We start from the raw sequence: 144,179 nt of genomic DNA on the forward strand, positions 1-144,179 counted from the left end.
TTAAAGGAAGTTTGAGGTGCATTTCCTCATCTCTTTAAGGAGACATTACTATGTGGTTTCTGGTCCTCAAATCTATCTGTCCTATCCTTTCTCTTACACAGGCTTAACTGAAATTCAGGATTCCATGCTTAGGTTACTCACAGCTAAACTGTGGCCATGAAGACCATCAATATGATGCCAGCTAGTAAGATATGGGATCAATAGATGGATCTGGAACCTGGCAAGAAATCTACATGGGCATCAATAAACTCAAGAAAGCTGCTGGAAGATGGCCCCCACAAGATCGTTCCATTCAGAACAAGATTCCCTCCAGAATCCAGAAGTCCCAGATACTCCCCAAGGACTTTTTCATTGGACCCTCTTGGGGGTTGATGGGTGGGGTAATCAATCAAAACTGCAAACAGCTGGGACTCCTCAGTGCCATTAGCAAAGGGATGAAATAATTAATGGTTTGAAAAACAAACACAAAGACTGAATGGTCTTACATTCTTGTTCTCTTGCCTTCACCTGTCTTGGTGTTGGTTTTGCCCTATTCCTGTCTTCTGCACCCTGTTCTCACCATTTTTTCCCTAACATGGTTGCCATACAAGTAAAACCTGGGCATTTATAATCTATAATGGGGAATTATAGTCTGTAAATCAGCCTACTTTATCACTCTTCAGCCCCTTCCTCTACCTGGGATCCATGAACTGTTATTTTCTCCCATTTCTCTTCCCTCCCTACCTGAATAAATCACACACCCCAACTCACCTAATGTGCTATTGAAATTCATTTCTGCAACATAGTCAAGAACCTCTACAAAATCTGGTTATATATATGGAGTGCCATCTAGGAGCTTACTGGTGAGTGAAAGCACAGCCTACAGTTTGGTTATCCATTTTAAATGGATTCACCTACGAGCCCCCAATGGACATAATCCTGGGAGGGAAGAGGCTGGGGTATGGGAATTCTGTGTCCATGCCATATACCCAGGATTGTTAGATATGACCCCAGCCATAAGGGCTAGGGCACAGGGAAGGGGCTCACCACACCATACTTTGAAGCACTTTTAGCAGCCATCACCTCTGCATTCAAGGCTGGTAGCCATTGTCTTCTCCTGCCTTCTTCCCTAGGGGGTACACTTCAGTGACAGAGAGCCAGAGAGCTGGGGGCTTCATGGGCCCATGCCTTTGCAGGCTGACCTTTCTATTGACCATTCTCAGCTACACGGTCTGGGATGTGAGAGGAAGATGGTGATGCACAGGGCCAAAGATGGAAGACATTGGAATTTCCTTCCCTAGGGGGTTGGAGGTCAGGATACCCTTGCATAATTAACTTTTACCCACATTTTTACCTTCCTACTTCTTGCTACTTAATCTCAATACAGATTTGTGTTAAAATGCTTTAGAATGCCTTAAAAACTATGAAACTGAAAATGCACTTGTTGTCAAGGAAGTTGTTGCCTCAGGGTACAAGGCCTGTTAGCTAGAACAATCATTTAATGGCTTTTTGATGACTGGTCTAACTGGAAAACAACCAAAGAGCAAAATCACCAAACTAGGACTATGTCCAAGATCTCTGGAAGAAGAGGACGAAGGAACAATATTCAGCTTGAAAGGCCCTATCCAGGCTGCAAAAGGTAGCTCCACCATGGTCAGACATTGGTCAGGACCCCCAATCTCAGCAGGGGATCACTTTGCACCCCTCTCTGTGTTCTCACCCTTCTGGATGGAGTCTGGGACAACCCCAGCCCCACCTTCAGCTCAGGATTATGTCCTGTGGGAATCCATAAGGGAAACTGTTTAAAATGGATAACAAAATGTGCATTGAACAGGCTGTAAGTCATAGTTAAACTCATCAGTCCTTGCACGGTCCTTGCAGAGATTGTGGAACATCACCTGCTTCTCCTGGCTGGCTCATCAATAAATATGTAAATGGATATTTTCTAGGTTCTTGATTGTGAATTGGTCCAGGCAGAGAGGGAGAGAGCTTGTGTGGTTGCTTTTTAAACCATTAATTACTGGTCATCCGTGTTAATGTTTGGGGGAGGGGTTCCAGCTGTTGGCTCTTTTGATTGGTTACCCCACCCATTAATTTCCTCAAGGGGCCCAATGACAAGGCCCCTTGAGAATATCCAGGTGTCTTACTTGATCCCAGATCAAATCTAGTTCCAAATGGAGAATTCTTGCAAAGTTCTTACAGCTGCCCTTTGAAGGAGGTCTTTTCCCTCAGGGAGTGACGGGGGGGTTACAGGCAGGTTCCATGGCCACATGTTTCACAGCCATAGTTTTCTGCCTGATCGCAGATTCATCTTCTCATTCCCTCAACTAGCCTGCCTAACTATCATTTTTTATTTTAGTTGTTTCTGTCTGTTCTCTTTTTGTCTCTGACAGACTAGTTAAAGTTATATTGATTTTTTTATCTTTATGAAGAAACAAACTTTGGTTTAATCGAATTTTTCAAATATGTTTTATTTTCTATTTCATTTATCTCAATTATAGTCTTCCAACTGCTTTCTTTGGATTTATTATGCTGTTATATTAATAGAATTTCAAATTGTGAGTTTAGATCTCATCTTTGAGGTTTTTTCCTTCTTCACTGAAATAATTCAGATATATAAATTTCTGTTTCACCAAGTGCTTTTACTACATCTGTAAAATTTGGTATGTTTTGTTTTTGTTCATTCCTGACAAGATATTTCATAATTGCCTTTGTGATTTCTTCTTTGACTGAATGTTTAAGAGTGTACTCATTAATTTCCATGTGAATGTTTTCCAAGTATCTCTCTGCTATTGATTTCTAGCATCATTTCAGTCTTGTCACAGAGGATTCATTATATGATTTCAATCTTGTTAAATTTATTACATCTTATTTTGTGAAGTAGCATATGGTCTAGTTTGCAGATACTAAATCTATAGCAATCTTATTTGATTTGATAACATTTTTACTATAAGCTGCCACCATCCCCACTACTTTTCTGTTGTACTTACCTACTACTAGAAAAACCCAGGATAGCTTACATATTGATGCATTGTACTGAACCTTTGTAACTGAAGGTTACGAATTATATAAATACCTTTATATTATTTAAAAAATCATATCAAATGTTAATAACTGGAATTGCTGGAACTGGCTGGATATAGCATCATAATGACTACTATGATGGTCATTCTAACAGTTCTCATCCCTGTTTATGGTTACATAAAACTTAACCTCATCATGTGTGTGCTTACTACTGTGGTGGAAATTCTAGATTGAACTCATCCTCATAATACTTATTATTGGACTGACAAACACTCCACCCACCTCTGTTTAGTATCCATGTGAAATATCTTGTAACTGACCTTTATTCTGTATACCCCTATACCAAATTCTTGTGACTGAACCTGGCTTGCTATCCCTCCCCTCTCAGTCTTGTTCACCCCTTAATATTTCTTTATGAAGGAACCTGTTTCTAGTTCCACTCCAACTATCCATTAGCATCCCAATGGTATAAATAATAGAATTTCTCCAGTTCACGGAAGCTGATTTGAGTTGGTAGATCTCTGGTCTCTTGATGGCTAATAAATCCTCTTTTCCTTCCTAGACTTGTTTGCTGTATCTGTCTAATCTGCTGCACAAAGTAAACAAACCCAGCCAAGGACCACACTAGCCCCTCTTTGCATATTATGAATTATACCTTTAAATTTAAATATACTAAACCATAGAATTGCTGTTACTTTAGAAGCATGTGCTTTTTAGAACCTGTTCAAATAAATGTGAAGTTACAGGGAAACAAATACAATAAAATATTATATGGATACTTATAATTACCCATATATTTATACATACTAGAAATCATTATATTCTTCATGCTGTTTCCATCCACTGTCTAGAGTATTTTCTTTTCAGTCTGAAGAAATCCTTTTAGCATAGTTTGTAGGACGGGTCAGGCAGTTATGAACTCCCTCAGCTTTTATTTATCTGGGAATGTCTTAATCTCTCCCTTATTTTTAAGACATTCTTGCTGGATATAAAATTCTCTTTTGAATTGTTTCCTTTCAGCACTTAATTATTTTATACCACTGACTTTATGCCACCATGATTTTTGCTGATTAATCAGCTCTTAATTTTTATAGTGACTGCCTTTTACAGAACATGTTTTCTCTTACATCTTTCAGAACACTCTCCTTGTCATTTCATTCTACACTTTTACTGTCTGGGTATGGTTCTCCTCAAGTTTATCCTGCTTCTTTTTCCTTGTCTTCTTAAATGTATGTGCATTACTTTCATTCTTTTGGAAGTTTTCTGCCTTTTTTTTTTTTATATTACTCTTGTTCTTTTTTCTTATTTTTCTTAGACTCCTACTATGAATATATTGTTATTCTGAGGGTGTTCCCAATGTCTCTAAAACTCTGTTCATTTATTTTATTTTTTTTCCCTTTTTCCTCATCAATCTGAGTCATTTTAATGAACATTTTAATGTTCACTTTTACTGATTCTTTTTTCTGTATATCCAACATCTGGTCTTCTCTGATGACTTCTGATGTTTTATGTGTTCTTTTCAATGTGTCATTTTTTGTAAACTTTTGTTTCACCATGAACAGTTTAATATTTTAGCATTTTAACTATGGTATTTAGTCCATGAGTTGTCTGATTATTAAATTTATATCCAGTAGGTTACATGCCAAATTATCATTGCATATTGGAAAGTAACATAAATAAAATACAATTCAATGAAAACATGCCTTACCTTGTTTTATGAAAAGTTGCACTGTGTTTACTGGTGTTCTCCTTCAAATTTCACTCTCCTATTTAGGCAAGCTAGAACATAAGGGAAAAAGAAAGGTATTGTAGGAAAGCACTAGGACAATAAGGACAAAACAATCAGTTCTGTGTAAAACTCCTGCTCTTTCTTATGGGCACCCAGCTTTGCCTGTCCCTGACATTAGAAGTCCCACCAACATGGGAGGAAGCAACCTCTCAAATCTGAATACCTGAACATAATAGGTAAAGAGAAGCCCATTCACATCCCCTACCCTGACCCCCACTCAGGGCAGCAGATACTAAAACCAATGAAAACTATGTGATGTTTACCACTCTATTCTCCCCTTTTCAACCCATAGAAACCTCTGCTTCCCATAATTCAGGGAAAGGCAAATATGAAACAACCCTGCCCTGCATCCTTCCATTAGCATTAATAAACCTGCCTTCTCTCATGACCATTAGGTGTGGACTCTGATTCATATGCTCTGGGCAGGAACCCAGAGGGACCTCTGTGGGGTTTCCATCAACTTGGCACCCCAGGTGGGACCCCATGTCCTTTGAGGAGATCACTGGAAGAATCCTTGAATGCCAAGGTTGGCATCCACTCTTCCAGTCAAGCAGCTGCCAGAATCCTGTTATTTATGAGCACTGGGGAGTTGTGGATCTCCCATCCTGAGCATCAGGGATCCTGAAAGCAGGTTATGAGTAAAACCAGTTTTCCATGTTACTTTGGTGAGTACAAAATGAACTTGGTTTTGGTCTTGAAAACATTCTGGAATTGGTGTTGTTTATCCAAGGTCTGTCAAAGTTGAAATGAGAAATAAGTAGCACTTTGAAGTAAAGGAAAATATTGTAGATTATATATTAAAGAATTGAGAACAATTTGGTTATGAGCCAATAACTAAAAATAATGACGTTTTTGTGCAAAACTGCATGTTCACAATGAAGATTAGGATAAACAGAAATAGCTTTCAAAGTGATCATTTGAATGTAATGTTATTTTACAGTTAAACTTATTTTGCAAGAGAATAAAAAATATAAGTAAAATTAGTGAGCTGTGTTTTTGGTGTCTAGCTCTCTTTTTGTACCTGACTATTTGTTCAGTGTACATTTTCATTTCTCCAGAAGGTAATATCAAATTAACAAATGAAAATTCTTAAAATAATTCTATTCAAATTGTTAAAAATTAAATAAGCACTTAAAATGTAAATGAATATTTCTGGAGCCCAAATTAGAAAAGACAAGCAGGAGGGAAAGGTCATTTAAAAATATAGATGTAGAAACTGATGGAAGAATAAAAAGTTTTACCTAAGCTCCTTGACCTACCCTGGTCCCTCCTAAGGCCTTCTCTTTGAGAGAACTATGAGGGAAGGTCTAGGTGTAATAAGATATAGAAATGTAAGTTTAAGTTAAAACTCTGTCTATTAGGCTGGAAAATTAAGACTGATAAGGACAGAGGAAATGTTATAGAATAAAACTTGATTTGTATAGTTTGTCCTGTAATTCCCCAATATAAACATTTTAACAGCTTTGGAATGAGAGCAATTAATAATCCAATTCCAAAATTTTAGTAAGTAAAGAAAAAGTCCTTGAAAGCTATAGAAAGATTTTTCTAAATTATGATTAAAACAGATTAAGCAATTATAATATATTCCAGAACTTGGCAGACTGTATGCTTTTAAGGCTATTTACAATTTTAGAATATTACAAAAAAGATCTGCTAGCCTCTTGTGGAGGATGAAAAAAAGAACCTTTTTTTTGCATAAATTATAATTGTTTCCATTTTAATTGGTTCTGGTGTAATCTCCCTAGGTTTAAAAGATACTAATAAAATAAATTAGCATTATATTTATTAGGTCTTTAAGTTGATAAAAGTTGTAATTTTGTGTTTAGAAATTAAGTTAAAGATGAAAATGTAAATGTTCTTAAAGTGAAATGACTTGTTTGTACAGAACAGAATAAGGGATTTTATGCAAGAGTTAAGTCGATAAATTTAATTTCATTGGTTAGTAACTATAATGTAATAAGCTTAATTAAAGGTGAACCAACTAGTCTATCTGGTTAAGGTTGGTTCTTGGATGCTTGTTAAAACATTTCTAAACTGAAGTATTTAAATGGAAAATTCCACAAAGCCATTATTAAATCAAAATCAGAATTGATATTGATAACAAACATATCTCATAACAGAGAAACCTGCTAGAAGCCACCTCAATCTGCATATTAAGGTGGTAGGGGGAAGATAATATTGATTCCATTGACAACCTGAGATTTTCATAACATAATGGAGAAGTAGTTTTTCCCTGTACTGCTGAAATAAAATACTGTCAATTAGTATAATCATAGTAAAGGTGTAAAAGCAAAAAAAGTGGAGAATTGAAAATAGTTAATTTTATTTGATATGTTATAAATTACACTAGAAGTGTTTAGAAATTGTATAAAAATTAAAAGGGATAGACTTCAGTATTGCCTAACTCTTGTTCATTTAAACTAGGCCCCCAGTATCCTTCATGGTGCCTCTCCATTTGAGTTATTGGCTAGATTGATCACTATGACCCCCAAAACAACAAAAGAATCTATGTCATCTCCTGGTGATGCTCCTGAAGGAGATGGAAATACATTACAGTTTTGGAACCCTGTGGCAGCCAACTATGTCATGCTATCACTAGATTTACAATGAACATTGCCTCCAGACTGGCTCTGTTCCATGGTGCTGGAGTGCACTATGCACCAGGTCAGTAAAACACTGGTGGCTACCTTTCTGTTCTCTCCAAGACCAACAGTGCTGTAGTTTGCTGGTGTTGTGAAGGATATACCAAGTGGAGCAATAAATACTAGAGAAATGTGAGTAGCACCTAAATAAACACAAATGGCAATGTGGCTTGCTCCCATGGAAAGACAATATGCATGATTTTGCAAACCTGGAACTTAGATATATTAACCGCAGGTCAAAGAGAAACTTGTCCCTTAATTAGCATTAAATGCTATACCTATACACCTGAAAAATATGATAATATCGCCTTTATACTAGGAATATTAAACATGTTAAACATGTTGGTCGACTTGATTCATTTATTAAGTATGTAATGAATTTGCCTATAGGATAAAATAATGGCTTTCTTAAGTACTGCCTTTATTTTGTTTGACAAATGCTTGTTTATGTCTACGGCATCCTCCCCTAAGTTACTTAAACTATCAAAATGGAATTTTATTTCCCTGCAGAAACAAGGCATACCTCTCCTTACTTCTGCTCTGGATAGGTTTACATCCATTAACACACATTGCCCCCTCCGTATCTTAAGGACCCACCAATCTACCCCACACATTCTTTGTGTCCCTAAACTTTCAAGATTCATACTACCTTAAGGTTCACTATTAACCTTACCCTTTATTCTGCTAATAGGCCCTCATGTTTTTAACGCCCTAACCAGGTTTATCTCTTCCTGGTCGATTGCTTTACAAAGCAAATTAATTATCATGCAAGGATTTAAACCAGTTCAAAACACTGTCTCAAGTGCACCTCCCACCAGCCTCAATAGAATAATCTGAGAGTTTTACATGACCTTAGACAGGGAGTACTGCCCCTAACCAGCATGAAGCAGCTACAGAAGAAATGACCATTGCCTTTTAGGTTTGCCTTAAGAATAAGGGTGAAAACTGTCTGAAGGAGAAGCTGAGATAGGTTAGTACAGGGATGAGAGAGAAAATAAAGGGGTCATAGGAAAGCATTAGGGCATTAAGGACAAAAACCAGTTCTGTAAAAAAGTCCTACTCTCAGGTGACCAATTTTGCCTCCTCCTCACAGCAGAAAGTCCTTCCAACAAGGGAGGAGTCAACTGCACAAAAGAAAATACATGGAAGAAATATCTAAAGAACAACAAAATTTATGAGTGGTTTTAAATTTTGTCCATGAATTTTCTTGTATAGTAATGTTTGGGTAATAAACAATATTCAATTCTATGATAGTGTCACACATTTTAATGTAAAATTGTTTCATTGTAAATAATGTGCTAGCACATGCCTCATGGTTAACAATCTGATCTGTCAACTATGAACTAATTTATAGTTTCTCTATAAATACCACCTCTTCTAATCAATCATAAATTAGATCATCACAAAAAGAATACCAAAAATAACTGTTCAACATTATGTGGCTTCTAAGGGGAAGGTAATTTCTGTTACAAACCTGACTTACATACATTAGTTCTTCAACTTCTATTGTTGGCATCATGCCAAACAATCTTTCTTGGAAACTGGTTCTAGAAATGACCAAATGTTTCATTATCAGTTATCCTCAATATAAGAAGTGTCATGGCATTATCAAGGTGAAAGGCAAGGGATGCTCTGCTATTGCTTGGTCACAACAGTTACCTTGTGTACTTGTGATACATAGTTTCCATGTGAACTTTCTATTTGATTAGGACCTGAAAAATTTTATTTAGGTTGATTTATTGTCCCTCAAACATCCATTCAAAAATAATTAAAAGCTAGTTATCCCAAATGAAACAAATATTACATAACATAAATTACAGGCTCCTTAAATGCTTTACATATTTTATTTGTGAGAAAAATTTGAGGCTGATAAATTTCTAGACAGATAATGCTAGAAGAAGTTTTTCAACAACTTTGACTCATGTGTAAGTATTAATCTCAAAGTAAGACAGTTTTAGTTTACCTCAAAAAAAAAAGGGAAAATGGGTATATTATTAGAAGGTTATACATATACATATATATATCACGCAGGTCTTAAATAAGTAATGCCAGAATTTGTACAGATATAAAAATTTTGGAACTAATAGAATTACAGTCACCAAGAAATATGCATATATTGAAAATATAATTTTTGGAGGAAATTTGATTAATCTGTATAAAACACAGCATAAAATTAATAGTAATATGTGTTTTATAGTTTTAGTAGACACAAGATTTTAATTTTTGATCTGTCATTTGAACTAAATAATATTGGATGGGAAAGAACAACAAATGATGAATAATACTCTATAATTGTTTAATACATAACTAGCAAATTTTTATTTGTTGAAATTCAGTATAAGTAGGGATAGAGTATTATAAGCATTTTCTCTGGACTCATTCTGTTTTTGTAGACTCACAGAGCAAAGAGTGTTTAACAGATGTGACTCTGGATAAATTACTTAATTTTCCATGCCCTTTTTATCCCCTAAATATATGTACAGTTGTAATAACTATGGTATAATATTTTCATCCGTATAAATGTACTAATGAAGGGAAGTATTTATAATAGTGTCATGTTCATTCCAATTATATAACATATGCATATGTGTGTATATATAGAGTATCTATTACATAATAATCAAATGTTGATTTTTTTACCTAATTACAAGTGACAGACAAACTACACGTTTTTTAGTCACATTTTGCAAACTACATTTTTATTATGCATTTTTAAATCATGAGACTACTTAAAAAATGCCAAATCCTTCCCATAAACAGAAACAGTTTTTAAGTCATTCATGCTAAGTATCACATTGCATTTCTCAACAGTTTGCAATGATTGGACACTATGGGAAGTAGGAATAACACAAATGTGCCTGATTTCATTCTTATGGGAGTGACAGACTCTGAAGTGATCCAGTTGCTCCTTTTTATGTTATTTCTTCTGATATACCTTATTATCCTGCTAGGAAATGCAGGTATGTTATTGTTAATTAACCTGGATCTCCAGCTTCACACCCCCCATATATTTTTTCCTTAGTTACCTTTCATTCCTTGACATCAGTTACTCAATGGTCATCACACCTAAAAACTTAGAGAAATTACTGACTTCAAACAAACATGTTTCATAATACTGGCCGCTTCACCCAGATGTCTTTTTATTTCTTCTTGGCTGTCACTGATTTTTTCCTTTCTCTCTTCAATGGCCTATGACTGCTACATAGCTATCTGCAATCCTCTTCATACCCAGCTGTTATGTCCAAGAGACTCTACTTCAGTCTCATCACTGGGTCCTACATGATTGGTTTCACTGAATCATTAGTAAATCTTCTTTTCATGAATAGTTTGCATTTCTGAAAATCCAATGTAATCTATCATTTTTTTTCTGTGAAACTCCCAATTTTAGCCCTTGTCCTGTACCAAAACTCATGATACTGAAATCATGTTATTCATTCTTTTTTTTTTTTTCTCTCCCCTTCCTCCCCCCACCCGGTTGTCTGTTCTCTGTGTCTATGTGCTGAGTCTTCTTTGTTCACTTCTGTTGTTGTCAGCGGCACGGAAATTTGTGTTTCTTTTTACTGTGTCATCTTGTGTCAGCTCTCCGTGTATGTGGCCCCATTCCTGGGCAGGCTGCACTTTCTTTCATGCTGGGCGGCTCTCCTTACAGGGTGCACTCCTTGCACATAGGGCTCCCCTACGCAGGGGACACCCCTGCGTGGTATGGTACTCCTTGCATGCATCAGCACTGCACATAGGCCAGCTCCACATGGGTCAAGGAGGCCCGGGGTTTGAACTGCGGACCTCCCATGTGGTAGATGGACGCCCTAACCCCTGGGCCAAATCCACTGCCATGTTATTCATTCTTGGTAGTTTAAATGTATTGGTGTCTCGTATCACAATACTTGTATCCTATGTGTCCATTCTGTCTACTATCCTGAAAATTAATTCCACTTCAGCAAAGCACAAAGCCTTCTCTACTTGTGCTTCACACCTCCTTGGAGTCATCATATATTATGGCAGTACAATTTTTATTTATTTAAAAGCAAGGAAGTCCTACTCATTGGGAAAGGATCAAATAGCCTCTGTCTTTTATACTATGGTGATCCCCATGCTGAATCCACTCATTCACAGTCTTAGGAACATGGAGTTCAAAATGCTCTCATTAGAGCCTTGCAGAAGAGAGAGTACTCCAGACAATTGAAATGATAGTGGTGCTGAATATTTAAGTACATCTTCTTTTGCTTTCCTTTTTGGGTATTTTGGTCTCACTCTAAAACTATACTATTTTAACATTTCCAAAAACATGTTTTCAGAAATCTATGTAGTAATTGGAAGCCATGAAATTTGTGTTAATCCTGTAGTTTAAGTATATGTGATTTTTTTTTTAAGTTTTAAAAACTGTTCTTTTTTTTTTATTGACTTTGTAATAATATTACATTAAAAATATATATGTGAGGTCCCATTCAACCCCACCCCCCTACCCCCCCTCTCCCCCCCCAACAACACTCGTTCCCATCATCATGACACATCCATTGGATTTGGTAAGTACATCTTTGGGCACCTCTGCACCTCATAGACAATGGTCCACATCATGGCCCATACTCTCCTCCATTCCATCCAGTGGGCCCTGTGAGGATCCACGATGTCCGGTGATCACCCCCGAGGTGCCATCCAGGGCAGCTCCACGTCCCAAATACTCCCCCACCTCTCATCTCTTCCTGCCCTTCCCCATACCCATCGTCCACCATGTCCACTTTTCCCAATCCGATGCCACCTCTTCTATGTGGTCATTGGATTGGTTGTGTCCATTGCACCTCTATGTCAAGAGGAGGCTCAGATTCCACATGGATGCTGGCTGCCATCCTCCCATTTTCAGTTGTAATCACTCTAGGCTCCATGGTGTGTTGATTGTCCTTCTTCACCTCCATCTTAGCTGAGTGTGGTAAGTCCAATAAATCAGATTGTAGGTGCTGGAGTCTGTTGAGGCTCAGGACCTGGCTATCACATTATCAGTCCAGAGATTCAAATCCCCTAACTATATCTTAAACCCCAACGTTAACTGCACCTCCAGCAGATTAGTATGAAAGTCTTATGAAGGGAGATCCCATCTGAGTCCAGATTCATCACACATAAACACCATTTCCAGAGAGGGGCCATCTGACCTGGTAGTAAACCCCATCGGCCATGACCATAACTCTCATGGGTCTCTTTAGCCTTCATAGGAACCAATATCTGGGGGTTGTATCTGCTTTATCTGTCTCTCTGACTCTGCTCAGTTGTGCATGAGGGCAATCCTTCTGCCAGCCTCCAGACTCTGTGCAAGAAAAAAAGAGTGGTGTTATTCTTCAGACTGTGTCATTGAAATCACTATGCTAATTCCAATTTCAGAGAATTTGATTTTGGAGAGCTCTTTCAGAAATTATTCCATTTATTCTGTAGGGAAGAAATATAGCTCATTCTTAAACAATACTACTTTGGATTGAAAAATCCTGAGTTTATAATTTAGCTCTAACAACTTTCTAAATGTATATTCCTTAGTAAGTCACTGAAAGTTTAATTCTTGTCTCTTCAACTATACAAGAGATAAAATTCCAAATCTAGATTTATTTTAAATATAGAATCATATGATGAATAAGAGGAATTTAATGCAGTACTAATAAATTTGGCCATGATCATCAGAATACTTATATTCTTGCAAAGTTTTAGTATACATTATCTTTTGTTATGAATATGTTCACTGTTGTTTTATGAATACTTTGGGCTGATGTTATTCATACATAGCTAAAGAGGAAAAAAGAGGACTTTAATATTTGGTCTCAGAGCAAGCGAGCAAATAGTTTGATAAATTAAGTTAAAGAAAAAATATTGTGAACGTTGAAGAAATTTGGAAACTATTTAAAATTATTAAATAAAATGAGAAAACCTAATCATTTTGCAGAGTTTGTGCATGATTTTCTTGACAAATCTTATGCATAAATGTACCAAAACATTTCCATTATTCCAAATAGGGACCTTGTACACTTTAAGCATTATCAAATATTTCCTTTTAAAAATGTGCTTACATAATCTGTAACTGCAGTTTAAATTTCACTGCTATTTAATGTATATTTAGGAAAGTATCTTTTCTTCATTTTCCTATATTAATCTTTTTATTTAAATTTAAGCCATATTATAAGATAGGTTTTCACCTCAAGTGATTTGCATTCTTTTCATTTGTATTTATGTTTTCTTTGTAAAATATATTTATTCTTTTCCTTAAATTATTTTTGAGGCATTAAGGTTAAATCTCTGTTTCAGGATTAAAATTTTAATGGATTCACACAAATTCATCACTGTTTACTAATTTATTCAAATCAGTAAAATTTATATTATTTTCTTCTACATTCTGAATTCATATAAATTTTTAACTATAATGTAAGAAAGACTGGAATGAGTATATCAAAATATGTAATCAATAATCATTGTTATATAGTAATGGTGAAAAATAGATTATATTTACTGATCACCAAACGAGTGCCAGACAATATTCAAAGGGACTTAGGTATGTAATTATCATATATTATCTATAAATTACTTCAGGTAGATAGTTGTAAAATCTAAAATTTTATCTCAGGTAATGAAAAGCTATCCTTCTTGTTCATGAAAACACTTAAGAATCATCTTGGAATTTTCTCTGTGTTGGATACCTGACATGGAATACAACAGCATATTTCATTGATTCTCTGTGCAGAATATAGTTGATGTGTGACTATAAACATCTCCTATTCTAACACCCTGGACCAAAGAATCATCATCTCAGTCTTTACATTATTGCCACAGCCTTCTAGATTTTCTCCCTCTCTTCTGCTTTGTGCATCTAAAGTCTAATCTCAATGTAGTTGCCAGTGATACTGATATAAAGTAGGATGTATTATGTCACTTCTCTTCAGAAAATGTACAAGATTTGACATAAAATTGAGTCAAAATCAAAACTTTTCCAAGAAACTACAGTTCCAACATGATCTTGTGCCTACTCCTTACATTTATGAAATCATCCTTTATAATTGCATCTAACACAATCATTTTCGCATGACCACACTGACCTCCTCATGCCTGGGATGTTTTTATTTTTTCTTCTCCCTGAAATTCCCTTTCTCCAGGTAACTACATAGATCTTTTCCCATTCTATTCCTCATAAGACCACGCCTCACCAACAATTTTAAATGGCAAATGCTATTTGAAATTTAAATAGGTGTTATTTAAAATGGAGCAGGTGCTATTTTAAATAGGTTCTATTTTAAATAAGTGCCACTTAAAATGGTACTGTTTAAAATTGCACTTGCTCCATCCCTCATCAATGCTGCATTTGTTTTCTATAGCAGTTATCCCTATCTAGTACATATTTTGATTTTGCCTTTGTTTATTCTATTTCCCCTTCATTGAAATCCAATGAGCATAAGCTGTTTGCCAATAATGTTAATGTTGTATCCTCAACACCTAAATAGTGCTTTAATAAATGTATTAGAATGCCTGAATTTCACAAGTGTGCAAATTGGGGTGGATTTCATTGCTTGTTCATGGTGGGGCAACAGATTAAAGGCCAAGCTCAAATTCAGACAATCTGACATTAGAGTTCACATTATCACCATTGTAACATGCAACATTTTTTCTACAAAATTACACAACTCTTATCAGAGTTGAAAACATGTAATACATTACTTATCATATTAAATTGTATTAACACTACAGGGATGTTTGAGAGGGGTATGCTGTTGGAAGACTTCACTAGAGCTGCTAATAAAGACAGTGTAATTTTGGAGACAGCTGCTAATTGTTCTCAAACACACATGTGTAGTTCTTTTTCAGAAAGAAAGAACACTGTAAAGGAAAGAGTGATTTATCAGGTGCTATGGTTGGACTGGAAAGAGAACCTGTATTATTCAGATACAGCCTGGATGATGTAAAAAGAGCTTCAGAAACAGAGAAGCTCAACATAAGGGAAAATATCATCTTGGAATATAACAAAACAGGCTGTAGCAAAGTAGGCTCTGTGGGTGTCTGTTTTCCTTGAGGTAATCCTGGGACCCAGGTTTCTTTTATGTTGTTGCTCTGCTATCTCCCAAAATAGTGTTCTTTTCTGCATGGTTGAAGAGGTTTCACATAGCTTTCTGTCCACATTCCAGTCTAAGGGAAAGGGAATATTTTCATATTTGGAAAACAATTTCAGATTTTTGGATGATTTCTAAGGAAAAATTCAATTTCTTTAAAAGACATAGTACTAAACAAGCCACACATTTCTTCTGATGTTAGCATTTAAGGAATTGTACATTTCTTCTTTTGTATCAAATTTAACAACTAAAAGGTGTTTATAACACTTTCTTACTGTCTTTATAGCAATTTTGGGTGGCTATAGTAATATCTTTGCTTTAATCCCTTATGTTTGTAATTTTTGTTTTCTCTACTTTTGTGGTTTCCCTAATGATTAATATGAACATGTTTAGTTTATTGTAACTTCTCTGAAATAATATACCACAGAACTTATAACATTCCACCTGTAAAGTAGTAGAAATTCAATTCTTCTTTCCCATTTTGGAATTTTTGCCATAAATTGTACTTTTCTATATGGTTTAAACCTTACAATTAACTGAGTTTTACTTTAGGCAATTATCTTTCAAGCAGTTAGAATATTAAAAATCTAATATTTTATATATTTGCCTTCATTTTTACATTTTCAATTTCGTTTTTTGTCTATGTTTCAACTCAGGTGTCCCTATGTTATCATGTTTCTGTCTGGATAATTTTTCAAACACAAGTCTATTGGCACAAAATTATTTCTCTCTGTGCATGTGTGCTAATTTTATGAAAAAGTATTTAATTTGTTTTTATACAGGAAATTTATTTTCAATAGGTATTGAATGAGTTATCTTTCAGTACTTTACATATATATGGCTTGTAACAGTATTGATGGCAAGCCTCTTATAATAATTTTTTTCCTACTTCACATGACCTATTTTCCTCTGCCTTCATAAATGAATACTTGTCTTTGGTTTTAGATAGTGGTCTGATGAATCTAGATGTTTTATAGTTGGCTGCTTTTTGCATTTATCCTTCCTGGGTGTTTGCTAGTATTTACGGCCCAGTGTTTTGCTGTCTTTCCTTATTTTTGAAATAGTTTTGGCCATTATCTTCCTCAATATTTCCTCATTTCCATTGCCCCTCCATTCTTTTTGTTGAAGTCTAGCTGTATATTTATTGAACTTTTAAAATTGTTCCATGTACCTTGAAAATTTTTTCCTAAATCATTTAGTTCTTTTTTTTTTCTTTTTTAACTTTCTTTCAGTTTGATTAGCTCTGATGCAGATTGGTTTATCTGCATGTTCACTCATTAATCTTATCAGCTGTCCTTGCTCTACTGTTAAACTTGTTTAAGAAATATTTTGTTTCTGATATTGCATTTGTGTGCTTTAAAAAATATATTTCTAGCATTTCATTGGAACTATCTTGCAGTGTTTTCTCCTGATGAAATTTCTCATGTAGTTTATCCTTTCCACTAGAACTTTTAAGCAACTAATTGTCTTGCTCTTTAGCCAAAGACTAAAAACACTTGTGACTTTATAATTTAATGCAGTGAGTAAGAACATATGCCCTGAGAAAATATGCATTTTCTAAGTTAAAGGATATTAGATAGAACCCATGATAGGATTTAGGCTTTGTGGCTTTGTCTGGATAATTAAGGGGAGGGTATAGGGACTCAAAAATCTGTCCATTGGATGCTTTCAGAAAGAAGCAATTCTCTGATTACATATCTCAATAAATCTTATCTATTGTTAGAGAAGTCTAAAATAAGAATGGAGCAACTTGGGACTCTCAGGAGATAACTTTCAGGCACTCTGCAGCTCTAGGCCTAGTTGAAATTTCAAGTACACAGACTCATAAGCATAATCATCAGTTAGCCATGGAAGAAATTATATCACTGATGTGGAGACAATGGCCACAGGAGTTGCTGTTGGCAGGGAGAGGGAAAAAGAGGTGTGATACAGGGAATTTTGGGGACTTGAAGTTGTCCTCAATGATATTTCAGGAACAGATGCAGGGCATTATATTTCTGGCCATAAACCACTGAATGGACTGGGAGAGAGTATAAACTACAATGTAAACTATAATCCATGCTGTGTAGCAATGCTCCAAAATGTACTCATTAAAGGCAATGAATGTATCACACTAATGAAAGAAGTTGTGAATGTGAGGGGGGGGTTGTTAAGGAGTGGGGTATATGGGAACCTCTTATATTTTTTAAGGTAACATTTTGTGTGATCTATGTATCTTTACAATATAATAATAATAATAAGCAAATGAATAAAACTATAGTTAGCAAAATAATAGCAGCAAGAGAGAAAGCTTTTGGTGTTTTTGAGGTGCACAGTGAGCTTTACTGAAAATCTCCCAGGCTGCCCCCAGACTTTTTCAGTTACATTGTTAGAGTCTTGCAGCAAATGTATTGAGAGTAAATGCAAACCCCTTGAGCCTGGATTTCTCTTCTTTTTTCCAACTGACACTCTAGCCTACACTTGACTCTAAAAGTTCTTTAGTTCTTCTCTTTGTACTTGCTTCTGCTATGGTGACCTCTTTCTTCCACCCTCTGATAAGTCTGAAATAATTCATTTGTTACACGTATTTGAGGGTCTTGTCCTTCCTGGAAATTCAAATTACTTGGATGTTTCCAAGTTCAACTTTCTGCAGGGCTCATAAAATGCTTTGCATCTGTTTTAGTTTATTTGCCTTTTTAAAAATTGTTAGAGTTGGAATTGTATTTTTTTAATAGATTTCTGCAGCCTAATGTTATAGACCAGCGATATTGACCAGACTCAGACTTTGAATAAAGTTCCAATTGAGAGCTTTATTTGCCATGCGGCGACTGCCTCATCCTATGCTAGAGGAGAGAGAGCAGTCCTGAGTCTAAGGGAAGAGGTGTTTTTATAGCCTTTCAGGAGGGGGGCGGTTTACTAGTAAGTGAGCAAGCAAGCAGGCACTGAAGCGGAACACTGCCCGTTAGCTGGTTAGCTGAAGATAACGTATCTATTTTTTTTTCTTTTTTAAAAGCCCCTTCCTGTGAACAGTCCCATGTTATTTATTGGCCCTTTTCTTGGGAGTGGCCCTAAGTTATTTATTGGCACTCTTCTTGGGAACAGTCCTAAGTTATTTATTTACCTGAAGGCATTTGCAATTCCTATTTCCTAATGTAGTTCTATTCCTATTTTTACAATGTGGCCTTACCCTTACACTAAGTAGAAGTAGAAGTTCTTATGTCCTTTTAATTTTTTTCCACTGTGATTGCTTCATATATCTCCTTTCTGGGTAACTCCACACTTGTTTGAAGAATATCTATCTGGGCTTCTATTTCTGTAACTTGAAAATGAAATGGAATCTCAGATTCATTATAGGTAAAACTGGTCTCATCCACTCTACTTTCTGAAATGGTCTTCTATATTCTCTTCCTCCATTTAATTCTCCCCATTTTATCCTCCTTCTCTTTCTTCTCCTTCTCCTCCAACTTTTTCTGTTTCTATTTCTATTTTTAACACCTGCATGCTATAGTTCATGAATGACAAAAACCTGTAAATTTTAGGTGTATTAACCAAGAGAATGGTTTGTCAAGTCTAGTGAAATCAGCTTTTCCCTACTTACTTATTATTATTATTTTTTTTTTATTAAGGTGGTACCAGGGGATGAACCCAGGACCTTATACATGGGAAACAGGTGCTCAGTCACTGAGCTACATCTGCTCCCCCAAAACAGTTGCTTTTTAAAATTTGTTTTTAAGAGATACAAGGGATTAAACCTGGGACCTCAAATGCAGGAAGCAGGCTCTCAACCACTGTTCTGCTTCTGCTCCCCATCTTATTTTTTTGAAATATTTTTTATCTAATTGCTTTTTTTTAAAGGTACATAGATCACAAAAAATATTACATTAAAAAATTAAGAAGTTCCTATATACCCCACCCCCCACCCCATCCCACTCCACATCAACAACCTCTTTCATCATTGTGGCACATTGATTGCATTTGGTGAATTACATTGCATTTGGAGCACTGCTGCACCACATGGAATATAGTGTACATTGGAGTTTACAATCTCTCCTAGTACATTTAGTGGGTTATGGGAGGATAAATAATGTCCAGCAACTCTACCTGCAATATCATTTAGGCCAACTCCAAGTCCCAAAAATGTCCTCACATCACATCTCTTCTTCCCTCTCCCTGTCCTCAGCAACTATCATGACCACTGTCTTCACATCAATGACACAATTTCTTCAATTGCTATACCTGCAACTGTTCTATAGTAGAATACCAGTAAATCCACTCTAATCTGTATTTTATTCTCCCATTCTGTGATCCCTGGGGTGGTTTTCTTAAAGGAGGAACCAAGGATTTATCCAGACAGAACCTTGTATATGGGAAACATCTATACTTACTTAAAAAAACATTTTGTTCATATTTCTGCTATTCAGTTAATGAAGACCTTTATTACTTCATATAGTATGTTCAGAAGACACGATAATCAGCAAAGTGAAAATATCATTTTTTCCCCTTTCATTTATATATTAAAGTGCTTAGAAGTAGTAACTCTGCAGTCAGGGAAGTTATTGTTTGTGTGTGTGTGTTTTTTTTCATATTTCTATGCATTTATTTGTGGCTCTTTTCTTACTTGTGATTTACTATTTTTTTTAAATAAAATTTTATTGAAGTTTATCATTCACACATGAAGATACAAAAACAGTAAATATTTATTAATTTAAATTTACAATGCAAACATGCATATCATCATGTAAAGCTTTGATACATCTCACAGCCAACACTGCATTGATGTGAAATATTTTTTACAAATTATGAAAGGGCATCATCAAATTATACCTACTAGGGAAGCAAATTTGGCTTAATGGATAGAGCATTTGCCTACCACATGGGAAATCCAAGGTCAAATCCAAAGTCTTCTGACCCATTTGATGAGCTGGCTCACATGCTGTGCTGACGCACACAAGGAATGCCGTGCCATGCAGGGGTGTCCCCCATGTAGGGGATCCCCACATGCAAGGAGTGTACTCCATAAGGAGAGCTGCCCTGCATGAAAAAAGTGCAGCCTGCCCAGGTATGGCACCACACACACAGAGCTTATGCAGCAAGATAATGCAACAAAAAAAAGACACAGATTCCCAGTGCTGCTGACAAGAATACAAGTGGACACAGAAGAACACACAAAGAATGGACACAGAGAGCAGACAACTGGGGGGGAGTGTGGGCAGAGAAGGGGAGAGAAATAAAAAAACAATCTTAAAAAAAAAATTATACCTACTAACAATTGCCCATGCCTTAATTTTGGTTTATTTTCCTCCAAGTCAGATGATTATTAGCACCTTCCACCACTGCATTCCCTGTGTAATGGAGTCCCATGCCTTGCACAATCCATTCAGAGTGTATACAGAGTGGATCTCATATTTAAGACAGAATTGTGCTGTTATTACCTCTGTCAATTTTTAAACATTTTCATTACCTCAAAAGGAAAAATTGCTGTCCTTTAGAACTGAAATAATATCTTCTTGCCAGTGCTGCAAAATATTGCAACATTAATGTTTTCTCTCATCCATAAGATACATTAATTGAATTTTCTCAAGTATCATCATATTCTTAGCACTTCGTAAAAGAAGAGCATTGTTATATTTATATTATTAACCATAATCTTCATCTACCACCTAAAGACTATGCTATACATTCCCTAATTTCTTCTCTATTTTCCTTTCAATTGATATTTGCATTTATAGACTACCCTTTTGGCCATAATCACATTTATAAATCAGCAGTATAAGTTTTACTCACTATAATGTGTTAATATCAACTCTGATCATTTCTACACTTTTCCAATTAACCTTATTAATAGAGTTACATACATTAAGCATCAACTCCCCTTCTCAGCCAACCTTCTATTTCCTAGTAACCTATATTCTACATTTTATCTCTGTGACTTTACTCATTGCATTTAGTTCATATAAGTGAAGCCATACAATATATTTTTTGTCTGGCTATTTTGCTCAACATAGTATCCTCTAGGTTCTTCCATGTTGTCACATGCTTACCAATATCATTTCTTTTTATAGGTTAATAGAATTCCATTGTATGTATCTAATACACATTGTTTATTTGTTCAACAATTAATGGAAACTTGGGCTAGTTCTATATTTTAGCAATTGTGAATAATGCTGCTGTGTACTTCAGTGCGCAAATATCAGTTCAGTTCACATAATTACATTCAGTTTTTCTGTGTATATTCCTAGTAATATTACTGGATCATACTGCAGTTCTATATTCAGTCTTGTGAGGTTTGTCAAACTGTCTTTTCAAGAGTTTGCACCGATCTACATTCCCACCAACAGTGAAGTAATGTTCCTACATCTCCACATCCTTCCCAGCACTTGTAGATTCTGGGTTTAGTTTTTGCTTGCTTGTTTGTTTGTTTTTTAAATAATGGTCATTCTATAAGGAGTTAAATGGTATGCCATTATAGTTTTGATCTGAGTTTCCCTAATAGCTAGTGATGTTGAACATTTTTTCATAAGCTCTTGTATTTCCTCTTTGCAGAAATGTCCATTCAAGTCGTTCACCCAATTTTTAATTTAATTGGGCTACTTGTTATTTTATCATTGTGCTATAAGATCTCTATATAATATGGATATCAAACCCTAATCAGATATATGGTTTCCAGATATTTTCTCACATTGAGTAGGCTGCCTTTTTTTATTTCCTAACAAAATCTTTTGAAGAACAAAAGTATTTAATTTGAAGAAGGTTCCATTTATCTATTTTTTTCCTTTCTTTGCTCATGCTTTGGGTTAAAGTAGAAGAAACTGCCACCTACCAGAGGATCTTGAAGATGTTTTCCTACAGTTTCTTCTAGGAGTTTTATGGTTGTTACTTTTTATTTTTAGGTCCTTCATCTATTTTTGAGTTAATTTCTGTATAAGGTGGGAGATAGGGGATCCTTTTCTTTCTTTTGTATATGGATATCCAGATCTCTAAGCAACATTTTATGAATGTTGTTCAGGTTAAGTTGGGTGGCTTTGACCGCCTTCTCAAAAATCACTTAACTGTAGAGGTGAGGATCATTTTTTATTTCTCAATTCAGTTTCATTGCTCAATATGTCTATCCTTATGCCAGTACCATGCTATTTTTAAAATTGAAATGAAGTAATACGCTTTAAATTCAGGAAAAGAGTCCTGCAGATTCATTTTTCTTTTTCTTTTCTTTCTTTTGTATTTGGGGTCACTTAACTTTACAAATAAAATTGATAATTGGCTTTTCAGTTTCTGCAAATATACGTTGTGATTTTTATTGGGATTGCTTTGTATCTATAAATTAGCTTGCGTAAAATTGATGTCTTAAGAATCTTTAGTCTTCCAGTCATTTATTTCCATTTATTTAAGTCTTCTTTGATTTCTTTTAGCAATGTTTTATAGTATTTTAAATACACATCCTTTATGTTTTTGATTTATTACTAAATATTTGATTATTTTAGTTCCTATAATAAATGGAATTTGTTTCTGATTTTCTACACAAATTGCTCATCAGAAGTATATAAAAATCTACTGATTTTTGCATCTTAATTTTGTATCCCACCACTTTGCTGAAATCATTTATTAATTCTAGTAACTTCATTGTGGATTTTTAAGATTTTCTGGATATAAGATCATATCATCAGTGAATAGTGAAAGTTTTACTTCTTCTTTTCTTATTTGGGAATATTTCTATATTTATCTAGCCTAATTGATCTTGCTAGAAGTTCTAGCACAATATTGAATAACAACGGTCACAGTTGGCATCCTTGTCTTATTCATCATCTCAGTGGGAAAGCTTTCACTTTGTCTCCATTGAGTACGAAGCTAGCTGTGGGTTTTCCATATATGCACTTTACCATGCTGAACAAACTTCCTTCTATTCCTATTTTTCAGAGTGTTTTTAACAAGAAAGGATTCTGCATTTTGTCAAATGCCTTTTCTGCATCAATCAGGAGGATCATGTGATTTTTCTTCTTTAATTTATCAATATGGTTTATTACATGAATTGATTTTCTTGCATCAAACCACTCTTGGATAAAATTCACTTGATTGTGGTATATAATTCTTTAATGTGCTTTTGGGTTTGATTTGTAAGTATTTTTCTGAGGAATTTATATCTTTATTCATTAGAGATATTCTTCTGTAATTTTCTATTTTCATAGTTTCTTTATTTGGTTTCGATATTAGAGTGATTTTGGCTTCATAGAATGAATTTGGTAGCATTCTTTCCTGTTCAATTTTTTGGAAGAGTTTGAACAAGATTGAGAGTGAATTGTCTTTGACTGACTGGTAAAATTCACTTGTGAAGCCATATGGTCCTGGACTTTTCATCTTTGGGAGGTTTTAGATGACTTTCAATCTCTTTACATGTGATTGGTTTTTTGAGGTCTTCCAATTCTTCTAGGTTGTTCATGTGTTCCTAGGAATTTGTCTATTTCATCTTCCTTCTCTAGTTTGGGTTTATAGTTCTGCATAATATCCTCTCATGATCTCTTTTATTTCTGTGGGGTCCATGGTAATATCCTCTCACTCATTTCTGATTTTATTATTTGCATCTTCTCTCTTTTTTTCTTACTCTGTCTAGCTAAGGGTTTGTGAATTTTGTTGTTCTTCTCCAAAAAAGAAAAAAACAACAACAGATTTTGGTTGTGTTGATTCTCTTTTTTTGTTGTTCTCAATTCCTTTTATTTCTACTCTGATCTTTTTGTTTTTACCCTCAGCTTGATGTGGGATTAATTTTATGTTCTTTTTCTAGTTCCTCAAGGTATGCAATTAGCTCCTTGATTTTAGCTCTGTCTTTTTTTAATGTAAGCAATGAAACCTATACATTTCCTTGTCAGCATTGACTTTGCTGTGTGTCATAATTTCTTTTTTTTTCTTTTTGATAACTTTAACGATTTTATTGGCTAAGAGAAGCCTAAGAATTAAAAAAAAATTTGCAGAGGAATGACCTTTAGCATAAAATAAATTTCTGTGATTTAGAAGGACAGATCTCATATGAGTATTTTTGACATATGTGAAATTTTACAACTAGTACAAAAAAGACAAAGTACACTGAAATATTTTTAAATGTAAAAAACATTCCAGACAACATAAATATACAATCTTGTTATAAAAGTACTTATATCAAATTTTGCATAAAATAGTTATGCAATATACTAAATTGTGTTTCTCCAGTCACTCTTTACTATCATCTGGCTTTTCTGTTTTCTGTACTCTCCATCCCATTTTCCTCTTTAAGATATTACTCAGCCCAATTAGAGTTCAAATGTCCAGCAAACTCCTGATGTTTTCTGGAATTGACAATTTCGATGTCATTACTCCATAAGGATAACAAGGATAATAGCCCTTTTGATTTTTCCACTACTAGGGTTTCGTCAATTTCAAGAAATGGCTTCTTATTTGGAGGTTCTGAGGAATACAATGAATCTTTTATAATCTCAGATTCAGCTAACTCATCTGTGTTCTAAAATATCTATTAATCTCTGAATTTTGCCAAGATTTTCCTTGTTCATATTTTTTTATTGCTTTTTCTGATTTGTCCTCTTTCTCCTCCCTCTTTCTTTCTTTTTTCTTTCAGTTTTCTTCTGGCAGTTTGCTCCTACATACCATCAGACATTCCAAGACCCTTTGCTATTTCTATGCATTGTTAATACAGGCTCTGACAAAGGTTTCTAATTCATTAATTCATTTCACTTGATACTGTATTGTTAATCTCTCTTAGGGCCTTTTCCTCTTGTACAAACTGTGGACATAAGCAGAGGATCATTTTTTCTTTCCTTGTCAACTAAGTTGTATATTGTTTCGAACAGTTTAACACATCTTGTTCTGTCAAGGACTCTTTCACAATAACAGTGGCTAATGAAACTACCACATATATGCTTAAAATGGTGGTTTCTAAATAATCATAGGCCAGTAATGGAAGTGTCTTTCTAACTTATCTTTTGCCCATTCCAAGGGATGTAATAATTTCATTAATTTTACATCTGGGTCTAGAAAAGGAGTTCACCTGTTTTCATCATAAAATCAACAAAATTTGTAATCTGATAGTCTGTAACTTTTCCACCACAGCTTTTATTAATCGAAGAAGGATCTTCTAGAATAGATTGATAACTGCTAAGGATATGCAAAAATATTTCTCCTCCTCGTGACTGTTTATGAGTAAAGACTTTGGAACATGATTTGTGTTTGTTCTAGTAAATCAGACAGCCACTTAGAAGAAAATTAATAAGTCAGGAAAAACTCCAGTGCAATACTGAAAGTAAATGTCATTCGTCCTTGGTGTGCACCACTTTAATGTTATTGTTTATAAATGTGGGGCTTCTTTATTGCTGCCACCTATGTGGGTATCACCATTCTTCAAGAAATTTACATGTGCATCTTTATGATGAAGTAGTGCCACATCCCAGCTGGCAGCTAGTTTGCATGTTGTTGTTCCTTCATTGGAATATTTGTGATAGTAGTTGATGCCAAGTCAAAATGCTGTTGTACTAAAATATTCAATTTGGTAGAAAGATGCCATCCTGCGTGAACACTATGGACTTCACCAGTTAAACATGGGAATAAAACCTTTTTAGGGCAATCAGACACAAGACTGTCCTTACCATATGGGTAGGTACAGAACAGGATTAACTCACACCTCTGAATCTGCATTAGATTATCTGAATTTGCAGTAAGCTTGTTACACTTGTGAATTGTTTCTTGGACATAGTTCTCAAGCATTTGCTCTTGACTATCACTTTTTGCATTAGTAATACAATTTATCTGCCCTCTATTTCCTATACATTCTGCATTCTCCATTTATAGTGTATGAGACTTATGTTGGGGCTCTGTACTTTTGCAAAGGGTTTCCACTGCTGCAACTAGACCATGCAGAATACTGCAGCACTATGAGTCCTCCTGAGGATTATGAAACCCAAGAGCAGCCAACCCTGCCATCAGCTCTTGCAAAATTTGGTGCTTTTGAGTCCAAGAATTTAAAACATGTACTCCAGAATCACTCACAATGAAATTCACCAATTTTTGGAAGGTAAATATATCATACATTATTCTGAAATAGTCCATGGAAAATTATATTGAGCAAATCCACAATGATTTAGATATGGGATCCAAAGGGATGATTCCTTGGGTTTTATTCTTTACTATCAGATCAAACTCAACATGCTGCCTGCATGATTCTGCCATATGAGTGCAATGATCTATAACAAATACCAATTTATGAGATTAAAAAAAAAAACCCTCTTCATTTTGCTTTAACTTTCTGTTAGGGCCTGCAGGGAAAGTGGGCAGAGGCTATGGGTCACAGCCTCCTGGGAAAGGGCTGCTGATTGGGTGTGGAGGGTCAGTACACACTCAAGAGTGTCTGGTACTAGAGAGACGGGGCTATGTTTTCTCCCGTTCATCTCTGAGCAAACCAGGTCTCTCCAGGCTTCCCAAACGCAGGAGCATTTGTGCATGGCCCTAAACACTGACACTTACACACTTGAGCTCGTGCATGTGCAGAGGCTGTTTGACAGCCCTGCCAAGCATCCCTTCCTTCTCAGTAAGCCAGATATGCGGGTCGCTAACCAAACAGGAAGAAGGTGGATCCAAGGAGAACAAAAACCCTCTGACCTCAATTTCTTCTACCTGCTATTTTTTCCAGTCAGTTACCTGAAAACCTCCACAAGAAAGGAATACCAACCACAGCACCTGCTAAATCAGCCATGCCTTGAAGAACACTGCCATCACATACCATATTCCCTTCTCCATTTCTTTGTGTCCCATACATTTTGATATGTTGTGTTCTCATTTTCATGGTTCAATTATCAACAGAATTCTCTTGCAATTTCTTCTTTGATCTATTGACTATTTAAAAATGTGTTGTCTAATCTCCATATGTTTGTGAACTTTCCCTTTTTCAATCTGTTATTGATTCCAGTTTCATTCCTTTATGATCAGAGAAAATGTATTATATACTTTTATCTTTTAAAATTTATCAAGACCTGTCTTGAGACCAAACATATGGTCTATCTTGGAGGATCTATGAGTGCTTAAAGAGAATGTATATCCTTCTCTCTTGTGGTGTAATGGTATATAAATGCCTGTTAGTTCTAGGTCATTTATCATATTATTCAATCTCTCTGCTTCTTTATTTATCCTCTGTTCAAATGTTCTATCCAATACTGAGGGTGGTATATTGAAGTCTTCCATTATTATTGTAGAGACATCTATTTCTCCCTTCAGTTTTGCCACTGTGTGCATCATGTATGTTTGGACATGCAGGTTAGGTGAATAAATATTTAGTATAGTATATTAGTCAGCCAAAGGGGTGATGATTCAAATTACCATAAATATGTAGGCTTTTAAAAAGCGTATTTATTTGGGATAAAAACTTACAGTTACAAGGCCCTAAAGAGCTGAAATCAAGCTTACACTCTTATCTAACTCTGTTGCCACATGTTGAAGTAAGACAGCAGGCAACGTCTGCTAGGGATCTGCATTTCTCTTCCTCTTAAAGCTCAATTCTTCTGATCTCAGTTGTAGGCTGGCATATGGCTCATCTGTCTTCACAGGACTCACTTCTTTCTGAGTTCAGCTGCTCTGTTATCTTTACAAGGTCAGATGTAAACTATCAGGCGAGTGGCTCATCACTTTTCCTGGGGCTTCTGCCAGGTATATGGAGCTTTCTCCCTCTGTGTATCTTCTCTGTGTGTCTACTTCTGTGTTCTAGATTGAGCTTCCATTATATAGCCTTCCAAGGTGGCAAGGACTCAACCCTGCACACCCTAATGAAGTGGTCAAATCAAGAGCCCTAATCTTGATTTAATAAAGGAAAAGTGAAACCTATGATGGTAATACAATCAAAGGGGTATCATGCAAAGAGGAACAGACCATTTCACAAACATAATATTGGTTTTTTTTTGGAATGCATAAATAATACCAAACTGTCACATTCCCCCGCCTCTGAACTCTAAAAAAACATTAAAATATTAAAAAAAAAACAAAAACAAAAACCTTAAATCCTTTTGGTTAGCAAAGCTAAGTACAAGATCACATCACAATCGGTTTATAGAAATACAGTTTGCATTGGGGAAATGTCTTATCTGTCTATAGATTTTTGAAACTTACAAAACAATTTGTCAGCTTCCAAGATACAGAGCCACAGACAGAGGATAAATATATGAATTACCATTAGAAGAAATTGCAAGGGAAACATGAGTCACAGCTCCCCTACAGCTCCTTAATCCTGTGGGGCATATTTAATTAGACTTTAAAGTCTGAGAGACATTCTCAAGATGATGGTTATTTCTATTTGGGTCCTTATGGGGCTCACATTTTCCACAGGTTAACCCAATGGCCATTTTCTTGGTTCTACCCTTATCAAGCATCTGGGTGTCAACTAAGTTCTTGACATCACCCTCCAAGAATGTTGAGAAGATGGTCATGTTTTACCCAATCTCTGGGGTAGAGTCCAGCTCCCTTAGTACAGTGAGTTGGAAGCAACATTCTCCTTGATCTCTGACCTACAGGCCCAACCCTCTTAGAGCAAAGAGTTGGTGACCTGGCCTTCCCTAATCCATGGGAGACAGGCCCAGCCCTCTCAGACATATAGAGTGTTGACCTTACTCTCCCCAACTCTTGGGGAATGTGCCCCACCCTCTTTGTAGGTTGGGGTGTCCAACCTCTCCCTAAACAGTGAGCTGGAATATCCACCACCTTCAACTGCCAGGGAAAACTCACCCTCTGGGTACACATGGCTGAAGTCCTTCTCTTGGCTCAAGCAAATGTCTTAATTCCAGACTTCCGTTCTCATGATTTTCTTCTTAAAGTTTTTTTCCCTTCCATATCTCCCTTCATGACCCTTTTAGACCAGGCTGACAATGATTTTGTTCATACAGCTCTCACAAAATGTTTGTTGGTTTAGCATGCAGAAAGCTCCAAGACATCAGACAGTAAGACTTTCCACAAGTCTTTCCTGGATAACTGCATTTTCAGTCCTGATTTACAAGTTCCATGTTTAGTTAATTGTTCAAATGGGGCACTATTGACTAGGGGCTTGATTTACAGGGCTTGGAGTTTTCAGAATCAGTTTCAGGTTTCTTTTTGCCTACTTATCAAGTTAGATCTTTCCTCCAACATTTTGCTATAAGATACAAGAAGCCAGCATTTCCACATTGTAGAAGGCTGCATTTTCCACATTTAGTTTGGAAGTCTCCTTGGCTAAATATCCAAGCCCATAATTTTTAATTTTTGCCTTCCATACAACATCAAGAGTCAAGCTTAAAAGTTCACAGTTTAGGCCATGGTGGTGTTTGTGGTGGTTTTACTTGTAGATGGCAGCGATGTCAGGCATCAGATGGGACTGGACAGCCAGACAAAGTTGCCTTACAGTTCTTGCCAGACAAAGTTGGCAATCTGCCTCTGCCCAAGCTGACTGACTCTCATCTCCTCCACACGGGCTTCATGGGCTACTTGATAACGGGATCCAGCAGAGGCCAGTGCTGAGGGTGGGTTTGCATTGCCAGCTTATATTTATTAATTCCTTTATTTGTTGTTGGATATTATCTTTTAAAATGCCAAGACAATATGTATGCCGAGAGGGACCATATAGGTTTTCATACATGTTTGCATATATGAAATCACATCCAGAGGGTTTTCCTGAAAAAGGTAAGAAAACTTATAGTGAAGTTCTTGAACAATTCCATCCAGTGAGTTGAAATATCCAAAATACTTCCTCCAGTTTCACTGATACTTGTCATTTGTGAATTTTATGGACCATGTTTCCATGATATCTGGAATTTGTGTTAATCTGTATGTTAATCCCTTTGTAATTAAAATGGTCATGAGTACTCTGAAAAAAAAAGGAGTTGGGAAGCAGACTTGGCCCAGTGGTTAGGGCATTCGTCTACCACGTGGGAGGTCCGCGGTTCAGACCCTGGGCCTCCTTGACCCGTGTGGAGCTGGCCTATGTGCAGTGCTGATGCGCACAAGGATTGCCGTGCCACATAGGGGTGTCCCCCACTTAGGGGAGCCCCACACATAAGGGGTGCGCCCCGTAAGGAGAGCCGCCCAGTGCGAAAGAAAGGGAAGCCTATCTAAGAATGGCGGGGCCCACAAGGAGAGCTGATACAGCAAGATGACGCAACAAAAAGAAACACAGATTCCTGTGCTGCTGACAACAACAGAAGCAGACAAAAAGAAGATGCAGCAAACAGACACAGAGAAGAGACAACCGGGGTGGGGGTGGGGGGTAGAAGGGAAGGAGAGAGAAATAAATCAATCTTTAAAAAAAAAAAGGAATCAATCTTGCTAATTCCCTGTGGTTTTAAACATGAACCTCTTTTCCCCCAAGTCCCAACAAGTTTCATCATTTACTTCTAAGACCTCATCAAAAGTCTCTTTAGCTTTCATATTCCTTCCAACAGATCTTCAAAGCAATCTAGGCATTTTCCATCAGGCATTTCACAAAATCTTTAGGAGATAGGTCCACCCCTCTCAGACCTGTGGGTTGCTAACCTTAACCACCCTAATCCTTGAGGAATGTGCTCCACCCTCTCTGTACCCTGGGAAAGCCAAATTCTCTCAGAACATCTCTCAGGAACATCCACCCTCTTTGCCCTCTGCTGGGGCAAACTCACCCTTTCTGTACTCATGAGTGGGGTTCCTCTCTTGGCCCAAGGTGAAGTCTTAATTCCAGATCTCAGCTTCCATGGTTTTCCTCTTAAAGCTGTTTCTCCTTTAATTTCTCATTTCCATGTTCTTTTTATTCTAGGCTGACAGTGGTTTTGGTTATACAGCTCTCTCAAAAACCTTGTTGGTTTAGCATGCGGGAATCAGGAATCCAAGCCAGCAGACAGTGAGACTTTCCAGAAGTCTTTCTGACATAACTGCATCTTCAATCCAAATTTACAAGTTTCTAGTTTAGTTAAGTTCTCCAATGGGACACTTTCATCTGGGAGCTTTATTTTCAGAGGATTGGAATTTCCAGAATCAGTTTCTGTTTACTTTGTTCCTAACAGTTCAGTCTTCAGCATATCTTTCTCATCTACTATTTTGCTATAACCTGGAAGCAGAAGCCAAGCTGCATTTTCCAGGTTTACTTTGGAAATTTCTTCAGCTAAATGCCCAGCTCACCATTGTGCCTTCCATAAAACCCCAGGAGTTAATCTTGCTAAGTTCTCTGCAACTTTAAAACATGAATTGCCTTTCTTCCAGTTTCCAGTAATAGTTTCATTATTTACTTCTAAGGCATCATAAAAAGTCTCTTTAGCATCCATACTGCTATCAACAGTCTCTTCAAAGCAATCTAGGCCTTTTCCATCAAGCATCTCACAATTCCTCTAAAAAATACCCCTTACCCATTTATAAAACCATTCCAGCATTTTGGGAATTGCAAAAGCACTTCCCCATTCCTCAGTACCAAATTCTGTATTAGTCAGCCAAAGGGATGCTGATGCAAAATACCATAAATTGGTTGGTTTTTATAAAGGGTATTTATTTAGGGTAGGAGCTTACAGATACCAGGCCATAAATCATAAGTTACTTCCCTCACTAAAGTCTGTTTGTACATGTTGGAGCAAGATGTCTTCTGATGTCTGCAAGGGTTTAGGATTCCCATGGTCCTCTGGGCTCAGCTCCTTTGTTTTATCCACAAGGTCACTTGTAGACTGTCAGGCAAATGACTCTGTCTCTTTCTCCAGCTTAAGACTTCAGCATCAAACTCCAACATCAAAACTCCAACATTAAGAACTCCCAACTCTGTCCTTTGTCATGCCTTTTATCTGTGAGTCCCTACCCCCCAGAGGGTGGGGACTCAACAACCTGCTGGCACAAGAGGTTTACATAATTACTTAATCAAGTAAACCTATGAATCCAATATAATCTAATAAGGTGAGAGGAAATGATCAGTTTACAAACATAATCCAATATTTCTTTTTGGAATTCGTCAATAACATCAAACTGCTACACCCCGCTCTCTCCTCCTCCCACACTTTCCTCCATTAACAACATCTTTCATTAGTGTGGTACATATGTTACAATTGTTGAAAACATATTGAAGCATTGCTACTAACCATGGTCAATGGTTTCCATTACAGTTTACACTTTGCACCACACATTTTTAAAGGTTTTGACAAAATGTATAGTGGCCTGCATCTGTCATTGCCATGTCATTCTGAACTATTCCAACATCCCCCCCAATAGTCCTCATGTTACATCTATTCTCCCCTCTCACTCCCTCAGAACCTCAGAAAGGTGAATACTGCCTTTATGTTGCTGATGCAAGTTCTTTGATTGCTAGAATAATAAGTCTACTTTAGTCCATATTTGCATTTTCCCTTATGTTTGTTCTTTTCTTAATCTTAAGGATTTTAGGACAGTGATGCCCACTCTGTTTCTGATTGAGAGACTTAGATCCCATGGGGCATATGGCTGGAACTGTCTTGCTCACAGTTGTAGATTCTCTGTTTTTGGCTTGGGTATTTTCCATCATCATCATTTTGTTAGTTGTGCTGGGCAAGTCCAATGAACTTGAGAGTGAGTGTTGCAAATCTGCTGAGATTAAGTGCTCAACCGGCATATGAAGAGATGGAAGAGGTCTCTTGTACATAGTTAAAATATTAATTATATGTTCAAATAAAAGGGGGCAGAAGAGCTACATATAAGGAAATTAAATGGGTCTAACTCTCTCTACATATATTAACATTCTTTAATTAGTTTGCATTGCTGTTAAGCCATCATCTATTTGATTACAAATGCTCAGGGGCATTTCTAAGAATATGTTTTTAAAATATACATAGTAATTGCAAGCCTTAAATATGTGCTAAAACTGTGGTTTAAATATATATAAATGTTTCTAAATTAATTAATTTTTATTTTTGCTATGAATATTTCTAAATCCATATAGTACTTGTAATGATTAAATCAGATGTTGAATGATAAATTTAACACAATATTAATTAATTTTGGCCACTATCATCAGAATACTTAAATTCTTACAAAATTTTAACTATACAAAGCCTTTTGTTATGAAAGTATTTGCTGGTGTTTTATAAAAAATTTTTGTTTATCTTATTCTTAAGCAAACAAACAGCTAAAAAGGAAAAATAAAACTTCAGTACTTGGTCTTAGAACAAACTGAAAAGTTGTGATAGAGTTAAGTTATAGAAAAAAATATGAGAATTTTTTTCATGAATTATAACAAGTTTGTAATACTAATATAGGTTGTTAATAACTGTTGGTTGGGAGAATATGCACCAAATATAGGTAGTAGTAATATTTTGATGATGTTTTTTCATAGTTTGAAACAATTATTTCACAACAATGTAAGGTGTTAATGGTGCAGTGATATTTGGGAGACCTGTATGATGATATTCATGTTTGCTTTTTTAGTTCACAAATTTACTCTACACTTATTGTTTATGTATGGTCATCTGTGAATGATAAACTTCAATAATAAAGAAAAAAGTATGTGAGAGCATTGAAGAAAATATGCAAAATGTTTTTAATGTTAAAGAAAATAGAAATATACTAACAATTTTTGATAGTTTTCTTAGATATTCTAGACAAATCTTACATGTGTGTCTATATATATTAAATATTTATACAAAATGATCATTTTCTCTTTTTCTTCTGAAGCTTCGGTTTCCACTCATATCTAAAATATCTGGTAAAATATTTATCATTTAAATTTGTTATACGAATATTTTCTTGCTACATAAGCAAAATTAAAAATCTCATCTTGTAATGCTTTAAAACGTCAGTTTGTAACTTCATGAGGTTAAATTTCTGTATGCAGTAATAAATCTTTTGTGTCTACCTGCTAATCATTTGAAAACCCTCTTCTATGATATGTCAAAAGCTTAAGTAATTAGCATTTCTTTTTAAAATTTCAATGTTATTCAGAAATTTATTTCCTTTCTCTCTTTTTCTATAAGTTTGTTATACTGTTTAAAAATAAATTCTTTAGTTAAGTTCTTTGCTTATTAAAGAAAATGGAGAAAATTTATAAAGCTGAGAATGGATAATGAATCCAAATTTTGTGTTAGTCCATAAGTTTTATTCTGATAGTTGGATAAAATTTCCGTTAAAAATTCCTCTATATAAATTGGAATTGCATTTTTAATTTTCCCTGGTATTCAATGCATATTTAAGAAAGTATATTTTCTTCATTTTCCATGTGTTCAATATATTTAACCTTTTTCAATGGATATTAGATATATTCCTTTGCATTGCAGCAGTTTGTGTTCTTATACCTTTTATTACAGTTTTCTTTCTAGAATTTTATCTGGTTACTTTACAAAATGATTTTTGAATAATTAAAAGCATGCTCAACCACTGTATTATCATTGAAATGTTTAACAACTTTTCACCTATTTGTCACTATATATTAATTTAATCAAATAATTAAGATGTGCTTTATTTTCCTCTATATTCTGAATTTCTATGGACATTTCAATTTATATAATATTAATATAAATTATTGTATTATGAGATATTTTTGCTCTGAAATCTACATTGTCTAGGATCTATATTTATTGCAGTCCTCTTTCTTTTTTTTTGCAATTAGAGACAGCTTTGATAAGCATTTATTTAGAAATAATACATTTTTACTAGTCTACCTTGTATGTACATTGTTTCCTTTCTTATATTTATAAACTATCTTATTCTGGTAATTTTTATGAGATGCTGGCCTTGTTTTTATTTATGTACATTTTTATAAATTAAAAATGTTTTGGCAATGATGTCAACTGATTCTCTAATTTTTCAGACAATAATAAGTTCAGGATACGCTTAAGTTTTAATTAAATACAGAAAAACCTAGTCTCTTATAATATATTTTAGAAAGTATTTGTGCTGTTATTAAATAAATATAATATAAACTTTAGAATATACATAAACACCGGACTATGTACCTAATCATTTTTTTTATCTCTATGTATATAACTGCATATCATAAATTATATATGATTTTGTCTGAAATATTTTTTAACACAAAATCCTGCTCATGGTAATATGTCAAAATTATATACATTGTAAAAGTTGTAGTCATTAAATAATGTTAAATAAATTAAGACTGGAATAGATGATGTCAAAATATGAATATTAGTTTTCATTTTCAAATTATGTTACATCATAATGATAAAAATGGATTATATTTACTGAGCACCTACTGAGTGCCAGACAATATTCAAAGGGCTTTAGGTACATAATTAAAGTTTATCTTCACATGATAACTCTCAGATTGGTTCTTTAAATGTCAAATATTAATCTCAGTTATTAGAAAACCATCCTCCTATGTATTCAGGAAAGTCTTAACCACAATCCTTTCATTTTCTCTATGTCACACACCTCACATCCAGTCCATCAGCATATCATATTAATTGATGTGCACAATATATTTGAAGTGTGATTATTTCTCAACACCTCTTCTACTACCCCTGTGGCCAAAAGACCCACCATCTACACCTTTAAATTATGGCTGAAACCTTCTAGGTTGTTTCCTTGTTTTCTGCTGTATCCCCCTTGAGTTTATCTCAATGATGGGCCCAGATTGTTTTTGTTAGAAAGTAAGTTGCAACATGTCACTTTGCTCCACAAACCTACAAGTCTTTCTATCACACTAAGGGTAAAAATCAAACCATTCTAAGAGACTCCAGATCCAATACGAGCTTGCCCTTCCTTGCTACTTCTATGAACACATCCTTTTTGAGTGTGCCTGTCCTGCTGTCTTTGGTGCAGCCACACTAACCTCCGTATGATTCCCTATTCACATTAGTATGATGCTGCCTGGACTTTGATTTTTTCTTCTGCCTGAAATTCCCTTTGCCCAGATAACTGCATACATCTTTTCCCATTCTCTTTCTCATAAGATCATCCCTACCACTCTACTTAAAATCACATCTACCCCATCCTTTTTCCTTGTCTCATTTATTTTCCATAGCAGTTAACCAATCTAATATTCTATATATTTTACTTATACACTTTGTTTCATGTCAGTTTTCCTCTGCTATGAAAGCTCTATTAGCACAAGATTATTACTAATTAGTTTCAATCCTGTTTCCCCAGGACCTAGAAAAGTGCCTTTATAAATGTATTTGAAGGCTGCATTTTAGAGGATGAAACTGGAACACAGAGAAATTACAAAACTTTTTCATGGACAGTCAACAGGTTAAAGGTCAAACTTACTCTTGAATCCAGACAGTCTGGCTGTAGAGTTCAAGTCATTCATCACTATTCTATGGTATGACTGTTTTTCTATGAAAGTATACTGCTCTTGTCTGAGTTGAAAAAAAAAATTCCATTTCTTTATTATATATTTTTAAAACTAACAAAAATAACAGAGTTTTATAAATGTGCTTCTTGCTGATAGGCATTCCATAAAGATGTTAAAAACACAGTATGTTTTTGGCGGTACTATATAAATCTTTTCAAACATACATGTAGAGTCTTATTTACAAAAAAATAAGGTGATATGTCTGGGATAGTTGGAGAACCTGTATTAATCAAGTACTGGCTGTCCTGGTATATGAAAAGGTTCAGAAACAGAGTGGTGCAACAATGGGGAAAGTATCATCCTTATATGTAGCCATGTGCAGACAGTTGCTAAGGGGAATTTATGGGTGGTTCTATTCCATGAGATAATTCTCTACTATCTTCCAAGATGTTCTCCTTTTGTGTGTATATTAAGATGTTTCAGATAGTACTCTGTCCATATCCCCATCTGAGGGAAATGTGAGATTTATACATTGGGAAATCTTTTTGTGGGAAAAGAAAAGTTGAGCAGTAGGAGCCAGAATGCACTCACTTATGAAAAAAAATCTGGTCTATAATACAGTCAAATGTAAGGCAAAACTAGATGTCACGTTAACATGTATGGAATTCTACTACCCCTTCTCCCTCATTTTAGGAAAACCTAATACAGAATCCAAATGGTGAAAACTAGCAGTTGACTGTGATTTTCTCTCTTAAAGGTCAACTGGAATTATGATATATTTAATATTGAAGTTAATAACTTTTCACTATTCCTGTCCTAACAAATGAATTCTTTGATTTCCATGGTCCAGTGGAAACTCTCTTTTGTATCATTTGGCAAAGTCATCATTTAATACTTGTTGTTGTGAATATTTCATTAATATCTCAATGGACCCTGTAATTTGCATAAGTACAAGAATTGTGTCTGTTTGTCCATACAGTTGTATCCCCAGGGTACAATATAATACTTGGAATATATATATATAATTCCTTTTTTTCCTGTGGATTGTCTTTAAGGAAAATTTCAAGTTCTTGAATAGGTATAGAACTGTTCAGGTTACTATTTTTCTGGTGTGAGCATCTTTAAGAAATTGTATATGTCATCAAAATTATGACATTTAATAGCAAAAGATGTTCAAAGCATTTTATTGTTATCCTTTTAATTTTTGTGGGTAACTATAATGTCATCCATTCTTTGATTCCTTTATTGACAATTTTGTCTTCTCATAGTGGTTGCCCTGAGGGTTATTAACATTTAATTATTAGAGATAAAATTAATATTTCTCATTCTTTGTCATATTTTTGTGATAAATTTTACTTTCATACATGACTCAAACTTCACAATGAATCATTGCAGTTTTCCTTTAGACAATGAAGTTACAGCAATTAATTTTTAAAAATCTAATATTTGATATACTTACCTTCAGTTTTTACGTTATTATTTCTCTGAGTAGATCTAAAGTTCCTTCTGTTACCATATTCCTTCTGCCTTGTAAATTTTTGCTGCCCAAGTCTGCTGGCTATAAATTTTTCTGTGTGTTAATTTTCTTGCAAAGGCCTTATTTTATCATTATTTTATTGTTTGTAAGATATATAAGTGAATATTGAATCCTGCACTAACTGTTATTCTCCTTCAGTATTTGAAATGTCTCTCCATTTTGATCTGCCGTGTATCATTTTATGATGTCTGTTAAAATTTCATTGGTTTTTCTCCTGTATATAGATTCTCTTGCTCAATTTGAAAGAAAATTAGACTGATAACAGGGACAAACTTAATTGAAACTTAAATTAAGAAATTGAAAATCTTATTTGAATAGTAGAAGTCCTTAAAATGATCCTGAATATTGTAATTATTGTAATTTTATGATATTTAGAAATACTTTTGAAGTATTTCTTTCTTTTATTCAAGAAAAGCCATCTCAAAAGATCACAATCAGGAAAGTAAATTTTAGGATGCTATAGCTTCACATACCTTTATTTCTTTATAAGAAAACCTGTTCATATTATATTCAGTATTATGTCTCTGAAAATTTGTTCTTAGAGAAATTTTGAGTATATAATTAAAACACATTCTGCTATCAAACATATGCTTGTTTCACTAGAGATGTATGCATTTTTCTTTGCTTAGAAACTGATGTCTTGAAAATTATTGGATTGGGTAACAAACTTACACTTAAAAATTAACTCTTTAATTACTTTGGGCTGCTGAGATTGATCTGGTAGAATCATAGACAAATATCACTGCTATAAAATATTTAATTTCATTGACAGAAAAATAAATATATGCTCTTAAAATCTCTTCAAATAAATAAATCCTAGAACAAAAATTTAAAAAGGAGAAAAAATAGTTGAAACAAGTGTGAATTCAAGTTATGTGAGATAATTTCTCAGGAATGTGTTCACCTAATGTAAATTTAGGAATTATAATTGAGACAAGGCCATTTTTCATAGATAGAGGCTAAGGTAGGTAATTGGAAATGAAAGGATCTAACATCATAGGAACCCTCAAAGGCAGGCTAACTTTTGAGATCTTGGTCCATTTGTATATGGTAGCAAGTTTTAAGTTATTCTATATGCTATGCTTTTGTTTTCTAGAGCCCTAATTAAATACTAAATAAATATATAATATAATCATACTGTACCAATAGATATCTGGAAGTATAAAAATGGATCTAATCAATTCTTGTGAATGGGCATGAGAAGGAAATAATGGAATAAATATCTCTCACACTCAGATTCTAACATAATTGATGGTTAATATTGACCATGGAGCTGAATTTAAATGAAGAAATAAAGAAGATACTTATAGACAGTCAAATTAGAAGTAATCTATCTATAAATTAAAAGCAATCTAGAGTTAATATATAGGTTCAATGCAAACCCATTAAAAATGTAAGCAGGTTTTTTTTGTTGTTACAGAAATTGAGAATCGGAATCTGAAATACAAATGTAAAAATAGAGAATTATGTTACTCAAATCAAATTTGAAGAAGAAGGATAAAGTTTTTGGATTCACATTGTACATTTAAATAATAAACAGAATATGATATTGGTGAAAAGATATGTACTGAGAGAAATGGAATCAATTAAAGAATTCAGAAATAGATTCACACATGCATAGTAAATGATTTTTGCTAATTATATTCAAGCATATCTATGGGGAAACTTTTTATTTTGTAATGGGACTGAAAAAATAGAAAAGTTTTTTTGCCAAAAATGGGTACATTAACTCATTAACTCATCATTTCAGCATATATAAAAGGTATCTTATAATAGTCCTTAGGCAATATGGAGCTTAGTACTTTAAAATTTCTAAAATAAACATTGGATAACTTCAGTGTGACAATGGATTAGTCCCATATTTTAGAATAAAAACAAAATTTGTGAGTCCTTTAAATATGTGCTAATATTGATTTGGTCTTGCCAAGTATAACTTTTTTTTTGACATCCAGAAATATATATATGAAACTTAGATATATTTAAAAATTATTAAATATTTATTTTATTAAATAAAAATATTAATTTGCGATTTAAAAATTAGAAGATGATCAATAAACCCAAGTTTATATATTTTTAATCATAATAAGAATAATTGGATTTAAACTAGATGGAATGTTTGTATGCATATTATCAATTACAAACCAAAAAAATGTATTACATATAGCCAAAGTATGGAACACCTGGCTTAAGATTCTGGTCACATGCATTTCTAATTTTTTTAATGATTTGGTTATAGTATCAATTATGAGTGCCAATGTTTGTTAATTAAATATATATATGCATACATTTGATTTTAAAAGTAAAATTGTGTGAGTCCTTAACTTATAACCAAATTTGAAACATTTAATGGAAATTATTTTCATAGTTATTTCTTTATATATTTAATAGTTCTACATGGCCTCACTCATTATGTCTGCTTGGACATTCAAATATATTGCTATTTTAAAGAGGAGTAATCTTTGGACAGAGGACCTAACATCACCTAGAGCTTTTAAACATTGGGCTGGACCATGAATTTATACTTTCAGATTCCAAATTCTGTTTTGGTTATCTTTCACCATTGAGGACTCTAGTACATCAGTGAACTGATGGCAAGAAATGTATTAGGGCTATTTTCCTTGTGAGTCCTAATTACTTATAAAAATAATAGATGTATTTCTTCATATTCATCAAATTTTTTATTTTATTTCTTTCAATTTTGCTTTTACCACATCTCCATAGAAAATTGTCTTAACCTTCTTGCAGTTTATGTTAACCTCTCTCCCTATGGCACTTTCAAAATAAGGAAAGAAAAGCCTTTGGGGTTTCCTAGTTAAGTCATTCACACATTTTTTAATTAAGTGAAAAATTTAAGAAACAATATATAGTGTGATAGACAGTCACAATATTCAATTAGTTAGAATATGTGGATTGGATTCCTAATTTGATTTGCATCTTTTTTTATTCCTAATACATAGACTTCAACCTAAAATTTGCCTTCTGTACCAGTACTTTTGAGCTTTTTTCTTTTCCACTGTGTTGGTTGTTTCAACTAATTATATAAGAATGTTTTCACCTGATGTTGGCAATTATTCTATATAAACTTTATCTTTCCCATAGGAATGTTGGAATAGGGCTTCCTTCCCTCTCCATCATTACTTATACTCTAAGTGGCTTTTACTCTTACTTTAAAAAAAACATTTCAATATAGTAAAACTGGAGCTTTACATACATTACAAATTTAACTATTTTACAGAACATTATTTGTAACAAATTAAGTGACCTCAAGAATGACTCAATTTCTATGAGGTGAATACATAGAGAAAGAAAAGTAAATCCAGAAAATAAGAAATAAAAGCTATCCTCCAACCAGTGCTATATATGAGCAATTTAATGAAACTTTGGCTTCTGGTATAGGTAACTCTTTGATTCTTAGTTTAACTATAGGACTATCCAAGAAAGATTTCTATTTTATTCTTTCTAACATTAATTTTTTCCTGCTATTTTAAAATTATATATTAAGTCATATTAAATGCATAGACTTTTTTCCATTTTTTGAAGTAATATTTAATTACTGTTGTCTACAGCTACTTTAATTATGATATAGTCATTTAGTTGTTATTCCATTGATGTCTCAATCAACAAAACATAAACAAGTGTAACACATTGAAAGAAAAATAATTTCTTGTTATTTTCTTCTGAATAACTCTTTTCAATCTCAGGAAAATTTTGAGGAAATAGAAAAATATATGGATTGCCAAGAAATTAAAATTCCAAAAGCAATAAACAGAAATTATTTTGCCATTAGAGGAGAATATAATGCCACATATTTGAGCAAGAAACATGAAAGAAATTTGAACCATCACACAAACTTTAATTCAATCATATTGCATCTTCCCAATAAATACTTTGATTAATATTGTTCAGCCAAACCAGAAGTGCTAAGGCAATTGGGAAAGTTTTAGAGATTAACTCATGAAATTAAAAAACAAACATTAGGCTCTGGTTGTGAGAGTGAACCTAATTCAGACATTCTTTAATTAAAATTGTTTTAAAGCTTAAATTTTACTATCATAGTTTTTCTTATATTTCTTCTAATCTTCTAGAAAAACAATATTTTCATTCTGTGAGTAGATTACAGCAAATCATTTCACACAATTGCTGAAACATCTAGATTTTGTTGTACTGTTTTTGTTTTGTTTCGTTTTTTAGGAGGTACAGCGATTGAACCTGGGACCTTGTACATGGGAAGCAGGGTTCAACCACTGCGCTACACCCACGCCCCATTATTCTATTTTATTTTCAAATTTTTTCTTTATTTTTAAAGTCATTTTAGATTATATAAATGTTACATGTAAAATACAGGGTATTTCCATATACCCCACCACCTCCCCTTCCCATACTTTATCCCATTAACAACATCTTTCATTAGTGTGGTACATTTGTTACAACTGATGGACCTGTATTGAAGCATTGCTTCTAAGTAGAGTCTATAGTTCAAACTATGTTTTACACTTTGCACTACACAATTTATAGGTTTTGACATGCTAGATGACTCACTCTCAATATTTTATGATGATTCTAAAATATTTTTCTAGCATAGTGCTACTTTAACTCTTGGAGATATGCTCTTTCATAATACGATAGTTTACTGTGAAGTAAGAGTTAAAGAAATAGCATGTATATGTAAACAGTTCTGATAATTTATCAACAGTGGAAAATATACATCAACTACCTGGTGGTTTATATTTTGACATAATGAGGAAAATATTCCATTTTAATTTTAGTTTTATCTTGCTAGCTATGTGATATAGAAGTCATTTCATATTACTATTTGTTCCATAGTGTCTTAATGGAAATCTCTTGAGTTAACAGTCTCTTTCTGTTTTCGTCATGGCTTGAAAAATATCCATATCCATATTATGTGAGAAAGGGGTGTCTGCAGAATAAAACCATGGTATAATAGGAAATAATATATGATTATGAAAAGCATATGCATATGAAGAGTTATCTAGATTGATTCTTAGCTCTGGCATGTATTAGTTGTGAGAGTAGCTATAAAGGTGAAATAAAGCAATGTGCAAAAATTCCATTCCACAGCAAGTGTTTTATAGATTATAGATTTTATTATTTTTCTCATCCTTTGCAAAAATTGTTGAGTTTCAATACTGAATCCTAGATATCTACAGTTTTCTGATTTCTAGTAAAATGTTATTTATGTTTCTTTAAATTCATTTCTAAGGTTTATTCATTATTATTAAATTAAGAATTACAGACACTTTCTCTTTATAATTTCTGAGTTCTCTAATATTGATTCCTTCATACCAAGTTAATTTTTTTCTTTTGGCACCTGTAAATATATATGTGAAATTTAGATAAAATGTTTGAAATTATGCTATTTTGGTATATGAAAAGGTAGAAGATGATCATTAAGCCTATTTTTATAGCTATTTTAATCATAATGCAGGTCACTGGATTTAAACCACATGGAATGTTTATGTGCATATTATTTATCATGTAAATATACATATATATCATGTGTAGCAAAAGAATGGAATACCTGGTTCAAGGCTCAGGTCACATACATTCTTAAGGATGCAGTTAAAATATTAATTTTGAGAACCCATGTTTGTTAATTAAAAAATAAATTTGATGCTAAAAGCGCAATCATTTGAGTCTCCTGCAATTATAAACAAAATTGAAATATTTAAAAGAAATCTTTTATGGTTATTTCTTTATATATTTAGCAGTTCTACTTGACCTCTCTCATTGATCTTTATCGTTATACAAATGTATTGCTATTTTAAAGAGCAGTAAATATTGGACAGAAAGACTAGTATCACAAGAAGCTTTTAATCATTTAGCTGGGCCATGAGCACATGCTTTCAGATTCCAAACTGTATTTTAATTATTTTTCACCATTGCAGATTCAGGTAACATCATTGAACTGATGGCAATAAATGTATTAGGACTGATATTTTTCTTGCAGTTCCTAATCACTTATAAGAATAATAGATTGATTTCTTCATATTCAACATACTTTCTATTTTATTCCTTTCAATTCTGGTTTTACCACATCTACATAAACACTTCTTTTTCAACCTCCCATTATTAATATTTATAACTATCTCTCCTCCCATGACACTCTTAATTTAGAGAAAACAGTCTTTGGGTTTTCCCATTCAAATCATTAACATATTGTTTTATTTAAATGGAAAATTTATAAGCATTTCAAATTATTATAGTAACTCAAAATATTTGGTTAATTAGAATAGATGATTTGGTGTTCTAATTTGTTTTGTCTTTCTTAATTTTATTTGCAGACATAGACTTCAGTCTAAAATCTGCTTTTCTGACACCTCACCTAAGTATTTCTCTGTCTCTCTGCCTTCATTCTTTGCACTAATACTATGAAAGCGTTTTTGCGTGAGATTGCCATTTTCCTAAGTAATTTTTACCTTATCTTTTCCAGAGTTTTGTCATAATGAGGATTCCTTTTCTTTCATTATTTCTGCTCTAAAAGGCTTTTTCTCTTACTGATGTGATCCATGTTAATATAGTAAAAATGGAGGTTGAATAACATTGCAAATTTAAATGTTTTACAAAACATTATTTGGAAAAGATTATGTGACCTAAAGAGTGACTCAAAATTCTGATAAGAAAAACACATAAAATATTTTGAAAAAATCAATTTTAAATGACTAGTAAATTCTAACTTCCAACCAATGCTAACTAAGAGATAATAAATGAAACCTTGGATTCTGGTATGTATAACTCTTTGATTATCAAATTTTTAAACTGCAGTTCTACACAGGAATGTTATTTATTTTATTTTAACTTTCAATTTTTTCTATCTTTTTACTCTCAAATATTAAGGCTTATATCTGGGTGCAAAGTTTTTTGATCATTTTCAATGTAATATTTAATTACTATTTTATATGGATACTTTAATTATTATTTAGATTTATTTATTTATTTGTTATTTCACTAAATCCACAGCCAACAATACATAAACAAGCATAACGCATTGAAAAATAATTTCTTGATTATTTTCTTTAATAATTCTTACTGTTCCTGACTAAATGTGTGAGGGAACTGAAAAACTTATGGGTTGTCAAGAAATGATATCACCCAAAGCAATAAAATGTGCAACTATTTAACTATTAAAAGAAAACTTAATACCAAGTATTTAAGTAAGAATTGTGATAGAACCATGAACCTTCACACCAATTTTAATTCAATCATAATGTGTCTAATAAACACTTGATTAATTCTGTTTAGCAAAACCCAAGAAGACCTAAGGCAACTGGGCCAACCTAACTCAGGTATTGCACACTTAAAGTTGTTTTAAATTAAATCTTACTGAAATAGACTGTTCTTCAAAATTTATTCCAAATTTCTTAGGTAAGTATTAATATATCCATTCTACCAGTGAGTAGATTATAGCAAATAATTTTACTTAATTGCTAAAAGATCTAGATTTCTGCTTTTCTATTTCAATGCTCTGTCCACTAATATGCTACCTAATGTATTTAGGTATGTTAAGGAAATTTCTTTTAGCTCATCACTTTGTGTTTTGGTGTGATTTATTATGAAAAGAGCTAATAGAATACAGTGGTAAATTGACTAGGTGACCACATGGTTTTAGAAATTACCTGAGTAGGACCAATGAACAGTAAATATTTGGACTGACACCTTTTCTGATTCAGACACAGTTGTTGTCTTTGTTCTTTCCTAATGTTATTCCAATGCTAAATCACCTGATCTATTTTTTGAGGAGCTGAGGTATGAAAAAACGCTCCCTTGAGAGTCATAAATAGAAAATCATTTCCACGAGTAATTTATGGATCTAACTGAACAAACCTGCATAATTTAGCATTCAATTTCACCAGCAATTGGGAAATTACAGTGACATTAAGGGGCATAATAAAAACTATTTGATCACTTACAGTTTTCAAATTTGCAAGATCGTTTACCTTTTTTTGTTTGGATTGAACACCATCTCACTATGTTAGAAGGTCATTACACATCAAGTATTCATAACATAGAACTATAGAAATAAGTAAAGCAGAATATGAGAAATGCCTGAAATTTATGTCATACCAAGGATGTGTGAGAAGGCATCATCCAATAAACTGTGGAAATACTTAATTGATGCTTGATATACCTATATATTCTGTTGTCTTCACCTTTAGCAAATTAAGAGTAGAAGATTCAGAGATTTTTTTTTAAGAGAGCAAGCCCTACTGTCTGCATGGAACTCATTCATTTAATTTTTCCTCCATGGCAGTTATTACCATCCATATTCATAGTCTAGTTGATTACTATTACTTACACCTTGCAATACAATGTCACTCTTGTTAGATGGGCTTCCTCCAAGTTTCTCAAACCACACAGCCATGGCCTACACATGGCCTTTGCATTGGGGTTCCCTGTATGCAACTCTTTTCTCTAATGAAAAGGTGTGATTAACTCTTTCCCCTTAAGATCTTTGATGAAATGCCAACATTTTACTGAGGCCTGCCCTGACCACACTATTGATGACCAGTTGCTTTGCCATGTCCTCACCCCCAAATCTCTCAGTCCCTAATCTTTATTACATTTTCTTTTCCTTATGCTATGCCTCATGTTCTAATATGGCATAACTTACTTTTGTATATTTGTCTATCTCCTAGCCAGAGCACAGGGCCCAAGAGGCCAAAGATCTTTTATTGTTTGTTTTACTGTGTACATACTATCTGTTACATTGAAAATATACAATGAATTATTACCAAATAAATGAATTACATGAAGTGGCATCATGAATATAAAATACATATTATATAATTAAACCAGCAGTAAACACCTCCCACAAATGTATTAACCTGGAATAATATATATAACTTTAAATTTGCAGAACAACATTTAATTTTTCCTTTGTTTTACCTATGCATCATTTATAAAAATCTATTATGATTAATCCATAAATTTCTTCATATTTTCAAAGTTTAATCTAAATTAACTACATTATCTGACAAAAATATCTTTTAAAATTAATATGTAAAATTTAAAAATGCAAGACCTTTCAATTTGAAAAATCGAAATAACTAAAATGATAAATGTGACTTTAAGTTATTCTTAGTCAAATAGGAGTTAAATTATTTAACTCCAGGATATTTATATAATGGTTGTCACTATGAATGATGCATAGCACTGCATGTAAGGTAGAGTGACCATCAATGAATAATGGAAATATTAAATTCCTGTATTATTAAACAGGTAAAAAAGTAAAAAGTAATGTGTTGGGAGGGCATAATATTCAAGCAGTTAAGCATCCACCTCCCACATAGGGGGTCCCAGGTTTGGATCCTAGTGCCTCCTAAAGAAAACAAACAGACAATGAGCAAAAACAATGGGCAAACAGCATAGGGAGCCAACTCAAGGGATTCAGTGTGGCTCAGTAGTTGAGTGCCAGCCTCCTGTATACAAATCCTAGGTTCAATCCCCAGTCCTGGTACTTCAACAACAACAAAAAAGTAATAAAACCAGTGAATTTAACCTAGACAAGGTAGAAATGAAATGATAAAACTAGAATAACAATGAATTAAAAGGAAGTAAAATTTAATAACATTTATCAAAAAGAAAAGAGAGATAATTAAGCCACAAAAAGTTTAAAAAATACATGAAGTATAAAAGAGGTTGTAACAAATATAGGGGAGAATATTATGAGATATATTTCAAACTGTATTATCATTTAAATCAAAACAGATTTGAAATCTTTGTACAAATTTTGATTTCTGCTATGACAATGTAAGTAGCACATGAATTCACCTGTCATCATAAACAACTTTAATATGAACAAAATACAGATGCAAACTGTTCTAAGGATTTGGATGCATTCGTAGCAGATCAGTTATCCATGACATAACGGAAATATATGCAATTGGATTCATATTTAACCTGTCTTTCTGCATTGCTGACTGACTTGAGAATTGCAGAGTAAAACCAGAGTATAAAGGTCTTGCGTAGCTGAAGAGCAGAGATTGGAGTTTCCAACATTACAGAAGTTGGAACAGAGAAAATAGGTGTCTAAAGAAGATGACCCAAATATTGTACTGGGATTCTCTGTAAGACCTCTGTTGAAGACTGAGCTATAAATGTGCAGATGAAAAATCAACAGATTAAGAGAGGTTACTAAAGTCCTGAGAACAGTGTATTCATACCAAAGTTCATGAAGGACTGGGAGAAGTTGGATTTATGGCCCCGTCAGTAAGATGAATATCTTTGATTAACTCAGACATCAAGTTAAGAAAACAAAACAAAACAAAAAACAACAAAGCACTTTTGAAATAAGGACAATACACTGCAATTCATATCATGTTCTAAGACTGAGGTCAAAATAAATTAGAACATTCTTAACAAAGAATAATAAATATCCTGAGAAAATCAAAAGACATTGCCAGCAATTTACTGCAAGCAAAAACCAAACAATAAAAAAAAAACCTTATTGAAAGATAACACAATCTAAGCTCCCTACAATGTATCATTCACAAAGTACAGTCTGTTTTAAAATTAAATTACCTAAAATAAAAAAGCAAGAAAATGTGAACCACATTAATGAAAAAAAGTTTATAGGAACAGATTTCAAGATCAACCCAAAGTCTGAATTGCAACCAAGGCGTTCAGAACAGTTTTGCAGGTATGTTTGATGACTTAAAGAAAGGATGCTCCAGTGATAAAATATATAACAAATTATAGCATAAAAAATGCAGATTAAAATAAAAATGAACTAAATAAAAATTCTAGAAAGGAAAAGTAAAAGTATATGGCAATGATGTATATGTATATGGCAAAAGGAAAAGTATATGGCAATGATGAAATTTTCAGAGGGACTCTACAGAAAATGGGAAGTTATCAAAGAAAGAATCAGTAAATCTGAAATCAGATCAATAAATGTTAAAGAGGAAATTAGAAGCAAATCTAGAAAATTTCTTGAAGTGAATAAAAATGAAACTACAACATACCAACACTTATGGGATGTCATGAAGGCAGTGTTTAGAGAGAATTTTAGAGCTTTAAATTCATACATTAAAATAGAAGAAAGACTTCAAATCAGAGACCTAACCTCAAAACTGAAGGAACTAGAAAAAGGAGAGCAAAGTAAATCCAAAGTATTCCATAAGAATGAAGTAAGAAAAATTATAGCAGAGATAAATGAAATAGTAAAAAAATAAAATAAAATAGAATGCATTATAAACAAACAAAAAAACCCGTGTTGGTTCATTGAAAGGATCAACAAATTTGATAAATGTTATGTTGTATATATGGTAAAAAAATAAAATTTTTAAAAATTATCCATGAAACTATAGTAGGCAATCAGTGAACCTTAAGTAAATCATGAATTTAGTTTACGGTGTAATTATAAAAGTGTGCTATCATCAATTGTAACAAATGTTTTACACCAATGCTCATTGCAGGGGTGGTTTATGCGACTCCTGTATTTTATGCATGATTTTTCTGTTAACCACAACTTTTCAATGAGGAAAAATAATACATAAATAGATAATGTCTTCCAAGTTCATTCATGTTGTCATATGTTTCATGACTTTATTTCTTCTTACATCTGCATATTATTTCATCATGTGTATACTCCACAATTTGTTTATCCATTCATCAGTTGATGGACACCTGGGTTATTTCTAGCTTTTTGCTATCATGAATAATGCTGCTATGAACATCAGTGTGCAGATGTCTATTTGCATCATTGCTTTCATTACTTCTGGGTATATACTTAACCGTGTTGTCAGGTGTCATGGCAAGTCTATATTCAAGTTTCCTGGAACTGCCAAACAGTCTTTCACAGTGGCTGTACCATTCTGCATTCCCACCAACAATTAATAAGCATTCCTATCTCTCCATATCCTTGCCAACATTTACAATTTTCCAACTTTTTAATAGTGGCCAGTCTAATAGGTATGAAATATCTCATTGCAGTTTTGATTTGCTTTTTCCTTATCATTGGTGATGTTGAACAGTTTGTCATGTGTTTCATTGCCATCTGTATTTCTTCTTTGGACAGTTGTCTTTTCAAGTTTTTGCCAATTTTTTAGTCAGACAGCTTGTCTTGTTATTGTTGAGTTTTATGATTTCCATATATATCATGGATATTAAACCCTTCTCAGATATGTGATTGTCAATATTTTCTCCCATTTAGTTGGATGACTTATCACCCTTTGGACAAAGTCTTTTGAGGTGCAAAAGTGTTGAATTTTGAGGAGGTCCCCTTTATTTATGTATTTACTTCTTTTGTTGCTTGTGCTTTGGGTGTAAGGTTTGAGAAACTACTACCTACCACATTATCTTGAAGATATTTTCCTACATTTTCTTTGAGGAATTTTATGGGTGTTGTTTTTATATTTAGGTCCTTGATCCATTTTGAGTCAATTTTTGAATAAAGTAAGAGATAAGGGCCTTCTTTCTCTTTTTGGGGTATGACTATCCAATTCTCCCAGGACCACTTGTTGAAGAGGCTGCTCTGGCCCAGCTAGGGTGGCTTAACAGCCTTGTCAAAATCCACTTGACTGGGAGTGGAGGTGGCTCAAGTGGGAGGTCCTAGGTTTGTTTCCCAGTGCCTCCTGAAAAAATCAAACAACAAGGAAAACAAATGAAAAAACAACTCAGGGAAGTCAAAGTGGCTCAGTGGTTGAGAGCCAGCTTCCCACATACAAAGTCCTTGGTTCAGTCCCCAAAAATATCACTCGACTGTAGATGTGAGGGTCAGTTTCAGAGTTCTCAATTTAGTTCCATGGGTCAATCTGTTTGTCCTTATGCCAGTACCATGTTCTCTTTACTACTGTAGCTAAGTAATATGATTTAAAGTCAGGAAGTGAGAGTCCTCCAACTTTGTTTTTCTTTTCTAAGAGATATTTGGCTGTTTGGGTCCCCATATCTTTCCAAATAAATTTGACTTTTGGCTTTTTGATTTCTGCAAAAAAGGCTGGATGAACATGAAGGGACATTACATTGATTGAAGCAATCTAAATACAAAAGGACAAATACTATATGATGGTCCTGTTTTGAACTAAATATATTATGTGAAATATAAATATATTATGTAAAATAGATATTAGGGTAAATTTGCATATATAAGACCATTTTCCTTTAAAGCTGAATAAATGTAGGTTAATAATATAAAATGTTAATATCAGACCAGAAAAACAGCATTATACTAAGTGAAGGAGACCAGACACAGGGTACTACATATTGTATGATTGCATTTATATAAAATTTATTTATATAAAATATTTATATAAAATATGATTGCATTTATATAAAATTTATAAAGATGAAATTAGATTAGTGGTTATGTGGGGCTGATGAAAGAATGCTAAAAGTGTGAAGTCATTCTTTTTCCAGTAATAAAATTATTCTAAAATTTTTGAGGTGATGAATGTACAACATTTTGATTAAACTGAAAGCCATTGATTATACACTTTGGATAGTTGATGTAGTATGTGAAAATATCTCAGTGAAACAGTTCAATAAACAAATAATTATGTAGGAATAATCAGAAATAGCAGCTATGTATAGCAGGGGAATATAGAGAGAGTGAGATTCTTGTTTTTCTCTCTGTTTGGTTTTATTATTATTGAAATAATGAAAATGCTTTATAATGATTGAATTGATGAAAGCATAACTGTGTGATTATACTGGATACCATTGATTTTACACTTTGGACGAATTGTATCCTTTATTTATATATATAAATAAAATCAATTTGTTTTAAAAAATTAAATAGATAAATAATAAGAGGATTAAAATGTATACCTACAAATATACATATATAAATAAGCATTCTAAAAGTAGACTATTAGAAAATTTAAACCTATGTATTCCAGGATTATGAACGATGGTATAAAATAAAAGTGGAGGTAATTATTGAGAAAAGCATAAAATTTATCAACAGATTTTCAAATCATGTGAAAGACTGAGAGAATTATCAGAAGTAATAGATTTACTTTATTAAATAATGACATTAAATATAATTGTCAGAGATAAATTCAAATTTTGTTGAAATTTAGGGCAAAGAAGATAAGGTCTCTTTCTGCTTCTTATTCTTCATATCCAGCATTTACTTTAGTATTAGAGTTGTTATGTTGGAAGTCCAACAATAAAGATTTAGCAAAAAAGATTAATTATAAAAAGCTTATGAATTATTCTTCATTTAATTAGTACAGGCATTATTTGAAAGGATACTGAATGACTTTAAAAAATTGATTTCAATGCTGGAGTGATAAACTCCACATGGTGATTTTGCAAGGTGTAAGGCAACCCTATTGAGGTGACATTATTATAGAGCATCTTAAACAGCAAGGTCTCCTATGTGAAAAATATTAGTGATGCTTTTTAATCTCTAGATAAGGTTTTCTCAGAATTACTGAATTTTTGATGAAATGAAGCATTGTACACTCAAATTTTTTTCAATTATCTAATACATAATTTTTTTATTTCCATGATTCTTATAATGAAATTCTCTCCTGAAATTCTGCAGTTTAAAAGGTATTTCTTGTATGAGTTGCTTCTAAATCTACAGAAAAATTGATTTCATTATCATTAATTAATGAAAAGGTCACAAGAATTGTATTTCACTTGGTTGTGCATAGCGGACATAAGCTTTTGGCCGTTAATATAATTATAAAATCTTTACTCATCTTAGCACTGATTTTTACAATCTCCTATCATGTATCTTTCAGTATAATAAAAGTCAACACACTAAAATAAATCCAATTGCATGTTCATTGTTATGGCTAAAAACAATATTACCTCTACTGTGTCAATGAATTAGTTTATACTTTCAATGCTGACTGAAGAAACTCCACCATGTTTTCCTTGCAATGCTTCAAAAATATCCATTCATCTTCTACTGCACACTCCTAGAAATAAGTTAGTTATGCTGCACTACTCAATGCAAATATATGAAATTGTGAGTTTTACAAAAATCTTTTATAACAGAGGTCAAAGTGTATATGAATATTTATTACTAAAATTAGGATATTACTGAAACTTCAGAGTGATAAAATTATATAAAAACATAAGTAGAATTTCTAGAGAAAATAGTTTTACCCAGTCATAAATTAGGTCATTACAAAAGAGTCCAAAAAATGCTGTTCAATATTAAGTGGCTTCTAAAGGGAAGGTAGCTCTCTGTTACTAATCTAACATGGATGCATCAGACATTGAAACTTTCTACTTGGCATGATGCCAAGCGATCTTCCCAGTACTTGGTCCCAGAGATGACCAAATGCTGCATTATCAGCAATCCTCAATATAAGAGATGCCCTGACAATATTAAGATGAAAGGCCAGGGATAAACTTGCTTTGCTTGTGTTCACAGTAGCTTGTGATATGCTGAAAAGATACCACAGGTCCTCTTTAAGCTGTTTGTCTTGACATACTTGGTTACTGTGTTGGAAATGCAGGAATGATTCTGATAATTCTGATAATTTGCCTTGATCTCCAGCTTCACACTCCCCTGTACTTTTTCCTCAGCCATCTGTCTTCCTTGACCTTAGTTACTCAACAGTCATCGTGCCAAAACCTTAAAGAACTTACTTATTTCAAAGGAGTACATTTCATTCACAGGCTGCTTCACCCAGATGTATTTTTTTTGTGTCCTTCTGTCACTGATTTTTTCCTTCTCTCTTCAATGGCCTATGACCACTGTGTAGCTATGTGCAAGCTTCTTCACTACCAGGTGGTAATGTCTACCAGGCTCAGCCACACTCTCCTAACTAGTTCCTATTTGACTGTACTGAATCATTAGCTATTGTTCTTTACATGAACGGTTTGCTTTTTTACAGTTCTAATGTGATGTATCATTTTTTATGTGCTATAACACCAATTTTAGACCTTTCCTGCACTGACAGTCAAGACATTGAAATCATGAAGTTCATTCTTGCTGGTTTAAATGTAAATGGAAGTAATTGTAGCATTGATGTGGAGAAAGTGGCCACAGTAGCTGCTGAGGGTAGGGAGAGAGAAGAAGAGATATAATGTGGGGGCATTTTCAGGACTTGGAGTTGTCCTGGGTGGTACTGCGGGAACAGATGCTGGACATTGCATGTCCTGCCATGGCCCATTGGGTGGACTGGGGGAGAGTGTAAACTACAATGTAAACCATTATCCATGTGGTGCAGCAGTGCTCCAACATGCATTCACCAAATGTTATGAATGCTCCACGATGATGAAAGAGTTTGTTGATGTGGGAGGAGTGGGGTAAGGGGTGTGTGTGGGGGTATATAGGAACCTCATATATATTTTGAATGTAACATTAAAAAAATAGAGAAAAAATTTTAAAAATTAAAAAAATAAAAATAAAAAAAGAAATTATACAACTCAACAATAAAAAGACAAACTACCAGATTAAAAAATAGCAAAAAGTTTTGAAAAGATGTTTGTTCAAGGAAGAAATACAAATGGTGAAGAAACACATGAAAACAAATGTTAAATATCACTAATGAATAGGGAAATCAAATTAAAACTACAATGAAATATTATTTCACATCTATTAGATTGGCCAGTATTAAAAGAGTAAGAGAACTGTAAATGTTGGAAAGGATGTGGAGAGAGGAATTTTTATTCACTCTTGGTGGGAATGTAAAGTGATAGTCACTCTAGAGGACTGTTCGGCACTTTGTAAGGAAGTTGAATATAGACTGACCATGTGACCTCTCAGTACCATTGGTAGGTGTATACCCAGAAGACCTGAGAGCAGTGACACAAATGGGCATCCACACACTGATGCTCATAGCAGTATTATTCACAATAGCTAAGAGTTGGAAACAAAGCAGGTGTCCATCAACTGATGAGTGAATAAACTGTGACTTATAAACATGATGGACTGTTATACAGTGGTAAGAAGAAATAAAGTCATAAAGCATAAGACAACATGAATGAATCTGTCGGACATTATGTTGAGTGAAGAAAACCAGATGCAAAAGGACAAATTCTGTATGATTGTGCTCTTATGAACTAAATATGTGATATAAACTCATGTTATTAATAATTAGAATATAGGTCACCAAAATATAGAATGAGGGTAAAGGATGGAAAGCTGATAGTTAAAATGTGCAGAATTAGTTAAAAGTCTGTTCATAAATCTTTGGAAGTGAAATGAAATGTTGAAAGCACATCATCCTGTTTGTTACTAGCAGAGCTATTATATGGGTATGGTTGTGTTTGAAAGAGAAATCCTAAGGATATTTACATTAGTAGAAAGAAACCTAAAAATGTAACTTGGGAGTATATAACATAGTGAAAATTCATGTAAAATATGAATATGGGTGATATTGCATAAATGTCTTTTACAAAATATAAATATATATTTTACAAAATATAAATACAAATAAATTAGAGAGAAGGAAACAGAATAGCAGATATGTATGACAGGGGAACCAGAGAAAGATTGATATGTGATGAGTTTTGTTTCGTGGTTGGTTTTTATCTTTTAGAATTGTTATTGTTGTTTGGAAAGATGAAGTTGCTCTAAGAATTACTAGAGTGATTAATGAACAACTATATGATTTTACTGAATACCATTGATTATATATTTTGGAAGGATTTATGCTTTATTAATATATATCAATAAAATTGATTTGTTTAAAAAAGTAAAAAAAAAATGTAATAGTGCCTCTTACCATAATCTCTGCATCCTCCCTGTCCATTCTGTCTACTGTCCTAAAAATTAATTCCAACTATGGAAAATGCAAAGCCTTCTCTACTTGTGCCTCCCATCTCCTTGGAGTCATTATTTACTATGGTACTACAATTTTTACGAATTTAAGACCAAAGAATTCCTATTCCTTGGGAAAGGACCAGGTGGCCTCTGTGTTTTATGCTATGGTGATCCTCTTGCTGAATCCAGTCATTTATAGTCTCAGAAACAAAGACATACAAAAGCTCTAATTAGAGTCAGGCAAAGGAGCGAGGCTCCAGGGAATTGATGCTGAACTTTTAAGTGCATTTCGTCTTTATTTCTTGTTTGAAAATTACTTGATGTCTCTCTAAGTACAGTAGCATTTTTTAATTAGTTTGAATTTGTGTTGAGCCATCCTTTCTTAGATCACACATAATCTGGAACATTTCCATGAATATAGCTTTAGAAATCTACCTAGAATTTGGATTCGATTATTTGTTAAATTAGCTGTTTAATGTATTTATTTTTAAGAGCAACTTTATAGAAATCCCCATGTATATTCCATGTTGAGAGAATTTTATTATGAAAAGCACCTTCTGAGGTGATTTATTCTGTGGAGAACTAATATAGTAGTTCTATAGAGTCTTCTATAGAGACTAATAGCACAGTCTTAAAGAGTATTGCTTTGGACTGAAAAATCCAGGGTTTAGAATTTAGATCTGCTGACTTATTCATTGTATATTCCTAGTCACTGAGATGTTAATTTTAGTCTTCTCAACAGTACAAGGAAAATAATGCTTAATCCAATGAGTTGCCTTAAAGATTAAATCAGGTGATGAACAGAAATAATTTAATGCAATACTAATAAATTTGACCAGTATCATGAGAATTCTTATATTATTTCAAAATTTTAAATTCACAATAACTTTTGTTTTGAAATTATTCAACGGTATTTTATAAATATTTTTGCCTAATCTTATTTATTAACATACAGCTAAATAGTAAAAAGAGAACTTTAATATTTGATCTTAAGTGAAAGTAAAATATTGTGATTAATTAAGTATAGAAAAATTATGTGAACCTTGAAGGAAATTTGGTAAATATTTTAGATTATTGAAGAAAATAGAAATATTCTAACCATTTTGAGACTTTTGTTCATAGTTTTCTAGACTGATCTTATGTATATTTTTATATATGTTGCATATATATAAAATTTCTTCATTTTCTCTTTCTAATTTACAACTTTTGTTTTCCATTCATCAGTGTAACATTTGGTAATTCCTTTTTCATAAAAACTTGTGAGATGAATGTTTTCTGAGTTCATCAGAGAAATAATCTCATCTTACAATGAATTAACACTTGAAGTTTTATAAAATCATGTGGTTAAATTACTGAATGTGCTTATACTACTTTTGTGCCTACCCGTCTATCAGTTGAAAACCCTACCATTCTGTGATGCATTAATAAGCTACAATATTTATTATTGTTATGTTTATTTTTAGTATACTAAAAAATCATTTCCTTTTTCTTGGTTTCTATAAGTTTACTTCTTTAAAAAGAGACACATTTTTCAGTTAAATTTTTATTTCATCTGTTTTAACAATTTTAATAGAGAAAATTAGCAAAGCCAAGAATTGATGATGAATCCAAATTTTGTGACATCCCATAAATTTAGTCCTTTTAAAAGTGCTTTAATGATATCTGAATTTGCAGTTTTAATTCTCAACTAATCAATGTATATTTAAGAAAATATGCTTCTTTATTTTCCTATATCTGTTTAATTTTATTTAGACAGAAACAATGGTTAATTATTAATAGAAATATTTTCCCTTCATGTGCTCTGTATCCTCCTAAATTTTAATCGAAGTATTCTTTATAGAATGCTTCTTCATTTTCTTAAATGATTTCAGAAATATTAAAACAAATTTCAGATTGTTTTACAATTAAATTTTAATAAATTCTTACCAGTCAACCACTGTTAGTTATACTATTCAAATAATTAAAATGTGCATTATTACCTCCATATATTCAATTTACCTAAAATTTTAACTGTCATATATAATATCCATATAAATTACTGTATTAACATTTAATTTTACTCTGAACTCCATGTTGTCTAGAGTCTATAGCAATTCCTCTTTGGATTTTTTGCAATTAGGCATATTTGATAAACAATTTTAATATTATTATTTTTAACTCCTCTTGCAATGCATTTTCTTTTCTTATATATTTAAGCCCTTTATATTTTCTTTTCTTTATTATAATATGTACTGAACTTGTTTTTAAATGTACATTAATGTAATTTAGAAAATGTATCCTGTTGGTTTGTGTTGGCAATAATGTTCAACAATTTCTCTAATTTTTCAGACACTAATAAGTTCAGAAATTGCTTATATTTTAATTAAATTCAGACTACCCTGTCTTTTTATAATATACTCTAAAAAGCATATATAGTGTTATTAATTAAAGGTAATATTAACTTTGGGCAATGTGAAAACACTAAACTATTTGCATTGTCCCTCTATTTTTCCTATTCATATAAGTTCATATCATACTTTATGTGAGATGTGGTCTGAAGTATTCTTAAGACAAAATTCTTTTGCTCATGGTGGTATGTAAAAATTTTATATATTATAAAGGGTGAACTACTTGAAAAATGACAAAGAAATTAAAACTAGAATAGAACATATACAAATAAAAGTTTTGTTTGCAAATAATAACGGTAAAAGTAGATTATCTTTCCTGAGCATTTGAATGCCAGAAAATATTCAAAGGTATTTAGATATATAATTAACATCATTTATCTTCACAAGATAACACTTGGCTAGATTCATGTAACATCTAAAATTTAATCTCAGGTAATGGAAAACCATCTTTCTACTTGTTCAGACAAACACTTAAGACTCAATCTGGCATTTTGTCTGTCGCACACATCACATAGAGTTTATTGTCTTACCCTATTGATTCTCTAAGCAACATGACCTTGCCCCTATTTATTTCTATGAACTCATCCATCATCATTGTGTCTATCATGCTCATTTTGGAATGGCCACAGTGGCTTCCTCAACCTACCTTATTCAGAGTAGTTCTGATGCTACCTGGAATATTTGTATGCACATATGTATTTTCATCTAGTTCTTCCCTTTCCCCAGATAACTGCATGCATCTTTTATCATTCCTTCCCTCTTAAGACCATTTCTTGCACCCTATTTAAAATCACACCTGCCCCGTCCCTCATCAATGCTGCTTTTGTTTTCCATAGCAGTTGTCCCCATCTAACATTCTATATATTTTGCTCATGCCTTTTATTTATTTTCTATTTTCCTCTACAATGACAGCTCTATAAGTGCAATATTTTTGCCAGTTATGTTCAATGATGTCTCCCAAGCACAAAGAAAAATGTCTTAATAAGTGTATTTGAATGACTGAATGTTATAGGTGATGGACCTCAGCTCACAAAGCTTTCAAAGCTTGTTCATGGTTAAGCTACAGGTTAAAGGAAAAACTCAAATTAGAATCCAGACAGTCTGACTTTAGAGCTCACATTACCAATTACTTATTTATCATATGACATTTTTTTCTACAAAATTCTACTACTGTTATCAGAGTTGAAAAATATAATACATTCCTTTATTATATTAAAATATTAACAAATACAGGAGTTTTTGCGAGAGATGTTACTGGCAGTCTTCACTAAAGCAGTTAATAGAGAACACTAAAATTTTGGGGATAGCTGCTAAATGTTCTTAAACATACATGTGTAGTCCTATTTACAGAAAGAAATAACTCTTAAAGGAAAGAGATTTTAGCAGTTGATAAGTTTAGGTTGTATTAGTCAGATACAGTATAGGTGATATAAGAAAAGCCTTCATAAACAGAGTGGCTCAACATGATAGTACCAGTATCTGATGAAATTTCTCATGTATCTGTGCATGTTGTTTATCCTCTCTATTAGATAGTTTAAATTAGTAATTGTCAAAGTTCTTTAGTCAAAGGGCACTAAAAATACCTGTGGTTCAACAAGTTGGTTTTATTAATAAATGCTATGAGGAAAAGGACACATCATGAAAAAAATGTGCATTTTCTAAGTAAAAGGGTGTTACAAAGAAAATATGATAAGATTTAGGCCCTGTTTAGATAATGAGGGGGAAATTATGGTAGGAAATTTTCCTATACATAGGATGCTTTTAGGAAGAAGGAGAAATTTTATGATTAAATGTGACAATAAATCTTACTTAATGTTTGGGCAGACTAATGTAAGAATAATGATGTAGTCAGCAAAGTAATAGCAATCACTCTTTGATTTGAAAAGAGGACATTTTATCTTTTAAGGAGTGCATGGTGACCTTGTCTGAACATCCCCAAGATCTCCAATCTTTCTCATGATCATTTGGGAAAGACTTCAGAGAATGCTTTGGGAGTGAATGCAAATACTTGATTCTAGGTTTTTCTTCTTTTTCCAACTGATGAACTAGCCATGCTTAGTTTTGACAATTCTTTATAATTTAACTGATATCTTGTTAACTGTTTATTCTATAGCCAATTCTTTCTTCCATCCTCTGACAAAGTTGAATCAGTTTGTCACATTGCCTCATTGAAGGTTGAGTACATCTTTGAAATTCAAATTAATTGGATTGTGTAATTTTATATTCCTGATGGTCTCATGAAAATATATGATCTTTTAGGTTTTCTGGCTGTAAAAAAATTGATAGATCTGGTAAAATATATTGTTCAGAATTCTGCATCCTAAGTAGAAGTAGAAATTCTATATTCTCTTTTAAATTTATCCAGTGTGGTTGCCTCAACTATCTTCTTTCTGTACCTTACCACACTTACCAATATAATATTTTTTTTCTGGAATTATAGTTCTGTACTTTAAAATTTCAATGGGAGGAAAGGAATTCCAAGATGGCAGAGAAGGGTGCTGTAGGATTCGGTTTGCATTTTGTCCTTCATGGCTGCTAGCAATCAGCTGGGAAATGTCTAAATCAAGTGTTTTGGAGCTCTGGAGACCAGAATAATACTGTACACCAACCAGAGAAGAGTGGAAGTAAGAGCCTGACTACTGGTGAAGATTTATGATTAGATTATCCCATATTGCAGAGACTGGTACCCATCCCCCACTGGCATGGCAGTCTGCCTCAGGGGCCACTCCCTGAATGGAAATCCAAAACCCCTTTTTTAAAAGCATTGGAGGGGGCATGACTGGGCACCAACTATGGGCCATTTATTAGCAAATTATGTTAGTTCTTTCCAGTCCACAGCACAGTTACAAATTATAACCATTTAAGTCAAGCTAACCAGCAGCCTTTGTTTTAAACCCACCCCTAGCAAAAAGAAAACGGGATTGATTTAGAGGCACAGTAATACCTTGGGGTTGTGGAGACTAGTTTTGCTGAAGGTAAGTTCTTCCCCAAGAAAAGTGAGGGATAAGTCTAAACCTAGACTGTGATTATTGTTTAGAGAATTCAGACTGCTGGATTTCAGCTCCAAGAAAAGAAAAGATATAGTTTCAACCTGTCCAAGAGAGAAACCGGCCAGTTGATTTTGTTTCGACGTTGGTCCTAAGAAGGGAGGAAGTGACAGTGTTTGATCAGTTTCTCAGGTCAATGGGACAGTTTTAATATGCTCAGCACAGGAAAAAAAAAAGAAAGACCAGCCTCTGTCTACTTATACAGGGGAAGAAGCAAAGCTGATGTAGAGACACTAATTTCTCAGGCCTGTGGGGAACAATTTCAATGTGTCAAGGACAGGAAACCATCAGCAGTATCTGTTTCAACCTCACTCTGGGCAGAGGAGGGACTGGCACAGTGCCTTCTCGGGGAAGCATGAAAAAGCTTGTTAAAGGGTTGCTCTTCCACAAGAAAGAGAGAGGGAAGGCACAGCCCAGGTTGTGGCAGTTGATTAAAGGATTCAGATAACAGGGTCTGGGTTCTGTGCAACAGTTTGAACCCACTACAGCCAAGACAGAGTGCTTCTCAACCATGCCTTTCACAGGGTTGTAGTCAGTTAAGAATTAAAGCCACAGTACTGTTAATGGCAGAGAGAAGTCTAGTGATAATGATATTGAAGGCCAGGATGTGAGAAATCTCTGAGAAGGAAAACAGCCAATAAGACCCGGCAGACTTCTGTCTAAAAAACTGAGGCCTGGAAAAGATTTCTAGGTTCCTTTTACACAGAGGATGTAAGAACAGGCAGTCAAGTGGTGCTTTTCTGCTTATATCACTCAATTGGCTTTCTAGAAACCAGGCATAATTGGATATATAATTAGATAAGTTTGAATTCATTCACGGGCCATATTAGTACCACATTAGGAATCTTGGTAATGGCTGACTGAAGAGTGCCTTCTTCTTGGCATGTCAGGAAATCATAGATTCAGAAATCTAACAAGAGAAGATTGACAGCCTTTTAGATCACCCCAAGACCCTTTGGAATTGATATGCATCCCCTATATGGGTCCAGGCCTGATATGGCTGGGAAAAACTGAATTGGGAAGGTAATCTCTGTGAGGATATTACTACCAAAATTAGCCCTTCAGGTAAAAGTAGTTAGAGATAAAGAAATGAGTGTTAAAAATATAAAGGAATATCAAAACAACAATAACAACAACAGGAAAAATCAACATTTCCAGACAAGGAACAGGGAAAGGAAACTTCATCCTGAGCATGAAATGATCACACAGAAACTGCATTTTCAAAAATTGTACCATAGATATAAGGCAACAATCAAATGAATGAGAACTGAAAAAAAAATCAATCTGATCAATTATTTAGAAGCTATTCCAAAAGTTTAAAGTAATTTGAATCAAATGTCAAAGAGGAGATTTATCATAAAACCAATCAACAAGAAAACCAGATGCAAGAGAGAGAAACTGGCCTCCTGATTAAACATATCAAGAAAATCAAAGGCATAGACTCCAGTCATACTAAGAAACAGGAAGATATAGCCTAAGCAAAAGAACAAATTAAACCTCCAGAAAAGATACAGGGTTTGAAACAACTAATCAAAAATATTCAAAAAACATCTCCTTAGTCAATTCAAGGAGGTGGCTAAAAAGGTTAAAGATATTAAGAAGACATTGGATGAGCATAAAGAAGAATTCAAAGGCATGCAAAGCAAAACAACAGATCTTATGGGAATAAAAGACACAAGATGAAAGTAAAAATACAGTAGAGGCATACAACAACAGATTGAAGAAAGAGAAGACAGGATCAGTGAGCTATAAAATTTGACATCTGAAAGAACAGACAGAACAATAGATAATTGAAAATAATGGGGGAAAAAAAATTGAGCAGGGTCTCCAGGAACTGAATGACAGAACAAAACAACCAAACATATGCATCATGAATGTCCCAGGAGACAAGAAGGGAAAAGGGACAGAAAATCATTTGAGAAAATAATGGCTTAAAATTTCCTAGCTATGATATCATTACAGGTTTCTGTTCACTTCAGTGGTTAATGGAAAAAGAGGCTCTTGTTAAGGAGAGGTGAAAGAGCTACTTCTACTGTCAGGGTATTTTCTAATTTCAGTGCAAAGAATATCCTATAGCTTACTCTTGGTCAGAATTTACTGAATATAAGAGAGGGCATTTCATTGAGAATAGACTGATTATTGAAGCAGTGCTGCTAACATCCATTCCCTTCCATATCACCATTTCCATCCCATTTCTTCTCCTCTCCATTTCTTTTGAAACATGTCACCAGGGGTTTCTAGTTACTTATTTGTTTTCATTCTCCTTTCTTGTGTGCTGTGGGCACTGGAGTAGAGATTCTAAGGAAATGGTTTATTTTACCCCATCTTGGCTTTTGTGTTTTGAGTTATTTTAAGTATTTTCTTGTAAATACTTTGTAAAATTTTACTTGTAGTGAAATGGATCACAATGTCATTTCCTAATGCAAAGCAGGATTATTGGGAAGAAAATGTATAATTCTTTGAGTAAACTTATTTCCCACCAACCTAAAAAAAAATTCCCAAATCTTAAAAGACATAGATATCCATGTCCAGAAACACAACCTCCAAAAAGAATAAACCTGAAGAGACTTAGTCTAAGACACATACTACTCAGATTGTCAAATGCCAAAGATAGAGAATTCTGAAAGCAACAAGAGAAAAGCAATTCATGACATACAAGGGATACACAAAAAGGCTAAGTGCTGATTTCTCATCAGAAACCAATGAAGTAAGAAGACAGCCATATGAAATAGTTAAGATATAGAAAGAGAAAAACTGCCAGACAAGAATTTTCTACCCAGCAAAGCTGACCTTAAAGAATGAGGGGAAATTAAGAAATTCACAGATAAATAAAAACTAAAAAAGTTCATTAGCAAGGACCTACTCTATAAGAAATATTAAAGGATATCCTGCAGGTTGAAAGGAAAAGAGGTGAGAGAGATGTTTGGTGGAGAGAAGAAAAATGAAGATTATGAGTGAAAGTAACAAAAATGCAAAAAAAGTTAAAAACTCTCCTTAGACCCAAGGATATGAATAGGTTGAAAGTGAGAGGCTGGAAAAAATATATTGCATACAAACAGTAGCAAAGAAAAAGCTAGGGTGGCTATATTAATATCATAAAAATATGACTTAAATGTAAAACTGTTACGAGATAAAGAAGGACAATATACGTAAATAAAAGTTTGAATTCACTAAGAATAAATAGCAATGAAAAATATTTATGTTTCTAATCAAGCCCAAAAATACATGATGCAAACACTGTCAAAACTGAAGGAAGAAAGGGACATCTTTACAATCATATTTGGAAACGTCAATACCCAACTCACATCAATATATAGGACATTTATACAGAAGATCAATAAGGAAATGGAGAAATTGAATAATGTGATATATGAAGTAAATCTCATATATATACAGAATAATGTACCATGAAATAGCAGGATACACTTTCTTCTCAAGTTTTCATGCATCATTCTCCAAAAGAGACCAAATGTTGTATCATAAGAAAATTTCTCAATAAATTGAAAAATATTGAAATTATATAAAGCATTTTCTCTTATCATAATGGAATTAAGGTAGTGATCAATAACAAATGGAGGACTGGGAAATTAAAACATTTATGGAGTTTAAAAAAACATATTCAAACAATCAGTAAGTCAAGGAAGAAACAGCAGTAGAAATTAGTAAATATCTTGACATGAAAGGAAATGAGAAAAAACAACATATCAAAATGTGTGGGAGTTGACGAAGGTAGTGTTGAGTAGAAAATGTACAGCTCTAAACATTGACATTAAAAAGGAAGAAAAAGCTAAAATCAAAGACCAACCTAAAGACTATAGACCTCGATGAACTAGAAAAAGAACAGCAAGCTAATTTCAAAGCTAGCAGAGTAAAAATAAAACAAAAGCTAGAGCAGAAATAAAAGTAATTAGGAGCAAACAAACAACAACAACAACAAAAATAGTAGTGAGAACTAACAAAAGCAAAAGATGTTTCTTTGAGAAGGGAAGCAAAATTGACAAGCCTAGTGCAACATCAACAAATAAAAAAGAGAAGATACAAATCAATGAAATCAGAAGTGGAGGTGGGACATTACTACTGGCCCCAGAGAAATAAAAATGATCATAAAATGATGCTATGACAATTGTTCATCGACAAACTAAATAACTTACATGAAATGGAAAATTTCCTAAAATCACAAGCACAGCCTATATTGAAAATAGAAGAAATAGATTGCAACAAAACAATCACAAGTAAAGGGATTGAATCACTCATCAAAACCTCTGAAGGAAATGCCCAGGACCAGCTGCCTTCATAAGTGAATTCTAACAATCATTCCAAGAAAAATCCATAACAAACCTGCTCAAAAATTTTTAAGAGAAGGGAAAGTTACCTAACATCCCATAAACCCAACATCAACTTAAACAGAAAAGGCAGATAAAGATGCTATAAGAAAAGAAAATTACAGACCAATCTCTCTAATGCATATAGATGTAAGAATCTTCAAACAAATGCTACCAAACTGAGTTCAACAGCACATTAAAAGAATTATAAACCATGATCATGTGGGTTTTATCCAAGTTATACAGTGTGGTTCAAAACAATAAAAACTATTAATGTAATATATCACATTAAAAAATTAAAGGAGAGAAATCAAATCATCATCATAATTGTTGCAAAAAAAGCATTTGCCAAATTCCAGAATGTTTCTTCATTAGAACATAGAGATAGATAGGAATGGAATTAAACTTTCTTAGCATAATAAAGGGCAAATGTGAAAACCCTACCACTAATATTGTTTTCAATGGTGAGAGACTGAAAGATTTCTTGCTAAGATGGGAAAAAAGACAAGAATGCCCACTGTCACCACTGCTATATTTTTCTAAAAATTTTATATAGAGCAATTAGGGGAGAAAAATAAGTAAAAGGCCATTCAAATCAGAAAGGAAGAACTAAAATGTTTGCTATTTTCAGATAAAATGACCTTATATATAGAAATGACCTGAAATCTGAAACAAAATACTAGAGTTAAAATACAAGTTTAGGAAAGTGTCAGGATACAAGATTAGTACACAAAATCAGTAATGTTTCTATAAACTAGTAAAAAGCAATCCAATGAGAAAAATCTAGAGAAAATTCCTTTCACAATAGTAAATAAAAGAAGGAAATATTTAGAAATAAATTTAACCAGTATGTAAAGGACTTCTAAACAGAAAGCTCAATAACATTGCTAAAAGGAATCTAAGAAGACCTAAAGAATTGGAAAGATTTCATATTCATGGCCTGCTATATTAATTATTGTTAAGATGTCAGTTTTGCTCAAAATGATTTACAGATTCAATGCAAACCCAAACAAAATTCTAACTGCCTATTTGAAAAATGGAAAAGCCAATTAATCATTTTTCTTTTAAAGAAGAACAAATGTGGAGGACCAACACATCATGACTTAAAAGATGTGGGAAGAGTGGGGTGAGGGCAGTGGGGGGTATATGGGGACCTCATATTTTTTTTCTAATGTAACATTAAAAAAACAAAGAAAAAAGAAAGAATATTACATGCATTTCCTGCAGACATGGAACAGTTAATGTCTGCTGCTAAGGTTTCAACTACAGATTTAAGAAAATAGAAGGTCCTCACACTTTCTGTCTGTGGCAGCCAAGATTGAAAGGGAAATTCTAAAAACGTGGTGAAGGGGAGCTAATTTTTGCAATTCAGAAATAGATTTAAAAACAGTTTTTAAAAAAAGAATATTACAAAGCTACAGTGGTAAAAAAACAGTGTGATACTGTCATAAGGACAGATGAATTGACAAAATGAATTGAGATTTCAGAAAAGACATATCTATTGTCAATTGAATTTTGGGACACAATGTTCTATAGAGGTCTGTGAGTTCTAGTTCATTAATTATATTATTCAAGTATCTGTTTGTTTATTCTCTGTCCAGATGTTTTATTCAATATTGAGAGTGATGTATTGAAATCTCCAACTATTACTGTGGAGACAACTATTTCTCTCTTCAATTTCCCAGTGTGTGCCTCATGTGTCTTGGGGCACTCAGGTTAGGTGCATATATATTTAATATAGTTGTATCTTCTTGGTGAATTGCACCTATTAATATATAAAAACCTTCTTCATTCCTTACAAAAGCTTTGCATTTGAAATATATTTTGCTAAATATTAATATTGCTTCTCCATCACTTCTTTGGTTACTACTATTTGCATGAAATATCTTTTTTCCAAACTTTCACTTTTAATCTGGTTGTGTCCTTACATCTGAGGTGGGTGCCTTGTAGACAATATGTAGATGGCTGATTTTTTTAATTCATTCATTCAATCAGCCTATGTCTTTTGATTGGGGAATTCAAGCCATTAAACTTCAATGTTATTACTGTAAAGACATTACTTAATTCATTCATTTTGTGCTTTGACTCTCTATTGTCATCCTATGAATCTATTATCTGTCTTTTATTACCCTTTAGTTTACCCTTCCTAATAATCTTCACTTCTGCACTCTTCTCCAACTCTCTCACTCTTGTTTTTTACCTTTTAAGCTGCAGCATTCCCTTTAGTATTTCTTGCAATTCTGGTCTTAAAGTAACATACTCTATCTGTTTTTGTTTGTATGTTTGTAAAGACTTTGAGCTCACCCTAATTTTGAAAGACAGTTTTCCTGGATACAGAATTCTTGGGTTGCAATTTTTCTCCTTCAGTATCTGTATTAGTCAGCCAAAGGGATGATGATGCAAATTACCAGAAATTAATTGGCTTTTATAAAGGATATTTATTTGGGGTAGGAGCTTCCAGGTATGTTACTTCCCTCACCAAAGTCTATTTTTCCATGTTGGAGCAAGATGGCTGCCAGCAGCTGCAAGGGCTCAGACTTCCTGGGTTCCTCCCTTCCAGGGTCTTGCTTCTCTCTGGGTTCGAGGTTCCTTCCTTCCTAGGACTTGCTTCTTTATGGGCTCAGAGTTCCTCTCTTCCTGAGGCTGGCTTCTCTTTCCTCTGTGATCTTATTTCCCAGGTCTCCAGTTTAAGACTTTAACATCAAACTCCAATATAAAAACTCCAACATCAAAACCCTCACATCAAAAAGCTCCAACTCTGCCCTTTGCCATGCCTTTTGTCTGTGAGTCCCCACCCACCAATGAGTGGGGAATCAAAGTCCTAATTATGTGGTCCAATCAAAGCCCTAATCATAACTCAAACATGCCCAGTAATAGATCAGATTACAAACATAATCCAATATTTATTTTTGGAATTCATAATCATATCTGTATGATTTTGGAATTTATAACCATACTGTACTGCTATAGTACATTAAATACATCATACCAACTTCTTCTCACCTTCAAGCTTTCTAATAAGAGGTTAGCACTTAATCTTATTTAGGTTTCCTTTTATATTATGATTTATATTCTCTTGCTGCATCAGAATCCACTCTCAAATGATATTTGCCATTCAAATGTATTCTGTTTGGGGTGCTTTGTCCATCTTGGGTATTGATATTTATATTTTTTGTAAGGCTTGGGAAGTTTTCAATCACTTTTCCTCAAATATTCTTTCTGTGCCTTTTTCATTTTCTTCTTATTCTGGGACTCTGATAATGCAAATATTTATGTGATTCACATAGTAATTCAATTCTCTGAGACACTTTTCCATTTTTCTATTCTCCTCTATTTCTGTTCTCCTATCTTTTCCAGTTCATATGTTTTGTCTTTAAAATCACTAATTCTGTCTTTGAGAAATTCAAATCTGCTCGTTCATTCCTCTGATGCATTTTCTATCTTATACATCATGTCTTTCATCCCCATAAATTCTGTTATTTCTCTTTACAGGTTTTTGAATGATATTTTATGCTCACCTGGCGTCTTCTTTATATCCTTTATCTCTTTAGTCATATTTTCTTTAAATTATTTGAATAGATTTAGAAGAGTTGTGTGATTATCACTGATCAATTATCTTAAATCCTATATCTCCTTGGTATATTTGGCTATTTCCTTTGGATGAGCCATCTCTTCCTATTTCCTAGCAATGGCTTGTAACTTTTTGCTGATGTTTAGGTATGTGAATATGCTCATGAATTTTCTCTGATGTCCAATTTCTCTCTCTTGCCTATTGTTTTTTTTTCCTTAGTTCTTCTTTGATATTTGGTTCAAACTATTCTAAGTCTTTAAAATTACCCAGCTTAAGTTATCAAAGTTGGGCCAAGAATGCACTAATGGGTGCACATTTTCTCCTAGGAGTTATGGTATAAGGAAAACCAAAAAAAAATTTAGTCCAAGCAATTCCCTGACTGCCAGCAGGTAGTTCTCATTGACAACCTCTCTATGTGTGGCTTTTCTTTCAATCTCATTTTTCCTGTGTTTTTGTCTGGCCAGAGTCAAGATTTAAAGCAGGTTCTGTGGCCAAACTTGCTTAAGAAAAACCCCTCAACTCCTTCTCCTTTTTCCCTCCTAACAGCTGATAAGGAGGAAGATTTCTATTACCCTGTCAGTCAGCTGCAGTGAGCCAGGGGTTTTTACCCCAGTTTAATATCTTGGGGATGGGGGGAGTCCTTCCTAGACATCAGAGGGGTTTGGTAATTAATATTTGTTGTTTTGAGTTCTTTTCTTCTCTCTGTCCCTCACCCTACTTGGACTGTCCTCATCTGCTGACTCCCAAAGCAGGACTTTGGGACAACTTTCGGTTCTTTCTTTATTATTTTTGTAAGAGTTGAGCCATGCATGCCTAGTCTGACACAATTTTCCTAGAAATCCTCTGATTTTTAAACAAGGCTGCCAAGTTCACCCAGATGAGACAGACCAGTCTCTTCAACAAATGTTTCTGGGAGAGCTGTACACCCATGTCCAAAAGAAAGAAATAAGACCACTATCTCACACCTTATATAAAAATTAACTCAAAATGATCAAAAACATAAATAAAAGAGCCAGAAGCATAAAACTCGTAGAAGAAAATATAGGGAAGCATCCTAATGACCTTGTGTTAGGAGGTTATATCTTAGACATTACACCCAAACCATGATCAATGAAAGAAAAAATAGTTAATAGGACCTCTTCAAAATTGACACCTTTTGCACTTCAAATGACTTTGTGAAGAGATGAAAAACAGCCTAATCAGTGGGATAAAATATTTGGAAATCACCGATCCTATAATGGTTTAATATTCTTAATATTTCCTTCTTTTGACCTAGTTTTTTTTTCCTAATGCATTGCTAGTTGGCACTTGGTAAAATCCCTTGGTGCCAGGGAGGCTCAACACTGAGAGTCTTGTGGCATGCTGGGTGGGGCAGGTAGTGTATGTATATGTTGAGCTTTGTTTAGAGAGAGACTACATTTGAGCAACAAAGAGACTTTCAAGAGATTACTCTTACACAATATATAATACTATCAATTTCAAAGGGACAAGGTTCATAAATTGAAGCATCAATATAAAGTGCATGGCATATTGGCTTGTCCTCCTTTGCTAGGCACTGCACATGTACTCTAGGGATTCTTGCCATCCTACTAGAGAATGTAGCAGAACTCCCTAGGATGGGAATTCAATATTTTTTCAGTTATTGTATGGGTCTCCACCACCTAGAAAATTCCCTATGACCACATGAACACATTCATATTCCATAGAGGCATTTCCCAGGTGCACCCCTTCCCACACATCCCTCCCACTGACTCTCCATACCAGTGATCCTCCCCTGCCATACTTATTACTCTTTTGCAATCCAAAGCCTCCCTAAAAACAAAACCAAAAATAAATAGATGAAAATAATAGAAAACTAAACATGTTGGAGAAGATATGGCAAAATAGGAACATTCTTTCTTTGATGGAGAAAATGTGAAACAGTGTCGCTGCTGTGGAAGGCAGTTTGGCAGTTCCTCAGAAAGCTAAATATAGAAATGCCATATGATCTTGCAATCCTCCTCCTACATATTTATTCCAATGAATTCAAAGCAGGAACCTGAATAGATATTAGCACAAAGATGTTCAGGGCAACATTTTGGTTGATTTTTCTTTTATTACATTCAATATAGTTCACTTCTTTTATGCACAGAATTTTGCTCAATACAACAATCTATCGATTCTATGTAACTAACCAAGCACTATGTATTGAATACTCATTTATTTCTCAATAGAAAGATAATGAGATTTCTGTTAAATATATTGTTTCAAAAAATCCATGTGTTTATTCCTATGCTTTATAAAATCTCTTCCATTTTTCAGTTTCCAATCTTACCTAAATCTAAAGAATTAAATTTTCCCAACTGTATTGTACAATTTTATGAACTACTATCTAAATTTTTCCTGTTCCACTAGGCCTTCTTGAGTTTTGCTAACAAAACTCGTCAAGATGTTTCTTACAAAAGTATTCTATGCTTGACTTGAAAGATTGTACAGCAGTTTATATTTCCTTTTAAATACTTTTCCTTATGCTGTTCTTTAAAGGCTAAGCAACTGCTCATTTCTTTGCTTTTGGCAACCTAAATTCTTAAAAATCCAAATGAATTTCTGTTCCTTAAAAATCTCTGGTGGAAATGGTAAGGAATATTCTGAAGAAAAAATAAAATATGCATTTCCTTTCAAGGTGTTACATTTGTTATCATGCTGTTAATTTGGGATTCTTTGAAATAAAGAAATTTTATGTAAATCACAATGTAAGTTGTAATAGAAAACAATAATTAAGTATAACCACAAAACACAATCTGTAACTAGACAGAAGACAATATTTAAAGGCAAAATCACAGAAGAATATGAAAATTAGGGTTAAAAAGTAGATCCTGTATACACATACACGTAAAGAAATTATGAAGCAAAGTGTCCTTGAACTAGAATGCAAAGTTACTTTTATTAGCCCATAATATAGCACTGGCTGTATGATATATTTTATTATACTTATTTGTTACAGTTATATTTTAATATATTATCCAATATGTAATTTTAGTCAGTCTTGAGGTCATATCATCTGCTGCCACTAATGTTTTGTAAACTATATAAATATATATAGTTTCAAATATATGATAAGGAGCCATTTAAAAAGGGAACAAGATCTTTATATAAGGAATAATGATGGAAGGGGAAGAAAGTCCCATTCCAAAAATCTGAGAAACATGAAGTAAGCATTCCCTGCAAGAGGTGCCAATATTAGGAAAAAACATTTTATAAGAATTAGTGGAAAGAATAAAGGCAGATAAAAAGAGAAATGCTGTGAGGTGTCAGAGAAAACAGAATCTAGGTTAAAGTCTATGTATTAGAAAATAAAATTAAGACAAACTTTCGAGACCCTAAATCACCTGTTGTATATAAATCCATATTTGGAGTAGTTGTAACAGTATAAAGTACATTTAAATGTTCCATTTAATTAAAAATGTATTAATGACTTGACTAGGAAACTATCAAAATTTTGCTTTTTCTTATTTTAAAAGTTCCATGGGGGTAGGGCCAGTAGGGCACTGAGTCCCCACTCTTTGTTGGGTGGGGACTCACAGATAAAAGGCATGGCAAAGTAAAGGGTTAAGGGTTTTGGATATTGGAGTTTCGGTGTTGGAGTTTGATGTTGAAGCCTTAAGCTGGAGCCCCTGGAAGAGAGGAACCCAGGAAGCCTGAACCCTTGTAGCTGCTGGCAGCCATCTTGCTCCAACACGGGAAAATAGACTTTGGTGAGGAAAGTAACTTATCCTTATGGTGGCCTGGTATGTCTGTAAGCTCCTACCCTGAATAAACACCCTTTATAAAAAACAGCCAATTTCTGGTATTTTGCATCAGCACCCCTTTGGCTGACTAATACACCACATTAATAAATTGTACCAGAAAAGTTACATGATAATCTCTATTGATGCAAAAAAAAAGGCATTAAAAAATTCAGATTCCTTTCTTATTAAAGCACTTCAAAATTTAGGAAAAGTAGGTAACTTTTATATATGAAAAAGGGCATATATAAAAAATCCACAGTTAATCTCATACTCAATTGTGAAAGACTAAAAGCTTTCCCTTTAAAATCCAGAACAAGATAAGGATGTCCATTGCCACCACTCTTATTCAGCATTGTGACAGTTTGATATTATTTATGAGTTCCAGAAAAATATATTGAGTATGTTTATAAACTGATCTGTTCCTCTGGACATGATATCCCTTTGATTATATTAAATTCAGAGTTTTCATTTTTACTTTATTAAATCAAGATTAGGGCTTTTATTTGACCATTTCATTAAGGTACACAGGATTGACTCCTCAACCCCTTAATGGGCTGATAAACAGACTCTAACACAGAAGGAGATACACAGAAAGGAAGAACACAAGGGAATTGAGATGGCTTCATAGACTTGGCAGAGGCCCCAGGAAGAGAGACAGGCCTGATAGTTTTCAGCTGAAGAGACTAGAGCTGGTGAGAAACCCTGAGAGACAAGACTTATGCCTACCTGCAGCTGAGATCAGAAAAAGCTGGGACCATGAAGTATTAAGAGGAAGAAGGAAGGCCAACCCTTGCAGACATCATCCAACATCTTCCTTCAACATGTGGCAAATGACTGGGTGGGAAAGTACCTCTTATGGCACCTTAAGTTGGACTCTTTAGGGCCTTGTGACTATAAGCTTCTGCCCCAAATAAATACCCTTCATAAAACTCAGTAGATTTCTGATATTTTACATCAGTACTCTTTTGGGCTGACTAAAAGTAAAACAAAAACAAAAACAAAAAAAACATTATGGTAGAACTTCTTGTTCGAGCAGTTAGGCCAAAACAAAAAATAAATGCATCCAAGTTGAAAAGAAAGCAGTAAAACTTCCACTATTTTCAGATTCTATGATCCTATATATAGAATGTCCTGAAAAAATATAAATCAAAGCCACTAGAGCTAATAAATTAGCTCAGCAAAGCATTTGGGTAGAGGATCAACATTCAAAAGTCAGTAGTGAGTCTACACATTTGGAATGAGCAGTCTGATGAAGAAATCAAGATGAAAAAATTCCATTTACACTATTAAGTAAAGTAGTCAAATATTAGGAATAAGGATGAAAAAGACATGTACATGAAAATCACACAATATTGTTAAAAGAAATCAAAGAAGATCGAAATAAATGGAAAGGCATTCCATGTTATGCATAGGAAGACTAAATATCATTAAGCTGTCAATTCTATACAAATTGATTTTCAGATTCAATGTAATTCTAATAAAAATTCCAACAGGCTTTTTTTTTTTACAAAAATGGAAAAGTCAATTATCAAATTTATTTGGATTAAGAGGCCCTGAATAGCAATAACATCATGAAAATATGAACAAAGTTAGACAACTCTCAGTTCCTGACTTTAAAGCATATTAAAAAGCCACAATGGTCAAAACTGCATGGTATTGGCACAAGGACATACATATTGATGAATGAAATGGAATTGAAAGTTCAGAAGTAGGCCCAATCACCTATGACAAATTGATATTTGAAAAGGTTGACAGCTGTATCTATTCATATGTCTTTTCAATATATGGTGCTGGGAGTACGGGGTATCCATAAAACCACAAGAATGAAAGAGGACCTTTATCTCACACCTTATACCAAAAATTAATTCAAGTTGAATCAAATACATAAATATAAGATCCAGGACCATAAATCTCCTAATATATAAAGTAAGGAAGCATCTAAAAGGCAATGGTTTCATAAACTTTACACCAAAAGTTCAAAAATGAAAGAAAAAAAACAGACATGTGATATCCTCAAAATTAAATTTTGAAAAAATTTGAAAATATTTCTTCAAAGGAGTTTATCAAAAAAGTGAAAAGGAGCCTTCTCAGTAGGAGAAAATATTTAGAAACCACATATCCAAAATGGATCTAATATTCAGCATATACAAAGAAATCTTACAATTGAACAATAAAAAGATTTTAAAAAATTTAAAAATGGGTAGAAAAATTGAACAGACATTTTTCCAAATAGGAAATACAAATAGCTAAAAAGCACATTGAAAAGTGCCTATTAGGAAAATGCTAATCAAAACCACAATGGAATAATATTTCACATCTACCTAACTGGCAGCTATTAAAAAATAGAAAACTACATGTGTTGGAGAGACTGTAGAGAAATAGGAACTTTCATTCATTGCTTGTGGATATGTAGAAAGATGCAGGTACTGTGGAAGATAGTTGGATGATTCCTCAGAAATCTAAGTATAGATTTGCTGTGAGAACTGGCAATCCTGCTTCTAGGTATATACTCAGAAGAATTGAAAGCAGGGGCATGTATAGATATATACACACCAATATTCATAACATCATTATTCACATTGCCAAAAAAAAAGCAGCAGCCCAAGTGTCCATCAACAGATGAATGTATAAACAAAATGTGGTATTAACATATGATGCAATATTATTTGGCTTTAAGAAAGAATGAATTACTGATGCATGCAACAACATGGATGATCTTCAATGACCTTATGTTGAGTGAAATAAGCCAGGCAAAAATGGAAAAATATTGTATGATCTCATAAAGTATAAGAATAAGTAAAAGACTTATGGAGGTAAAGTTTGAAAGATAGGTTATCAGGAGATAGAATGGGAGTAAAGAATGGTGATCCAATGCTTACTTCATGCAGAATTTATAATTAGGTTGATTGTAATGTGCTTCAACCCAACTTGAAGGGCATGAATTGGGGCAGCTGGAATGCATCAAGACATGAGCTTTATTGGGACTTAAGAACAGGAGAGATGCCAGTCTCAAGATAGCACTCCACAAAGAAGCAAGAAAAGGAGGGAGAATATAAGAAGTCTCATGACAAAGATATCCTGTAGGGTTTGAGAACAGAATTCCTGCAAAAGCTACATGAGGTGCACAAACGGGGTGTTTGGTGATGTTATCACAGGAAATATACAGCCTTATGAGGATTAAAGTTTGTAGGACCATTTCCTTCAGGAAAGTCTGTTACTTTTTAACTAGTGAGTGGTGGCTATGTGTTTCAGGCTGTGTTTTATTGAAGGTCTCTGAGCTCCTACATACTGGTTTGGAAATGTGAGCTGATAGTGGCCCAGGGATATGAGTGCAATTCACAGTGCAGAAGTATGTGTGTCAACATGGTTCAAAGAGGAAGTTGTGATGATATATTTCATCGGAAGGTAAGCTAGAGTATATAATGGGGGATTGTATAACAGAGTGAATTCTGTGATTGCCAAAGATTGTGGCTTATGGTACAGATAGAATGTTCTTTTAAGATCTATAACAAGGGTACATTAGTATTACAGGATGTTGATGGGGGTGGTATATGGAAAAAAAGCAACAAAACTTATTTCCGTGGGTTATAAAAGTATCCTTGTTGCCATAGGTGTATTTTTCTGTATAAATAGAGGCCCACATGGTAGCTAACAAAATATTATACTTACCTCCTGGGAAAGTCATTCTATTTTCCCAAATAAAATTGCAGAAAACTCTGGAAGTTATAAGTTTTGCCTAATAAAAACAGGCAATAACAGGCCAATAAACCCCATCTTCAATCATAATGCTTGCACTTATGAACCTTATTCCAACAATAATGAAATTAAGCCTAATTATAATTAATGCTAAAGAATTACCCCCTGAAGTCTTCTTGCTACTCAAATGTGGCCCCTCTGAAAGCCAAACTCTAAATAAAAATTCATCACCTTCTCACCCACCATGTGGGACATGACTCCCAGGCATAAGCCTCCCTTGTACCAAACATTAATTAGTGATGTATTTGAAAAAAGCCATAAAATAGAGGTTTATATGGCTAAGAGATTTCAAATTGAATCAGGAGGTCATTCCCTAGGTTACACATACGCAGGTCTCAGGCCTATTTCATAATCTGTCATAGTAAACAAAACCTCAAACAAAAGTGCTCTTGAGAGTTCTAAGGATGTCTTGACACCACTGGCAAGCCACATGGCCTCATGAAATCAACACCCCCTTGGCAGGTCTTATCTAGGAATATATGAAAATCTATTTTTCAATATAACAGAATTATACTCATTTATAATTCCCCTAATTGTGATTCTCCTGATCCTTTTATTTGATCCTATAATTTTCAAGGTACCTGTCAAGTATATTTCTCAAATACTTAAATTTTCAGATTTTTCATGTGCTGGTTATGCCCTGAAGCCCAGCAGAGATGCAGCCAACCTCTACTCTCTACTTCTTTGCCCTAGGAAACTAAGAATGATGATGATGATGGACCAGTCACATCAGGAAAACAATTGTTTTACTCTGCCCCAAAAGATCTATATCCATTCTTACCCTAAAGCAGTCAGAGTTGATGCCATCCAAAATCTCTCAAGATTGATGAATGAGCAAAAATAAGGGGGGAATATAACCATGGACCAAAGAAAATTTATTATTGTTGTAGTTATTATCTTGTATGAATGGAATAACTTGTAACATCAACATTATAATATAATATAATATAATATAATATAATATAATATAATATAATATAATATAATATAATATAATGTAATGTAATGTAATGTAATGTAATATAATATAATATAATGCAATATAATATAATGCAACATAACATAGTATAGTATAATATAATATAGTATAGTATTATAATACAATATAATATAATAATATAATATAATATATAATATAATAATTAGTGAATGTAGACCATAGAGTCATGGCTCATTGCTTTTTCTAATTGGTACTGTAGTCCACAGTTGCCTTTACTAATTTCTGTGAAATTTATTTATATTCTTCCTATCTGTTTGCTGGGTGGTCACTCTCTCACCCACTGTCAAATGTGAAACAACTAATTTCTCCTATCTCTTCTTAGATAGATTTGTTCCTCTTTGGTATTTAATTTTTTGTGTGTTTCAAGCCTCATCTTCCTTGTGGGCTCATGAAAACATATATATATATATGTATTTTTTTTTTTAGAAAAAATGTCTTTCTACAATCGTTAGTGCTGATGAAATGCTCTTTGCATATTTTGCATCATAAGTAGAAGTGGAAGTTCTATATTTCTTTTTAAATCTTATTCATTGCTATGGCTTCAAATACCTCCTTCCTTGATAACTCCACACTTGCTTGTACAATGTGTAGCTGGGGTTCTAGTATGGCATCTTGAAAATGTAATAAAACCTCTGAATATTTACAGGTATAACTGGTCTCATACATTTACTTTTACAATATTCTCCTCTCAGTACTTTTTCTTCTTCTTTTCTTCCTCCTTCTGCTACTGCTTCTTCTGCTTCTGTCTTCAATATTGATCGCTCAGGCTCAAAAACTGCAAATTCTACATATTCTGCATATACCAACAAATTTAAAATGTTGCCAAAGCCAATGAAAAATATTTTTTGATAACTTTTACATAATTTCTTTTTCCTCTCTCAATTAACAAAGTGAAGACCTTCAGCACTTCATATGGCATCTCCTGAAGGCCTGATCATGTAGTTAGCAAAGTATAAAGATAAGTGGGTTCTTTAATTCTATGTACAAAATCCCTTATCAATGAGGACTCTGTGTCCAGGAATTTTAGGTTTGATACCTGGCATCACTCTTAAGATCTATGCAGACTTGAGCCCATTCCATAGAGTTGATATGCTCCAGTCACTTCAGCTGTGATTATGGGTTATAATAGAATCATCTGTTAGAGTTCTATGTTAAATGACTTAGTATATGTAATGCATTTATATAATGTCAAGTAAATAAGTAGCAACATGTAAGTGCCAGTGAATGGATACTATTATATACCTAGTGACTCACAATTCATTCAAAAATATTTTCTGAAAAAACTATATGTTCCAGGTATGATATTATGCTCTGAGGATACAATTGAGTGGACAAACAGCCACAATTCCTGTGCAAATTACAATTCCTGTGCAAATTAATGCAAATTACAAGGTAAGTAAACTGGTGCCACTGGATAGTAATAAATATTCTATCAACAAATATTAAATGACTTTTTCAAATGGTATGGAATTGAGATTCCATGGGGACAAAAAAGCCAATGAATTCATGGGTGAGGGAAAGATAAATTGAGTTGAGATATGAACAGTGAAAAGTTATTACTTTATTTAAATATACCATTATTCCATATTGACCTTTAAGAGAGAAAATATGGGAGACTACTGGTTCTCACCATTTGGAATCTACTTTTACGGAAAAAAAGGATAGTGGAATTTCATTTAAGTCACCTTGACATATATTTTGGTCTTATTATTGAAATAATTACTGGTCTGATATTTTTAGGCATAAGTGAGTATATCCTTGTTCTTAGTGTCCACTTTTTCCTTTCCCACAGAAATAATATTTTTGTTTATTTGAAAGAACACTTAAACTGATAAACCAGAGGACCAAATTCATTGAACTTAACCTAACAGTTTAAAACCATTATATGAATGGTAGAAGCCTTTAAAAAAAATCCTGGAATGCTGCAAATATATTAATTATCATAAGAGAAGAATATTTAGAAATACTTTTGAAGTAGTATTTTTTCTTGTATTCCAGAAAAATCATCTCAAAAGATCATAATCAGGAAAGCAAATTTTAAGATACTGTGGCTTCAAGTAGCTTAATTGCCTTATTTATTTTTTATGGTTATCTGCACATTTTTTATTGAGACAGTGTAAGTAGTTTATGTGCTTCTATGAATGGAAGATAGTAAAAGGATGTACAAATATATAATGCAAATATAAACATATAATATCATGCAAATTATTACTATTAGAAAAATACACTTCTGTATTAAAGAAATATTAAGGGCAGTATAAATTAATAATAGAGCAAATTTTCAAAATTTATAAAAATTTTTAACAGCAGTTCAAAATACATGGAATTTTTTTTAACAGAATGGAATAGAGGAAAATAATTTTAAAAATAATGAGATTGAATAATTGTCAGGGTAAAAATTCTAATTTTCCTGAAATACAGGACTAGGAAGTCTTGTTTCTTTCATGTTTCTAGTATACTTTAATCTTCTGACAAAATTATTTTCATACTAGAGATGATTTATTGGAATACCAGATTCAGCAAAAAGAATGGTCATAAAATAAGCTTTGTAAATTATTCTTCTTCAACTTTTCTTTATATTATTTGGAATTACACTACAAATATATATTGCAGTGCTGGGAAGAAGAAATCCCTCATGGTGCTTTTGCAAGTACTAAGGAGACCTTGCTAAATTGACATGCACATTGAAAATCTCCATTATTCTCTATTTTGGCTTACACCACATTTTAACAAATTTTGAAATAAATTTATGCTGATTTTTAATCTCCAAATAAGCTTTTCTCTTCTTGATGAGAAGAATTTTACTTCCAAATTTCATCAAATATATAATATCTTATTTTGTAATTTTCCTTCATTGATACTATCAAATTCTCTCCTGAAATCCTGGGGTTTAAATAGTATCTTTTATGAGGTGCTTATAAATCATCATGAAATCATTTCATTATCATTACTTAATGCAAAAGCTACAAGAAGACATTTCACCTGATTTGAGCTTTTAGACAGTAAATTATTTAAAAAATCTTTACTCACCTCAGCATTGATTTTTACTTTCTTTTATGTTTCCATTAATATATTAAAAGGTAATACATAAAAATAATTTTAAAAAGCTGTGAAAACATAGGTGTGGTTGAATACAATAATGCATCTACTGTGTAGATTAATTAGATGATAATGATAAACCTGTCTGGAGCAATTCCACCAAATTTTCCTTGTCATGTCTCAAAAGCTCCTGTTTATGGCCCGGTGCAAACTTGTAGAAAGAAGGTAGTTATGGAGAACAGAACCAGTCAATGCAAAAAAGATGAAATTATGTTTAACATAGCCCAAAGCGTATTATAAATATTTTATAATAAAATCAAGATGTTACTGAACACACATTGCAACCAAAATTATCTGAACTAATAAGTATGTGTACAAATAAACATTATGAGTAAAGGAAAATTATCAGAAGAAGATACATCTAAAAATCCACATTTATGAATGAGCGTCATTATCATCTTTGAATTTGGCTGTATTCTAATTATTGCATAATGCAAATGTTTATTCCCAATGATAGTGCTACACTTTTAAAATAAAACTTTTTCACAGAGAAAAATTTGTTATTACATCTCTGGTGGTTAACATTCTGGCCTTTCTGTCACAGATTATTTCTCTAGAAATACATTCTTTTTTAACCAGTCATAAAATAGAGCATCAAAATAGAATACCAAAAATTGATACTGATCATCATGTGACTTCCAAGGGAAGGCAACACTCTGTTACATACCTAACAGGGATGCATTAGTCTGAAGTCTAAGCTTCATTTTTGCAGAAATAAGATTCATAAATATAAGCATTAGGATCAAGGACTTGACATATGGGCCTGTTTTCTTTACATAGTCATGGCTTATATATCCCAAAGATTTTGGCCATTTATTTGAGAAAACAGCAGCGCTTCCTCAGGATGGAAGTGTAATATCTTGTTAGATGCTTTATGGGCTTCTATCTATTGAGAAAACATGCCTATGAAAGCAAGAGCATATTCATATCCCATAGAGGTAAGATGTAGGTATATATTTCTCCATGTAGCACCCCACTGTCCTCAAGCTTTGCTTCTAGCTTCATGGATAGACCCAACCTTCACTTTTCAACTACTTTCATGCTCACACTTCAGCATCATTAATTACATGCACATTGCTGTGCCCCCATCACTTCCATCCATTCCCTATCCATTACAATCAACGGAATTATAAATTATACTCAGATTAAACATCAGCTCACCAATATCTAAACACTTCCTGTCTTCTAACAACTTATCATCCAATTCTACCTCCATGAATTGGCTCACACATTTTCGGGGATCTATAAGATCATGCAATACACTTTTGTACTTACTAATTTCACTCAGCATAAGGGTCTTGAGGTTCATCCATGTTGTCATATCTGTTAAAATGTTATTTTTTCTTACAGCTGAATAATATTCCATTATATGTATATATCACATTTTGTTTTATCTATTCATCTGTTGATGGAAACCTTGATTGCTTCTATCTTTTGGCAATTGTGAATAATGGTGCTATGAATATTGTTGTACATGTATCTGTTTGTGTCTCTGATTTCAACTCTGTTGGGTATACAACTAGTAATGGGATACACCTAGTAATACACCTAGGTATACACCTAGTAATGGGATTGAGAGATCATATGGCAGTCTTTGCTTAGATTCCTGAGCAACCAAACTGTCTTTCATAGTGGCTACACCATTCTCATTCCCACAAGCAACCAATAGCATTGCAAATTCTCCACATTCCCTCCAACAGTTGTAGTTTTATTTTTTTAAATAACATTTTATATCTCAGTGTGGTTTTGATTTGCATTTCCCTAATAGTGATGTTGAGTATCTTTTCATGTGCTTTTTGGAAAATAGTATGTTCAAGTCATTTACCCACTTTCTAAATTGATTGCTTGTCTTTTTATTTTTGAGTTTTATATTCTGGGCATTAGACACTGATCAGATCTGTGGTTTCCAAATATTTTCTCTCATTAGGAAAGCTGCATTTTCACATTGTGACAAACTCCTTTGAAGCATGGAAACTTTTAATTTCGAGGAAGTTCCATTTATCTATTTTTTCTTTTGTTGCTTGTAGTTTAGGTGAAAAGTTTATGAAAACATTGCCTACCACAAGATTACATAGATGTTTCCTACATTCTCTTCTAGGAGTTTTATGGTCTTGGCTCTTTATTTAGGTCTTTCATTCATCTTGAGTTAATTTTTGTATTGGGCCTAATGTAGGGATCCTCTTTCATTCTTTAGTATATGGATTTCCAGTTCTTCCAGTACAATTTGTTAAAGAGACTATTCTGTCCCCAGTGATTCAAATTGGCAGCCTTGTCAAATATCAGTTTGTCATAGATATGTGGGACTATTTCTGAACTCTTTGTTATGTTTCCTTGCTAAATATGCTTATCAGTGTGCCAACACCATGTAGTTTTGGTCACTGTAACTTTGTAACATACTTTAAAGTCAGAGAGCATGACTTGCCCAACTTAATCTTTAATCAAGATGTTTTTGTCTATTTAAGGCCAGTTAACCTTCCAAATACATTTGGCAATTGACTTTTCCATTTCTGAGAAAAATGTTGTAATTTTTGTTGGGATTGTTTTGAATCTGTAAGTCAATTTAGTTAGAATTGACATTTTAATAATGTTTAGTCTTCCAGTACATGAATATGGTGCATCCTTCTTTTATTTAGCTCTTCTCTGATTTTAATTTAATACATGTATTTCAAAACATCTCAGAAATAAGCATTCTGCAATGAAAACTTTTTCATGAAGTTTAATAGGACATGAAATTGAACACACACACACAAGTGGAGATTATCAAGAAAAACAGAAAAAATATTTCTTTGAGAAGATTAACAAAATTGATAAACACAGTAAGACAGACAAAGAAAAAAGGGGGAAGATACAAATAAAGATATTAATAAATGATTGGACAGCCATTACCACTGATCCTACAGAAATAAAATAGATCATAAGAGGATGATATGAACAACAGAGTACTATCAAAATAGACAATGTAGACAAAATGGACAAATTCCTAGAAACACACAAACAACCCATAATAACCTAGAGAAAATAGATCTCGACAAACCAATCTCTACTAAAGAGATTAAAACAGTCATTAAAAATCTCCCAAAGATAAAAAAACTGAGATGACATGTTTCACAGATGAAATCTACCAATCATTCAAAGATGATCTTACACCAATTTTGCTCAAGCACTTTCAAAATATTTAACAGAATGGAATGCTGATACACTAATTCTTTGAAGCCATCATCCAAATAACAAAATTAGATAAAGATACTACAAGAAAAGAAAATTATAGACCAATTACTGTAAAGAATGTATACACAAAAATCTTCAAATTAATACTTGCTAACCAAATAGAAAAGCAAATGAAAAGAATTATATACACCATGATCAAGTGGGTTTTATCCCCAGTATGCAAGGGTGCTTCAACACAAGAAAATAAATTAGTGTAATAATGCACATTAGTAAACTCAAGAAGAAAATTACATTATCCTACTGACTGATACAGAAAAGGCATTTGACAAAATATCAAATCTTTTTTTGATAAAAACACTTGAAAAAGTAGGAATAAAAAGGTGTTTTCTCAATATGGTAAAATGCATATATGAAAAGCCCATACATTATTTTGGACTCATGGTGAAAGAAAGACTGAAAGCTTTCCTACTGTAATCAGGAATGAGACTAGGATGCCCACTGTCACCATTGTCACTGAATATTGTGCTTGAAGTTCTTGCTAGAGCAATTAGGCAAGATAAAGAAATTAAAGCACCTAAATATGAAAGGAAGAATTAAAATTTTAGCTATTTTCTGATAATATGTTACTATACATAGAAAATCCAGAAAAGTCCACAGTAAAGCTGTTAGAACTAAGAGACAAGTTCAGCAAAGTGACAGAAAATAAAATTAAGATTTAAAAAACAGTAGCATTTCTCTCTACTACTGATGAGCAACTTGATAAGGAAGACACCAAAAATTCCTTTGATAATAGCAAATAAAAGAATTGAATATTCAGGAATAAATTTAACCAAAGATATAAAAGACCTATACTCAGAAATCTAAAAAAATTGCCAAAAAATAAACACAGAAGATGTAAGTAAATGGAAGGACATTCCGTGTTCATGATTTGGAAGATTAAATAGAGTTTAGATGCCAATTCTACCCAAATGGATATATAAATTCAATGCAAAACCAATAAATCCAAAATACATTTTTTTTGCAGAGATGGAAAAGCCAGTTATCAAATTAATTTGGAATGGAAAGGGGCCCCTAATAGCCACAAATATTTGACAAAAGAAAAGTGAAGTTGGAGGATTCTCACTTCCTCACTTTAAAACATTATTAAACTACAGTGGTAGAAAAAACATGCTACTGGTATAAAAATAGACAGATTAACCTATGGAACCAACAAAGAAATCAAATATAGATCTTCACATCTATGGTCAAGTGATTTTTTTTACAAGGCTATAAAACCTTCCCAGCTGAGCCTGAACAGTCTATTCAACAAATGGTACTAGGAGAACTGGATATCCATATTCAAAAGAAGGAAAGAAGACTCCTCCCTCACACCTTATACAAAAGTTTACTCAAAATAGATCAAGGACCTAAATTTAAAAAGGTACAACCATAAAAGTTCTAGAAGAAAATGCAGTGAAACCTAGTCTAGATCTTGTGGTAGTCAGTAGTTTCTTTAAACCTTATACCTAAAGTATTAACAATGAAAGAAAAAAAATAGAGAAAGGAGACCTCATCCAAATTAAGCACTTTTGTTCTTTGAAAGACTTCATCAAAAAAGTAAAAAGGCAGCCTACTCAATGAAAGAAAATGTTTGGAATCCACATATCCAACAAGGGTTTGATATTTATGCTATGCAAAGAGGTCTTACAACTCACTGATAAAGACAGGCAATACTAATTTTTTTAAAATTGGCAAAATACTTGAACAGACATTTCTCCAAAGACAAAAATACAAATGGCCAAATAGCATATGAAATATTGTCCAACATCACTATTAAGGAAATTCAGATCAAAACTGTGAGAATCCATTTCACATTTTATAGAATGATCATTATCAAAAAAAAAAAAGAAAGAAAGAAAAAAGAAACCTATAAGTGCTGGAAAAGATGTGGAGAAATAGGAACACTTATTCACTGTTGATGGGACTGTAGAATAGTGCAGCCTCTGTGGAAGTGTTTGCAGTACCTCAGGAAGCTGAATTTACTGCTGTATGATCCAGCAAAACCATTACTAGCAATATGTTCAGAAGAACTAAACGACAAGGACAAACTGAAATTTTATACTGATGTTTATATCAGAATTATTCAATTGCTAAAATATGGAATGAGTCCAAGTGCCTGTCATCTGAAAATGGATCTAAAAAATGTAGTATATTCATAAAATGGAATACTACTGAATTGTAAGAAGGAATTAAATTGGGATGCATGTGACAGCATGAATGAATCTTGAAGAAATATGTTACATGAAATATGCCAGATACAAAGGACAAATATTGTATGGTCTCACTTATATGAATTAAATAAAATGAGTAAATTCATAGAGGTAAACTCTAGTGTATAGGTTATTAGAAAATAGAATGTGGGTTGAGAATGGAAGTTTATACTCATTTATATAAACTTTGTAATAAGGTTTGCTGTAAAGGCATAGAAATGAATTTGGTTGATGATAACAAATTATAATTATTATACACTGGTCATTTATAAATATTCTTGTGACTGAAAGTGATAGTCTGTGGACATACATGTTAATTAAAAGGAAACTAGAGAATAATCTAGTGAAGGTATGAGTGATTTTGGTGGTGGATGAAAGATCTTGGTTAACAGTATAAATATAAGCCTGTTCTTCATTTAAAAAGAGTTAAGTATATGGTGATACATGGGAAAAATAACAAGTTTAACTTATGGGCAATAGCTAACAGTAATATTTTTTTGTAGTAATCGCAAATATTTTATCAATCCTAAGAGCTATTTATAAGGTTATGTAAGGGGGTAAGGGATTCTTTTCCTTTTGCAGTAATGAGGACATTCTAAAATTGAGGTGATAACTGCATAATTCTGTGATGAAAATGAGAGCCACAAAGTATACACTTGGAATGGATTGTAAAAAACACAGGAAACCCAGTGGTGGAAGATTAACTGTGGTTAACAGAACAAATATGAGAATATTCTCTCATGAACTATAACGAATGTATAATAATAATACAGGGTGTTCATAATTGGGTAGGTTGGGTTGGGGGGAAAATACACCAAATGTAAGGTAGAGTCTGGAGTTAGTAGTAATACTTTTGGTGATGTTTGTAACAAATGTTTCACAGTTTGTAACAAATGTTTCAAAACAATGGAAGATATTGGTGGGGGTTGATTTATGGGAACCTGTATGATGTTAGGTAGGTTTGTTTTCTAAGTTCACAACTTTACTATGTATTTATCGTTTGTGTATGCTCATGTATGAATGATATCTTTCCATAAAATGTTAATTAAAAAAAGATTGTGAGCTTGATATTCAATCTGTTTGTGTTCAGTTTTGAGCTCATCCTTAAACATGGACATTGCCTGACAATGAACAAGCTATGAAAGCTCTGTATTCCCCAATTTCATCTATCTGTAAATTCCAGCCATTCAAATAAATATATTGCAGTACACTTCTAGGCACTGAGGGTATTGTAATTAACATAATTGACAAAAATCTTGGGATCATAGAACTTTCAATGTGGATGGAAACAGAGAATCAACTAAAGGCATAAGAAAAATATATGGAATGTAAAATGAGATAACTGTTATGGAAAACAAATGAAGCATTGATGAGGAATGTGGTAAGTGTGATTTTAAATAAGGTGGTAAGGGATGGCTTCATAACAAAAGATCCAAGCAGTTACCTGCGGAAAAGGAAGTTCAGGAAGAAGAAAAAATACAAATATTCCAGGCAGCATTAGAAATAATGTTTAAAAGAAGGGTGAGGAGTTAGTTTGTCTGCTCATAAGTGAGCAGAATAGAAACAATGATAAAGGATGAGTTCATAAAAGTAAGGAGGTGGAACAAGTATAGTTCTGTAAATATTGTTTATTTTGCTCTTAATGTGATGGGAAATCTTGTAGGGTTTTTGAAGAACAGTGCCATGATACAATGAAATTTTAACACCATCATTCTGGACATTACATAAATATTAAACCCAAGGTGTATAAGGCAGAAAACAGGGAGACAATCTAGAAGGCTGTGACAATGATTTAAAGACTGACATTATGGCTCTTTATGCCTGGGTGGGTGGTAGCAGAGATGCTGAGAAACCATCACATTCCAAATATATTCTGCACATGCATGTTGCAAAGAGAATCTATATGATATACTGATGTACTGATGTGAGGTGTGTGATAAAGAGAAAATGCCAGCATGGTTCTTCAGCCATTCCTGAACAAGTAGGAAGATAGCATTCCATTATCTGGGCAAAATTTTAGATATTACAAATACCTACCTATCAGTTATGTCCTGAAATTAAGCTAAGATAATTATATACCTAAAGCCATTTTAATATTAATATTGTCTGGAACTCAGTAGCTATTCAGTAAATATAAACTATTTTTGTAATTATTATATAACATCAATCATTTGCCAAAAACGTTCATACTTTTGTGATGCTTTATTTCACTCTTAATTTCTTTATCATTTGTAAGTAGTTCAAATTTTACAATACGTAGAATTTTGAAATATTACCATGAAAAAAAGGATTTTGTCTTGAAAATACATCAGACCACATCTTCCATAAAATATGACATGCATTGACATAAATATATCAAACAAAGGTTCAAAATAAATAGTGCTTCACATTCCCAAAAATCTGTCATGTTTATTTAATAACATTATAAATGTTTTCTACAATATATTATTAAAGGACAATTTTGTCTCAATGTAATTAAAAGAGAAGCAATTCCTGAATTAATGTAAGAGATATTAGAAAATCTGTTGAACACTGCTGTCATCACAAACCAAAAGGAGTCATTTTCTAAATCATAGAAATATATTAATACATAAATGAAAGCAGATTAACACAGTTCATAAAGAAGACCAGAAATGCAATGAATCTATAAATACAAGAAAAGATACAATGCGTATGCAACAAAAGAGATTAGTTTTAAAAATATATTATTAAAAAATAAATGCTGGAGACTTCTAGGAAGATGGCACCAAAGTAGGTTGGCAGGTCTCAACTCTCTAAAAAAACTATGGAGGAGGGGCAAAAAGTGATCTGAAGGAGATGCTTTGGGAATCTGCAGACTAGGAGATTACTGTGTGTCATTCAGGAGGGAGAAGGATAGAGAAACAAAGGGGCTGAAATGAAAACTGTGAGTTGCTCATCCCTGGGACTGGGAGTGGCCCCTCTCATTCCCCACCTTCAAGGCAAGCAGACTTGGTAAAACCCATGGCACACTGTGGCCAACTGAGAGAAGAATGGATATCTCCTTCCCTGGGAAAAGAAAGGATGCTGTGGAGGGTAAACAGGGATTTCTCTTCAGCAAGTGTGGCCAGCAGAGCTCACTTTTTTAAAAAATCTCAGTTGTGGCCAAACAAGAATCACCATCAAATTGAGGTTGAAAAAGACATGTACTTGGAAAATTTGTGATAGAGCACTTTCAGCTGGGAAGCCAGGAAACTGCAAGAAGATCCCAGGTCTCCTTGGATCCCTTCTGGTCCCATTTTGGGTCCTTGCTCTGGTTTATTATCATGAGCTGGGAAATTTGAAAAGTTAAAATAAACTGAACTTAAAATCTCTAAGTCTTCAGCACATAGCTGCCTGCATGACCTAGTTAAAAATTAACAACTTTCCCCAAAGGGAAGAGAATGTATAGATGTTATCATAAACTATGATTTTCTCAAAAAAGTAAACATCCTTGGCAAATGTCCTTCCTACTGAGTGTAGTGAAACCATCACCACACCCCATGTCTGTTTCATGTGACCCTAGCAGGAACACTGTTCTCATACCCTATGGGATGTCCTTCTAAATCCCCTTATATATCACTCCTCATTTTCTCATCTTTTCACAGAGTGCAAACTTCATTCATTCTTTGACTGGTTGCCATTAGAGATTCTCTTCTTTCTGTAAGTCCTAATAAAGCTTATTCCTGACTAAATGAAGGTTGTGTCCTTTGGTTTCAGGACCTCACCAACTTGTGCCCTTTAGGAGTTGGGTTGTAACAATTGGCAAGCCACAAGCCAGGAGACTGAAGGACCCCTGGCAGTAGCAGGCATGATCTCAGGGAAAGGAGACCCTGTGGGGGAAATCCTACATTGACTTTTAACATCCATGTGAGAATGGGTGGTTGCCCTCTAGGATGACTGGGGACCTCCAAGAGAATATGGGGTCACCCACTTGCTTGACTGTTCAAGAACTTCTCATGAGTATGGGGACACCCAGGAAATGTTGATAGGGGTAGCAGTTAACTAAGAAAGAGAAAATATTCCAGCAGCAACTCTGTGAAACCCCTTGTCACTTGGTTGGTGCACTTGTGGGCTGGTGGATTTAATAGAATTAGGTTAACTACTGGAGAAGCAGAAAAACTTAACATTAATGTTCTCTGCTCTGTTTCCATGTTAATTCTAATTAGATCTGGATAGCCACGTTAACAAAGTTGGTGCTATTAAAGTTTAGTAACTTTGAACTTGATAACTCTCTATATATAAATAGAGAGAGAGAAAAAATGCAAGCAGGTTTTGTAAGTCTGCAATTAAATTACAAAGCTGAAGGCTCATAATACTGTGTAAACTGTTAAAGAGTTAAAAAGGGATGCTATTTTGAAAATGTTTTAAGTTTAAGTCACATTTTATTTTGATCAGAGTTTTTATTAAGATGTTAAAATGAACTATCAGTTTTGAATCAGTAGTTTACTCATGATGAATCTAAAATGTACTCCTGAAGAGTAATCCAGAATTTATAAGTGTTAAATATCAGTCTGTTTAAATTTACTCCATTTATACTGCTCAAGTGTTCCTAATTGGTTGCTGGGTACTAATAAAAATGTTTTCAAGAATTAACTTGCATAGTACAGGCAATACTAATTCCAGAGGACATCTTAAAAGCAGTAAAAGTCAGAGATGTGAAAAGATGGAATGCTTGGACACAGTCAAACCAAAGGATAACTATGAGTCAAAATAGTGAGTTTTGTTTCAGTTGGCATTCCTTAACTCTTTTTGTATTTGTCTGCTTGTTCAGCATATACTTTCATACCTCCAGATGGTAATATTAAATTATCAAATGAAAATTCTTAAAAGAGCTCTATTTAAATTGCTAAAAAATAGATGGTTGCTTATATAGGTAAATGAATACTCCTGAAACCTAAACTAGAAAAATCAAACAGGATAAGGAATCACAAAAAATCTGAATAAAGAAACTATTTAAAGGAAAGAAACGGAAAAGTTTATCCTGAATTCTTCCATAATCTTTCCATAGCCTATCCTACCTTCACCTAACCTTCACTGAATTCCAATAAAACTAGGTTAGGATAAGGGAATGGGTTGAGTGTGGAAAGATATGGCTGGTGTGAGCTGAGCCTAGAATTCTGTCTACCAAGTCTGGAAATTAAAATAGGCACAGAGAGGATAGGACAGAATAAACCTAGTTTTGTATGGCTTATTCTATAATTCCCAAGTAAATTTTAACAGCTTTTGAAAAAACAGTAGTAAGTCAATGGCCAAATTTCAGCAAATAAAGGAAAACTCTTTGAAAACTATAAAGATTTTTCTAAATTATGATAAAAAAATTCAACAATTATATTCCAGAACTTGGCAGTTACTATGCTTTTAAGGTTATTCAAAACTTTAGAATTTTATTAAGACAAAAAATTTTACCCTCCTGTGAAAGAAGGAAAAAAGAATGTCTCTTTCGTAAACTATAATGATTTCAATTTTCTTTATCTTGGTTGTCATTTTCTTAGGTTTATAAGATACCAGTAATATCAATTAGCATTATAGGTATTAAATCTTTAAGTTGAAATTCTAAGTTTTGGCTAATTAAATTATTACAAACTTCTTTTAAAAATGTTTTTACATAAATTGAAATGAATGGTTTTTTTTTCTTCACAGATCAGAATGAGGGATATGAGACAAATTAATATAGAATGAAGTAAAAAATTTGTGGAAGTGAATTCATAAATGATGTTGACTAAACTTTATAAGTTTTTTTATTGGAATGTGTTTTGTCCTAAGATAAGATAGCTGGTTTTCATAAAATCATGGTGGAAATATGAAAGACAAGGCTTGAATGAATATAGAAAGTTTTAGAAGGTATTGTAGAATGTAGCATTAAATAAGGGAATGTATTTTGTAAAGGTGAAATTCATTGTGGGATGAAGTCTCTAGTTTAGGTATTATGGTTGGTTATAGAAAGTTTGCGAAAGCTTCTTCTAAACTGAAATGTTTAAATGACTAATTCCACAAAAGCCATTATTAAATAGAAACCCAAATTGATAATGATAACAAAAAGTAACTTACGGTTAATTATAAGAAGTTTATAAAAGCAGGGATGGTGGCAAGTCAGAAAAAAATCCCACCAAATACCCTGGTCACGAGATCCAGTTTGAAAGTCCCAGACTACTATGTTATCCATCAACAAGTTTGAAACAAAAACTTCTCATTTAAGACTGAGAGTCAGCTGCCATCTTTTAATGAGACTTGTGATTATATTTGTACTCTTGTAAGGGAACAGGTGAATAAGCCCAGGCCTTTATTAAGATATGTTGTATATAGTGGTTTAGGATGGTTAACAGCTGAGTCTGTCACCCTAGATCTCACAGCCCCTGTCTGCATGGAATGGCAAGAGGGAATCCATGATGTAGGGTGGTTGCCCCTGACTTGTGTCATTTTATTATTAAGGCTAGACAAAGCGTAAAGCATGTCCTCTGGTGGTTCTACCTATTGGCCACTTTTTGTGCCAGGTGGTGCTACAATTTTCACTGAAAAACACATAAAGTTTTTAGCCAATTTCACTGCTGAAGCCCTTAATGACTACAAAGTAGCAGTTTTCTTACTAAAAAAAGAAACAGCTTGAAATGAAAGGTAGTTTTACAAAATAGGATGGCTTTAGATATTCTTACTGTGTCAAAAGGTAGTACCTGTAACCTCATTAATGTTCAATGTTGTTTAGATGTTTTTATAGGATTAAGAGCATTTGGTGAAGGACTCCTACTATTCTGTTGTCTTTTATACTGTTGCTGTAGAATACAGATGCAATGCTTGTCCTATAGTCAATGTAAGCCACTATATGGGAGTAGATTGTGGGGAGGCAGGGCACCCCTTAAGTCTTCAGTGTAGTTGCCTGCATAACCTAGGCATAAGTTAAAGTTTAACAACTCTCTCCAGAGAGACTATATAGATATTATCATAAAATATGATCTTCCCAAACCAGTAAGCATCCTACTACCATAGAGAAAACATCACCACACCCCATGAATATGCTTCATGTGACCCTAGCTAGAACTCTGTTCCATACCTTATGGAATGGCCTTCTTCTAAAACCCCTTATAAATCACTCCTCATTTTCTCATCTCTTCACAGAGCACTGACTTCACTCATTCTTAACCAACTGCCATCAAAGATCTCTCCTCTCTGTAAGTCCTAATAAAGCTGATGCCTGACTAAATGGCTTTGTGACTTCGCAAACTTGTGCACTTCAGGAGTTGGGATGTAACCATGGGTAATTCAGCTGGCACAGACTGAATATTTGGACACTTGGGGATCCATCCCTCCACCCCAATAGGAAGGAGAGGATTTTTGTTGTCTCAGCATCTCTGGACAACTCCAGGCTCTTTCAGTACACAAAGTGATATGTTGAGTGCCTTCAATTCCATCTCTGCCTCACAACCCCACAGAACTGGAGGAGGTTTGTGCTTCTTAAGTCTCTCTGCGAAATTGCATGCACTTTGAGGCTGCATGAGTGAATAGTCAGACCCCTATAACTCCATTCCTGCCCCCAAGTAAGATAGGAGTGGAATGGTGTTTTCTCAGCATTTCTGGGAACTGGCAGGCAATTTTGGCCAACCTCTCCAGGACTGTTGGGTGCCTGTGGACCCATCCCCACCCCTCAATGGGATAGGAGGAGACTGTTTCCTCAGCCCATCCAGACAAGAACAGGTACTTTCAGCCTACAGGGAGTGAAGTTTCAAGACACTTGATGATCTATTCTCACACCCAAATAGGATAGGAGGGGATTTGTGTTTCTGCAGCCTTTCCCAGGAATAGCAGGCAAATTTGGCCTTCAGAGATTGGATTATTGGGCACCTATAGATCCATCCCAAACCAACCCATAATAGGATAGGAGGTGGCTGGCATTTCCTCACCTGTCTGGGAAACAGCAAGCACTTTTCACCTTCACAGAGTGGACTACTGGGTGCCTATGTATTCATCCCCACACCCTAATAGGTTAAGAGGGTGCTGGTGTATCCTCGGGCTCTACAGACAATGCTAGGTACTCTTGGCCTACAAGAACTCAACAACTAGATGCCTGTGGATCTATTCCCAACACTCAATATGATAGGAGAGGAACAACGTTTCCTCTGCCTCTTCAGAAAATGGTAGGTACTTTGGGTCTACACAGACTGAACTGTTGAGCATCAGTTGTTCCATTCCCATGCCCTAAAGAGCAGAAGGAGCAGTAATCCCTCACCCTCTCAGGGCTGTTGCAGGTGCATTTGGCCCAATGGATTATGTTGTTGGGCAATCCAGAGTGCAAAGAGGGCCAGCTGGTGCTACATCAGTCTATCTGGGCAATTGCAGTAATTTTGTACCTACAAGGCATAGATTTTTTTTGCACCTGCAGCATTATCCCTGACCAAGGCAGGGGAGGAAGGTATGTGAAGCTTCATCAGTCTCTCTGGACAACTACAGACAGTCTTGACCTGCACAGCTTGGGTTATTAAATTAAGCTTCTGTTCTGTCCCAGGACCTGGCAGGAGAGAAAGGTTGGAGAAGCTTCATTAGTCCCATGGGCAATGCAGATAGATTCAGCCTCTATAGCTTATAGCACCAACTACATCTTTGTCTCCTACTACATAACCAGCAAAGGGGAAAGGGCAAGAAAGCCCTAAACTAAGGAAAGAAACAGCACCCAGAATAAATATATCTAGTAAATCAGATGCCAAGATATAAACAAAAACTCACAAACCATACCAAGAAACAAAAAGATATAGCCCAGTTAAAGGAACAAGATAAGCCTCAAATGACATTAAAAATTGAGGCAACTAATCATGTATGTTCAAACAAATCTTAATAAATTCATTGATGTGGCTAAAGAACTTAAGAATATTAAAAAGATACTAGGTGAGCACAAAGATTTTGAAAGCAGATTTGAGGGGGTACAGGAAGGGATAGGTGAACTTGAAGGCCTGGCTCCAAAAGTGAATGTACAAAAGAAGAGATGAAGAAAAAAATGGAGAAAATTGAACAAGGTCCTAGAGAAATGAATGATGTCAAGAGACACACAAACATACATGGCAAGAGATTGCCAGAAGGAGAACAGAAAGGAAAAGAGGCAGAAGGAATATTTGAAGAAATAATAGTAGAAAATTTCCCAAACCTATTGATGGACATAGATATCCATGTCCAAGGATTGAAATGTATTCCCATCCAAACCAATATGAATAGACCAACTCTGAAACACAAACTAATCAGAATATAAAATGCAGAGCACAAAGAGAGAATTATGAAAGCATCAAGATAAAAATGATGTGTAACATATAATGGATACCCAATAAATTTAAGTGTTGAGTTCTTGCAGATAGTGTGGAGGCAAGAAGGCAGTTGTATGATATATTTAAGACACAACTAGGGAAAAACTGCCAGCCAAGAAACTTATATCCAGCAATCTTTCAAAAATAAGAGTAAGTTTAGAATATTCACAGATAAACAGAAACTGAGATAAATTATAACAGAGACTGGCTTTGCAATAAGTACTAAACGGAATGCAACAGTCTGAAAATAAAAGATAGAAGAGAGAGGCTTGGAAGAAAGTTTAGAAATGGAGATTATATCACTAAAACTGAATAAAAGTGTCAAAAGAATTGTGAAAGTAAAAAACGACAGATAAAACCATTGCTTTTACATTGATAACATTGAATGTTAATGAATTAAACTTCCCAGTCAAAAAAGACAGACTGATTGAATGGATAAGAAATTATGAGTCATCTATATACTGTCGACAAGAGACTTTAGACCCAGGAATACCAATAGATTGAAAAAGAAAGGTTGAAAAAAGATATTCCATGCATGCAGGAATCAAAAAATAAATAAAAGGTGGATTCGCTGTACTTATATCAGATGAAACAGATTTTAAAAGCAAAACGTATTAGAGAGAAGAAATACCATTATGTATTAATAAATGGGAGAATTCATCAGGAAGAAATAACAATCATAAATGCATATGAACCGAACAAGGATGTCCCAAGATACATGAGAAAAACACTGGAAAAACTGAAGAGAAAAATGTTACATGATCTCAGTGATATGAATTAAGCAAACTGTGAAAGTCTCTAAGATAGGCTTACAGGAGACAGAAAGGGAGAATAAGGTTGTGAGTCAATGCCCATATGGCAAAATCTATGATAAGGTGGAAGGTTGTAGTTGTGCAGTGGATGGGCATAGCTGTGGTCCAGTGATGCTATTGGGATGGGTGGTGCTGATTTGTGAAGGGGCTATGATGGAGAGGGTGGGTTGGACATTCCATGTACCTGGGGTGAAGAAAGGGGCAAGAAAGAGGTGAACTATGGGATTTGCAGGAATGTGGTTGAAACTACAGTGTTGTAAATGTTCTTTTGGCAAATATGGCAAATATGGTAATGGGCTGTTATTTAAAGTGTTGGATTTAGGGGTCATGTGGGACAGGACACCCTTGGGGCAGGCTTCTAGGAGTGTGTTCTTATGAAACTTTACTTTTGAAATTGTAACATAGTCTTAAGAGTTACCTCCTGAGAACTTCCTGATTGCTCAAATATGGCCTCTCTCAATGTCAAACTCAGCATATAAATACATTACCTTCCCCCCAGTATGGGACATGACTCTGGGGGATAAGCCTCCCTGGCACCAAGGAGTTACTTTCAAGCATCAACTTGCAATGCAACTGGAAAAAGGCCTTGACCAAAAGGCGGAAAGGGTAAACAAAAATGAGTTTAAATGACTAGGAGACTTCAAAGTGAGATGGGAGGTCATTCCAGAGGTTAAGCTTATGCATGTCTCATCAGGACCTCATTATCTGTCAAAAAGTATTACCTTGAATAGTAGGGTTCTTGAGGGCTCTGTAGACATCCAGATACTATAGGCAGGGTAGACAGTTCAGGAGTTTGGTGCCCTGCCAGTCGACCCTAATTTTGAATTTATGCTCCCCAGTGTGACAGAATTGGACTCAGTTTTGGTTCCCCTACACATGGCTCTTCTGTCCCTTCTATTTGAACCAACAGTTAATACTAGAGTTAATAGGTGTATGTCCAAAAGACTTAAAACTTTGGGTTTTGCATGTGTCAGCTGAGTCATGAATCTCAACTGTGTTGCAACACCTACACTCCAGTACATTGGACTCACCCAGGACACCTAACAAGAAGATGATGATAAACAACCATTCCACAGAACAGAGAGAGTTTGCAACTGCAAGCAAGATAGTCACATTCATTTGCCCCATGGGATCTAAGCCCCCTCTCAATTAGAGGTGGAGTGGGCATCACCATCCCAGAATCCTCAGGTTTGGGGAATGAAAATTGGATTAGAGTAGACTTACTGTTATTCTACTATAGACTTCTTGTGATTCTAGCAGTGTAAGAAATTTTATCATTGATGTGGAAGCAGTGGTCACTGGAGATTCTGAGGGGAAGGAGAGGGAAAAATAGGTGGAAAATGGGGGGAGGCATTTTTGAACTAAGGAATTGTCCTGAATAACATTGCAATGACAGATACAGGCCATTATATATCTTGTCATAACTTACAAAATTGTGTGAGAGAGAGTATAAACTATAATGTAAACTATAATTCATGCTTATGGGCAATACTCCAAAATTTGTTCATCAATTGTGGCAAATGTACCACACTAATGAAGGATGTTGTTAATGTGGGAAATTATATGAAGGGTAGGGAGCAGAGCATATAGAAATACTCCATATATTTTTTTAAAGATTTATTTTTATTTATTTAATTCCCCTCCCCTCCCCCGGTTGTCTGTTTTCTGTGTCTTTTTGTTGCGTCTTGTTCCTTGTCCGCTTCTGTTGTCGTCAGCGGCACGGGAAGTGTGGGCGGTGCCATTCCTCGGCAGGCTGCTCCCTCCTTCGCGCTGGGCGGTTCTCCTTATGGGTGCACTCCTTGCGCGTGGGGCTCCCCTACGCGGGGGACACCCCTGTGTAGCACGGCACTCCTTGAGCGCATCAGCACTGCGCATGGGCCAGCTCCACATGGGTCAAGGAGGCCCGGGGCTTGAACCGTGGACCTCCCATGTGGTAGACGGATGCCCTAACCACTGGGCCAAAGTCCGTTTCCCATACTCCATATTTTTATGTAACAATTATGTAATGTAGGTATCGTTAAAAAAATAAAAAGTAGACTATTAAAAAAACTTATAAAAGAAAATGTAGGAAAATATCTTCAAGATATTGTGGTAGGCAGTAGTTTCTTAAACCTCATACCCAAAGGTGAAGCAATAAAAAAAAAAAAAAGATAATTGGAACCTCATCAAAATTAAACACTTTTGTTCTTCAAGAGACTTTGTCAGAAGGGTGAAAAGGCAGCTGACTCAATGGAAGAAAATATTTGGCAACCATGTATCTGGTAAAGGTTTAATATACATAATATGTAAGGAAATACTACAACTCAGCTATAAAAAGACAAAATACCTGATTAAAAAATGGGCAAAATTCTTGAATAGACAATCGTCCAAGAAAAAACACAAATGGAAAAAAATAGTTCAACATCACTAACAATTAGGGAAATGCAAATCAAAATTACAATGAGATATCACTTTGCACCTTTTAGAATGGCCACGATTTAAAATTGGAAAACTACAAGTGTTGGAGGAGATGTGGAGAGATAGGAATGCTTATTCACTTTTGGTAGGAATGTATACTGGTACAGTCACTGTGAAAAACTGTTTGGCATTTCCTAAGGAAGTTGAATATAGACTTCCCATGTGACCCTGTAATGCCATTATTAGATATATACCCAGAAGAACTATGATCAGTGATTTGAATAGACATCTGCACACTGGTGCTTATAGCACCAAAAGCTGGAAACAACCCAGGTTTCCATCAACTGATGAATGGATAAAATATTGTGGTGTGTACACAGGATGGGCTTTTATGAAGCTGTAAGAATTAAAGTCATAAAGCATACAAAAACACAGAGGACCTTGGTGGACATTATGTTGAGTTAAGCAAGCCAAACAGAAATTGACAATATTTTTATCACATTATTATGGTCTAAATATATTGGATAAACACATGGAGGTACTAAATAGAATATAGGTCACCAAAAAATAGAATGACGGTAGAGAATGGAAAACTAAGGGTTAATCTGTGCAGAATTGGTAAAATTTTTGTAAATCTTTGGATATAAATATACATCATTAAAGCACACACAGAGCTAATATATGAGTATGTTTGAAAGGAAAAGTCTAAGGCCATGTATATCACTAGAAAGAAAGCTAAAAAAATGTATTATGGGACTGCATAGCATAGAGAAACTTTTTGTAAAATTCAAATATGGATGATATTGCATATATAAGACTGCTTTTACAAAATATAAATTCAAGTAAACTGGACAGATGGAAACATAAAAGCAACTATATACACCAGTGGAAGCATGGAGAGAATGAGAGGTGATGAGATTTTTTTTTTGTGTGTGTGTGTGTGTAGTATTATTATTGGAATAATGAAAATGCTCTAATCATGACTGAAGTTATGAGGGCACAATTGTGTGATTATACCAAATATCACTGATTGTACACTTGAGATAGATTTATGTTTCTTTCATATGTTTCAATAAAACTGATTTGTTGAAAATAAAAAATAAAAACAAATAATTATAATTTCATCACCTAAAGTTAAGTTTAATTACAATGAATTCCTTCCAAAGATTTCTATACATATATTTTTCATATATATTTGTCAACTTGTTATTTTACATTATATAGTAATTGTTTTTGCCATTCATTAAAATTATTTAATTTAATGTTAATAGTTTATTGAGTTCCTGTACCATTGTTTACTTATTGATTCTCCAGTTTTTGGATAATTATATCTTTCCACTTATCTCTTGTCTGTAAAAAATAAAAATATTGGTCCACCTAAAAAAAGATTAATATGAATAAATCAGTAGTATTTTGACACACTAAAATGATCAATCTAAGGAGGGAGTAAGAAAAAAATCCATTTATATCACCAAATAGAAGAAACAAATATTTAAGAATAAACTTAACCAAGTACAGAAAGGACCTATATTCAGAAAATTAAAAACGTTGCTAAAAGGAAACAAAGAATACCTAAATAAATGGAAGAACATTCAGTACTCATGGATTGGAAGACTAAATATAGTTAAGATGCCAGTTCTACCAAATTAATTCATAGATTTAATGCAATCTTAATAAAAATCCCTAGAGTCTTTTTACAGGAAAGAAAAAGTCAATTATCAAATTTGTTTTGAAGGATAAGAGTCCCTGAATAGTCAAAAATGTCTCAAAAGAATAAAGAAACTGCACGACTCCTATTTACTGACTTTAAAGCATATTAACTACAATGGTAAAAACATCATGGTACTGGAATAAAAATGACAAATTGATAAATGGAATAGAATTGAGAATTCAGAAATAGATCCTCCCATCTATGGTCAAGTGATTTTTTTACAAGGCTGTCAAACCCACCCATCCAGGTGAGCAAAGTCTATTAAACAAATGTTCCTGGGAGAACTGGATATCAATAGCTAAAAGAAAAAAAAAAAAATAGGACCCCTTTCTCATTTCATATATATATATATAACTAACTCAAAATGGATCAATGACCAAATACAAAACTAGACCCCTAAAAATCTAGAAGAAAATGTAAGGAATGTGGTAGGTGATGCTTTCTTGCCTTAAACCCAAAGCATTAGCATTAAAAGAAAAAAATATTAAAAACCATTACCATTCAAATAACTTTATTAAGAAGGTAAAAAGGCAGCCTACTCATTTGCAGAAAATTTTTGGAAAACCCAAATCTGATAAAAGTTTGATCTCCATGTTATATAAGAAGGTCATACCACTCAATGATAAAAAGTCAGGGACTGTAATTAGAAAATGGGTAAAATTATCTAGATGTTTCTAGAGCCCTCAGGAGCTCTGCTCTTTTAGACACTGTTTATTGTGGCAGTCAATGAGATCTGAGACATGCATAAATGTAACTTCTTGAAGGACCTGCAAACTTACTTTGAAATCTCTTAGTCATAACAACTCATTTGTATTTATGATTACCCCCTTTGGTCAAGGTCTTTTTTCAGATGCATTTCCAGTTGGTGCTTGGATAATAATATCCACTGGCAGGGTGGCTCATTCCTGGGAGTCATGTCCCACTCAGGGGAAGGTAGTGTGTTCATATACTGAGATTGGGTTACATAGTGCCCACATTTGAGCAACAAGGAGGCTTTCAGGAGGCAACTCTTAGACAATATTTGATATAAGTTAAGTTTCAGTTTCATAAGAAAAAGTTCATAAGTACAATCAACAATATCAAGGGCACGGCATAATGGTCTGTCCTCATTCATGAGGAACATGTATTTCGGGATTTTTGCCACTCTATTAGAGAATGTAGCAGTATGCCCCAGAATGGGAATTCAATATTTTTTCAGGTGTTGTTTTGTCTACACTCACTGAGGCAATGCCCCATGACAACTTGAACATAAACATATATCAGAGAAACATGCCCCAGGTGCACCCAATCCCACCCATCTCCCATCAGAAACAGCCCACATCAGTGATTCCCCCACTGCCACAATTTTGACCCTTCTGTGATCCAAACACTTTCCCAAAATGAAACCAAAAACTAAAAAAAATAGAAATAATTTAAAAATAAAAAAATAAAAATAAATGAAATAAAAAATAAAAATAAATGAAATAAAAAACAAAAATAAAAAATAAAATAAAATTTAAAAAATATTGTCGGAGTCATGGACCTGAAGGTTATCAGGAATAAAAGACAAAGAGAGATTGGGATCAGGGGATCTGAGAGCATTGAAGCCTCAAGCTCATCAGACAAATTTATTGATCTCAGGGGCTTCCTTATAAACCCCAACCAATTGTGAGAAGCAGGAACTATCCTAGATAACTATTACCACTATCTCATTCTTAATAACACAGTGGATTAGTTAATAAACAAAGCTCACAATTCTACTATGTTATTGAAACAAATATACATATGACTCTTGTTGCCATGTTGTTCATTATTATCAAGCCCTGATTCTGCCAGAATGTTGCATCTCCTGGAGAGATTTATGACCTGCATGCATATCTCTAGGGACAGCATGACCCAGTGATCAAGAAAGTAACTTGCTCTTATGGAAACAACATGCCTTTGTTTCCCACATTTCCCCCTTTTTGTTTTAGTCAGGGTGGTTGTGCCTGTCTTAGGTTGCCCTCCTCTGAGAGTCTTCCCCATCATTGGCTACCAGCCAAACACTCTGACCATGGGGAACTATATCAGACTTTTTGCAAGTACCAAATTATTAGCTTGTCCCATCACATCAACATGGTGCACTCTTCAGCATATATCTCGTCCCAGGCAAGCAACAACAATGAGCAAGAAGATTTACACACAAAATCCTATTACTAATGCTGATAAAAAATGATGAGACTTCCACCAATTTACTGGATTAAACTTACTGAAATGAGAAATCAAATCATTAAAGACATCCTTATCATCAGCTACATCAATCTGATTATGAGATATTTCTAAAATCTTTTTCTGTAATCCTTTTATTTTTAATGACATATTACCTTTATGACCTATCAAATGATTTTTAATCTTTTCCCAGTCAAACAGAGAATTATTATAAGCAAGTGGAGTAATACAAAAGTTACTTTCATTCCGGTCACATTTCAATCCTCTAAGTAGATTTAAGTTATATACTTGATCTTCTAGATGTAAAACTGCCAATTCTAAATCATTAACTCTACTGTTTAATTCTTCATCAATATGTTTTTGACTAGCATAAGTCACTAGCATTCTTAGCCAATCATGCACATACTGTTGAGTTTGCACAGTCTCATGCAAGGCCACGGTAGCTGTAGCAGCAGCTGTAATGACACCAATCAGTCCTAATATGCCAGCTATTAGCAGTCCCACAAATCACTTCGAGCGCTTCAGGATTTCTTTACCCATATGGAACAGCAGTTTACTCTCAGGTGATGATTGCCAAATTTGGTTCAATCGCACTGGGATCCACAATCCCCGCTGCCTTCGAGCCATTGTAATGAAATCTCTGTTCTGTAAAATGTTCTCAGACAAACAGATATGCAAGGCCCCACTTTTATAAAATAGAGCATTCTCAGTAATAGTTAATTTTCTGACCATAAACACATAAGGATCTCTTACACACGATTGAAAATAATGACTTCGATTTAAATGCAGATCAATAATTGCATAATTGCATAATTACAATTGCATAATTGCATAATTACTATTATTCCCAATCCATTCTATAGTAGGAGCTTTTCCTAGAAAAACTTTCCACAAATTCTTCTGTTTATGTATAGATGTAATGTTACACCATGGAGAAGGGATCCATTTCCCTTTATATTACCAAACACTATTATTTTAGTAAAAATTATTTTTTCATCCAGTTCAAAGGGTTCATAAAAAGGAAAATTGCATATTACTAATTTGCTGTCCTTTACTATTTAGACCATACCAAAGAAATCTGCCATTATATTTGGTGGGACTCCCCATAGGAGCACTTTCCCACACTATTCCATAGGAATCATTAAAAATGACAGATCCTCTTCCTGTATGGCACTCTTGCCATCCTTCTTTATCCCTAACCTTGTCTTTTTGCAGACAAACATATGTAGGATTTTTGATCATCATAAAACTATAAGAGGAAAATAACGTCACAATGGACTGAGTGTTATTATTTTCAAAAATAATCATGGTCCAATTTTTAACATACATAAAGAAGGGATGTTTACCAATGCATAAGGGTCGATAATCAAATGGTAATATGAGATTATAGATTCTTTGTCCTTCCTCATGGGGTTTAATTGGTAACTGATCATCATTTGGTCCAGGGAATATATGGGTCTTATTAAGATAAAAAGGAAAGGATGAATCTTTCCAAGTTAACACTCTAAGTAATGGGGGGGTTAGGTATATAGGCCCAATAAGTGTAATTACCTGCAGCTTCCTCATTACTTATGATTACCATCATCAGAAGTTGTAGGAGACCCCATCTCTTCATTCTGAGGTTTAATCCTCTTCGCAGGTAGCCAAATTTGTTCTCCATTTTCTGAAATGACAAGCGCATAGCCTTGCCCCCATATTTTGATCCTGCTTTTCCATTCATTACTTAAAATATCTTTCCAGAATATTGGTTGATCTTCATTTCCTGCGTTCACTATAAATGTTTGACATTATCCAAAGTGACATTCCGCAGTTGTCAATGAATTATAAACATTAAGAAAATTTAAAGTAAATAAAGCTTTTGCCAATTGATCTTTTCATGCTATAATACCATCATCTACCCCTTTTTGTTTTAAAAGCATAGTTTTTAGGGTATGATGGCTGCGTTCAACTATGGCTTGAACTGTAGGATTGTAAGGAATGCCCGTAACATGTGCAATATTATACATAGAACAAAAGGAAGTAAAAGACTTACTAGTGTAAGAAGGGCCATTATCAGTTTTAATTTTCAAGGGACATCCCATCACTGTGAAAGCAGACCACAAATGGGAACAAACATGATGAAAATGTTCACCACTTTGTGCAGTAGCCCACAAAAAATGAGAGTAAGTATCAATACAGACATGGACATATCATAATTTACCAAATGATGGTATGTGAGTAACATCCTTCTGCCACAGTTGATTAGAGCCAGGCCTCTGGGATTAGTCCCAGCCTGAAAAGGCACTGTGGTCAAGGGTCCACAGGTGGGACAGATGCAAATAATTTATTGAGCTTGATGTTTCACTAATTGAGGAAATTTATGTCTAAGTCCCTTAGTATTAATATGAATTAATGCATCTATTTATTGGCATCCTGCAAACATCCTACTAATAAATCAGCTCTTGCATTTTGGGTAGCAAGAGGACCAGGAAGGGAAGAATGAGACCAGATATGAGTAATATATATGGGCTGACGACTTTGCCGAATGAGGGCTTGAAGGTCGGCAAAAAGTTGAGACGATTTATCAGTAATAAAAATATGAGCTGTTTCAATATGACCTACAGTTAAACACACATATTCAGAATCAGAAACAATATTCAAGGGCTCTTGAAACATTTGTAAAACCTTAATGATAGCAAAAAGCTCTGTGCATTGAGCAGACGAATAAGGAGTCTGCCAAACCTGTTCTTTTTGAGAGGTAACATATGCTGCTTTTCCATTACTACTACCATCAGTAAATACTGTACATGCATTTTCAATAGGAACAGTTTTCACAATTTTTGGTAAAATCCAAGTGGTTCTTCGTAAAACGTTAACAGTTTGGAAGTAGGATAATGACTATCAATAATGCCTTGAAAATTACTAATAGCAATTTGCCATTGAGGATTAGTTATATACAAATGTTGAATTTCTTCATGAGAAAGATCACAAATAATTCTATCTGGATCAGACCCCTTGAATTGTAACAACCTCACATGGCCTTTTGCTAGAATGGACATAATTTTTTGGAGATATGTTTGCAATCTCTTTTGTTTATTATTAGGTAAAAAAAAAACATTCCAATATCCTTCTTGCCAAAATAAAGCCTTGGGAGATTGAGGGGTTGAGAAAATAATTAAATCAACAGCTTCATCAGGGTCTATTTGCATTAATTGCCCTTGAGAGATTCAATCCTCTATCAATGCTGATTCTTTTTCAGCCTCTTTAGACAAGATTCTAGGGCTAGACAGATCAGAATCTCCTGTTAATGTTTGAAATAAATGAGTTAACGTATAGTTAGGGATTCCTAATGTTGGCCGGATCCAATTAATATTTCCTAGCAATTTTTGGAAATCATTTAATGTATTTAACTTGTCTCTGTGTATTTGCACCTTTTGTGGTGTAATACATCTATTAGCTAATTTCATACCCAAATAACAATATGGTGCATTCCTTTGAAATTTTTCAGGGGCAATTTGCAAGCCATACTCAGGAAGATTTTGTTCAGCATACTGAAATAACTGTTGCAGTTTGTCATTTGAAGCTTGAGCAAACAATATATAATCCATATAATGAATAACCATTGCTTTTGGAAATCTTGCTCGCAATTGTTTGAGCTAAGTAAGATCGACATTCTTTCTGATAATGCCCAGGCTTTCCACACTTAAAACAATTCCTTTTTTTTTGCTCTTCCTTTGCACTACCTTTAAAAGCTGTGGCCAATACTGCCATCTGGTGGTCGATAGAGCCAATAACCTGACAAGCTTTAATATAATCTTGAATTGAACCTCCAGCTGCCTTTAGAGGTCTAATTGCCTTTTTACACTCACTATTAGCCTGATCAAAAGCAAGCGTCAACAAAATTAACTCTCTTGCTTCTGGTATCTCAATTGTTTTCATCAAAATGTCAGTTAATCAAGCTACAAATTCCACATAAGTCTCATTAATCCCTTGTATTACTTTAGCAAAAGATTGAGTAGGTTTACCAGGAGTACAAATCCTTTTCCAAGCTGCGAGACAAGAATTACGTATCTGTGTTATGGCTTAGTCATCATATTGAAGTTGCCTTTGAATGCCAGACCAAGCTCCTATACCCAATAACTGTTCACTGGAAATAAGAACAGGAGGATTCTGTACTGCATTACAACATGCTATCATGTTAGCTTCATCTGTCCACCAGGTTTTAAATTGCAAAATCCCAGGAGGGTTTAAAACAGTTCTAGCCAACATGTCCCAATCCCAGGGGATAAGTTGGTCAGCCTGAGTCAGCCCCCACACTAATCCAAAAGTATAAGGACTATTAGTTCCAAATTGTGCACAAGCTTGTTTAAGTTCTTTTAGAACTTTAAATGGCAAAAGTTCATGATGGAAATTATATCCTCCTTGAGGGTTGTTTATATTTGGGGGAATTTGCTGAATATTTACTGGAAAAGCTGTTAATAGTTGCATTGCTTCTGGATCCCCCTGTCGAGATCCTTGTAACAGGCAACACATCAATGGAGTAGTTGGAACTGGATTAGGTACAAATATATTTTTTGTATATGAACTGGTATCAATGGCATCTGTGAATACTTCTGGGACTGTAGATATTGTAGCCGGTGGGACCGTAGGGGCTACATTACACAAATTAGGTAAATGCTAGCTTTAGAAATATTTAATTTAGCCATCTGCTTAGGCAGAAAAGGATTAGTTTTTTTCTTATTGGGAGGCTCATTCTCATTTTAATCCTCTATTTCCTCCCTGTCCTTACTCTGATGGCCCTTGTCATTGGGGCTCCCTGGAAAAGATGGTAATTTCTTCCTCATCTGCTTCAGACGGCAGTGGACCTAAGGCTGCTGCAATCTGTTGTCCTAAAGCCCACACCAACAGTGGTATAGTTTCTCCTTTTTGGTATGCTCTATGTAACACCTTCATTACCTGTTTCCACTGTTTAAGATTTAAAAGATTCTTTCTTTGTGGCTGAAACCAGTATCAATGATTTGTACTAGAGCAAAAAGTTCAAGTAAATCAACAGTTTTTACTGAGACTCCGACAGTATTTAAAAGAGTTTTTAGTACCTGTGAATATTCTTCCAGACGTCCTGATTGATTACCCATACCCTGATGCTAGCAGAAAACAAAATTAATTAAGATTCTTACCACTGTATTGTCAGACTTGAGTCACCTTTTGATGGATGCCTCAACCTTTCAGGAAGGTTTTCAGTTTCCATGTTTCCGACATTGCCATGGAAGAATCTCTGTTGCAGTCACTGCTTCGGGCCCCACGTTGGGTGCCAGATGTTGGAGTTGTGGACCCAAAGGGTATCAGGAATGAAAGACAAAGAGAGATTGGGATCAGGGGATCTGAGAGCATTGAAGACTCAAGCTCATCAGACAAATTTATGGATCTCAGGGGCTTCCTTATATACCCCAACTGATCATGAGAAGCAGGAACTATTCTAGATAACTATTACCACTAGCAGGAAATAGTCTAGATAACTATTACCACTATCTCATTCTTAATAACACAGTGGATTAGATAAACCAAAGCTCACAATTCTATGTTATTGAAACAAATATACTTATGACTCTTGTTGCCCATGTCATTCAGTACTATCAAGTTCTGGTTCCACCAGAATGTTACATCTCCTGGAGAGATTTATGACCTGCATGCATATCTCTAGGGACAGCATGACCCAGTGATCAAGGAAGTAACTTGATATTATGGAAAAAACATGCCTTTGTTTCCCACAAAATAGTCAATATGTCTTTCATCACCATAAGATCTGTTGTCTATTATGTGCAATTATAGGCAGAGGATACAATTCCAGGAATTTGGCACTCTATCAGTAGACCTTACTTTGGTATATATGCTCCCCAATATAACAGTGTTAGACTTATTTATAATTTCCCTACACATGACTCTTCTCCCCCTTTTATTTGAATCTATAATTAGCACCATATTCTTTAAATATATGTCCTAAAGACTTAAGTCATTGGTCTATTCACATGCCAGGTGAGCCCTGAATCTCAGGAGAGTTGAAACACCTATTCTCCAGTTCATTGGACTTGCCCAGGACAACTAACAAAAGGATGATGATGGAAAACAATCATCCCCCCCTCCCAAAAAAAGAGTATCTACAAATGTAAGCAAGACAATTCTATCCATCTGCCCTGTGTGATCTAAGCTCCCTCTCAAAGAGAAACAGAGTAGGCATCACCATCCAAAAATCCTCAAGAGTAAAGAATGAACAAACATAAGGAAGGAATGCAAATATGGACTAAAATAGACATATTATTATTCTAGTAATTGAAGAACTTGTATCATTGATATAAAGACAGTGGTTACCAGAGATTCTGAGGCAAGGGAGAGGGAAGAACAAGTTTAACATGGAGGCATTTTGGGGACATTGGGATTGTCCTGCATGACATTACATTGACAGATACAGCCAATTATAATTTTTTTCAAAACCTACAAAATTGTGCAGTGCATAGTCTAAAATATAATGTAAACTAGATTCCCATAGCTAGTAGCAATATTTTAATATGTGTTTATTAATTGTAAGAAATGTACCACACTAAAGAAAGATATTGTTAATGGGGGAAGTGTGGAAAGGGGAGGAGTGGGATATATGGGAATTCTCTGTATTTTGATGTAACATTTTTGTAAAATAAAGCTTCTTTAACAATAAAAATATATTTAAGAAAATGGGTAAAATATATTTGCAGTCAAACCTGGGAATTGTAGGGCTCAAATGGACTAATGGCATTAAAAGATCCATCAAGTCATCAATCTCCATTTGACTATTACTTGAACAAGCTGGTTTGTAGTTGACATTATTAACAATTATGAAATAAATGACTGAAATATAACATACCTATCCACCAAATTTTTTTACTAAATAGAAAATTTTACTGATTTTTATTTCATTTCCCCAAAGACAAAATTAAACCCTAAATTCAGTAAACTTTATTCCTTTCAATTTGAAAACAGTTTTGTACACCATTCATAATCTTAGATGATTGAAAATTTTGTAGCTTTGAAATTTTTGTAGACTGCATAAACTCTTTAATATTAAAAAAATCTTAGTATCATTACTTTTAGCAGAATTGCTATTTAATTTTGTATCTATAATATATCTGCTAAAAATTGCACAAATTAAATTTGAAGACTTTTTAAGATGGCCACATTATTTCCTTCTCCACATATGATTCCTGCACAAATTTAATGTTGCAACACATTCAAAGGTGAAGTTGAACAGTTTGATAGAGAGGAAATTTAAATGTATGACCTAACTCTAACAAACCAAAAATAATGTCATTTCCTTGTCATTTATTAGAATGCTAGTTGTGACTCAATCTCCATTCTCTCTTTGCCTTTGAAAATTATTCCATTTTGGTAAACAATACAATTACTCATTTAAGAGTAAATTTTCCAGAGTCTCTTGCTGCTATTGAAGGCTACATTACTAAATTTGGGACAAAAGAAATGTAACTGAAAGTATTGTGTTGACCATCAGGAAGGTTGCTTCATGGGAACTGAAGTAGTGACTAAAGTTACAGCCCACAGGATACTGTAGGTGTGTCCTGAGAATGCAATCTAGGTATGAGATAGCTAAAAGATGGCAACTACCTAGATTTGTGATGGCTTCTTGAGCAGTCATACCAGGAAAAGTATGCTTATAATCAGGTTTTTAAAAAAATTTTAATTAGAATATAAAACCTTATATATATATGAGCAAACATAGTTAGACCTTATGCAGTTGATACACTTCTGAGACTGCTACTCAAGATATCTGAACAGATTGCCTACAGTCATTCTTCACATATAGGTATCTGTTAGTTGAAAATAAGTTATTTTTACAGAATTACTAGTCAGCAATTGATACCTTAATTTATTTTGTATATTTATTTATGCAAAAATACTGATGATTTATAGGGTTAAGAAAGGCAACTGTGAATTTTAAGAGCCTTGATATATTACTTATGTAATATATCCCATCTATAGATTATGTTTAAAACACATAAATCTACATTTATTATACACCTTGCGAAGCAAGAAAAAATTTAATGCTTATCAAAAACATGGCTAATTGCTAAAAAATAAAAGAGGAATTGCTATAAACAGAGATTCCAGACATTCTTGACTTCAGAGCAAAATACAATTTTAATATAGTAATTTATATGGATGCTATATATATATTAAAATTTTCATGTAAATTCAGGAGGAAGAGGAAAATAATATACATTTTAATTATTTGAATAAATTAATAAACAGCAATGAACTTGTGAGAATTCATTAAAAAGTTAATCCTAAAACAGATTGGACTTTAATATTTCAAAAATCATTTAAGAAAATGAACAAATAAATTTCTACAAAGAATATCTTATTATAAATTAAAAACAAAAATCATTTAAGGGAAAATACATATCTAATAACCATTGTTTAAGTTTAAGTAAAAATAAACACAGGAAAATTTTCTTAACTATCCTTTTAATAGTAGATAAAATTAAAACTGCAATTCCAGATTATGTAGAAACATTTTTAAAAGGAAATAGCAAATTGTTTGACTAAAATTTATAGGATGTCACAAATTTTGGATTCATTCTCTATTCTTACTGTTGCAACTTTTCTCTATTAATATTATTAAAATAAAGAATTTAACAAAATATATATATCCTTTTAAATAACATAAACTGATAAAAATAGGAAAAAAGGAAATATTTTTAATCAAACTAAAATTATCAAAGAAATAGTAATTACTGAAGCTTGTTTATGTATCTCAGAATGATAGACTTTCAAATGTTTAGCAGATAGACCTCAAAGAGGTATAACTGCATGCAGATATTTAAACTCATGAATTTACAAAACTTCAAGACTTAAAGCATTAAACATGAGATTCTTGCTTTTAGTCATGTACCGAGAAAACATTCATCTCACAATTTTAAGTAACAAAGGAATTACTAAATTTTAATAGTGAGTGAAAAACAAAAGCTGCTAAATAGAACATAAGATTAGTCTAGAAAACCATTAACAGAAGTCTCAAAAATGATTAGGATATTTCCATTTTCTTTCATAATTTAAAATATTTTCTAACTTTGCTTTAATGTTAATGTATACTTTTTCTATAACTTAATTCTATGACAGTGTTATTCATTGCTCTAAAAACATATATTTACATTCTCTTGTTCCTTTTTAGCTGTTTGTTTACTTATGAATAACATTAGCCAAAAATAGTTATAGAGGACCAGTGAACATTTTCATAATAATAACATTTTGTATTTAAATCTTTGAAAGTATGTAAGCTTTCTCTTGTTCATGATCAATATTTATTAGTACAGCATTAAAAATCTTTCTATTTCTCATCTTATTTAATATTTAAAATATCTCTATGAACTTATAATTCATTTTCTTGTATAGTCAAAGAGTCTATATATATACTGTCAGTGATTTAATAAGGGATATACTGGTAAAAGCTGGCCGATCTAGAACCTACACTCTAGGTTTTTCAGTCCCAAGTAGCATTCTTTGAGACAGTGCTGTATCTTCTCTTTAGAATAAATGACTTCTAAAAATAGTCACCTTAATAAAGTTCTCTGAAATTGGAATATGCATGGGGGATTGCTATGATACAATTTGAAGGATAATGCCACATTTTTTGACAGTAGTTGGTCTAAAAACACATACATTTTAAACCACAGGTTTAACAACTATTTCATGACTTCCAATTATAACATGGATTTCAAAAAAAACATGTTATTGGAAATGTTTCAGATCATGTGTGTTCAAATAGAGGATTCCTAAGCAGACATACAAACTAATAAAAGGGTACTACTGTTTATAGAGAGAGTACAAGTAAATACCCAAATAGGAAAAAAAGTAAAGATGCACTTAAAGATTCAGCATCACTTTCACTTCAATTGCCTGGAACCATCTTTCTTTTGCATGATCCTAAGGAGAGCATTTTTCACTTCTTTGTTCCAAAGACTATAAATGAGCAGATTCAGCAAGGGGATCACTGGGAGATGGTGACTCCCAGAAGGTGGGAAGCACAAGTAGAGAAGACTTTGTGCTTTCTTGAATTGAAATTAATTTTAAGGATAGTAAAATATAGGACACAGAGTTTGTGGTAAGACATTATTACATTTAAACTGGCAAGAATGAATAACATGATTTCAGTGTCACTAGTGTCACGGCAGGGCAAATCTAAAATTGTGGTTAAGTCACAGAAAAAGTGATAAATTACATTGGATTTGCAAAAATGAAAACTGTTCATGAAAAGAACAGTAATTACATATTCAGTAAAGCCTATCATATTGGACCCAGTGATGAGGATACAGTACAGTCTTGTGGACATAGAAACTGGGATTTGCAGTTTCTATGCAGGATTGCAGATAGCTACTTAGTGGTCATAAGTCATTGAAGAGAGAAAGAAAAATTCAGTGAAAACCAGGAAGACAAAGAAATACATCTGGGTGAAGTAGCCTGGAAATGAAATATACTTAATGGAAGTCAGTAGGTTCTCTAAGGTTTTAGGTGTGATGACCATTGAGTAACCGAGGTCAAGGAAAGAGAGATGACTGAGGAAAAAGTACATGGTGGCTGTGAAGCTGGAAGTCCAGGTGAACTTATAAGTATGATCCCTACATTCCCCAGAACAGTAATCAGATATATCAGGAGAAACAACATAAAAAGAACTTACTGGATCTCTTCAGAGCCTGTCAATCCCATAAGGATGAAATCAGGCACATTTGCATTATTTCTACTTTCCATAATAGTAATCAGCTGTCTTAAACTGCTGAAAAATCAAATGGAATATTTAGCATGGATGACTTCAAAACAGTTTTTGTTTATAGGAATGGTCTGGCTTCTTAAAAAATTTGTACAGTGTTTCTAGAAAATCATATTAGAGAGTAATTTACAAAATACACCTGAAAAAAGTCTTAGTTTGACTGCCAAAGATATATTAGGTATAAATCAATATTTGAATATTATATAACAGAAAATCATAAGTATTGCATAATTAGAATGAATGACACTGTTATAAATATTTCCCTTCATTAAGACATTTATTTATATAAAAATATTATGCCATATGCATTACTATTACATATATTATTTAATAATAAAAGGCCATTGAAAGTTAAGGAAGGTAGCCAGAGTCACAACAATTAAGTATAGTTGGCTCTGTGTTTCTAAGAAAATCAATTGAATGCTAGACCAGGCTCATAACACTATATTTCTACTTATATTTATTACCAGAAAAATAGAAACAAGCTAGTTGTATGCATTAAAATATAGTAGTTTTAATAAATCACTTATTGTTCTTGTGTATCCACTATTATTTAATACAAGTGACAGACCAGAAATTTAAATCTTAGATGTGTTATTTTTATAGAGCACATGTTACTATTGATTTTCAGAATATATGATTTTTAACAGATTATAAAATAAATATTATTCCATAAATTATATTTTTAGTTTATGTCCATTGCTTGATGACTGATTCCATCAATTCTGCATTTCCATATCTACATGTCCTGGTAGTACTTATGTAAGGCCTGCATTATATATCCATATGCAAACTTTCTATAATATTCCCAATGTTTAAAAATAAGCTTAAACCCTCTTTTAGATTGATCTATACCAGGAGTCAAAGTGGATGAAAAACTTCTTCCACCAGTATCTGTGTAGAAAGTTTGTCGACTTGAAGTTTGCCACACAAAAGAGTATGTAAACTCTTTACATACTCTTTAAAGAGTCTGAAGTTTCTCCAATATAACTTTTCCCCCCTTTGAAATAAGTTATGTTTAATTTTTGTGTATGTTTTAATTTTTTTGAGGTAAAAAATATTTCAACCTAAAATTTTGGTTCAAGTCCTTGTCAAATAATAAGTTCACCTGGAAATTATATCTCATAAGTGCGGTGGGGGTTTGTTTAACCCTGATGCTGATGGGGGGATCTGGAGGGGTCAGGCTAGACCACAGTGGCGTCTGAGGCTGCGGCAGACAGCCTCAGAGGGGCTCTCAGGTGTGGAGGACGCACGGCAAGGGGAGGAAGAAAGCCACGGAGACCAGGTCTGTGCGCAAGTCTGGTTTATTGCGGAAGGGGACACAGCTTTATAGGGTTAGGGACTGTGTGGAGGGATTTGATAGGTGCAGGCGGGTACTGCTTCCTGATAGGTGAATGTAAGCGGTTGCTAGGCAGAGGGCTGGCTGAGAGGTTTGGAATAGGGGAGGGGAAAGGGGGAGTGAGAGCTGGCCGGATGTTGGGCTAGGCGGGAGATAGAAAGGAGGAGGGCGGTGCCGGCCAGCCGCTAGCAGCAAAGGCCTAGTCAGGCGTAGTCACCTTATCTAGGCCCAGTGGGCAGAGGCGGTATCACCTCTTGCCGCACTGTTTGCTACTGTGGCAAGCCGGGCGCCCTTCCTCCCACAATAAGTATACCAGTGAGCTATATGACTGCAAGCATAACAGAGTGTCACTTAGCTCTCACCCTTATAATTCAAGGATATCTCTTATATTGAGGATTGCTGACAACACAACATTTGGTCATCTCTGGGACTAATTTCCAATGGAAATTGCTTGGTGTCAAGGATAAAGGTTCCAAGAATAATGTATCCATGTTAGGTTTGTAACAGAGAATCACCTTCCCTTTTGAAGCCACATAATGTTGAGCAACATTTTTTTTTACATTCTTTTGTGATGTTTTAATTTATTACTGTGTAAAATAGTAGGTATGTCTAGAGAAATACTTAATTACTCTGTGGTTTAAAGGTCATATTTTTAACCACCAGGTATGCAATAGCATATTTTTTTTTCCCAGTGAAACATTTTATATTTTAAAAGCAATATACTTTCACAGGATTAAACATGGTTTATTATTCAAAAATTATTAGACAAAATTCAAAGAAGAAAATGAAAGTCTTTAATAAATGTTATACTCTGAATGCATTTCTTTGACAGCATTTCCTTTGCACATATAAAGCTTATTTTGATGTGTAGTTTTAATATAATTTTATCACTAATTTTCCATAGTAATGTTTTTATTAAATATTTATAATAAACCTTGATCAATATTTTAATTTTTTAAAACCTAAAATTTCATGTATGTTTCATTGATTATGTCGGCATGACTAAGTTCTTTCTAGGATAGTCCACTACCTGATGGGTGTTTTTGAGGATTTACAAGGGAAACATGGTGGTATTTCTCAAGTCAGGTTTATGAATGTTAACTAATTCATTACAGCAGATGTGATGTTGTGTTTAGACACAAAAATCTTTGTGCAATGTGTTTTATTGTTTTAGTGTGTTGATTTTTATTGTTTTAAAATAAACATGACAGAAGAAAGTAAAAAATCAGTGCTGAGGTGAGTAAAGATTTTATAATTATATGTATGGTCAAAAGCTTAGTTCCTCTGTATACAAACAGGTGAAATGCATTCAAGTGAATCTTACATTAATTAAAGGTAGTGATATCAATTTTCATGTAGAATTAGAAGCAACTTGTACAAGAAATGCTGTTTATATGGCAGATTTCAGAAAACTATTTGATGATATGGATCATAGAATTATAAAACAGTATGTTATACAATTGATGATATTTAATGTGCAATTCTTCAATTTATCAAGAATTCAGTAATAGTGAGAGAACTTTAATTGGAGATTTAAATGTCAACATCAATTCATGTCAGAATGAGTCAACTTGTGCATAAGCTGTTTCTAAGTCAATGCTACTTCAATAGAATATGGTTACTCCTTTAAAATAATCACCAGAGGGAGATTTTCTTCCAGTATTAAAATCAATTATTATAGTCATTAAATGTACTTTCATATAATATAATAGTCAAAGACTAACAAATGAAACTTTTATGACCAATATTTTTTGCTGAATTTTTATTGTTGAGATTGAAATGTAACAACTCTAATAGTAAAATAATTTTGACAGGTGATCAGGAGTAAGACATAGAAAGAAATATGAATTAATTGTCTTATATTTCAGCAAAAATTTGAATTTTATAATTGAAAATTAAGTAATTTAAAAATATTTTTATCATTTTAACTCTTAAATTTGAAGCTCTGTTTAGAAATTTTATACATTTCTTAAAAATTAGTGTATTTTTATTTTATACTCTCCTTCATTTCTTGGAATATAGAGCTTTACTTTTTTGAATAGTACAACTTCACACTTTTATTTTTCTTAATATATTTACATTTTTACATCCTTTTACTATGCATCTATTTCTAAAATTTTTTAACTTTATTAGAGAGTTTGTTGGGTTACAGAAAAATCATGCATAAAATACAGGATTGCCAAACTCCACCTCACCATGAAAACCTTTCATTTGTGTGGAACTTTTGTGAAAATTGATGACAGCACATTTAGTAATTATACTATTATCTAAAGTATATGTTTGATATGATCCACAGTTTTTGTAATGAGGTTACATAGATTTTTATTATTTTTTACTCTGTTACCAATTTATATCTCTATTTTCCTTATTAATTCGTTTAATTAATTATATCTGAATATATACGTCCAGATATATATTTCTGGACTGTTAATTGCAGTCACAATATTATGCTACCTTCACCACTATCCACTTCAAAAGATTCCTTTCATTCAAAATAGAAACTCTGTGCACTTTAACCTTAACCTTTTCATTCTGTATTCCCATCCTGTACCCTGGTTAACTATACTCTACATTCTGAAGATATGAGTTTGCTTATTCTAATTTTTTTTAAATCAGTGAGATCATAAAACTTTTGTCCTTTTGAGCGTGACTTATTTCACGCAATATATTACTCAACTTGATATATTCACATTTCTTCCATGTTGGTGCATGATTCATACTTTATTCCTTTTTGAGACAAATAACATTCCATTGTATTTTACGTATATATCACATTTTATTTATCCATTCCTTGTTTGATTGCTCTTGGGGTAGCTTACATCTTTTGGTAATTGTGAACAATTATCAACGTGTGCATATATGTTCCAGACCCTGCTTTCACTTCTTTTGGACATATATCATGCAATGAGATTGAAAAGTCATGTGTTAGTTCTATAGTTAGCTTTCTGAGGAAATGCCAAACTGGCTTCCACAGCGGCTGCACCATTTTACAACTCAACAATGAACGAGTGTTTACATTTCTCCACAAAGTCTCCAACAATTGTTATTTTCCTTCTTTTTTCACTAGCAATTCCTTGTGGTTTTGATTTGCATTTCCATGATAGTTAATGAATCTGAGCATCTTTTCATATGTTTCTTACCATCTGTACATCTTCTTTGGAGAGATGGCCACACAAGTCTTTGCCCATTTTAATTTTAATTTTATTGAAGCCTGTTTTTCATACATGAACATACATAAAAAATAAATGTAAAGCAAAAGTTGTGAACATACAAAACAAATATAAACATAGTACAAGAATCACATACATCAACCCACTACCAACACCCTACATTGTCATGAGACACCTACTATAAATTATGAAAGAACATCATCAAAATACTGCTACTATTTGTACTTAGTGCATATATTTATTTCACTCTATGTGATTTTATGTATGTTTATTTTGTAAGTTCACAATCTTTACTATACACTTATTGTTTATGTGTGTTAATGTATGAATGACATAACTCAATAAAAATAAAATTAAATAAAAATTAGATTAAAAATATATACCTTGCTTTATATATTTTAGGCTGACCTAAAAAAAAAAATCCTGCTACTAACTATAGTCCATTTCTTACTTTTGGTGTATTTTTCCATCAACCTACCCTATTATAATTTTTAAAAATATATTTTTATTGCATAAGTTGCAAACTTATAAAGCAATCATGCACATCTATAGAATTCCCATACAACAACCCTTCAGAAACACACAACATCATGGTGGAATATTTGTTACAGATTATGAGATCATGTCATCAGACTATTACCACCAACTATAGTCCATAATATACATTATTTTATCAGTTTTTTTTAATTGGGTTGTTTATCATTTTCTTGTTAAGTGGTAGAATCCTTAAAATTTTTCCTCATTAACCCTTTGTTGGCTATGTGATTTCTAAGTATTTCCTCCCATTATTTAGTTTGTCAACTTATTTTCATGATGAAAACCTTGAGGAACAAAAGTTTTTAATTTTGATGAGGTTCCATTTATCCATATTTTTCTTTTTTAAATTTTATTTTTAATTATCTTTTTTAAATTAATAGAGAACACAAAATGTTACATTAAAAAACATAAAAGGTTCCCATATACCCCCACCCCATCCCACCCCCCACCCCATCATTTTTATTGTATTTTTTGAAGATACATAGATCACAAAAAATGTTACATTAAAAAATATACCCCCCACCCTACTCTTAGATGTAAAGTCTAAGAAACAATTGTCTAACTCGAGATTCTGAAAATGCTTCCCTAGGTGTTCTTTTAGGATTTTGTTAGTTCTAGCTCTTATATTTAGGTTTCTGTTACATTCTGAGTTTATTTTAAATCACAGAATTAAATTGGTGTACTTTTTTTTTTTTTTGCCAATGGAGATCTAGTTTTCCCAGCATCATTTGTTGAAGAGACTAAACTATTCCAATATTGAGTAGTTTTGCCACTTGTCAAAAACCAGTTTTCCATAATGGTGAGAATTGATTTCTGAGTTCTCAATTTAATAAAATTTGCGTATATGTCTGCCCTTGTGCCAGTACCATGACTTCGTGATTACTGCGACTTTGTAATAAGTTATAAGATCTGGGCAATTGAATCCTCTAACTTCATTCTTCCTTTTCAACATGGCTTTAGCTACTTGGGGCCCCATACCCTCCATATAAATTTTGGGATTGTCTTTTCCATTTCTGTAAAGAATGTTGGTTTAATTTTGATTGAGATTGCTTTGAATCCATAAAAAGCTTTGGGTAAGATTGACTTCTTCCATATATATAGTCTTCCAATTCATGAACATAGAATGTCCTTCCATCAATTTAGGCATTCTTTTAATTCTTTAGAAATTTTTTTTTAAAGTTTTCTGTGTATATGTCCTTAACTGGTTAGATTTATTCCTAAATATTTGATTATTTTAGTGCTCTTGTGGATGGAAATTTTGTCTTGATTTTTTTTTTAGATTGTTCATTGTTTCTATAAGGAAACACTATTGATCTTTTGATCAATCTATTTACTAATAATTGATTTGGTGAAATCTAATTCTTCTTAATCAATGTAAGTAGTTTGTGTGTTTCTAAGAATCTCCATTTCATCTAGGTTATAAAAATTATTGGCATATAGATTCTTTATAGTATCCACTTTTTTAAAAAGATTTATTTATTTGTTTGTTTATTTCTCACCCCTTCTTCCCTCCTCCCTAGCCCAGTTGTCTGTTCTCTATGTCTATTTGCTGCGTCTTCTTTGTCCACTTCTTTTGTTGTCAGCGGCACAGGAATCAGTGTTTCTTTTTGTTGTGTCATCTTGTTGTGTCAGCTCTCCGTGTGGGTGGCACCATTCTTAGGCAGGCTGCACTTTCTTTTGCACTGGGTGGCTCTCCTTACAGGGCTCACTCCTTGTGCATGGGGTTTCCCTACGTGGGGGACATCCCTGCGTAGCACAGCACTCCTTGCACACATCAGCACTGCGCATGGGCCAGCTCCACACGGGTCAAGGAGGCCTGGGGTTTGAACTGCAGACCTCCCATGTGGTAGAAGATTGCCCTAACCACTGGGCCAAGTATGCCTCCCAGTATCCACTTTTAAATCTTTTATTTCAGTAGTCTCAGTAGTAATGTCCCCCTTTTTCATTTCTGATTTCAGTTATTTGTATTGTCTGTCTTTTTTTCTTTCTCAGTCTAAAGATTTGACAATTTTGTTATTCTTTTCAAAACAACAACTTTTAGCATTATTGATTCTGTCTATTGTATTGTTTTCCATTTAATTTATTTCCACTCTAATCTTTGTTACTACCTTCCTTCTGCTTGCTGTAGATTGGTTTGTTCTTCTTTTTTAGTTCTTGCAATTTTGAGGTTGAATCTCTGATTTGGCATCTTTCTTCTTTTTTAATGTATGCATTTATAGCTATAAATTTCCATCTTAACACTGCCTTCATTGCATCCTATAAGTTTTGGAATGTTGCATTTTCATTTTCATTAGCCTCAATATATTTTCTAAATTTGCTTCTGACTTCCTCTTTAACACATTGGTTGTTTAAGAATATGTATATAATTTATACAAACTCTGAAGTTTCCATTTCTTCCTCCATTTTTGATTCCTTACTTCATTCTGTTGTGGTCAGAGAAGATACAGTGCATGATTACAATAAGTTTGAATTTATTGAAACTTGTTTTGTTTCTCAACATATGTTCTGTCCTGGAGAAGAATCTGTGTGCACTGGAAAAGAATGTGAATTTTATTTTTTATGGAAGTGTTCTATAAATGGCTGTTAAGTCTAGTTGGCTTAGAGTACTATTCAAATCCTGTACTTTCTTATTGATCTCCAGACTAGATGTTCTATCTATTAATGAGAGTGGCATATTAAAATCTCTTACTACTCATTTAGAACCATCAACTTATCCACTCAAATCTGTCAGTATTTGCTTCATATATATTAGATTTCTGCTGATAGGTGTATATATATTTATAATTCCTACATTTTTCAGTTGAAATTTTATCTTTTTTCAGTATATAATGGTTATTTTGTATCTTGTAACTGTTTTTGACTTAAAATTTCTTTTATCTGATGTTAGCATAGCCACCTAGAAGAACATTTTATACTGATGACTAAATCAAGTCAGCAAGATTTAACATTTATAAGTATATATGCATGGGAACAGCAGAGACCCACAATAATGAAACAAATATTGAAACTTTTCAAAGGCTATACAGATACCTCTTTGATCCAGTAAATAGATTTCAATATGCATTTTACAATGGATAGAGCAGTTAGAAAAGAGATTGATAAATAGGAAACCTGAGTGATACCATAAACAATGTAGGACTAAGAGATATATCCAGAACACTCTAACCAATAAGATCAGAATATTCATTATTTTCTAGTGGATCTGGGTTATTCTTCAAAATAGACCATATGCTAGATAACAAAGGTTTCTATTGTAGAGTTAATAATATTGAATTTATATAATGAATCCTCTCTGACAACATACTAATAATGGTAAAAATCAATATCAGAGGGATAACTGGAAAATTCACTGATGTGGAAATTAAAAAGTACACACTTAACCAATGTGTGAAAGAAAAAAAGTTACTAAGGTAATTAGGAAATATCCTGAAGCAAATCAACAAAAACAAATCATACGAAACTTTGGATGCAGAAAATGCAGTGGTAAGAGGAACATTCATAACTATGAATACTTAAAACAAAAAAGAAGAAAAACTCCAAATAATGGACCTAACCTCACTTTGTAATGTAAGGTATTAGAAATAAATGAGCATGATAAATCCAAAAAGAAAAGTTGGAATGGTATTATAAAGATTATACTGGTTGGGTAGCAGGTGTAGCTCAGAGTCTGAGCACATGCTTTGCATGTACAAGATCCAAGTTCAATCCCCAGTACCTTCCAAAACAAAAAAAACTTTATAATGGAGATAAATGAAATAGAAAAGAATACAATAGAGAAGTTCAATGGTCAAAAGCTGTTCTTTTGTAAATAGTAATAAAATTGACAAAACTTTAGTTAATATGCCAACAATTAAAAAAGAGAGGACATAAATAATTTTAAAAAAATTAATGAGTGGCTGAGACATTATCATCCAATCCACAGTAATAAGATGGAGTAAAAGAAGATACTATGAACAATTCTGTTCCAACCAAACAGATAAACTAAAAGAAATGGGTACATTCTTAGACATATACAAACTACCTACCCAGACACAAGAAGGAAGAGAAAATTTCAATAAATCACAACTACTAAAGAAATCAAATCAGACATTAATACCTCCCAACAAATTGAATCACAGGACCAGAAGGAATTACAGTTAACTTTCTCCAAGCCTTAAAAAACACCAATCCTTCTCATAATCCTCCAAAAATTGAATTGAAGGGAATACTTCCTAAATAATATTATGGAGTGAGTACCATCCTAATATCAAAGTTAGATAAAGATACCACAAAACAATTATGAACCCATATCACTTATGAATATCAATACCAAAATACTCAACAAGACTCTAGCAAACAAAAGTCAACAGCATTGTAAAATAATTATACACCACGATCAAGTGAGATCTGTTCCAAACATAGATCAGTGATTCAACATTAAAATAAAAAAGCGATTAATGTAATACAACACATTACTAAAAAGAAGTAAAAAAGCAATTAAAAAAACAAAATAAAAATATGAGCATCAAAATTGATACAGGAAAATCATTTCAAAATCAATCACCCTTCTTGTAAAAACATTTTTAAAAACTAGGAATAGTAGGAAGTTAACTCAAAATGATAAAAATTGTATATGAATCCCACAAATAGCATCATTTTCAAGGTTAAGACAAGGATTCCATGTGACAAATATTATTCAACATTATTGTATAAGTTTTAACCAGAGTAACTAGGCAAGAAAAATAAAGTCATCCAATGGGAAGGTAAGAAGTAAAAATTTCCCTGTGTGCAGATGACATAACCCAATATATAGAAAATTCTCATAAATCTACAACCAACCTAAGAATTAATGACTAATTCAGAGTGAAGAGAACTGTATCAATCTTAAAAGTTAATTATGTTTCCATAGATTAATGATTTTAAGAGGAAATCAATGATAAAATTCCATGTACTTAAGCAAATGTAAAATATCAAATTAGTATTAAAAACAAAAATAATTACAAAACATTTCTGAAAGTACTCAAAAAAGACCTAAATAAATGGGAGGATATTCTATGTTTTGAATTGGAAAACTTTACATTGCTAAGGGGGCAATTCAACCAAAAACAATTTACAGATCCACTATAATCATAATCAAATTTCATACTTAGATATTAGAAGAAATGGAAAAGCCAATCAACATTTTTTTTTTTCTGGAAGGGTAAAGGAATAAAAAGTTGAAAACTTCCTGAAAAAAGGATTTTGGAACCCTAACACATTTCAATTTTAAAACTTACTTCAAGTCTACATTAATGAAAACATCATGACAATGGCACAAAGGCAGATTTAGAGATCAATGGAATTTAAATGGGAAATAGGAAATATACCTACATTGATTTTTTAAAAGGATGTCAAATTCACTTATTGGGCTGCCTGTTAGAACCATTGAGATGTGATTCTAAATTCTGCAAACTTTTAGTTGAGGAAATTTGGAAATGTATGTACCCCCAGAAAATCATTTTCTTAAAGATAATCCATCCTGTAGATGTAAACCTATTATATGTAGAACACTTTTATTTCATTACTTCAGTTATTGCATGGCCATGGGTGGGTCTTAATCCTCTTACTAGAGTCTTTTATAAATGGGATGAATAAGAGAAGGTCATGGAAGCAAGAAGCTGAAGGGAATGAAATCTGAGAGAAGGAAGTGACAAGCAGATGCTGTTATATGCCCTGCCATGTGACAGAGGAGTCCAAGAGTGTCAGCAGCCAGTATTTCAAAGGAAAGCATCTGCTGCTGATGTCTTGATTGGGACACTTTCCTCAGCCTCAAAACTGTAAACGTGTAAGCTAATAAATTCCCATTGTTCAAAACCAAGCCATTTATGATATCTGTTTTTGGTAGCTTAGCAAACTAAAACATTGTTTTGTACCAGTTGAGTGGGATGCTGTGATGGTGGGGTACTTGGACAAGTACTGATGCCCAGTTGTTTGGTCAAGTGAGCACTAGCCAAATTGTTATTGTGAAGATGATTTATGAACGTAAATCATCAGTAAGTTGATTGCATGTATGGATGATTGTATATGGACAATCAACTGCAGAGATTGCCTTCAGCAATGAGAAGCATCTCATCCAATCAGTTGGAGGTTTTACAAGGAGTGATTATTTCAGCAGTCAGGGATGAAAATTCCATCTCTACTTATGCCAGCCATCCAGTTCTGGAGAATTCATCGAAAACTTTCACTGGAGTTTGCAGTTTATGGCCCACCCTAATGAATTTAGACTCATTCATCCCCATGTTTGTATGAGAAATTTTTCTAAAATCTCATAATATTTAAAGATATTTCTTGCTGATTCAGTTTCTCTAGACAACCTGACTAATACAGATGCTACTGCTTCAAATATAAAAAGAAAAAGATAAAAAAAGACTTTGTAATTGGATAATGTGTATTGGCAGAAAGAATTGTGAGGTGATTGGTAAAAAAAGTCCTAGATTACTTTGGAAAAACTGCTGGTAGAATTACGGATGATAAAAGTACTTCTAATAAGGCTCTAGACAGAAATGATTAATGTGTCATTGAAAAGTAGAAGGAAGATAATACTTATTTTTGAAGTGAAAAAATTGGCAAAACTGACTTCTGATGTCAGAAGGAAGGCAGAATTTGAAAGTGATCATCTTGTATATTTACCTGAAGACATTTCCAAACTAAATTTGGAGAGAACTGCATGATTTGTCCTTGTTCCTTATAGTAAATTATGAGAGGAAAAAGATAAGCAGAGAACTGTACTTCTGGAAACAAAGAAACCAGAAATTGATGGTTTGGAAAATTCTGAGTTTCTGGAAAGTAAGTCCCAGAGAATAGTGTTCCATGTAAGGAACAGAAATGGAACCAATCAGGGATTTCAGTGCAATCCAGGATTGGAATGCAGTTATCCATAAAGGATTTCTACAAAGTTCTATTTTGTAGATGGTTTGGAACTTTGTATTTTATATGTGAAACAAACAAGTGTTTTGCGAGATCTGTATGAATTGACACACAGCCTGTCTAGATTAAAATGATCAGAAAGGGGACAGATTGAAGGAAAAATGACCTTCAAAGGTAAAACCATGGAAACAGATGTCTGTACTCAAGACATATTCTCAGACCAAGAGAGCATACTCACCCATTTTGTGGAAAGTGTTGCATATGCACACTGTGTAGAGATGGGTGGCCTTCCATCCAATTTTTCAGAAAGACTGTTACAACCACAGATTTCTCAGGTGCCTGGGGGATGACAGATTGGCTTATTGCCATGATAATGCTTGACAAGTGTGAAGCTTAGAGTCTGGTTGCCACACTGAGTCAGGACAAGAGTGGAGAAAAGAGCCTGACCATCACCTCAATCCTGCTGAACTTTCATCCCAGTATTTTGGAAGAGCATGATCACTCCACAAGCCCTTGGAAAGGGTGTTGCTGCCACTCCACCAGACCCAAAGTATAAAGCATCATTCCACAGATGACCCTCAGAACTTGAAGCCTAATGGAATATGTCCTACAGGGTTTCTGATTGTTTGGGACCCATGACTCCTGTTTTCCATCAATTTATCTCTATAGGAATGAGAATATTTATCCTATGCCAGCTTCTCCTTTTTAATTGGAACCAGATAACTTGTTCCCTACATTTCACATGTCCACAAACTAAGGGAAATTGTGCTCTAGGAGAGACCACACCTGTAACTGATTTTAATGAGACTCTGTACTTAGCATTGTTACTGAAATGATTTAAGGCTTTCGGGATATTGTGATGGAATGATCGTATTTTGGTTATGGAAAGAACGTGTCTTTTTGGCACCCAGAGTGTGAATTGTGGCGGTTTTGAGCTTTATGAACCCCCCAAAATCCTGTTCTTAAACCTAATCAATTCCTGTGCATGTAAGCCTATTGTTTTTATGACCTTTTGAATATGTTACTTCATTTATGGCATGACCTGGAGTGGGACTTAATCTTTTATGGAGTCCTTTATAAGCAGGATGGATTCAGAGAGAAAAAGAGGAATTCACAAAAGCCAGAAGCTGGAAACAATGAAACCCAGAAGAGAAAGGAGAGAAGAGCAGAAGTTACCATGTGCTTTGCCATGTGACATAGGGGTCCAGGATTGCCAGCATTCAGTTTATAGGGAGATCACATAGCCCAATCATACCTCCATTTAGACATTTTTATGAGTCTCAGAAATGAAAATTTGTGAGCTAATAAATTCCCAATGTTAAAAATTGACATGTATGTATTATTTGCATTCATCATTTTAGCAAATTTAAATTGGTAGTCATCTGAAAGCATTTTAAAATTACATAATTTTCACACCTGTACCTTCTTTAACTTTATTATAGTCTTGTGAAGTAAATATGATTGCTCTATTTTATAACTACAAACAAATAGGAAGACATTTTGTGCATATTGCAGCAAATACAAGAACAGTACTCAGATGTGTGCTTTCCACTACCTCATTTGTTGGGTTTAAAAATCCCAATATTCATTTTGATGTAGGCTATGGGAAGGGGGTGTTCATACAGTCATAGATAACTGGAGCAGTATATTTTCTGTGCAGTGCATTCAGGACATTGAGACCTGTAGCCCTGCTCTTGGTAACTATGACAACAACTCCAGTCCCAAAGAAACAATTTAGCAATGCAAACTCTATAAAAATGCAGACCAAGTGTGCTAAAAGCTTATCAAGAATGTATGAAGTTCATGCTAAAAGCTTACCTAGGATGTGGAAGATATATGCTAATTCAAGCCTATTGAGCACTGAAACAAAAGAACCATTTAGCCCTTCCTCTTTGTATAAAAGGAACTCAAAAATCTTGTTTGGGGCTCAGGTTTGAAACAGAAAGCTCCTGAGTCCAGCAGCCATCAATAAATCATTTTTTCCTTCTCAAAATCATTCCTGAGTCTGGCCTTTCTATATGCAAATAATTGAACTTCTTTCCACTTCTGTAACATTTTGGGGGGCTCTTCTGGGAATTCAAATGAAGACCAGAGATGGTAACATTTTGTTGCCCCTTCCAGATCCCCAAGGAAGGTAGGAGGACTCTGGTGCATCCCAAATCTGGGTGCCCCTGGATTAAATTTTATCCAGAAAAGATGAGGGCTCCACTCGAATTTCCCAACAAAAATTGATGGCAATGGAAGATCTGAAGGGAAAGATTCTGGGGACAAAAAAAGAACTCTAGATGTAGAGGAAGGTAAGACTCCCTGGGAGAGCATACTTGGGAAATACCCTAGCTGTAATTGCTGGGGAAAAACATGATCACCTCCCAAGAGAGGACCCTAGTACCTCCAGAAATTTGGGGGGAAGCCATTCTCTTTAGGTCTGGAAAAAGGAGAAAAAAAAAAGGGAAAAATCCTGGTGTTTTGGGTTTGTCTAACTGCATGTTAAAATCTGGTAACTGGTCTTGTCTCCACTGAAAGAGTGGAGGCTTGATTATAATAAGAAAGGATGTTTATAGGTTTGAGTATTAATGTCCTGGAAATTGGTCTGGATTTTGAAAAACCTTGGTTACAGGAAAATGAATCAGCTTTTCTAGTGAAGTTTGGTCTGGGTGTAAACAGTGAAAAAGGTCTAGCTGGAATCTTTTGTTGTGGTGCTGAATTGTGAATGAATTTACTTTATATCAAATGTTAATGTTAAGTGTTCTCTTTCTCTGAAGTTTGTAATGGCTGCAGGGGCAGCCATGCTGAAAAAGATATAAATAAACTTGTGGGTCAGATTAAGGAGTTTTGTGCTTTGGTCTGTGTAAGCTCAATGCTGGTGTTGGAGTTATGTGGTTATGTAAAGTGGTAGAATTTGGTTGAGCTGGAACCCTCCCATGTCACTGATGAAATGAATTGATTGTAGTTTGTAAAACAAAACCATCGTGTGAGTGTGTTTGTGTGCATGCTCTGCTGTTTTGCCTCCCTGGTTCAGCCTCATTTATAGGAACTCAGGGATTGTCTGTATCCATGTCTGCCCCATGAACCCAGGTTTGTTGGACCTGGCCCAGTCAGTGTGGCTGGTAGAGCCAGTGACTTGAATCATAGCTCTGCCAGGACAGGGTGCCTGGGAAAGGTGTGAATTTGAGTAGGTTCTTTCCACCCATTTTGGCAGAAAGCTGGAAAGGGGGGAGAAGCTTGCCCCTTTCTAGTGAGTCCATGCCTTCTATTCATAGGGCACATTCCTATTTGATTGCTGTGCACCTGAGTGCCTGGAAGGGGGGAGGTGAAGGATACACAGAGTAGGATCAAAATAAGTGCAGTAAAGTTCCCTCCCTAAGGTGTCAAAGGCCAAAATAAATTTGCATTCTGCCCAGGTTCTGTGAGACTATGTAAAATGATTTGAAATGTTTTAAAGCTGTAAACTTGTCTAAAGGAAGGAGGCTATTGCTTGAAAAACAATGGACCTCTAATCACTTGATAGCCTTTTTAGTGGTCTGGCTGGGAACTCCAGGGTTGTGAGACTACAGAGGGAAAAAAAAAGGAATGAACCTTCACTTTAAAATCTGTGTCTGGCTTTTGTCATTTGCTGGCACCTAAGAATTCATGGTAAAAAGGTAATTTAAAAATGAATCTTTAAATACCAATACTCTCTTGTTGGTGAATTAAATGCATAGCTTGCAGATGAATATTTGTTCCATTACTAGGAAAAGGCAGGACTTCACAGAATTGTTACTTATAAAATTCTTGTAACTTAATTGATAAAGGTATCCAATTCACCTTAAGTTTAAAACTTAATGAAAAATGTATAACTAAGAGTCAAGATCATTTATAGATGCATTTATATTATAAACAGCAGAAGGATAATAACTGAAATTGTAACTGGTTGAATTTAGCCTGAACCTATTATTGTAAGTGTAAATTCTGAACTAACCTTACCTTCATTTGTGGTTACTTCAAGCCTAGCCTAACCCCCTGCCTTTGTTATGGTTATTTCATAACAGCTTCTGCCCCTATAGTCCAGGGGAAAAGCAGACATGAGACATCCCTGTCTCCTGTCCTACTGGTATTAGTAATCCTGCTTTCTCTCATAATTCCAGGTGTGAACCAAATCACTGCCTGGTGAAATTTTTAGCCCTTGGGGTTGAACAACCACTAGAGTGTTATTATCTCCAAGGACTGGGAAATAAAGGAGGTCTCCTGCCTTGACTGTCAGTGTTCCTAAGAGTGACAATTCATGAGAGAAACCAGTCTCCCTGAGGCTACAATAGCCTTAGTAAATATATATATATAACTAGTCTTATTGTTCTCCAAAATTCTGCTAAATTCAAAGTAAAATATAAAGTTCTGAAACAAAAGAGAATTGTGTTAAAGCATTGGGAACATTTTGGTTACAAGCCATTAGTTAAGAAAAAAAATTCTTGTGCAAAGCTGCATGGTTATAGTGCAAATCAAAAAAAAAACATTTTAGAAATCTTCAATTATTTTGCAATCATACTTGTTTTGTAAAAAACTGAAAGTTTTAAGTAACTAAGTTATGCTTCTGTGTCAAATTATTCATGTCTGCCTATTTGTTCATTGTTGTTTAAATATGAAATTATATAAGTAATATATATCTCTAGAACCTAAATTAAACCAAATGGTATATAAAATTATGCAAATTATAGTAACATCAGTGAGCTGTGTTTCTGTGTCTAACTCTACTTGTTTCTGCCTATTTGCTCTGTGTATATCTTCATTACATCAGGATAATAACACCAAATTAACAAATGAAAATTCTTAAAAGAGCTCTATACAAATTGCTAAAAGTTAAATAGGCAGTTATACATGTGAATAGATATTCCTGGAGCCCACATTAGACTAAGCAGGATAGAAAGGTAATATAAAAATCTGATTATAATAACTATTGGAAAAGGGCCTTCTCTTTGCAAGAGCTTTGAGGGCAGGACTAGGTGTGGCAGGTTCCATCTACTAGGTGGGGAATTAAGAATCAGTTTGCCCTACAATATTGTTGGTGAGCTCACTAGCAAGTAACATCTAGCCAAAATGGCTGCTAAGCATACATAATGGCTATCACAAATGGCACCGCCCTTCTTCCTCACCACCTTCCCGCCAGAGAAGCCCGCGCGTGCCAACTTCAAAACTACCTTATCCAATCAAGTAGCCACTTCATATTATCCCAATCCCCTTAGCCTATCTATAATTGCCACACCACCTTAAGCCCTCACCCCTGCCTTTATAAGCTGTACCACTTCCCCAATAAACTAGACCTGCACCATGAGCCTGCATCTCTGGAGTGGTTACTGTGTGTTTAACGCAGCTGTGTGATACTGGGGCTCCATCGTCACTTACCTAGCAGACAGGCAGCCTGCCCCAACCAGGTGGGAAGCAACAAATTCCCCATTTTAAACATATTAACAGCCTTAAAATAAGGGTGGTTAATGGTTCTGTTGCCAAATTTCAGTAAGTAAAGGAAGGTCCATAAAAGCTATGGAGAGAGCTTTTCTGGATTTATGTGATTGTTATGTGTTTCAGAACTTGGTAGTATGCTTTTAAAAATTATTCAGTTTCAGAACTTAAACAAAGAAAAGAATTTTTAGCTTCCTGTGAAGAAAAGAAAGAGAACATTTCCTGCATAAACTATAATAGTTTCAATTTTAATTAGCTTGGGTGTAATCTCCCTTAGTTTATAAATTACCCATTAAATAAGTTAACATTATATGTACAAAATTTTGGAGTAATGAAAATTGTAAGTTCATGTTAATGAAATTAAGCTCAAGAAAAAATTGTAGATATGCTCTCTAAAATAAATAAAGTAAACTTTTTTGGTTGTTAATTGTAACTTAATAAGTTTATTTAAATGTAAGGTAACTAGTCTAGGTGGCTGTGGTCAACTATAAAGAGTTTGTAAAAATATTTTCCAAACTGAAAATGTTTAAATGGTTCTAGTTCTAAAAGTCATTATTTACTAAAACTCTGGATTGGTATTGGTAGCAAAGAATAACTTTGTGATAATAAAACCTGTCTGAAGGCCACTGCAAGTGCATATTTAAATAAATGGTAATGGAAAGTTATCTTGATTCTACTGGGAATTTTCTGTTTTCATTTTAACAATAAAAAATAGTTTTTTTCCTCTATTACTAAAGTAAAATATTTACTATTATCTCCATGGTAAACTTGTATAAGTAAATAAAGTCATTTGATATATGATGTATTGCATTAAATTGCTTAAAATATATAAAAACAAGGAATAAACTTTAACATTGTCAAACTCTTGTGCATTCAAACAAGTCCTTGAATGCCTTACAGGATGCCTCTCCATGTGAGTTACTGACTAGGCTGGTCACTGACCCCTCAAATAAAAATATTTGCTATATCAACCTCTGGTTATGCTCCTGAAGTTGACAGAAACTATGTTGTAGTTTCAAGCTCCTGCAGGAGCCAATGATGATTCAGTACAGCCAAGTGTACATTGGACACTGCCTCCAGACTGGCACTATTCCATAGCGCCAGAGAGGACTATGCACCAGGCTAGTAGAATACTGGAAAATCTCTCTAGGATCAACGATGCTGCGACTTGCTCACTGTGTGAAGAATATGCTAAGTGGAGCCATGATTATTAGGAAACTGTAAGTAAAACTCAAACACAATTGGCATTAAGCCTGCTCCCATAGATTGATAACATGTAAAGTACTACAAACCTGAAACTTAAAACTATCAATTGCAACTCAGAATCCTTATGCATTAAGTAATATGTTAATTAATGTTAAGTGCTGTACTTTTATCCTGTACTAAATATATGCCTAATAATTATAACATTATCTTTTCTATTCTGGACCAGGCACGAAAGCCCATTAGACATGTTAAATTCCTGGTAACTTCATTTTCTAAATATTTAATAAACATGTTTATAAAATAAGGTGGTGGTCTTAGCCAGGCTAGCCAACTTACTATTCTACTGTACTCTACTGTCTAGTAAAAATGATGCTTGCTTGCTAATAATGGGTCACCCATTGAAAAGTCAAAATTACCAGAAACTATACAATTAAAACCAAAATGTAAAAAACAAACTTTATTTTGTAGTTCTGATCACTCCTACAGCTAAAACTAAGAAAATTTCCGATTTGGTGCACTAATCCTGAATGAAACCAACTGCCCAAAAGGTGCCAGTTCACCAGGAGCATCTGACACAGCACGAGTGCCAATCATTAAACAGCCTGAAATACATCTTCAAAACAAAGCTAAGTATCTGTTGCAAATTCTCTCTGAAAATAATATATATATATATATATATATATATATATATATATATATATATATATATATTTCCCACCAGCTTTTAAAAAGGGGTGTCATCTTTATAGGCACCTAACCTTGTCTACCTCTGTAATCCAATGTCCTCTTTTAAAAACAGGTATTCCAAAATTTTAATTAAGTTTGTTTGCTTCAGAATGAACACCTTATTAACCATATAAAAACTTCATCCAGCTTCATATAGAATGCCAGATCCATCTTCCTCCAGTTAAAATAAAATAAAAGTTTTACATCTTGTTAGGCAATGACTACAACCCATGGCCAGCAGGAAGCAGTTACAGAAAGGAGATCATCTTCCTTCAGCACCCCTTTAAGATCAAATGTGTAAATGCTTTAAGGGTAAAATAAAATTAATAGCTGGATCTGGAGCCTGACTGGAAATTGATGTGAGTGCCAGTGGCCCCAGGATGACTTGAGGGGCGCCCCTACCCCAGGCTTCTACTGTCCAGAATGTAAACTTCTAGAAACAGGAACTTTGTCTTTAGGTTCTCACTGAAAATTGATAAGTAATCAATCAAAAGAACAAACAGCCCCCCACCTCATAATGCCAACAATAATTATGCCAAAGCTTAGCAAGTTAAGCTTTGGCAAAAGGGGGGAAAATTATGTGGCCTATGGGTGGGAGGATGTTCATCTCTTCTGTAGATTACCTAAGCTGTCTGTGTCCTGACCTGTGGGTATAGGACAGTAAGAAGCTGCAGTCCTATCTTTGGTGACCATGGCAATGACTTCAGGTTCTGAGAAAAAGTTTAGCAATGCAAACTCCATAAACTTTAAATATTCAAGGAAAATACAAACCATATGTGCTAAAAGCTTATCTAGAATGTATGAAGTCCATGCTAGAAGTTTACTTAGGATGTGGAAAATATATGCTAATTCAAGCCTGTTGAACACTGAAGCAAAGAAAGATTTGCCCCTTCCTCTGTATAAAAGGAAGACAAAAATTGTGTTCAGAGCTCAGGTTTGAAACAGAAAGCTCCCAAGTCTGGCCAGCCATCTATAAATAATTTTTTCCTTCTCAAAATCATTCCTGAGTCTTGGCCTTTCTATACTCAAATAACTCAACCTCTCTCATCTTCTACAACAACTCAATGGTCGTGACACCTAAAACCTTAGAGAACTTACTGACTTCCAACAAGTCTATTTTATTCATGGGCTGCTTCATATAAATGTTTTCTTATTTCTTGTTGGGTGCTACTGATTTTTTCCTCCTTTCTTCAATGGCCTATGATTGCTATGTAGCTATCTGCAGTCCTCTTCATTACCCTGTTGTTATGTCTAGGAAACTCTGCCTTGCCCTCTCACTGGGCTTTATGTGATTGGCTTTACTGAATCAATAATCACTGTTCTTTACAGGAACTGTTTGCATTTCTGCATGTCCAATGTAATCTATCACTTTTTCTGTGACTTAGCCCCAATTTTAGCCCTGTCTTGCACTGATACTCATGGCACTGAAATCATGGTATTCATTCTTAGTAGTTTAAGCATATTAGTGTCTCTAATCACTATATCTATATCCAACAAACCCATTCTGTCTAGTATACTTAACATTAGTTCTATTTCATGAAAGCACAAAGCCTTCTCTACTTGTGTCTCCCACCTCCTGGGAGTCACCATCTTTTATGGCTCTATGATTTTTCTGTATTTAAAGCCAAAGAAGTCATACTCCTTGAGAAAAGGTCAAGTAGCTTCTGTGTTTTATACGATGGTGATCCTTTTGCTGAACTGCTATTTATAGTCTTCAGAACAAAGAGGTGAACTATGCTTTCATTAGAGTCATACAGAATAGAAAGAGTCCCAGGCAAAAGAAATGACTGTGATGTTGAACACTTAGGTGCATCTTTTCTTTCTTTACTCTTTGGGTATTTTTTCAGTCTCTACAAATTCAGTAACATCCTTTACATAGTTTGAATTTCTGTTGAGTCTTTCTATATTCGATCACAACTTATCTGGAACATTTCCAAGCATATGTCTTTAGAAATCCACATCGTAATTGGGAGACATGAATTATGTATTCAAACCTGTTGTTTAAATGTATTTGTTCTTAAGGACAACTAATGCATAAAAATATGTGGTGTTGTTGTAGAAGATGAGAAAGGTTCAATTATTTCTGTATAGAAAGGCCAGGACTCAGGAATGATTTTGAGGAGGAAAAAATGACATATTGATGGTTTTCCAGACTTGGGAGCTTTCTGTTTCAAACCTGAGCCCTGAACAAGATTTTTGCCTTCCTTTTATACAGAGAAAGGGCCAAATCATTCTTTGTTTCAGTGCTCAATAGGCTTGAATTAGCATGTATCTTCCACATCCTAGGTAAACTTCTAGCATGGACTTCATACATTCTAGATAAGCTTTTAGCACATATGGTTTGTATTTTCCTTGAATATTTAAAGTTTATGGAGTTTACATCACTGTTTCCTGGGGACTGGAGTCATTGCCATGGTCACCAAGGGCAGGGCTGCAGCCTCTTACAGTCCCACACCCACAGGTCAGGACACAGACAGCTTAGGTTATCTACAGAAGAGATAAACAGCCTACCACCAATAGCCCACATCAGAGTAACTGAAGTCAAGGAAAGACAGGTGACTGAGGAAAAATTACATGGGGGTGTGAAGCTGGAGATCCAGGTGAATTATCAGTATCATTCCTGCATTCCCCAGCACTACCATCAATTATATCAGGAGAAAATAACATAAAGATGACCCATTGGATCACTTCAGAGTCTGTCAATCCCATAAGAATAAAGTCAGGCACATTTGTGATATTTCTCCTTCCTATGATATCATTTAGTTGTAAACTGTTTAAAAATCAAAGTGCATACTTAGCATGAATGACCTAAAGATGTTTAGTTTTTGTGTTTTTCTTTTTCCTATAAGAATGTTCTGCCATAAAAATTTAAAAAAAGTTTAGGTATTCTAGAAATTCATTTTATGTTGTTTGTAAAATATGAATAAAAAATCTTAGTTTGTCTGCCAAAAATAAATTGCATATGAATCAACATTTCGATATTATATAATAAAAACATATATATGGCATAATTAGAATAAACTTGTCAATGTTATACTTTCTTTTGTTAACACATTTGTTCAGATTAAAATATTTCATAGTTATTACTATTGGACACATTTATTATATGATAAAAAGTGCAAACAGTTAAGTAACTTACAGTTCTATTATGTATTGTTAGTTCTTTGATTCTACCAAGATTGTTTGAGTCCTGACAGCATGCTCATAACATTTTATTTCTATATATATTTAATTTCAGCAAAATCAAAAACATGTTAATTATGTAATAAACAATTACAGAAAGTTTTAATGCACCATTTACTGTGATTTTTGTATTCCATATTATTTAGTATGAATGACAGGCCATAAATTAAAATCTTATGAGTATTAATATTATAGAGCATGGCAGTGGACTTGGCCCAATGGTTAGGGCATCCGTCTACCATATGGGAGGTCCAAGGTTCAAACCCTGGGCCTCCTTGACCCGTGTGCAGCTGGTCCATGCACAGTGCTGGTGAGCGCAAGGAGTGCCGTGCCATGCAGGGTTGTCCCCCACGTAGGGGAGCCCCATGCGCAAGGAGTGCACCCCATAAGGAGAGCCACCTAGTGCGAAAGAAAGTGCAGCCTGCCTAAGGATGGCACTGCCCACACAGAGAGCTGACACAACAAAATGACGCAACCAAAAGAAACACAGATTCCCATGCTGCTGACAACAACAGAAGCGGACAAAGAAGACGCAGCAAATAGACACAGAGAACAGACAACCGGGGTGGGGGGGGTGAAGGGGAGAGAAATAAATTAATAAAAAATAAATTTTAAAAAAATATTATAGTGCACATATTAATTTTAATTTTAAGAAGTTAGGCTTTTTTAAGATAAATTAAATTTCTTATAAAAAGTATATTTTCAATATAGGTACATGGCAAAATGAATCATAATCCATCTTTTCTATATTTCTATTTCTACAAATCCTGGAATTACTTAGGTAACCCCTACATGATATGCTTATTTATAGGTACAACATTCTAATTATATTTCTATGTTTTTTAGATTAACTAAAATGCTCTATCTTTCAGATTAATACTTACCAGGAGTCAAAGTGATGGCAAACTTCTACCCACTTAATATCTGGAATGTTTTCAACCTCAAACTTTTCTAAAAATAAAATATGTAAATCTTTTAAGGAGTCTAAATTTCATGCAATGTAATAATAGTTTCCATTAAGATAGCATAAATTTAATTTTTATGCATTTAAAAAAATTTTGAAGTAGAAAATAGTCAACATAAAATATTTGTTCACTTCCTGGACAAATAGAAAGTTCACCTGGAAATTATTTCCACTAGGGAGATATGGCAAACACTATCAAAGAGATTATCCCTTGCCCATCATCCTAATAATTCAATTGTACCTCTTATATTGAGGATTGCTGATTATGCAACATGTGTCCATTTCTGGGATCAATTAACTAGGAAGATTTCTTGGCAGAATGCCAATGGCACAAATTCAAGGACTAATGCATACATTTTAATTTGAAACAAAGACTTGCCTTCCCCTTAGAAGCCACATAATTTTGAGCAGCATTTTAGTTATACTTTTGTGATGTTCTATTTCATAACTAGTTAGAAGGTATTTCTAGAGAAATAATTAATCTCTGGCAAAAAGGAGAGCGTATTGACCATCAAGGATGCAATAGTACATTTTTCACAGTGAAACATTTTCTATACTTAAAAGTGTGATACTATCATAGGATTAAATATTGTTCCTTTCTCCAAATTTTTTATTACAAATTACAGAGAAGGAAGTGAAAATTATTTATATATATTGTTTTCTTTAGATGTATTTTTCCAAGTATTCTCTTTTGTGCACATAAAGCTTATTCATAAGTGTCCTAATTGCTTATATAATTTTATCATGCTGAATTTTCAGTAATATCTTGATTTTGTTACAGAAAATTTGTAATGAATCTTGACCTATGTTATAATAGACTTTTGTAAAACCCAGAGTCTCTTGTAGTTTCCATTAACTGGTGCAGTGTAACTTCTTTCTGAGAGTGTGCACCAGATGATGAATGGACATTTTTGAGATATCATAGGAAAGATAGTTTGGGATTTTTCCAATTATATTTGGGAATGTCAACTAATATAACACAGCAGTACTGTTATAACAGCCACAACATTGTTTGTACAACTCATTTTACTATTTAATGCATTGGCTTTTATTATATCAATATAACCATGAAAGAAGAAACTAATAAAAAGTACTGAAATTAGAAAAGATTTTCTAATTATGTAAATGGTCAAAGGTTTCTTCCTCTATATACAACCAGGTGTAATGCATTTTTGTGAATTTTTAAAGTCAATTTCCATGTAGATTTAGAAGTGACTCCTACAAGAAAACAGTTTCATACTGCAGAATTTTGGAAAGAATTTCATGGCATGAATCAAAGAATTACAAAGTAATCTGTTTTTGGTGTAATTTGAATGTACAATCTTTCTATTTATCAAAAATACAATGATACTGAGAAAACCTTATTTGGATATTATAAAGGTCAGCATTAATTTGGAATATAACACTTTCTATGCCAATTCCTCAATAGTCTGCTTACTCCTTGCAAAATGATCATGAGGGAGGTTTTCTTCCTAGCATGGAATCAATTTTTTATATTCAATAAGTGTCATTTCAAATAACATTAATAGTCAAAGAAACAAAAATTTATAAAGCTTTTTATGACTAATATTTTTGCTGAATCTTTATTTTTAGGATTCCTATATATAATCTTTAAAATAAAATACATTTGGCAGATCAGGAGTAAGAGCAAGAAATGAAACATCATTTATTTGTCCTAAATTTAACAAAATTAAAACTTCATCCTTATTAATTATTCAATAACATTTTTAAAAATTCTATTTCTGCTTTTAATTCTCCATATTTTTAATGTGATTTGAAATCTGTTACAATTTTATAGTTTTCTGGAAATTTGCTTATTGCTTTTTATACTTTCATGTCTCTCAAATATAAAGGGCTCCTTTTTCTAAAAGTACAAACTTGCAAATTTGTAATTATGTGCTTATAGTTACATTTTTACATTCTTTTAGCATACATCCATTTCTTATATACTTACATAATATACTTAGGTCTTACTTTTTTAATAGATTCAGTTAAAAGGCCTTTAATTGCGTATTTAAGCCACTTATATTTATAGTCATTTTTATGTCCTATTTTTATTTTATGTCCTATAATTTTGTAATTCTGCTTCTTTTCTTTTCATTTCTTTTTTTTTAAATATAACATTTAGTACTAAATTTAACCTCCCCCCCCCCTTGTACTTTATAACCATATTTCATTTCATTATATTATTATTATTTTCTCTGGGGGTAAAATTTGCATCTTTGAATGTTTTGTTGTTGTTGTTGTTGTTGTTGTTTTTAATATTATGACTTCTTTCAGGCAACCAAAATATCATGATAAGATTCTAGGACATATTCACATACATCATCTTTGAAAAACAATGATTAAAGGCAAAACTATGTTCCCCAAAATTCTAAAAATGTGTTAAATGATTAGAATAAAGGTGATTCTGGAATCAAGAAAATGCAACTTAAAACTGGTAGCACAAGCTGACCTCTACCCCAGCGTCTGCCAGGCACAGTATGGTGTGGTCCTGAGCTCTTTTTATGTGTCCATGACTTTGTTTTGGAGGAAGCAGAGAAACCCCAATGGGCATGCTGGAGTGCATATATATTGGTTCAAATATATCCAGGGGCAGCCTGAAAGCTTAACTTAGGGAATGCTTCTCTGTCTTGTTCTTTCCACAACTTGCCCTCCAGGCAAAGCAAGTTGCAGACAGTTAAAGCAGTATAAATAGCAATTCAGAGTGGCCTGGATGTATCCCTGTCTATAAGACATACAATAGAGCACCTTGAAGGAGGGAAATTCTATTTCATAGGGATAGGGAAGACATTCCAATTCCAGTAAACAAGAAATTGATAAGGCCCTAAAATTAACTCAGGATAACAGTCTCAGAAAAAGGGAGGATTCCACATTTTACCTCAAGCGGATGTTCTTGAGAGGAAAACTAAACACTTAAGGACAGCACAAGACAATGCAGAACCAATTTTCAAAGATATTGAAAGATGTTGTATATACCAGTTTGTTTGTTTTTTGCTTTTGTTAGCTCCTGACCATCAGTGATTTTTTGGTATAAAATTAGGTGTATGCAAACTTCAGAAACAGACAGCTTACAAACTAATCCCTTAGTGAAAACATTAAATAGTAAAGTGTACATTGTGAAATAAAAATTAACAAGACAAAGAAAGACACAAGAAATTGTGCCACATTCAAAGGAATGAGATAGATCTTTAGAAATCATCAAAGAAGACTGAGTACCAGAGGCAAAAGGACAAATCAGTGCAATAAAGGCAGCACAATTAAAATGGTTTAGGTTGTACAGGAAGTAAAAAACATTAAAAACAAGAACAGAGCATTAGAGATATGTGGGACACCCTAAAGAACAACACTATATTCATAACAGGAGGCCCTGAAGATAAAAGAGAGAAAGGAGCAGAAGAAATGTTCAAGGAATTAATGGCATTAACTTCTCTAATTTAATGAAACACATGACCTCATTCAAGAAGTCCGGGGGGGGGGGGGGAACAACAGGATAAACTTGAGAAAAACCATGGACTGCAGTATAACTGTAGAATGTAAACACAAGGAGAGATTTCTGAAATCTACAAGAGAAAAAGATATCATATAAAAGGAAGTCCCTACACAATTAATTGCTGATATCTCAGCAAAAACCATGGAAGCACAAAGATAGTAGAGTGAAATATTTAAACAATGAAAGAAATTTCATCAAGTAACTTTTTTATTCAGCAAGACTGTCTTAAAAATGAGGATAAAGGCTGGGAAGATAATCACTGTTAGAACTGCCTTACTAACAGTACTACAGGGAGCTCTTCAGACTGAAAGGAAAGGACACTAGACTGGTATAGATGAGTCATAAAGAAACAAAGATTTCTGGTAAGAGTAATTGTAAGGGTATTCATAAACCTCTATTATATGTGTTATATTGTTTAATATAACTTCACATTTTATTTGTACAGATTCTAAAAATACATGTTTAAGAAGTAACTACAATTCTATGGTTTATTGGACTTAATGTGTATAAATATATTTTTTAACAAATGAAACAATGAATTGAGATTGTGGGGCATAGGAACAATTGATATGTTACAGAAGTTAAATTGGTATCAAATCAAATGAGATTGTTATAAATTTAGGATTGTTATAAGTTGAAATATGATAGTAACCACAAAGAAAATATCAGAAAAAAAGGAGGGACCCAAAGACAACAATCAAAAATATCAAGTAGATATGGAAATAATCCTTAATGGAAGAATTGTATAAAGCATGCAAAGTGCAAGTAGCTAAAATTGCAATAGAATGTTCTGCATTATTGGTAACTACTTTAAATGGAAATTACCAAAATTCTCCATCAAAAGGCAATAAGTGGAAAATTTTTAAATGATATGCTTTTTATAAGAGATAACCTAAATTCAAAGACAAAAGTTGATTGAAAGTGTGAGGATGGAAAAAATATTCCATGCAAATATAAAAACAGTAACCAAAAGAGAGCTGGAGTATTCATATTAATAATAGGTAAAATATTCTTTTTGTCCCCAGATTTTAAACTGGACAAATGATTACACAATATCCTGATGAAGTAGTCAATTCAACATGAAGACATGACAGTTATAAATATTTATGTACTGAATCAGCAGACACCAAAAATAGGACAACAAATATTGTCACTTTTGAAGGGAAGAAAATATGGATCTATGATCTAGTAATAAATCTCACTATAGAATATTTAATAATGACTAAAATACCTAATAGAAGTTTGAAAAGGAAATGAACTTGAGTGATATACAAAAGGACAAATAGTTACAAAAACAATAAGAACTAACAAACATAAATACAAAACTTCATACACAAGAGATCAATTAAAAGTCTTCTCCACTGTCCATGAGGTATTGTTCAAAACAGATGATATGCTAGGTAACAAGATAATACATTTAACAAGTTAGAAATCATGCAATGGATCTTCTCTGGCAACACTGAAATGAAATTAGAAATCAATAAAAGAAGGATAACTGTAAATCTCACTGATATGTGGAAATTAAAAAGTACAATATTTAAGACCCAGTAGGTCAAAGAAGAAATCACAGATACAATTATCAAATATCTTGAGGTGAATGAACAATACAAAACACAACAAATCTTATACATGCTGCAACAGAACTTGTGAAAGGGAAATTTATAACTCCAAAGTCTTAAAAGAAAATAGTGCACATATCTCAAATAAGAGACATAATCTCACATCTTGAAGTAATATAAATATAAGAACATAATAAGTCCAAAGAAGAAGTTGTGATGGAATTATAAAGATTGCAGTAGAGCTAAGTGAAATAGAGAATAAAAATACAAAAGAGAAGGGAAGCTGATGTGGCTCAACCATTTAAGCTCCCACCTACCACATGGGAGACAGTGGGCTCAATTTCTGGTGCCTCCTAAAGAAGACAATGACCTGGCAAGATGGGCAGGTGCAGCAAGCCTACACAGCAAGATGATGCAACAAGGGACACAGGGAGGAAAAGATAATGAGAGACACAACAAAGCAGGTAGTGGAGGTGACCCAAGTGATCGACAATTCCCTCCCACATGGGAGACCCTGGGTTCAATTCCTGATGTTTCCTAAAAAAACAAACAAACAAAAAAGAGACACAGCAAATGCAAAGAACAAGAAGGTGGAGAGAAATAAGTAAATAAAATAAATCTTTTAAAAAATATGATAGGATCAATAAAAACAAATTTGTTTCATTGTAAAGACCAATAAAATCAATGAAACTTTAGCTAAACTGAAAAAGACAGAGAGGAGAGAAACAACTAATACCAGAAATGAAAGAGAGACATTATCATAGATGACATAGTAATAAAATAGAGTGTAACAGGACACTATGAACAATTGTGCCTTCCCCACCAAAAAAAAAACGCAGTAAAATAGATAAAATGAACAAATTCTTAGAAACATACAAACTACCTACACTTATTGAAAAAGAAATAGATATTAAGATGTCAGTAACACTAAAGAGATCAAATCAGTTATCAAAACTCCATATCAAATCAGTTATCAAGAAAATCACAGGACCACATAGATACACTGGTGAATTTTACCAAGTATTCTAGAAACACCAATCCTACACATATTCCTAAACAAACACACAAACAAACAAAAAACAAACAAAAATCAATTACAGGGAAACCTCCTAACTCATTCTGTGTGGAGACCATTACCCTAATACAAAAGCCAGATAAAGATACCATAATAATATTGAGGACCAATATCCCATTTGAGTTTTGAAACAATAAAATTATGAAGAGTTGGAAAATAACTCAAAATTATATAGTTCATAAATTAAAATCCCACAGCTAACATCATATCCAGGGAATATGATGCCCACTAATACCAATATTATTCATCACAATAATGTGAGATCTAGTCAGAGTAATTAGGCAAAAAAAAAAAAAAGAGAGAAATAAAAGGCATTCTCTTCAGAAAGAAATAAGTAAAACATTCCTTGGTTTCAGATGACATGATACTCTATAAAGAAAAATTCCAAAAAAAATTCCGCATCAAAGCTAAGAGCTAATTAATTCACTAAATTCGATGGTACAATATCTATGCAAAAAAATCATGATGTTTCTATACATTAATAATGAAAAGTTTTTAAGAAAATATCAAGAATAAAATTATAAAATAGCAACTGTAAAAAATTCAAAAACTAGGATTAAATTTAGCCAAGGACATAAATTACTTTTTTGCAAAAACTGTAAAATATTTCTTTAAGTACCAAAAAAAAAATCTAAATAAATGAAAGGATATTCGTTGTTCATATATTTGAAGACTAAATATTATTATTATGTCAATTGTATCAAAAGGGATTTCCAGATTTAATGCAATCCAAATCAAAATTCTCACAGACATTTTAGCAGAAAGGAAAAGGACAATAAAAAAGTCAGGAATGCATAAAAGCACAAATAATTGCCAATAATATCTTGAAAATGAAGAAGAATGTTGGAGTGCATACACTTCCCAGTTTTAAAATTTATTACTAGGGTACAGTTCTCAAAATAGCATGGCATTGGAAAACAGGAAGCCATATCAATAGAATGAGATGGGAGTCAAAAATAAACTTTCATGTCTACGTCCAATTGATTTTTTTGAAAGAAATTTAAATTTTAATGTAGCATGGCCATGTTAGACTTAATATAACTAATTATAAAAAATACATAGCATATCAACAAACATAATAAATATAAATAATACTTCAAATATAATAGAAATTAATGACATAATTTTAATTTTTGTATTA

General features: G+C 33.7%; 1 pseudogene; it reads right to left on the minus strand.

Moving 5' to 3' along the window:
- Positions 1-24,690: 24,690 nt before the first annotated feature.
- Positions 24,691-106,597, minus strand: LOC111764884 (integrator complex subunit 13-like; annotated as a pseudogene).
- Between the last annotated feature and the right edge of the window lie 37,582 nt (positions 106,598-144,179).

Source organism: Dasypus novemcinctus, chromosome 10, assembly GCF_030445035.2.
Source record: "Dasypus novemcinctus isolate mDasNov1 chromosome 10, mDasNov1.1.hap2, whole genome shotgun sequence".
Taxonomy (NCBI): domain Eukaryota; kingdom Metazoa; phylum Chordata; class Mammalia; order Cingulata; family Dasypodidae; genus Dasypus; species Dasypus novemcinctus.